The sequence below is a fragment of the Sapajus apella genome, unplaced genomic scaffold (assembly GCF_009761245.1).
Source record: "Sapajus apella isolate SASKATOON/1434 unplaced genomic scaffold, GSC_monkey_1.0 scaffold13, whole genome shotgun sequence".
Taxonomy (NCBI): Eukaryota; Metazoa; Chordata; class Mammalia; order Primates; family Cebidae; genus Sapajus; species Sapajus apella.
In genome coordinates, this window is record NW_022436953.1 from 1,790,082 (window position 1) to 1,934,260 (window position 144,179).

Sequence of the window (144,179 nt, forward strand, 5' to 3'; positions counted from 1 at the left end):
GTGAAAACATATTTGGTTTTCCATTCCTGAGTTACTTCACTTAGAATAATGGTCTCCAATTTCATCCAGGTTGCTGCAGATGCCATTACTTCATTCTGTTTTATGGCTGAGTAGTATTCCATGGTATAGATATGCCACAACTTATTTATTTATTTCTCTCTCTCTCTCTCTCTTTTTCTTGTTTTTTTTTGTGGTTTTTTTTTTTTTTTTTTTGGGCATCCCTGGGTGGACACAAACACAATTTCTTCATCTACTCGTGGATTGATGGGCATTTCGGCTGGTTCCATATTTTTGCAATTGTGAATTGAGCTGCTATAAACATGCACATACAAGTATCTTTTTTGAATGACTTCTTTTCCTCTGTGTAGATACCTACTAGTGGGATTGCTGGATCAAACAGCAGATCTACATACTGTTTTCCATAGTGGTTGTACTAGTTTACATTCCCACCAACAATGTAAAAGTGTTCCCTTTTCACTGCATGTATGCCAACATCTATTTTTTTTATTATAACCATTACTGCAGGAGTGAGGTGGTATCAAAATGTGGTTTCGATTTGTACTTCCCTGATAATTAGTGATGTTGAGCATTTTTCTGTATGCTTGCTGGCCATTTGTATATCTTCTTTTGAGAATTGTCTATTCATGTCCTTAGCCCACTTTTGCATTGGACTGTATTTTTTCTTGCTGATTTGAGTTATTTATAGATTCTGGATATTAGTCCTTGTTTGGATGTAGAGACTGTAAAGATTTTCTCTCACTTTGTGGGTTGTCTGTTAACTCTACTGATTATTTCATTTTCTGTGCAGAAGCTTTTCAGTTTAATTAAGGCCCAGGTATTTATCTTTGTTTTTGTTGCATTGGCTTTTGGGTTCTTGGACATGAAATTTTGCCTAAGCCAATGTATAGAGGGGTTTTCCAATGTTATCTTCCAGAATTTTTATGGTTTCAGATCTTAGATTTAACTATTTGATCCATCGTGAGTTGATTTTTGTATAAAGTGAAAGATAAGGATCTTTCATTCTTCTACATGTGGCTTGCTAATTATCCCAGCACCATTTGTTGTATAAGGTGTCCTTTCCCCACTTTGTTGCTTAAGGATTAGCCAACAAAGGATCAGTTGGCTGTAAGTATTTAGCTTTATTTCTGGGTTCTCTATTCCATTCTATTGGTCTATGTGCCTATTTTCATACCAGTACCATGCTGTTTTGGTGACTATGGCCTGACAGTATAGTTTGAAGTTTGGGAATGTGATGCATCCAGATTTGTTCTTTTTGCTTAGTCTTGCTTTGGCTGTATGGGCTCCTTTTTTGGTTCTGTATGAATTTTAGGATTGTTTTTTCTAGTTCCATGAAGAATGATGGTGATATTTGGATGCAAATTGCATTGAACTTGTAGATTGCTTTTAACAGTATGGTGATTTTTCACAATATTGATTCTACCCATCCATGAGCATGGGATGTGTTTCCATTTTTTTGTGTTATCTACGATTTCTTTCAGCAGTGTTTGTAGCTTTCCTTGCAGAGGCCTTTCACATCCTTGGTTAGGTGTATTCCTATTTTTTTTTTTTTCGGCAGCTATTGTGGAAGGAGTTGAGTTATTGATTTGATTCTCAGCTTGGTTGCTGTTGCTATATAGCAGAGCTACCAATCTGTGTACATTTATTTTGTATCCTGAAACTTTGCTGAATTCATTTACTAGTTCTGGTTTTCTGGATGAGTCTTTAGGGTTTTCTAAGTATATGATCATATCATTGGTGATATGGTTTGGCTGTGTCCCCACCCAAATCGCACCTTGAATTGTAATAATTCCCATGTGTCAAGGGCAGGGTCAAGTGGAGATAATTGAATCATGGGGGTGATTTCCCCCATAGTGTTCTGGTAGTAGTGAATAGGTCTCACAAGATCTGATGGTTTTATAAATGGGAGTTCCGCTAAACAAGCTCTCTCTTGCCTGCTGCCATGTATGACTTGACTTTGCTCCTCATTTGCCTTTCATCATGATCACAAGGCCTCCCCAGTCACGTGGAACGATGAGTCAGTTAAATCTTTTTCCTTTATAAATTACTCAGTCTCAGGTATATCTTTATTAGCAGCATGAGAACAGACTAATACAATCAGCAAACAGTGACAGTTTGACTTCCTGTTTACTGGTTTAGATGCCCTTTATTTCTTTCTCTTGTCTGATTTCTCTAGCTAAGACTTCCAGTACTATGTTGAACAAAAGTGGTGAAAGTGGCCATCCTTGTCTTGTTTTAGTTCTCAAGGAAAATGCTTTCAACATTTTCCTGTTTGGTATACTGTTGGCTGTGGGTTTGTCATAGATGGCTTTTATTACCTTAACATATGTAGCTTCTATGCCAATTTGCTGAGAGTTTTAATCATAAAATAATGTTGGATTTTGTCAAATGCTTTTTCCACATCTATTGAGATGATCATGTGATTTTTGTTTTTAATTTTATGTGGTATACCACATTTATTGATTTACATATGTTAAACCATCCTTGCATCCCTGGTATGAAATCCACTTGATCATGGTAGATTATCTTTTTGATATGCTATTGGATTTGGTTCTCTAGTATTTTACTGAAGATTTTCACATCTATGTTCATCAAGGATAGGCTCTGTAGTTTTCTTCTTTTGTTGTATCTTTCCCTGATTTTTTTTATCAGGATGATACTGGCTTCATAGAATTATTTAGAGAGCATTCCCTTTTTCTCTATCTTGTGAAATGGTGTCAATAGGATTGGTACCAATTCTTATTTGAATGCCTGGTAGAATTCAGCTGTGAATCCATCTGGTCCTGGACTTATTTTTTTGGCAATTTAAAAATTACCATTTCAATCTTGCTGCTTGTTATTGGTCTGTTCAGAGATTCTATAGCTTCCTGGTTTAATATAGTAGGATTGTATATTTGCAGGAATTTATCCATCTCCTCTGGGTTTTCTAGTTTATGCACATATTGTTTATAGTAGCCTTAAATAATCTTTTGTGTGTTTGTGGTATCAGTTGTAATGTCTGCATTTCATTTCTAATTGAGCTTATTTGGATCTTCTCTCTTCTTTTCTTGGTTAATCTTACTAATGGTCTATCAATTTTATTTCTTTTTAAAGAACTAGCTTTTTGTTTTATTTATCTTTTGAGTTTTTGTTTGTTTCTTTCAATTTTATTTGGTTCTGCTCTTGTCTTCATTATTTCTTTTCTTCTGCTGGGTTTGGGTTTGAATTGTTCTTGTTTCTCCAGTTCTGTGAGGTGTGACCTTAGATTGTTTATTTGCACTCTTTCAGACTTTTCGATGTAGGCAATTAATGCTATGAACTCTCCTCTTAGCACTGCTTTTGCTGTATCCCAGAGGTTTTGATAGGTTGTGTCACTACTATTATTCATTCAAAAAACTTGATTTCATTGTTGACCCAATAATCATTCAGGAGCATGTTGCTTAATTTCCATGTATTTTCATGGCTTTAAGGCTTCTTTTTGGAGTTGATTTCCAATTTTATTCTACTGTGGCCTGAAAAAGTACTTGATATAATTTTGATTTCCTTAAATTTACTGAGACTGGTTTTGTGGCCTATCATATGGTTTATCTTGGAGAATGTTCCATGCACTAATGAATAGAATGTATATTCTGCAGTTGTTGGGTAGAATGTTCTGTAAATATCTATTAAGTCCATTTGTTCTAGGGTATAGTTTACGTCCATTGCTTCTTTGTTGACTTTCTGTCTTATTGACCTATCTAGTGCTGTCAGTGGAGTATTAAAATCTCCCACTATTACTGCGTTGCCATATACCTCATTTCTTAGGTCTAGTAGTAATTGTTGTATAAATCTGGGAGCTCTAGTATTAAGTACATATATACTTAGAATTGTGACATTTTCCTATTGGACTAGTTCTTTTATCACTATGTATTGTTCCTCTTTGTCTTTTTTAATTGCTGTTGCTTTAAAGTTTGTTTTGTCTGATATAAGAATAGCTACTCCTGCTTGCTTTTGGTGTCCATTTGCATGGAATATCTTTTTCTACCTCTTTACCTTAAATTTATGTGAGTCCTTATGTGTTAGGTGAGTCTCCTGAAGACAGCAGAAATATGGTTGGTGAATTCTTATCCATTCTGCCATTCTGTATCTTTTAAGTGGATCAGTTAGGCCATTTACATTCAACGTTCTTATTGCCTGAATACTTTGTGGTTTTTTTATTGTGTTACTGTTATACAGATCCTGTGAGATTTATGCTTTAAGAAGGTTCTATTTTGGTGTATTTTGAACATTTGTTTCAAGAGTTAGAGCTCCTTTCAGCAGTTCTTGTAGTGCTGGCTTGGTAATGGCAAACTCTCACAGCCTTTATTTGTCTGAAAAAAGACTATCTTTCCTTCATTTATGAAGCTTAGTTTCACTGGATACAAAATTCTTGGCTCATATTTTTTTCCTTTAAGTAGGCTAAAAATAGGAACCCAATCCCTTCTAGCTTGTAGAGTTTTTGCTGGGAAATTTTTTGTAATCTGAAAGGTTTTACTTTATAGGCTACTTGATGCTTTTGCCTCACAGCTCTTAAAATTCTTTCCTTCATCTTGACTTTAGATAACCTGATGACCATGTGCCTTGGCAATGATCCTTTTGCAATGAATTCCCCAGGTGTTCTTTGAGCTTCTTGTATTTGGATGTTTAGATCTCTAGCAAGTCTGGGAAATTTTTCCTCAATTATTTCCTCAAATATGTTTTCCAAACATTTAGATTTATTTTCTTCCTTGGGAACACCAACTATTCTTAGGTTTGGATATTTAACATAGTCCCAAACTTCTTGGAGGCTTCATTCATTTTTTAAGATTCTTTTTTATTTGTCTTTGATGGATTGGATTAATTCAAAAGTCTTATCTTAGAGCTCTGAAGTTCTTTCTCCTGCTTGTTTGATTCTATCACTGAGACTTTCCAGTGCACTTTGCATTTCTCTAAGTGTGTCCTTGATTTCTAGAAGTTGTGATTGTTTTTTATTTATGCTATCTATTTCACTGAAGAATTTACTTTTATATCCCATATTATGTTTTTGATTTTTTTAAGTTGGACTTCACCTTTCTCTGGTGTCTCCTTGATTAGCTTAATAATCATCCTTCTGAATTCTTTTTCTGGCAATTCAGAGATTTCTTCTTGGTTTGAATCCATTACTGGTGAGCTGGTATGATCTTTGGGAGGCAAGGGGAGTAAGAACCTTGTTTTGTCATATTACCAGAATTGTTTCTCTGGTTTCTTCTCATTTGGGTAGATTTTGTCAGAGGGAAGATCTGGGGTTCAAGGGCTGCTGTACAGATTCTTTTGTCCCACAGGATGTTCCCTTGATGTGGTGCTCTCCCTCTTCCCCTAGGAATGGGGCTTCCTGAGAGCCAAACTGTAGTGATTATTTTTGCTTTTCTGGGTCTAGCTCTCCAGTAAAGCTAACCGGCTCTGAGCTGGTGCTGGGGAGTGTCTGCAAAGAGTCTTGTGATATATTTCATCTTCAGGTCTTACAGCCATGCTCTGCAAAGAGTCTTGTGATATAATTCATCTTCAGGTCTTGCAGCCAGAACCTGCTCCAGTGGAGTTAGCAAGGGAGTGAAGTGGACTCTGTGAGGATCCTTGATTGTGTTTTTGTTTAGTGTTCCGGGTTTGCGTTGGTTGGCCTCCAGCTATCTACTAGTCTGTTCTCATGCTGCTAATAAAGACCTACCCAAGACTGGGTGATTTTTAAAGGAAAGAAGATCCACATGGCTGGGGAGGCCTCACAATCATGGCAGAAGGGGAATGAGGAGCAAAGTCATGTCATACATGGTGGCAGGCAAGAGAGAACTGGTGCAGGGGAACTCTTATTTATAAAACCATCAACTCTATGAGATTTATTTACTTCTACTAGAACAGTATGGCAAAAATGCCCTCATGATTCAATTATCTCCACCTGGCTCCACCCTTGACATGTGGGGATGATTATTACAATTCAAGGTGAAATTTGAGTGGGGACACAGCCAAACCATATAATTCCACGCTTGGCACCTACCAAATCTAATGTCCCCACATTTCAAAACCAATCATGCCTTCTCAACAGTACCCCAAAGTCTTAACTTATTTCAGCATTAATTCAAAAGTCCACAGTCCAGAGTCTCATCTGAGACAAGGCAAGTCCCTTCCACCTATGAGCCTGTAAAATCAAAAGCAAGTTAGTTACTTCCTAGATACAATGGGGGTACAGGCATTAGGTAAATACACCCATTCCAAATGGGAGAAATTGGCCAAAATGAAGGGACTACAGCCCCCATGCAAGTCCAGAATCCAGCAGGGCAGTCAAATCTTAAAGCTTCAAAATTATCTCCTTTGACTCCATATCTCACATACAGGTTATGCTGTTGCAAGAGATAGGTTCCCATGGTCTTGGGCAGCTCCACTCCTGTGGCTTTTCAGGGTACAGCCCCACTTCTGGCTGCTTTCATGGGCTGGCATTGGGTGTCTGAGGCTTTTCTAGGTGCACAATGCAAGCTGTCAACGGATCTCCCATTCTGGGGTCTGGAGGATGGTAGCCACCTTCCTGCAGCTCCACTAGGCAGTGCCCCAGTGGGTACTCTGTGTGGGGGCTCCCACCCCACATTTCCCTTCTGCTTTCACTCTGTGTGGGGGCTCTCACCCCACATTTCCCTTCTGTACTGCCCTAGCAGAGAGGTTCTCCATGAAGGCTCCACCTCTGCAGCACACCTCTGCCTGGACATCCAGGTGTTTCCATACATCCTCTGATGTCTAGATGGAGGTTCATAAACCTCGATTCTTGACTTCTGTGCATCCACAGGCTGAACATCATGTGGAAGCTGCCAAGGCTTGGGGTTTGCACCCTCCAAAGCCATGGCCCAAGTTGTGCCATGGCCCATTTTACCCACAGCTGGAGCAGCTGGCACACAGGGCACCAAGTTTGTAGACTGAACATGCATGGGTGCCCTGGGCCTGGCCCATGAAACCATTTTTTTTTTTTTCTGAGGCCATCAGGCCTGTGATGGCAGGGGCTGCCATGCAAAGTTCTCTGACATGCCCTGGAAACATTTTCCCCATTGCCTTGGTGATTAACATTCAGCTCCTTGTTACTTATGCATATTTCTGCAGCAGGTTTGAATTTCTCCACAGAAAATGGGTTTTTCTTTTCTATTCCATTGTCAGGCTGCAAATTTTCCAAACTTTTATGTACTGTAACCTCTTGAATGCTTTTCTGGTTACAAATTTCTTCCACCAGGTGCCTCTCAAGTTCAAAGTCCCACAGATCTCTAGGGCAGGGGAAAATGCCACCAGTCTCTTTGCTAAAACATAGCAAGAGTAACCCTTATTCCAGTTTCCAACAAGTTTTTCATCTCTGTCTGAGACCACCATAACCTCAACTTTATTATCCATAGCAGTATCAGCATTTTGGTCAAATTAATTCAACAAGTCTCTAGGAAGTGGACTGGACTCACAGTTCCACATGACTGTGGAGGCCTCACAATCACGGCAGAAGGCAAAGGAGAAGGAAAGTCACATCTTACATGGTGGCAAGCAAGAGAGAGCTTATGCAGGGAGCTCCCATTTATAAAACCATTAGATCTTGTGAGACTTATTCACCACCACAAGAACAGCATGGGGGAAACTGCCCCCATGATTCAGTTATCTCCACTTGGCCTCACTCTTGACACGTGGAGATTATTACAATTCAAGGGGAGATTTGGGTGGGGACACAGCCAAACCATATCAAACCAGGAGGTGCTGCTTTAAAGAATGCATTAGCTGCAGTGCTATAGGGAGGATTCATATTTGACCTAGGTATACCTGGTTAAGTATTCATATTTCTCAGGCAGTGGGAAAGGCCATAGAGCTCCCAAGAGATTATGACCTTTGTCTTTGGCTACCAGAGTGGATAGAGAAAGACCACCAGGTGGGGGCAGGGATACGTGTGTCTGAGCTCAGCCTCTTCTTGGGTGGGGCTTGTTGTGGCTGCTGTGGGGATGGGGGTGTGGTTCACAGTCCAAAGGAGTTATCTTCCCAGGTTCCCCTGGGAACCTCTTATGGCTGCCTCTGGTGAGTCATGCAGCATGCCAGGAAAGTGGGGGAAAGCTGGCAATCACAGGCCTCACCCCACTCCCATGCAGCCCACAGTTTGAAAGGCTGGTCTCACTCCTACTGTGCCCCCCAATAGCACCAAGTCTATTTCCAGGCAGCTGGTGACAGGGCTGAGAACTGCCCCAAACCACAAGCCTCCCCACTGAGAAAGCAAGCAGACTCACAGTTTTTCCACGTCTCAGGGAGCCTGCAGCGGTGATCCAGTTCTTTCAAAGGGTGTGTGGATTCTCTCAGCTTTCCTGGTACGTTCCTATGGTAGTTATGGGAGCAAAAGTTTATAAAAGTTTATGACATGAGTCTCCACGTGCTGCCCTGTCCCTCCAAACAGGAGCTATAAGCTAATCCCCCCTGCTATCCACCATTGTAATCCCTTCCTGTATAATTTAAATCACCCCTAGGTTACTTACAATACCTAATACAATGTAAATGCCATGTAAACAATTGTTATACTGATTGTTAGAAAAAAAAAGCCTGTACAGGTTCAGTACAGGTGCAACCATCTTAAGTCTAACCACATCTTCTATCCAAGGTTGGTTGAATCTGTAGGTGCACAGCCCATGGACATGGAGGGCCAACCGTGTATGCAAGGCACTAGGTGCCAGTTGATTGTGGACCATGCCTTTTTGAGTGCTATGGGGCTAAGGGAGAGGGTCTGGGACTGTAAAGTTGTGTCCTGGGAAGGAAACCTTGAAGAAGAGTCACTCTGTCTCTAGCAGTCTCCTGAATGAGAAAATAATCAGCATCGCAATTTAAAAAATCTAGTTGTTCCTTACCCTGATCTGTCCCTTAGGGGCAAACTTTATATAAGATATATTTATCTTTTTCCTTGTTAGCCAGTTTATGAAACCATTTTCCATCCATTATATGACTAAATATTCATGATTAGCTGATGAGGTAGGTGGTCTTGGTGTGTCTCCATTTTACAGATGAGAAAGCTGAGTTTTAGTGAATCATCTAAGGTTACATGTTTTATAACAGTAGACATTTTCAGGGTCCTAGTCTCAGGTTTGCTCCTGTACCCATTAGCTTTGCCTTCTAGCTCCTGCCAGATGCTCAGCACAGCCAGCTTCTATTCAATGCTATGTGCCCCTGGAAGCACCTTGGGGTGAGAGATGTGGCTTGCTGCACATTCTGAGGCAGTAGTTGAGACGTCAAAATCAGGGCATAGATGATGCCATGTTAGAACCAAAAATATTTAGCTCTAAATATCTGATTGGCTTGGTTCTGTGAGGTTCTAAGTGGAAGAAATTACCAGACTGTTAATCAAATACCTGACTGGCTTGGAGCTGTTAGGTTCTAAGTGGAAGAAATTACCGGACTATTAATCAATTACAGCTCTAAGGAGTCTTTGTTCTCAGATAATACAGTCAAGATGAATGTGGGCGTAATATTACCAAGCCCTACCCCTGAAATGGGCATTGTGGCATTGGATAGATCTCAAGGCTTAGTTGCAAGCCTTAAGATCAAGAAGTGGATAGGCCAGCCTTGGTGAAAGAAAGCTAATTGTGAGGGAGTATATGGATATGGTGGGGGCGGGGTGAGGAGAAGTGTTGGTATAGCTCACAATTGAATATTAGCTTCTGATTCTATGGCCTCAAGCGCAGAGATTCCACCCAAGCAATAGTTGCTACCATGCCCTTTTTAAGGTGGCTTCAATTAGATCTAGAGTTCTCTGGGTTCCTAACTTAGGCTTTGGGGTCTGTCAGAGTTCTCTATCCTGCTTTTCCTCAGGAACTAAATGTAAGCTACATATCGATTCCCTGCCCTCCTATTGTCCCCCAAAATCTTACCTTTCTTCCAGTTGATGCCTGGACCCCCTATAAGTGCTGCTATTTAGTGCAGTTCTAAATAGCAGCACTTGCCCACGCTAGCCACGAGGGGAGAATCCAATACCCAAAAGCCCAGTAAAATTTGGATCCTTTGTGCTTATGAGCTGAAAGTCACAAAAACAAAGAATCCTCAAGTTAGGAGGGACCAATCACAGCCCACATTTCCAAGGGGAAGGATTATTTAGTCCTGCTCTCCTGATAACATTTTCTCCTCCATCTTCCATACCATATGGGTAATTACGATATTATATTGGGAGAATATTGAAACTCAGAGGAGATTGTAGAATGTCCCCCAGCAGGGTTTGGTCTTATATAACCTTATAAACACCTTTTTTTTTTGTCTTATATATCCCTTGTTTAAACTGTACATTTTGAAGCTAGGCTGGAGATAATCCTGCCCTAATCACCAAGCAGACAGGCAACACACAATTCCTAAGTGTCTGAGAACCAAATATCCTCTATTAGCTATCGCAGGACTTGAAAGGGTCACACTGCTAAAATAGAGCACCTGGCACCAGGAAAATCTGTGTTAGAGATGGCATACGACAGGTAGTTGATAGCTCAGACTCTGGAGCCACCCTGTCTTGATTCAAATCTCAGGTCTGTCACTTATTAGCTGCATAGCCTTGGGCAGGTTATATAATCTCTCTGTGCCTCAGCTTCCTCCAATGTAAAATGATGACATTTAAGATCCTACCTGGTACAGGTATGTGAGGATTGACTCCAATCAGGCATGTAAAGGGTTTAGCACAGCTCCTGACACACATTAAGCCCTTGTTAACTATTAAATGCTGTTAGTGATGAAGGGACAGTGCATTTCACCCTCCAGAGTGTTTCTTTCTCTTCCTTATGTCTTTGAGACCCACCCCTGACCTTCTCCCTAGTTTACATTTTTGAAGCCAGCTGCTCCAATATCCCCTCCTTCTTGTCTGGGATGCAAAAGAAAAACAGCTTGCACATGAGCAATTTAAAAAAAAATATTGCTTATAGCATCACTTTAAACCAATACACCACAGATCATTTTATCCAAGAGCTAAGGGCCTTTTAAACCAGCCATTTCTTATTTATTCTGTTCAAAAAAAAAAAAAACAAGGTCTTTGGTTTCATGTTCCTTTATTGTATTTTGTGAGGCACTGAGCATATATTGGATACTATGTAAATGTGAAATACTCTAACAATAGTAACTGAGACAGATGAGAAACTCGAGGAAGCAAAGTCACCATTTTGAATTTAGTGTTTTATTGATGGGCTGAGTGATTTGGGAGAGACAGTGTGGCTCCGAGGCTAAAGAGCCCATGGGGATTCAGAGGGCAGAGGTTTGAATCTCAGTCATAGCAGCAGCTCTCAGTAGCTCTGGCGACCCCAGGCAAGCAGCTTCCTTCCCCTGGACCTCAAATTCTTCCCTTGAATACTGGGCTTAATGCCACAAAACCATCTCCCGGGGATGTTAAGCCGGGGCTGCTGTATGTGGTTGTGCAGACTGTGTATTGCACAAGGGCACTAGCTAAGGGGGTAAGTGGTGGTTGAAATCTAGTCCACACTCTGCACCCTGGTGATGGGCCATGGCCATCTGGAGGAAGGGAGCACTTTTTCCGAATTTGCATGAATCTACTATATGGGCTAGTAGAGGTCCTGTATTAAGGAATGTGACAGTGATGGGTCACAGAGTTTAGCACGTAAAATGGATAAGTATTCAACACAGCTATAGTATACCTCCTATGTGCAAGGCCCAATTGTAGGGGCTGAAGATACAGAGATGGATATAACCTATTACTGCTCTTGGGTTCTCTCTTTTTTTCACCAGCCCATTCTCCTCTATATTCAATCCATCAGCAAGTCCTGTTGACTCAGTAGGTCAAATCCACCCACTTCTCTCCATCCCACTGCAAGCACTTTGTTTCATTATTTCTCATCTAGCCTCCTGCAACAGATGGGCTCCCACGTCAACAGTCTTCTAAACCAAAGCAGGAGCAATTGTATTAAAATGTGAATCAGATAGTCATCCCGCTTTTAAAACCCCTTTTTTTGGTGGCTATAATTAATCCAGGGGTTCTTATCATGGCCTTGAGGCTGTGCATACCTCACTCTAATTACCACCTCAGGTCATCTAGACCACTTGATCCACACTCTCTCCATTCCAGGAAAGCTGACCATTCTGTCCTTCAAGCAGCCTGGCTCTTTCTTTGTGTGGTCTGATCCCTTTGGCTGGAGCACTCTTTCCCTGGTTCTCCATCTCTTTCTCATCCTTCAGTGCTCAGTGGAAAGGTTGCCTACTCAGAGAGGTCTCCATAGACCATCTTGTTAAAGTAGTATAGTATTTTATGTCCACCACTATATTCATTGGTTCTTGTATTCCTTTAAAGAACTACATGAGACTGGGTAATTTGTAAAGAAAAGAGGTTTAATTGTCTCATGGTTCTGTAGGTGCTAAAGGATGCGTGGAGAGAGAAGCCTCAAGAAACTTACAGTCATGGCAGAAGGTTAAGGGGAAGCAGGCACATCCTACATGGCTGGCGCAGGAGAAAGAGAGTGGGGAGGCGCCACACACTTTAAACAATCAGATCCCATGAGAACTCACTATCCTTAGAACAGCAGAGGGGAAATACGCCCACAAGATCCAATCACCCGGCCCCACCTTCAACATTGGCGATTACAGTTCGACATAAGATTCGGATTGGGACACAAATCCAAGCCATATCAACTGTCATTCATGGCCAGGTTGTTCTACTGCACAGCGGCCTTGCTCTATTTGAAAATATAGAGTTCTGACTGGATGCAGTGGCTCACGCTTGTAATCCCAGCACTTTGGGAAGCTGAGGCAGGTGGATCACCTTTGGTCTGTTCAAAGCCAGCCTGGCCAACATGGTGAAACCCTGTATCTACTAAATACAAAAAATTAGCTGTGTGTGGTGGCACATGCCTGTAATACCAGCTACTTGGGAGTGGGGCAGGAGAATCACTTGAACCTGAGAGACAGAAGTTGCAGTGAGCCAAGATCACACCGTTGCACTCTAGCTTGTGCAACAAGGGTGAAATTCTGTCTCAAAAAAAAAAAAAAAAAAGAAAAGAAAGAAAAAGAAAAGAAAAAGGAAGTGTAGAGTTCTTTGTTTATTTCTTATCTGCTAGATTGTAAGCTCCATTACTGTAGGGACTATGCTTGTGAATTCTCCACTGTGTGGCCCCTCATCACCTTGCTAAGTCTCTGGTGCACAGTTATAAAAATCAATACATATTTGCTAAACGAAGGTGATACAAGGAATTCTTCTAATAGGGGAGTTGACATTACAATATAATGTAGATGTGAGGTATGACAAAGGCATTGGTATGCTAGTAAACTGGCTCTTCAACAGCAACAACAACAACAACGACAAAAAGAAGCCCTGATTTGCCATTTGCTGATTTCCATGGAGTATTTACCCACACACACGTTACAAACCACAGCAGATTTCAAACTACCAATGGCTTAAACAGGCTTGCAAAAATTCCTGAACATCTAACAGTTGTCTCTTCAAAGCTGGTATGAGGCTGGGGGTGGTGGCTTATGCTTGTAATCTCAGCACTTTGGGAGGCCAAGGTGGGAGTACTGCTTCAGCCCAGGACTTTGAGACCAGCCTGGGCAACATAGTGAGAATTCGTCTCTATTAAAAAATTAATTAAATAAATAATAAATAACAAAGTTGGTATGAGCTGGCTCTAGCATATCACTGGAAGAGACGCAAACATGGGTGCAATGAGTGCCCAGGAAAAGGGCCCTAGTTTATCTTGGCAGGGGTGGGGAGCAGAGTTCAGCAAAGGCTTCCTGGAGGAGACGATACTTGATTTGTGTTTTGAAGGGTGGGTAGGTTGGCTCTGGCCTGATACCTCTAAACTGGATAACACAGTCCTGTTCCCTGTAGGCCACATTTCACTGTTTCTGGGACCCCTACTCAGCCCACTGCTGTATGCCTGAGGCTTATCATCTGACTCAGCACAATCCTCAGAAAATCCTTTCATGTGGCTGATGTTCTACTGGGTTTGCTCTGAATCCCACAGCAGAGAATTAGACAGCAGTAGAAGTTAGTCAAATGAGAAGAGGGAGGGTTTTCCAAACAGAGGGATAGCTTATGCAAAGGTTAAAGAGCAAGTGCTACAGCAGTTTGGTAAATCTAAGATGTCTGTGGGAGGGAGTGGAGGAGATTAGCTCCTGACAGGCTTTGTTTGATATGTTAAGGAGCATAAACTCGTTCCCAATCTCGGCTGGGACAAGTGGCAGAAAAGGGGAAAGGGACCAGTTATAATACTTTTCCTCCATTACTTTATTACAGCTGGTAACTATGGGTTTTTTGTTGGTTTTGATTTTTGGTATGAACTCATTTGATTAATATCTGTCTCTTCCAGGAGAATGTAAACTCCACAAGGCCAGGTAATATTCTGTTCACTGCTGTTTTCTCAGTACCCAGCACTGGTACACAGCAAGAAACAAAACATATTTTGTTGAATGATTGAATCACCAGGGAAGTTTATTTTATTTTATTTTTAAGACAGGATTGCCCAGGCTGGAAGGCAGTGGCACAATCATGGCTCACCATAACCTTGAATTCTTAGGCTCAAGTGATCCACCTACCTCAGCCTTCCAAGAAGCTAGGACTACAGGCTTGTGCCACCATACCTGGCTAATTAAAAAAAAAATTGTAGAGACGAGTTCTCCTTATGTTGTCTAGGCTGGTCTCGACCTCCTGGATTCAAGCAATTCTCCCATGTCAGTCTCTCAAATTGCTGGGATTGCAGGCATGAGCCACAATGGGGTTTTCTGGGTAACTGTCAAAAAATGCCCATGTCCACCTATCCTACAATAACGTTTGCTGTAAATCTTCCTTCACTGAACCTCCTAGCCACAATACGGAATTTTAATTGCCTGATGAGTTCTTCCTGCCTGCTACACAAAAAACACCAATTTAATAAGACCATGGCAATGCAGTAAATAATTTAATTGATGACAGAGTTATCACTCAAATCAATCTCTCTGAAGGCTCAGAGGTTAGGGTTTTTTATGGACATTTTGGTAGGCAGGGGGCTAGGGAATGGGTGCTGCTGACTGGCTGGGGATGAAATCATAGGGGTGTGGAAAACAGTCCTCATGCTCTCATTCTACCTCTGTGTGGGGTCACAGGAGCAACTGAGTCATGAGTTAAGAGTCCTGGTGGGGTCAGTCTGAAAGATATCTCAAAATCAATTCAGGTTCTACATTAGTGATGTTATCTACAGGCACAACTGGGAAAGTCACAAATCCTGTGACCTCTGGCCACATGACTCCTGAGGAGAAAGGGATTATGGAAACTACACTCATATTTTGGCAGAGGTTAGGCCCCTTCCATAATCCTGCTCTTGTGGTCTTTCATTAGTTTTACAAAGGCAGTTTTTGGTCCCCAAGAAAGGATGCGGTTAGTTTTAGGGAGGGACTATTATTATCCTTGTTTTCAAGTTAAACTATAAACTAAATTCCTCCCAAAGTTAGTTTGGCCTATGCCCAGGAATGACCAAGGGCAGCTTGGAGGTCAGAAGCAAGATGGAGTTTACTGTGGCAGATTTCTTTTACTGTCATAATTTTGCAAAGGTGGTTGCAGGATGAGAGTGAGAGAAGTAGTGAAGCAGGAAAAGGCCAGGAAACAAACCTCTCAAACACTGAACTGGGAAGGAAGGGGTGATTTATTCGGCTGGGAGCAAGGTGGCATAGCTGCCTAACAGCCAAGCCTGTCTAACAAAGGAAGTCTCCACCTTTATAAAGGCTTACAACTCCAGATATTACATGTAAAAGGGTCTTGGGTTTACAGCTCTAGAATTTACATGTGAAAGGGTCTTAGGCTTACAACTCTAGAATTTACATGTGAAAGGGTCTTAGGCCACGGATTAGGGTGGGGTACAGTGACTTAGGTGGGGGTTTGATTGTGTTTAAGTAAAAACAATGCCTTCTGGAAAGATTCCTCCATACCATGCCTGTAATCTATAGGAGGGCAATTAAAGGTGGCTCCCAGTCTGCCAGCCTTTACTTCTTCTATTGAAATGCAATGTGGAAGTCAAGGGGGACGTGGTCTTAGATGCTTAAGGGTGATTAAGGGTCTCCTTCCTCACTAGGGCTGGCATTCACATTTAATAAAAGCTACCCATCTCTATTCCTCTTCCCAAACTCAATCAAGTAGAGCCTTTGAAGGATTTACCACATTGTGACGTGATTAAAGTTGCTGTTTGGGCCAGGCATGTGGCTCATGCCTGTAATCCCAGCACTTTGGGAGGCCAAGGCCAGTTGATCACTGGAGGTCAAGAGTTTGAGACCAGTCTGGCCAACATGGTGCAACCCCATTTCTACTAGAAATATAAAAATTAGCTTGGGGGGGGGGTAGGTGCCTACAGTTCCAGCTACCCAGGAGGCTAAGGCAGGAGAATTGCTGGAACCCAGGAGGTGGAAGTTGCAGTGAGCCAAGATTGTGCCACTGCACTCCAGCCTGGATGACAGGGAGACTCCATTTAAAATTAAAAAAAAAAAAGGTGCTGTTTGCATAAATGGGGCTGAGCAAGTAGGGAGGACCCAATAAAGGTACTGAGATCAGTAAGGAAGCCCTTACAGTAATCAACAAAGAAATGATGTGGGTGGGAATTAAATCACTGGCAGTAGGTATGAAGAAGGAACCGATTCAAGAAGTACTTGGGAGATAGAATCCACAAGGTTTGGTGACCATTTGAATACAGAAGGAAGAGGAATTGAGAAAGGAGGAATCAGGAATTGAGAAAGGAGGAATATAGAAGGTATCAGGAATTGAGAAAGGAGTGAATGTCAATGTTAAAATGTGTGCACTGAATGAACAGACCCCTAAACAGGCTTTGTGTGAGCAACATGGCTGTTTATTCACCTGGGTGCAGGTGGGCTGAGGCTGAAAAGTGTGTCAGGGCAGTGGGAGAATTATAGTTTAGGGTGGTTTTTTGCAAGCTGGGAGGGGGTCATAAGGTGTGGAGTTGACCAAGATCAGTTACAAAATCCAATAGCTTTATTAATTATGGAGGGAATAAGAAACAATAGAGAATGTCTCAAAGTTAAGTCAGGGTTGATTATTTCTTCCTCTTTTCATGGTCTTCCAGTTACTTTAGATTTTCCAGGAGCTCATCCAGAGTGTCTGTGCAGGTCACAGAGGTTAACATGGTGTCCATGGCACTGTCAGTCAGCCTAAAAGACCTTACAATTAATGAGTAGGGAGGTGGAAGAGTAGTTCACTTTTTTGTTTTGTTTTTTTTGAGACAGAGTCTCGCTTTGTTGCCAAGGCTGGAGTGCAATTTTGGCTCACTGCAACCTCCGAATCCTGGGTTCAAGCAGTTCTCATGCCTCAGCCTCCCGAGTAGCTGAGATTACAGGCGCCTGCCACCATGCCCAGCTAATTTTTGTATTTTTAGTAGAGGTAGGGTTTCACCATGTTGGTCAGGCTGGTCTCCAACCCCTGACTGCAGGTGATCCACCTGCCTTGGCCTCCCAAAGTGTTGGGATTACAGGCTTGAGCCACCATGTTTGGCCCCAGTAGTTCACTTTTTGAGGACATTAGAGATGCCTGTAGGCATGGATGAGGAGAGGTCTAGGAAGTTGGGAATACAAACAGTGAGCTCAGGTGAGAAGGGACTGAAGTGTCCCCTCGCCCACCCCAATCCTAAGAACTCTGGAAAACACTAATATTTAAGAGGTTAGGTAGAAGAAAAGCAATTCTTGAAGGAAATCGAGTAGAATGAATTGAGAGAAGGAAAACCTGGATAATGTCATAGAAAATAAGTGATAATGCCCGATAGCTCAAATGACTAAAGCTTGAGTTAGATAGGTCCAAAATACCTCCAAGGAGTTTGGTAACAAGGACACTGATGACGAGACATTCCATGGGGGCGGAAGCTGCAGTGCAGAGTGAACACAGCTGAGTAAGTAGAGACAGTGAAGATGATCTTTTTCAAGAAACTTGGCTGTGAACGAAAGAATTAAGACGGTATGATTGAGTGGGATGTGAGGAGATTTGCGCACTTGTATAGCGTAGAGGAATGAGGGAGGGTTGAAGGGACAGAAGCGCAAACGCCCTTCGGAACTCGCCGTTTTGCCAGCTTCTCCCCACGTGACCTGGACGCAATAGGCGCAGGCCGTTCCTCGCGGAGACTACAACCCCCAGAAGGCCCCGCGGCATTGGGGGTGGGCGGAGCCGAGTCCTGGCGCGAGCTCCATCGGCGCGAGCGGAAGAGCTAGAGCTTCGCGGAGACGGCGGAAGCGGCGAGCGACTGTACGCGGGTAACAGCTAGTCCCACATTCCCTCCTTCTGTACCCCAAGCTAGGACTTGTAATCTCCACTTCTTCCTTCACAGCCCGGGACAAGATTTCCGTTTCTTCGTTTGTTACTGATAGTTTTTTCCTCACCTGACGCGTGGGGCCGCCCCCCGCCTGGGGCGGAGGTTACTGGGAAGCTCACACCTTCCGACCCTTGCGGCCCCGTGGTTGCCGGGGATCATTTGCCCTCAGCGGGGCTCGTGCTCGCTTTAGGTGCTCGCCCCAAATGCTTCTGGCGGAGAGGACTTTTTCTGGGTTTCAACAGGTATTGAGCGGGGTCCCTGGTCACCCCCTCGGGGCTGCGGGGGCGTGGGCCGTAGAGGGTGCCCCCGAGACGATCCCGGGGCTGCTGCCGGTTTCCGGGCTTCGCTTCGAGACTTGCCTGTGAGCCTCTTTCGCTGCCCGGGAGCCTCGGGCTACGGGCTGGGAGTGAGCAATCTATAAAGGAGCATGTACTTCCTCCTCTTTCTTAGAAGGCCTTGGAAAAACCTCAAGTCCGACCTTTAAAGTTTGTCAGTGTAGCCGCCTCTCAGTTGTGTACGAGACGGGACACAGCATTTGCAGTTTGATGTCCTGGGAGAACTCGCAGTCTGCCACTTGGCTGGACCTGTGATCTTTTGTACCGTAGTTTGTTTACTGCAGCCTCGGTTTCCTTTTCTGAAAAGTGGGGATAATGGTCTTTGCCCTGCTGCCTTCCAGGGTTGTTGTGGGCTTCACCAGAAGTGATATTCGTGCAAAAGCTTTGAACTCTAAAGCGTGTTTCAGGTATAACCTTGTCCTCCAGTCTCCAGTCTGGGTCAGTTGAGTTTTAAAACCAAGTTCGTGTCTATACCAAGATCAAATTAGTTAATAAGTAGGGGGAAATGTCTTTGGAAACGAATCTGAACCATACAAATGTTTTTATGCCAGGTTCCTAGTGAAGAGGTGACCTTAGGGCGTTGCCACCTGTGGAGTCGATTTAAAACTTCATCTGGATTTTAAGGCCCACCAGAATTTAGACTCTTCTTCCTCAGCACGCACAACTGTCTACCCCTCTTGTTGTGTTATAACTTTCCTTCAGCATCACGCAGGTACCAGCATCTCAGAAAATAGCAAATGTTACTCAGATATGGTGGTGCTACAACAAATACCTGTCCCCAGCAGGTCTTGTGTCTTGTGTCACAGTTAAAATTTAGACTATAAATAGCCAAATATTCCATTCTGTTTCCTTTTTCGACGTTAAGCTTCGAGACTTTTAAGGAAGTTGCTTATTGTCTAATTTTTCCCCTTGTAGAAAGTGGTATTTCTGTAATCAGTTTTTTTTGGGGGGGGTGGTGGATAGAATCAGGATTTCACTATGTTACCCAGGCTGGTCCAACTCCTGGGCCCAAATGATCCTCCCACCTCGGCCTCCCAAAGTGTTGGTATTACAGGCGTGAGCCACTGGGCCCATTGTTACTCTGCAATTAATTTTTAAAGGGGTATGAAAGTGTAGTAATTTGGTATTTTTAGCCTGTGTTTATTCTGAATTTATTGATTGAAGAATACTTGAAAATGGTTCAAAAACAAGACAGGATGATAGTAAAGTTCATTTGCTCTTTGTATAAATTTAAGCAAATTTGAGTTCTAATCCTGGTTCTGTGGCTTACTACAGGTTGGAGTATCCTTATCTGAAATGCTTGGGACCAGAGTGTTTCAAATTTCAGATTTTGGAATATTTGCATATGTATAGTGAGATGTCTTTGGGATGGGTCCCAAATCTAAACATGAAATTTATTCAGGTTTCATATATACCTTATATACTATTATTAATAATTATTAAAAATATACTATTTTTAATAATTTGATAATTTGTGGCCAGGCGAGCTACCTTATGCCTGTAATCCCAGCACTTTGGGAGGCTGAGTCGGGTGGATCTCGAGGTCAGCAGATCAAGACTATCCTGGTCAGCATGGTGAAACCTTGTCTATACTAAAATACAAAAAGTTAGCCTGGCATGGTGGTGTGCGCGCCTGTAGTCCCAGCTACTCAGGAGGCTGAGGCAGGTAATCGCTTGAACCTGGGAGGCAGAGGTTGCAGTGAGGTGAGAAGATCGCGCCAGTGCACTCCAATCTGGAGACAGAGTGGAGTCTCAAAAAAAAAAAAAAAGTTTGTGGAGCATTTTGGATTTCGGATTTTCACATTAGGGATTCTGAACCTGTAGTTTTTTATTTGGAGTAAATTAGTTGACTTCTCTGAGCCTGTTTACTAATCTGTAAAGTGGAGATAAATAGCATATGTCACAAAGTGAGTACAAAGAATAAGTGAGATGTGACCATAAATGGCTTGGTAGTGCTGGGTACAAATAAAGCTCTCATTATTTTGTTGCTGTTGTTATTGATGATTATAATAATAGTGATGATGATAATTTTAGGTATTTTCCTGAAATTCCATTTATCTGTAAAATGGATAGTCATCCTTAATTCTAAAACTTTAAGAAGTTCTGTACAGTAAATAGAAGTTCTCAGGTTGCAGTTTGTTTTTTTAGCAATTACATTTTGTATTGAAATTATATTAGATTTTTTTTACAATTTTAGAGGTTCCTAAAATGCTGTTGTGCAACATTATTGGGCTTTGCTGTGTTTTTGTTTTTCCAGAGATTCTAAATGTGGCTTTGTACCTAGTTTGTTGAAATTGAACTGGTGCTTCATTTATAACCTGTAGTAAGAATGCACTTCTGTACATTGTAGCTTGTGACAGAACAATTATCTATCTTTATGCCTCTGATATTGACTAGGATAGACTTTTATGGAACAGTTTTGTCTTCCTGCCTTATTTTTATTTTTTTTAAGCCAGACGATTTGACTTTAAAATTTCAGCCTATTGGATAGGGTCTGGGAGACTTGGTGACCTTCATTTTTTCAAGATGGCATTTCTTAGTGACTGATGCTGATGATGGCATTGGTATGTGTGTATCTGCAGGCAGTGAGAGTTGAGAAAGACCAAGGAGGAAAGCCTTATAGAGAAAAATGATTTGTTGGTCAAGGCAAAGTCTTGGAGTTTAGAATTGAAATATGTATTTTTTACTTCCTTCAAGTGCCGTATTGACTACCACATATCTGCAAATACCATATATTTTCCAAGCAGATTTAGATGCTTAGAAAATGTTTCCTTTACTCTGTGTTTTTGTTGTGGTATCCCTGGGCTATGTTTTACCAGCTACTTTCTTACCTTTGGTTATAAATCAGCAAGATAACTATTTTTTCACACCAGACTTGTATACAAAGCTATGACAATAGAAAGTCACTTCCATTAAAATGTACTTTGTGTGCTATAATGTGTTAATTTTTTCTTTATGTTTTAATCTTAAACACTTTGACTGGGTGTGATAGCTCACTCCTGTAATTCCAGCACTTTGAGATCCTTTTAGGTAGGCTCATTGGAGGCCAGGCGTTCGAGAGCCTGGGCAACAAAGTGAGACCTTGTCTGATTAAAAATAAAAAATCAATTAAACACTTTTGTTCCTTGACTGTTTTTTACTTAAAAGTAATTTTTGGAAGGTATACTAATTCTCAGCTACAGTCTGTGAATATGCATAGTGGATGCTCAGTAATGAATGTGCCGAATAGTTTTGAATAGGAACATTTTGTTGGTTGTCCCAGGTCACTGAGGTGCAACGCTGGAGAGGCCATATATCATTGTGGCAATAACCTGTGCTTTGGAGTCAAGACAGACCAAGATCTGAATCCAGGCTCATTAGATGTAACTTTGGTACATATGATCATTCTGAATTCAGTTTCTCATCATCTGAAAGACAGATTAGACTAATCCTGCATGGTCGAAAAGATGAAAAATTATTTGAATGAGGCACATACTAGCCAGGTTTAGTATACTATTAAAGATCGGGGTGTTATTACTATTTTTAAAGTATGTGCTCTTTTTTTTTTTTTTTTGAGATGGAGTCTCGCTCTGTTGCCCAGGATGGACTGCAGTGGCGTTATCTTGGCTCACTGCAACCTCTGCCTCCCAGGTTCAAGGGATTCTCCTGCCTCAGCCTCTTGAGTAGCTGGGACTACAGGCACGTGCCACCACGCCCAGCTAATTTTTTGTATTTTTAGTAAACATGGGGTTTCACCGTGTTAGCCAGGATGGTGTTGATCTCCTGACCTCAGGTGATCAGCCCACCTTGGCCACCCAAAGTGCTGGAATTACAGATGTGAGCCAGCGCCAGGCCAGTTTTTAATTTTTATTATTTTATTTTTCAGAAACATATGGATTTTGTTGATACATCTATATTTATTCCCCTAATGCTTCAATGATCGGTGTGCTTCTTAGCCAAGGTTAAGGTTGTTGACTGTGACCATGGAACCCTGAAACACACAGCAAAGCTAATTGGCCAACATGGAGTTTGAGTCTGTGACCTTGTCCTCATTAGCTCCACAAGCTAACTATTCACAAATGTCTCACCAGAATGAATGAAAAGACTGGTATATTTTTTATTTGGCCCTCAGGCAACTCATTAGACATAAGTAAATGAGCTAGTACCAGAAGTAAAAGTATAGATTTTTCATTAGCTTATATAAATAAATAATGATTAGCCCTCACACTTTGTATAAAACCGGCGACCTGTAGGATGATCTTTGACAACCCCACTAACCTAAGCTATAAGTCAGACATTTCTTTTAGTTGTTGAATTACATTTGTTGTAGACTTCTCACCTACAGGAGAAGTGAGAAGAAACGGAGCTAGGCTATTCATGTCTTGAAAGAGTACTTTCCTTGTGTTGTGCTACCCACTAGGAAATGTGCTCTTCGCTAGTGCAGAAAACATTTAGAGTTATCCAGTAATGAGGCCAGCAGGATGGATGAAGCTTGGGAAACTCCTAAGAGCTTATTGAATTACAGAGAAATTCCAGCTGTCAAAGCATTAGATAGAAGAAAAGTTACAGGGTGTTACTCAGCAGCAGTAAGCCTGCATTTCAAGAGAATTTTCTCCTCTCTTAATAAAACATGGACCAATTGCTTCGAGTTTGTGGTGTCCATTTTTCACCGTCTCATGCTAGCCTTCTCTATAGTTTTTCATTCTTCAAATTCACCCTTCAGTTTTATTAATATTTGTTGTTCCTCTTGTATCTTTTTTTTTTTTTTTTTTTAATGCCAAATATGGCTGAATTGGGACTAGGGATAAAAACAGAAGCAGAGAAGCACTGTTGGAAAATAGATTCTAGTATCTAGTATTGTGAGGTTTCCAAATAACAGGTCAAACTGAACGTGATAAAACGAATTTTTGGGATAGGCAAATGGCTGACTGTTCATGACTATTTAACCTGTGCAGGTAATATGGGCAAAAGGTGTATAGCACTCCTTAATGTCACATTTGCCTCTTAGAAAAGAATCTGAATGTGTATAGGGTTAATACTGGCTTGCAGTTGTGCTCTTTCAAGTTCTTTGCCATGGAATGCCAGAAGAGTCTTAAAGAAGGGAAGCACTTGGATTTATATCCTCACTTCTCAAATTTTATGCCAGTAGTCCTGTTTCTGTTTTCTTATCTTTAAAATAGGGTTAATAACCAACTCTGCTTGTTTATAAATATTAAAAGGAAAAGTAAACAAGGATGTCTTGAAAATGAGGTGGATAAGTGTGGGAGAGACCGAAAGGCAGAATCCAAGAGAAGAGCTCAAAGACATCTGCATACATCATCATAGAGACACATGAAATAGGCAGAGAGAGAGGGTCAGTCAGAGACAGAGAAGTAAAAAACACTGAGAGGGATAGTCACCTGGGCAGAGTTAGAAAGCAGGGGAATCAGAGATGTAGAGAGAAGGGCAGAGTTAGGAATGAGGGACAGACATACAGGGAGGGAGATAGAAAGAGTGAATGGGGCAGGGCGGGTGGGGGAGGGAACAACTAGGAGGCCATGACCAAGCTGGAGAGCTTATTCAGTTAGTTTTTGCCTGTTATTTGAGAAGGACTGTATATATTTATAGTTAGCTAGGAAAGGGAAAAGAAGCAGATATTAATAGTAAATCAAATAACATATTTATGAAATTTTTATTACACTATTTTCCTTAAATACTAAATTTATTTTGCATATTCAACATGCAAATATCAAGCCAATTTACTTATTACAGACCTGTTAACTACTTACTTCACCTCTTAGTGTCATTTAAAAACATTTAAAAAATTTAAGAGAAATAATATTTTTTTCTCAAAAAATTCTAATACATAATTTACTGTAGAAAACATGGCAAATACAGGAAATTTGAAAGTATAACAGAAAATACTCATAAACTCACAATCTAAACATAACATATAGTGAGGCCCACATTTTTCATGTTTTTTCCCCCCAGTCTTCTTTTTCTGTGTATTTCCTCTTCTTTCCTAAAGGAATCAAAAGCTGTTTATATGTCCAAAATGAAACTATAACTATTTGTGGCAGAGCTAACTTTATAATCCTATTTTGGCACTTAGATACTTTCATAAACTATTTGTGTTCCCATTTTATTTCTTCTCTCCCTAGATTGTAAACTTTTAACTATAGACTATATGTTACTCATCTTTGTGTCTTACAAATCTAGCAAGGTGTCTTATATATCATAGGTATTCAGCGTATATTTAAGATGAATTGTTAAGTCTCCTAAGTAGACACTGCCTTATTTAAACAGGTCTGCCAAATTGCACTTTGGATTGAACCTTCCTTAAAGTTGAAAAAAACTTGATTTTAAAGGTGGTGTGTGTGTGTGTGTGTGAGTGATGTGAAGCTACTGAACTGGGAAAGGACACCTTTTCTCTGGTTACCTTTTGTATGTTGTAGCAAGCCACTTCAAAACGTAGTGGTGTAAAACAGCCATTTTATTGTGCTATGGATGTGTTGGAATTCAGACTGTACAGTTTCTGCGCAGATGGCCTACTTAAGCCTTAGCTGGGAAGATTCGAAAGCTGGTGGTACTTGATGGCTGGTACTTAGAATCTGGAGGCTTCCTCACTCACATGGCTGGTGATTGATACTAATTGTCCCTCAGAACACCTACCTACCCACAAAGGCTAATTTGAGCTTCTTTGCAGCATGATGGTGGCTGTTTTCTAGGAGTGAGCATCTAGAGAGAACCAGGTAGAAACTGCCTTGCTTTTTGTGACCAATTATTAATGCGTTTAATTACAAAATATTTTGCCTAGACCCTGGTTGGAATATTTTGTGACATATGGAACATGTGCCATATTAACCTTTTCTAAATCTGAAAATTTCTGATTTCTGAATCTTGTCTGGTCCCACAAGTTTTGGGTTAGGGATTTTGGACTGGAATTAAAAACCTGGTGTTAGGAAACGATGAGTTTGTTAGCCTATTTTGGTAGTTCTAAACTTTTTATCATCTGAATCTTTCCAGAACTTTTGTGCTTCCGTTTCACATTTTCATTTCAAAAGATCCAGAAGGAAAAGAAATAGTCTTGATTTGTTTGTATGACCAGTACTTCTCTCTTACCATCCCACATAACTGTTTCAAACTTGTGACCATCTCTCAATATGTTCAGGATTTTTAGTGGCTTTTTACACCTCTTGGTCCTTCATGTGAGAACCAGTGATTTAAATTAAGTACTGGAGTTGACAAGCCCCAGGAGCCATGTTCTTTGTTTTTGCCTCCAGTGTTGTCACTCTGACATTGCTGTTCTTTCCCTTTTTACCATAGTATTTCTTTTTTGTAATGTGTTTCTTGTTTTCTTCCTTGGGTATCCTGAAACTTATCTTTGCTTCTAACATGTTATTGAGGGACAGTGCTTCAAAAACTAGGCTAAGATCTGGGCTGCCAGTTTACTAACTTGCAGTGTGCCCTCTCAGTGGAGAGAAAACATTAAGTTCAGGGTTGAGGAATTTTTCTTTGACTTCATAATGTCATGTAGTTTTAATTTTGTAAATTATTACTCTACCATAAATTCAGTATATGACTGTACATTACAAAATATTCCAAACAGGGTCTAGGGCAGTACTTTGTTTTTTTGAGTGTTTTTTCTTTTCCTTTTTTTTTTTTTTTTTTGAGACAGAGTGTCGTTCAGTCACTCAGGCTGGAGTGCAGTGGCGTGATCTCGGCTCTCACCACCTCCACCTCCTGGGTTCAAGTGATTCTCCTGCCTTAGCCTCCCAAGTAGCTGGGACTATAGGTGTGTGCCACCACGCCCAGCTAATTTTTTGTATTTTTAGTAGAGACAGGGTTTTACTGTATTAGTTAGGATGGTCTCCATCTCCTGACCTCATGATCTGCCAACCTCGGCCTCCCTCTGGGCTGGGATTACAGGTGTGAGCCACCGCGACTGGCCTAGGGCAGTACTTTGTAATGTAATTAAACACGTGAATAGTTCATATGTATTCATTATAGAGGATTTGGAAAATACAACCATATATTCACTACCTGGAAGTAACTGTTAACATTGGGATGTATAACCTGCCATTCTGTTTTCTGATTGTCTATTACAATAGCGCACACACATTTAAATTGGAATCTCTTGCTGTTATATATAAACTTTGTATCTTGCTTTAAAAATATATAATGGGTTGGGGCAGTGGCTCAATTATCCCAGCACTTTGGGGGTGCCAAAGTGAGAAGATTGCTTGAACTCAGGAGTTTGAGACTAGCCAGGATGACATAGTGAGACCCATGTCTACAAAAAAATGTGGAATGTGAATGTCGCATGAATTATATTACTGGGCAGTAATCTTTTTTATTTTATTTGTTTATTTGTTTTCCGAGATGGAGTCTTGCTCTGTTGCCCAGAGCTGGAGTGCAGTAGCACGATCTCAGCTCATTGTAACCTCTGCCTCCCAGGTTCAAGCAATTCTCCTGCCTCAGCCTGCCAAGTAGCTGGGATTACAGGCATGTGCCACCACACCCAGCTAATTTTTATATTTTTAGAAGAGATGGGTTTCACTGTGTCGGCCAGGCTGGTCTTGAACTCCTGACCTCGTGATCTGCCCGACTCAGACTCTTAAAGTGCTGGGATTACAAGCCTGAGACACAATGCCCAGCCTGGGCAGTAATCTTTGGATTTGTCTTTGTTTTGGATGGTAACCTAGGAGATTGGGGTTCAAATTCTGGCTTTGTCCTTGCCAAACTGAAAACAAGCGGAAGTTATAGGATACCTCTGGGCTTCCAAGTTTCAGCTGTCATATTTCCTAAGTATTTCACACAACAGCCTTATGAAGGTTAACCCACTGCTTAGAACATTATTCATACGCAAAAGAAGTCCTAGTCTGGTCTATCTTTGAGATTCTTCTAGTTCTGCTACTGAATGAGCTCTAAGTTGAGAAATGCAAAATATAGCAGTATTTATGTGAGGTTATTTAGGCTTATGGAAGAGAAGGATCTTGAAGGAAATGAAAGAGTAACAAATTGACTGGAGTGAACAGAAGAAAACTCCAGAGGAATGGTGTGAAGTTGGGAACAAGGATGATTATAGTATGTGGACTGAGTGAGACAAACAAGTGATCTTACCAGTATTCCACAAATAGAAGTATGAAATTTACTGATAGGTAGTAAGGAGATAGGATTTGTTAAGTTTATATGTGTGTGGGGGTAATGAAGAAGAATTTAGGGGCAATATTGAAGGCTAGGCCGAAAAACTTAGATTTGATCCAATAGGTGGCAGGACATCTGTTAAGAATCATATAATGAAAACAGTGTTTTGACTAAGGCTGCATTGGCAACTTTGTATGTTTGGTAACCTCAAGTAGAGGGAGTTGCTGAAGAGTACAGTATTTCAATTGTACTGTGGAATAATGTGGAAATAGATGTAGGAATAATGTAAAAATAGAAAACATGATACCTCTTGTGGAAGAAGAACAATAAGATGGGGTTAGAACTGGGAGTCAGAGTATCTCAAAATTTTGAGCCTGATGTATCAAGTGTATTGTGTCATTGATAGTGGCATTGGGAAAAGATCTCAGATAGATCTTGGAGAAAGATAATGATTTCAATTTCTAATATATTCAGTTTTAGATATTAGGTTATTTAAGTGGTAGTTTAAAAAGTCTGGTGCTTTAAAAATTTATGACTCTAATTGAATGCTGCCCCTTTTAAAGTAATGTTTTTGAGGACATGCATTTATTCTAGCAAATAAGTATTCTTTGGAATTTGTCTTTTCAAACTGCTTTTAGAACCTGTAGAGCCACATAGGAAAACCATTCTCATGACTTTATGGTCACATCCCTTGTCCCCAGAAGAATATGATCTCACTTGGTCACCCATCTATTTACCATACATATTACTGTGTAATAATTGGCAGTTCCTAAAAATTAATCTGCAGAAACAAAATTTATTACCAAGGAGGATATTTTAATGACTATTGTGATTGTTGGGGACACTAAAAAGCCTTAAGCTGTGATAGCATCTTTTTTTGGTTTCAGCTTTGTTGACAAATTGTTCACATACTATATACAATTCACCCATTTTTTGGTGGAGGGGTACATGTGATAATAAATGTATATAATTTGTAAAAATCAAATAAGAGTAAATAGGGATATCCATCACCTTACACAGTTGTCTTTTCTTTTGTTAAAAGCATCTGAAATATGTAACAGATTATTGTAAACTTTAGTCATCCTACTGATCTATCAAACACTAGGTCATATTTCTTCTATCAAATTGTATGTTTCTACCCATTAATCAACCTCTTTTTATCTTCCCCATTCCTACCCCTTCTTGGCTTCTGGTACCCACCAATCTATATTCTGTTTTCAAGATCCACTTTTCAGATCCCACATACAAGTGAGAACATGTGATATTTGTCTTTCAGAGCTTGGCTTATTTTACTTAACATCATGACCTGTAGTTCCATTTATGCTGCTCCAAATGATGAGATATCATTCTTTAAAAAATTTTTTTGTTCTTCATACATTTATCCATTGATGGACACTTAGGTTATTCCATATTTTGGATATGTGAATAGTTCTGCAAAAAAAAAAAATAAATAACATAGAAGTGCAGATGTCTCTTTAATATATTGATTTCCTTTCTTTTGGATATATATCCAGTAGTAGAATTGCTGGATCATATGATAATACTATTTTTCATTTTTTGAGGGACCTCCATATTATTCCCCATAGTTGCTGTATTAATTTACATTCCCTCCAAGAGTGTAGAAGAGTTCCCCTTTCTCCATATTCTCACCAGCATCTGTTATGCTCTGCCTTTTTTATAAAAGGCATTTAAGTGGCATCAGATTATATCTCATTGTGGTTTTGATTTGTATTTCTCTGATGAATAGTGATGTTGAACATTTTTTTCATATACCTGTTGGTATATGTTGATATATGTTGTTTTGAGAAACGTCTATTCAGATCTTCTGCCCATTTTAAAATCATATTTGTTCTTTTGCTCTTGAGTTGTTTGAACTTGTTATATATTCTTGTTATTAATCCTTTGCTAGATGGATAGTTTGCAAATATTTTCTCCATCCTATGGGTTATCTCTTTACTTTGATTGTTTCCTTTGCTGTGCAGAAACTTTTTAGCTTGATGTAATCCCATTTGTCTTTTCTGCTGTGGTTGCTTGTGCTTTTAAGTTCTTACACAAACAATCTTTGCCTAGATCAATGTCCTGGAGCAATTCCCTAATGTTTTCTTCTAATAGTTTGATAGTTTCAGGCCTTACATATTTAAGTATTTAATCCATTTTGATTTGTTTTTTGTATATAGTGAAACATAGGTTTTAGTTTCATTATTCTCCATATTATTATCCAGTTTTTCCAGCACCATTGGTTGAAGAGACTGTTCTTTCCCCATTTTATGTTCTTGGTGCCTTTGTCAAAAATAAATTGGCTGTGAATATGTGGACTTATATTTGGAGTCTCTATTTTGTCCCATTGGTCTGTGTGTCTGTTTTAATGCCAATACCAGGCAGAGTTTTATAGTATAATTTGAAGTCAGAGAGTGCAGTACCTCCAGCTTTCTTCTTTTTGCTCAGGATTGCTTTGTCCATTCAGGTTGTTTTGTAGTATAATTTGAAGTCAGATAGTGCAATACTTCCAGCTTTCTTCTTTTTGCTCAGGATTGCTTTGGCTATTCAGGTTCTTTCGTGCTTCTATATAGTTTTTGTGATTGTTTTTCTGTGTCTGTGAAGAATGTCATTGGTATTTTGATAGAGATTGCATTGAATCTGTAAATTGCTTTGGGTGGTATTGTCTTTTTAACTGTGTTACTTCCTCTCATTCATGAGCATGGAGTATATCTTTCTGTTTTTTGATATTGACTTCAGTTTCTTTCATCAGTGTTTTATAGTGTTCCTTGTATAGCTCTTTTACTTTGGTTAAATTGATTCTTTGTAGCTATTATAAATGGGACTGCTTTCTTGCATTCTCTTTCAGATTGTTAGCTATTGGCATATATAAATCTACTGATTTTTGTTGTTGATTTTTGTGTCCTACAACTTTACTGAATTATCAGTTCTAAGAATTTTTTGGTGGAATCCTTAGGTTTCTCTCTGTATAAATCATTTTGTCTGCAAAGAGGGACAATTGGCTTCTTCCTTTCCAATATGGTGCCCTTTATTTCTTTTTCTTGTCTTATTGCTCTGGCCAGAACTTCCATTATTATGTTGAGAAAGTGGTACATGTGGGCATCCTTGTCTTGTTCCAGATTTTAGAGGAAAGGCTTTCAAATTTTCCCTGTTCAGTGTGATGTTAGCTGTGGGTTTGTCATATACAGCCTTTATTATTTTGTGTATTCCTTCTATACCCAGTGTACTGAGGATTTTTACCAGAAAGGGATATTAGATTTTATTGAATACTTTTTCAGCATCTATTAAAGTGATTGTATGATTTTTTGTTCTTGGTTCTGTTAATGTGATGTATCATGTTTATTAATTTACACATGTTGAACCATCTTTGCATCCCTGGGATGACTCCTACTTGATCATGGGAAATGATCTTTTTAATGTGTTGTTGAATTTGGTCTGCTAGTATTTTTGCATCTATGTTCGTTAGTGTTACTGGCCCATAGTTTTCTTTTTTTGTTGTGTCCTTGACTGGTTTTGTTATCAAGGTAATGCTGGCCTTGTAGAATGAGTTGGAAAGTATTCCCTCTCCTTCACTTTTTTGGAAGAGTATGAACAGAATTGGTGTTATTTGAATGTCTGGTAGAATTCACCAGTGAAGCCATCAGGTCCTGGGCTTTTCTTTAATAGGAGACTTTTTACTACGGCTTCAATTAGGCTATTCTTTATTGGTTTGTTGAGGTTTTCTATTTCTTCATGGTTCAATCTTGATAGGTTGTATATGTCTAGGAATTTTATCAGTTTCCTCCCGGTTTTCCAATTTGTTGGCATATAGATGCTAATAATCGTCTCTGATTCTTTGTGTTTATGGTCTCACTTGTTTTGTCACCTTTTTCATTTCTGATTTTATTTATTTGGGTCTTCTCTTTTTTCTTAGTTTAGCTGAAGTTTTGTCGATTTTGTTTCTCTTTTAAAAAAACCGACTTTTCATTTCATTGGTTTTCTATAGTCTAAATTCTATTTATTTTTTCCTTCTACTAATTTTGGGTTAGATTTGTTCTTTTCTAGTTCCTTGAGGCACATTGTTAGATTGTTTGAAGTCTTTCTGCTTTTTTGATGTGGGCATTTATTGCTATAATGTCCCTCTCACTGCTGCTTTTGCTGTATTCTATAGATTGTAGCGTTATATTTCCATTTTTAGTTGTTCCAAGGTATTTTTAAATTTCCTTAATTTCTTCATTGATCATTCAGGTGTTACTTAATTTCCATATGTTTGTGTGTTTTCCGTAAAGAGGAGCAGAGAAGACTAAGGATGAAAAATTAGGGAATACGCATAGTAATGGAGTAGGAGGCAGCAAAGGAGCCAGCAAAAGAGTAGAGAGAGATTGTTTAGAGAAAGAAGGAAAACAAGGCACATACATTAGTGTAGAGGTTATATGAATTTGGATGAGATTTAGTTGCAACCAAGTTCCAGAGACTTAAATGTGTTAGAAGTTCATGTCTGTAGAGTTAGGAATTCCAGAAGTAGGCAGTTTAGGACTTATGTGGTTTGCCATTGTGTCATGTTTCCCCACTGTGCTTGGATTCTATTATTTTCCAAAGGCACTTTAGAGTCTAAGACAGCTACTAGCTTCACCTGTTTCATGTACAGCCAATCATCAGAAGGAGAAAGAGAAGAACACATGTTACTTCCTTTAAGGATACTTCCTGGAATTTATATGTTACAGGTTGACTATCCCTTATCTAGTATCCTTAAATCCACAGAAGGGTTTCAGATTTTTTTCACATTTTGGAATATTTGCATTACTCTGTGGATATCACTCAGGCTTGGCCATCTTGATACTTTCAACCGTATCATCATACCATAGAGCAGAGAATAAGAGAACAAGCAAAAAAAAAAAAAAAAAAAAGTAATGCAGTACATCTTGACCCTATGTGAGGCATTGTGGGGAGTCTACTGTTGGCATATCCGGCATATACACGTGTCATTTTATTACTCTTTGTGGGTATGCTTGTGTGGAGGAATCTGGTGTGTGCAGATACATATTGCAGCTGATGGGGGCTAGGAGGGTCTTTCTTTCCTTGGGGACACTGAGTAAACTGTGTTGAGTGCCTGCATTGTGACTGCAGCCTGTCACATGAGATCAGGTGTGGAATTTTTCACTTGTGGCATCCTGTTGACACTCAGAACGTTTTAGATTTTGTAGCATTATAGATTTTGGATTAGGGAGTTCCATGTATACCACTTTTGCTCATATTCCATAGGTCAAGCTTAGTCACATAGCCACACCTTGCGGCTGGAGAGGTTGGGAAATGCAGACTTTGTTTTGAATGGTCAGTGCCTGGCCATTCAAATAAAGAGCAGGAACAGTGAGAATAATCCCAGTGTAACTAGATGAAGAATACAGGGTAGATAACAGTTCATTGTCTTTAGGACAGTTTAATTCATTATTGATTATTCTTGATAGAATTTTTATAATTACTAAACTATGAGTACAAATTCACTCTTGTCAAATTGCATGAACAGTATATTGTTTTTAGGGTGTAATCTCTTCATGAATCCTTGCTTAATTAGGATTATCAGTTTCTCACGAAGAAAAAATTATATATATGTGTGTATGTGTGTATGCATCCCCCATTTAACATTACTGTTGGTCAGAATTATTTCATATGATAACAGTGTGAGGTAAAATTGATGGTAAATAAGCTGCTGATAACCCTCTTCTGTTTTAAGCCTGTAATTTTACCCAATCTTCTATTTACTCTCCAGTTTGGTTGTTTTTTTGGCCAATGTTTTTAATCTGTCTCTGTCCTTTTATATTACCACTCTCTCTCACTGCTGTTAATTATACTTCCCAAAATAGATAAATGAGCAAATTTAATTAAATGTGTTATTTGCACTGTCTCCTGATCATTAATGAATTTGTAAGTAAGGTCAGACCTATAATCTTCCTAGTATTATAATTCCTGAATCTTCACTGTCTACTCAATTCGTAATTATTTGCTTAATATTTTTTTAAAACTTTTACATTTTGTGTGTTTATGCTCTTTCACTATTAGAAAGATAAAGATCTTCTAACAAAAAGGAAACTTTTTCTGTAGGATAGTCTGTCCCTTTCAGTTGAAAATTTTTCTTTAGACGTGTTTTTGAATGATGAACAATTAAAAGTTTATATGTTGCTAATTGGATTTTTTTAAAAAATAAAAAAATTATTTAACATATTTTGTCAATAGATGTGAGTTTAAAATAGACATATTTTACAAAGTCCAATAGTAAAAGAAAAAAAGGACTTAGAACAAAATACAGTGAGTAGTTTTTGTCCCACCACTCCCCACTCTCTAGTTCTCTCCCTAAAAAGTAACTACTTTCAATTCCTTCAGCTGTTTCTTCCGGCATTAACATATCTCTGTATTTTAAAATAATATATGTACAATGCTATCTTTTGATTTACTAGTATTTTTTTCCATTATATATGGAGTTTGTTTTATGGTAGAGAAAGTTTTACTGTTATTAAATACCATCTCCACTGCTGCTTTTCCCTAGCTTCCTAATTTAGTTATATTAAAATATTTGGTTAAGTCAAATAGTTAATGTTATGTTTACATTACTATGCCTGTGCAAATCTTATTTGCTGATAGTGTTTTAAATAGTCCCTCAGTGCAGTTTTCTACAAGGTCAATCACAGTAACCTGTCAGTTCCAATTTTCTTTTCTTTTTTAATTATTGGAAATTTCTTTTCTAGAGACTTCCAGTGTCCTACTATTGAAGCCTGCTCTCTCAACCTGCTGCATTGCTCTTTTCGTGGTATGATTTCCGCTTGTCATCATCCTTAGATTTTCTCTCCTGGGTTTGATTCTTTGAATATTGTTAGAATTCGTATCATCTTCAGGCTTCATTTACCTCTTGCTTAGGTGGAACACATCCTCTAGTAGTTGTGTTGGATTCAGAAGATGATACTGTGGCAGAAAGCATGAGGATGACAGCCTTCAGCTTGCCTGCTCTCTCACATAGCTTCAATCTGGATTGGTTGCCTTCTGCTGCCGGTGCACAGTTATCATCCTAGAGTCCTAGAGTCCCATTCAGTAGTATTCCTTCACTTCTCTCTTGTGTTGGATGCCTTGTTTTCCATATCTTATTTCTTCTTTCCTTTGGTTTGTTTCCTTGTTTGTTAAACGATGATAAGACCATCAGTCTCTAGAATATCTGATCAGGCACAATCTCCTTGAACAAAGCAGATTGCTACTTTTATATAATGTTATGGGGGAGCGTGGTGCTCAGGGATTAGAAAATTTTAAGAGGCAGCAGAAGTGGATTAACATAATCTATAGAGGAGTGGTTACTTGGGTGAAACCGTTGTTGATTGGTTGGCACTTGGGTATTTTATTGTAGTGACTTTCTCCCTAACTTTAAATTGGCTGACTTTTAAAAGTAAAGGGCTAAGCTAACACTGATTGGCTTGTAAAAGAAAAGTGAGTTGTTTTTACAATCGAATGGCTGTAAGTAGTCCTTGGCAACTTTTTACTATAGTCATGAACAATCAGTCTTTCCTGAATTTGTAAGAACTTTATAATTCCCAATCTTCTAGTAACTTTTTAGGAAAGCGTACATGGTAGGTAATTTTTTGAGCCTTTCCATGTCTGAAAATATTTTTGGTTTCTATTTTCATATTTGATTAATATAGTTTTGGTAAGTGTAAAACTCTAGATTGGAAATATTTTTCTTCAGAATTTTGAAGGCATAGTTTCTTTTTTCTCTTCATCCTTTGTTGCTTTTGAGAAGTCTTCAGCCAATGTGAACCCTCTTCCTTCGTTTGGATCTTTTCACTCAAAACTTGTTAGATCTCTGCCTTGTCCTCAGTGTTCTGAAATTTCACAATGATGTGCTTTGGTGTGGGTCTGTGTTTGTTTTTATCCACTGTGCTGAGTGTTTGTGGGGACCTTTCAATCTAGAACAGTTTGGGTTTATCTGATGTCTTCTCATGATTGGATTAAGATTATTCATTTTTGGCAGGTGTACCACAAAGTATTGTTATGCTTTTGCATCATATCAGGAGGCACAAGATGTTCAAATACTGGTAATGTGATTTTAGATCACTTGATTGCTACTGTTTTCCCTTTTGTAATTTTTTTGTGGTAAAATATATATAATTTATTTTTATGTTTGGACCCTCCTCCCCGCCTTTTATTTTTGAGACAGAGTCTTGCTCCATCACCCAGGCTGGAGGGCAGTGGCTCAATCTCCGCTCACTGCAACCTCTGCCTCTCAGGTTCAAGCGATTCTCCTTCCTCAGCCTCCCTAGTAGCTGGGACTACAGGCACGCACCACCATGCCCAGCTAATTTTTGTATTTTTAGTAGAGAGGGGGTTTCACCATGTTGGCCAGGATGGTCTTGATCTCTTGACCTCGTGATCCGCCTGCCTCCCAAAGTGCTGGGATTACAGGCCTGAGGGATTACAGGCTTAAGCCACCTGGCCCAGTTATTTGAACCATTTTTAAGTGTATAGCTTAGTGGCATTGTATTTCTTTGTAATTCACATTGACAGTCCCATTGTAATTTTAAAGTATCTTGTGAAAAAATACAGAGACTTGGTAAATATCCTGTCACTACTTGAACTTTCACTCACTAATTTTAGTATCCATTTGTTATAAACATCTTGTTACACCTTGAACTTTTGCTCACTAATTTCAATATCCATTGGTGATTTCTGCCTAATTTTCATAATGTTTCCTAAGTGGTCATATTCTAACTCCGTTATTCCCTCTACGCTTATTTATAATAGCACTTTGTTTATTTTGACACTGTGCCTGACTTGGCCAGTGGGAGCCCCTTCGATTCTTTTGACATGCTCCTGTCGTTCTTTGAGCACATACTCTAGGCTCATCTTGCACTTTCCCAGCCCCAGCCTTGGAATAAGGAATTTCCTCTTGGAGCCCTGGTTCCTTTTCATAGAGAATGAAGCCACAGTCTGGACTGTAGATGTCTTTCTTGGTTGCAACTGTTATTGCTTCTAGGGCTTCTCAGCAGATATCTAGGAAATAGATATATGTGAGAGGAGGAAGTGTGTGTGTTTGTGCATATGTGTGCACATACTAGTACATCTTTATTAAAAGCAGTGAGTTTATACAGATACCTTAGACTCTGACTCAACACTACAGGGTTTATTCTGTCCTTTCCTTCATTCCATATTTGTAGCTCTGTTTTCTAACAGTGAGAAACGTGGCCCTATTACTCATATTTTTGCTTCTCAGATCAATTCTAGAATATAAGAAAATAGTTTAAGAATTGTTAACTCATACCACCATTTAAAAGACACCTAGTAAGTAGAATTCAATGTTTGTTTATAGTTTTTTTTCACTTTAGCCAAGGGCATTTAATCTAAATCTGTACTGTGTAATAATAGCGTAGCTATCAGCCACATGAATAGAGATGTGTTGCAGATGTAAAATGTACATTGGATTTGAAAAGTGACTACAAAATAAATAGGAACTATCTCATTGATATTTTAATCATAATTTTTGTTATGTGTCAAAATATTTTTAGATGTATTAGATAAAATATGTTAATAAAATTAATTTCACTTTAATGTGGCTACTAGAAAATGTTAAATTAGATATGTGGCTTCATTATATTTCTGTTAGACTGTGCTAATCTAAAACCATGTTCAAAAGTTACTTGGATTAATTTTCCTTCTCTAACATTCTTTCCTTTCTCCCTGGGGTTATGTTACTCATTTGAAATACAGTTTGCTTCATTTATTCCTATTTGTATTCTTTTTTACTCAATCCTAATTGATCTTATTTATTCTTCGGTATGTGAAACATCAACATATTTACAAAAGTCAGAACTCTACAAAAAAAGTATATACTCAGGGCACTGTCACCCATTCCTTCTGTCCTCGCTCTAACCTGTCCTCTGTAGGTTACCAATTTCATGATTCTTCCAGTTATCCTTCATGTGTTTTTTTCCCTCAGGATTGAGGAGATAGATGTATATTTTCTTATTTTTCTTTCATTCTTACACAAAAGGTAGCATACTATAGATAACTCTTTCGTACTCTTGTGCTGTTTCTAATATTTGGAATTTACAAAAAGTACTGCAACCTTGTCCATTTGTATTTTGGTATGTTGAAGGTGTATTTGGGGATAAATTTTTAAAATGGAATTATTGGACCAAAAGTTAAAAGTGTATGTAGTTTTCTTAAATATTGCTAAATCCTTTTCTGCAGGGGTTGTACGAATTTGAATTCCCATCAGCAGTGTATGAGAGGGTCAGTTTCCCCACAACCTCTTCATCAGAGTGTGTTGGCATACTTTTTAATTTTTGCCAACTTGATAGATAAGAAACAGTATCTCAGTATAGTTTTAATATTTGTTTCTCTTATGCCCCAGTGAGTTCTTTGATACTCTATCTTTATCATATATGAAATTTTCATTTGGTTTATTTCTAGACTTTCTGTACCATTATCACACAGTTTCAATTACAGAGGCTTGATAGTATGTCAAGGGCTATCTTTTATTATTTTTAATGTTTTCTTGACAATTCTTGCATATTTATTTTTCTGTTGAACTTTAGTATCAGCTTGTCTGTCTTAATAAAAAAGCTTCTGTGTATTTTTATTGGGTTTATGTTAAGTTTATAAATTAACATATGGAAAACTGACATTTTAATGCTGTTGGTTTGTGCTGAGATTTCTGTCCAAGAACAAAGAATATCTTTCCATTTGTCAGATCTACTTTTGTGTCTTTCAGGAATGTTTTAAAGTTTTCTTCATATTTAACTCCTTGATAAAGTCTCCATTTTTTTTTTTCCAGCTCAATAATATGTTTTGTAGATCTTTCTTTGTATGTCTACAGTGTGGATGTACCATAATTTATATAACCTGGCTGATGCGGATGGACATTAAAATTGTTTAAAATTTATTACTACGGGTAAGGTGCCAAGATGGCCAAGAGAAGCCAGCACTGGAATGCAGCTCCCAGTGAATGAGATGCAGAGGGCTAGAGGACTTCACGATTCCAAACGAGGTGCCGGGTTCATTTCTCTGGGACTGATAGGGCTCTGAAAATAGGCCCAGGAAAGGAGCCGAAGGGCGAGAGCTGCCCAGGGGGCCAAATCAAGATGGGATGGGGGAGGGGGGCCCATTCCCACCTGAAATGTGCAGCCTGCTCAGAGGGTCAGGGGACTTAACCCACTTGGTGCTCTAATTCGGATTCTGTGCTTACCTTATCCCTCTTGCAACCCATGGCCCACAAGAGCCCTGCCAGACGGTGGGGTGCTATGGGTAGTTGATGCAAATCTGAGCAGTGGTTACTGCCAGTGGCAAGTAGTTGCAGGGACCTGGGTGGGAGTTTGGACTAATGCCAGTGAGACAGACTGTCCCACAGAGGGAGGCAGAGTTGAAAGCAGGGAAACAGACCATAAGGACTGGCAGACCACACCTCCACAGAAGTCAAACTGAAGCCCTCACTAGAGAGCTTGGCAGCAAATATACCAGCTTGACCCCAACCAGGAAGCTCCAGCTCTGGGAGAGACACTATTGGGAAGGTGGGGCCAATCTCACCTGCAAACAAACTCCAGGGAAGGACCACCCACCCAGCAACCTGCCTGAATCCTAGAGAGCCCAGCAGTGCCCTTCTACAAGCTAAAAGAGATACAGCTCCCACTTCAATAGAAAAAAAGTCCACTCAGAGACTCCTCCTGAAATTACCAACTTCAAAGATTAAAGGGCAATAAATCCATGAAGATGAGAAAAAACCAGCACAAAAAAGGATGAAACCATCAAAGAACAGAACACCTCTTCTCCCAGGGGATCACAACTCCTCAGCATCAACGGAACAAGAAAAGACAGAATGAATCTGATGAATTGACAGAAGCAGGCTTCAGAAGGTGGTTAATAATAAACTTCTCTGGGGTAAAAGACCATGTTCTAAGCCAATGCAAAGAAACTAAGAACATTGAAAAAATGTTAGACGAAATGCTAACTAGAATAACCAGCTTAGAGAAGAACATAAACAACTTGATGGAGCTGAGAAACACAGCATGAGAACTTTGCAAGGCATACACAAGTTTCAACAGCCGAATTGATCAAGCAGAAGAAAGGATATCAGAGATAGAAGATCAGATCAATGAAATAAAACGAGAAAATAAGAAAAGAGAAAAAAGAGTGAAAAGAAATGAACAAAGTCTCCAAGAACTATGGGATTATGTGAAAAAACCTAATCTATGTTTGATTGCCATACCTGAATGTGAAGGGGAGAATGAATCCAGGTTGGAAAACACTCTTCAAGATATTATCCAAGACAACTTTCCCAACCTAAAAAGGCAGGCCAACGTTCAAATCCAGGAAATACAGAGAACACCACAAAGATACTCCTCAAGAAGAGCAACCCCAAGGCACATAGTTGTCAGATTCACCAGGGTTGAAATGAAGGAAAAAATCCTAAGAGCAGCCAGAGAGAAAGGTTGAGTTATCCACAAAGGAAAGATCATCAGACTCACAGCGGACCTCTCAGCAGAAACTCTGCAAGCTAGAAGGGAGTGGGGGCCCATATTCAACATTCTTAAAGAAAAGAAATTTCAACCCAGAATTTCATATCTGGCCAAACTAAGCTTTATAAGTGAAGGAGAAATAAAATCCTTTATGGACAAGCAATTTGTAAGGTTTCTTGCTGATGTAAAATGAGGAAACTGAGGCAAGTATAAGAAAATGAGAAGCCAATTTATTCAGCTTCCAGGTGAGGTTCTGTGGTCTAGGAAGGGGCTAAAGAAGTCACGCATGGCTGTTTAGGTCATGGAGTTTTATGGGAAGGGAAGGCAATTGATTGGCTATTGGGGAAACAAAGCAAAGGCAATTTTATTGGCTGTTAGGAAGCAGGAAGTGCTTGAAACTAGTTGCTATTGGTAGGCAGGTGGGACTTTGGGTAAGTGGGTTTTGATTGGCTGTTGGGGAAACAAAGTGAAGGCAATCCTATTGGCTATTAAGAAGCAGAAAATGCTTGGAGCTGGTGGTTATGGGTAGACAGGCGGGACCTTGGGTAAGCGGGCCTTCCGGGGGCATGCAGAGCAGACTGCTACCGGGCAGGGTCTGATGGGGCTTTTTTAAAAAAAATTTTCTTGTAGTGTTTATTAACAGCAGGTTGGGGGTTGAATGCATAATTTAGTGCTGAATGTGGGCTTGGGTCTGGTATGCGGAGGCGGGTGCGGGGAAGCTGTGCGGCAAGGCTAGATAATGAGCTTGGGTGATGATGCAGTTATTAGGTGCGGAGAGAGATGGATGTATCTGTTTAACCCTCTGTGAGGCAGCTGGCCTTACACAATTGCTGAGAGATTTTGTCGCTATAAGACCTGCCTTACAAGAGCTACTGAAGGAAGTACTAAGCAGGGAACAGAACAACCAGTACCAGCCCCTACAAAAATGCACCAAATGGTAAAGAACAATGACGCAATGAAGGAGCCACATCAACTAACGGGCAAAACAACAAGCCAGTAAGAAAATGGAAGGATCGGGTCGGGGGCGCGCTCGGGTACCTGTACCCCACGTAGTCGCTGGTTACCGATCGGACTAAATTCCAGTGGTAATTTACAAGTCAAGTTAAAATGTCCCCAGAAGTGGCCTTGAACCGAATTTCTCCAATGCTCTCCCCTTTCATATCTAGCGTGGTCCGGAATGGAAAAGTGGGACTGGATGCTACAAACTGTTTGAGGATAACTGACTTGAAATCTGGCTGCACATCATTGACTCCTGGGCCCAACTGTGACCGATTTAAATTGCACATACCATATGCTGGAGAGACATTAAAATGGGATATCATTTTCAATGCCCAATACCCAGAGTTGCCTCCTGATTTTATCTTTGGAGAGGATGCTGAATTCCTGCCAGACCCCTCAGCTTTGCAGAATCTTGCCTCCTGGAATCCTTCAAATCCTGAATGTCTCTTACTTGTGGTGAAGGAACTTGTGCAACAGTATCACCAGTTCCAATGTAGCCGCCTCCGGGAGAGCTCCCGCCTCATGTTTGAATACCAGACATTACTGGAAGAGCCACAATATGGAGAGAACATGGAAATTTATGCTGGGAAAAAAAACAACTGGACTGGTGAATTTTCAGCTCGTTTTCTTTTGAAGTTGCCAGTGGATTTCAGCAATATCCCCACATATCTCCTCAAGGATGTAAATGAAGACCCTGGCGAAGATGTGGCCCTCCTCTCTGTTAGTTTCGAGGACACTGAAGCCACCCAGGTATACCCCAAGCTGTACTTGTCACCTTGAATTGAGCATGCACTTGGAGGCTCCTCAGCTCTTCATATCCCAGCCTTTCCAGGAGGAGGATGTCTCATTGATTACGTTCCTCAAGTATGCCACCTGCTCACCAACAAGGTGCAGTACGTGATTCAAGGATATCACAAAAGAAGAGAGTATATTGCTGCTTTCCTCAGTCACTTTGGCACAGGTGTCGTGGAATATGATGCAGAAGGCTTTACAAAACTCACTCTGCTGCTGATGTGGAAAGATTTTTGTTTTCTTGTACACATTGACCTGCCTCTGTTTTTTCCTCGAGACCAGCCAACGCTCACATTTCAGTCTGTCTATCACTTTACCAACAGTGGACAGCTTTACTCCCAGGCCCAAAAAAATTATCCGTACAGCCCCAGATGGGATGGAAATGAAATGGCCAAAAGAGCAAAGGCTTATTTCAAAACCTTTGTCCCTCAGTTCCAGGAGGCAGTGTTTGCCAATGGAAAGCTCTAGGAAACACCAGTCTTGAGAGGTGGCCAGCCAGACTGCCTGTCCACATGCGTGTCAGCACATACAGCCGCTTCCTGGAAGCCGCCTGGAATGTCTTCACGGCAGCGTTTTGCTCACACAGCAGCTTCGCACGCCCCAGGCAGCCCCAACTGCTGAAATCCAACTTGAGCTGGCTGGTGGTCCCTGAATCCTAGAGCCCTTCACTTGGGGGTACTCCCTCTTTCTTGCCTCTGTTTCTTAGTTGGAAGAAATAAACTCACAAATTATGGTGCAAAAAAAAAAAAGAAAATGGAAGGATCAAATTCAAACGTAACAATATTAACGTTGAATGTAAATTGCCTAAATGCCCCATTCAAAAGACACAGACTGGCGAACTGGATAAAAAGTCAAGAACCATCGGTGTGCTGTATTCAGGAGACCCATCTCACATGCAAAGACTCACATAGACTCAAAGGGATGGAAGAAGATTTACTAAGCTAGTGGAGAGCAAAACAAAACAAAACAAACAAAAAAAACCCGGGGTAGCAATCCTAGTCTCTGATAAAACGGACTTTAAACCAGCAAAGATCAAAAGAGACAAAGGAGGGCATTACCTGGTAAAAGAATCAATGCAACAAGAAGAGCTAACTATCCTAAATATATATGCACCCAATGCAGGAGCACCCAGATACATAAAGCAAGTTCTTCATGACCTACAAAGAGACAGACTCCTGCACAGTAATAGTGGGAGACTTTAACACTCCACTGACAATATTGGACAGATCAACCAGACAAAAAGTCAACAAGGATATCCAGGACTTGAACACAAGTTTGTACCAAGTGGACCTAATAGACATTTACAGGACACTCCACCCCAAATCCACAGAGTACACATTCTTTTCAGCACCACATTGCACTTACTCTAGAATTGACCACATAATTGGAAGTAAATCACTCCTCAGCAAATGCAAAAGAACGGAAATCATAACAAACAGTCTCTCAGACAACAGCGCAATCAAATTAGAACTCAGGATTAAGAAAAGCACTCAAAACCGCACAATCACATGGAAACTGAACAACTTGCTCCTGAATGACGAAAGGATAAACAATGAAATGAAGGCAGAAATAAAAATGTTCTTTGAAACCAAAGAGAATGAAGACACAACATACCAGATCCTATGGGACACATTTAAAGCAGTGTCTAGAGGGAAATTTATAGCAATAAATGCCCACATGAGAAACAAGATCCAAAATCAGCACCCTGTTGTCAAAATTGAAAGAGCTAGAGGAGCAAGATCAAAAAAACTCAAAACCTAGCAGAAGACAAGAAATAACTAAGATCAGAGCAGACATGAAAGAGATAGAGACACAAAAAACCTTCAAAAAAATCAATATATCCAGGAGCTGGTTTTTGGAAAGATCAACACAATAGATTGCTAGCTAGACTAATAAAAAAGAAAAGAGAGAAGAATCGAAAAGATGCAATAAAAAATGATAAAGGGGAGATCACCACCGATTCCTCGGAAATACAAACCACCATCAGAGATGACTACAAACAACTCTATGCAAATAAAGCAGTAAGTCTGGAAGAAATGGATAAATTCCTGGACACTTGTACACTCCCAAGACTAAGCCAAGAAGAAGTTGAAGCCCTGAATAGACCAGTTAACAAGGTCTGAAGTCTAGGAAGCAATTAATAGCCTACTGATGAAAAAAAGTCCAGGTCCAGTTGGGTTCACAGCTGAATTATATGAGACATACAAAGAGGAGCTGGTACCATTCCTGTTGAAACTATTCCAAACAATACACAAAGAGGGAATCCTCCTTATCTGTTTCTATGAGACCAACATCATCCTGGTAACAAAATCTGGCAGAGACACAACTGAAAAAGAAAACTACAGGCCAATATCCATGATCAACATTAATGCAAAAAAAAAAAACAAAATACTGGCAAACCAAATCCAACAGCACTTCAAAAAGCTTATCCACCACGATCAAGTAGGCTTCAAATGGGGAACGCAAGGCTGGTTCAACATAGGCAAATCTATAAACGTAATTCATCACATAAGCAGAACCAAAGACAAAAACCACATAATTATCTCAATAGATGCAGAGAAGGCCTTCAACAAAATTCAACAGCCTTTATGCTAAAAACTGTCAATAAACTAGGTGTCGACGGAACATATCTGAAAACAATAAAAGCTATTTACAGCAAACCCACAGCCAGTATCATACTGAATGGGCAAAAATTAGAAGCATTTTCTTTAAAAACTGGCACTAGACAAGGATGCCCTCTCTCACCACTCCTATTCAATATAGTATTGGATGTTCTAGCCAGAGCAATTAGGCAAGAAAAAGAAACAAAGGGCATTCAATTAGGAAAAGACGAAGTCAAATTGTTCCTATTTGCAGATTATATGATTGTATATTTAGAAGACCCCATCATCTCAGCCCAAAACTTCCTTAAGCTGATAAGCAACTTTGGCAAAGTCTCAGGATACAAAATCAATGTGCAGAAACCACAAGCATTCCTATACACCAATAAGAGACAGAGAGCCAAATCATGAGCGAACTCCCATTTACAATTACTACAAAGAGAATAAAATACCTAGGAATACAACTAAGAAAGGAAGTAAAAGAGCTCTTTAAGGAGAACTACAAACCACTGATCAAGGAAATAAGAGAGGACACAAACAGATGGAAAAACATTCCATGCTCATGGTTAGGAAGAACCAATATTGTGAAAATGGCCATACTGCCCAAAGTAATTTATAGATTCAGTGCTATCCCCATGAAGCTACCAGTGACCTCCTTCACAGAACCGGAAAAAACCACTTTAAACTTCATATGGAACCAAAAAGAGAGCCCACATAGCCAAGACAATTGTACGCAAAAAGAACAAAGCTGGAGGCATCACACTTCTGGACTTCAAACTATACCATAAGGCTACAGTAATCAGAACAGCGTGTGTGGTACTGGTACCAAAACCGAGATATCGACCAATGGAACAGAACAGAGGCCTCGGAGGCAACGCCACAGATCCACAACCATCTGATCTTGACAAACCTGCAATGGGGAAAGGATTCCCTGATTAATAAATGATGTTGGGAAAACTGGCTAGCCATGTGCAGGAAACTGAAACTGGACCCCTTCCTTATACCTTATACAAAAATTAACTCCAGATGGATTAAAGATTTAAACATAAGAACTAACAGTATAAAAACCCTAGAAGAAAACCTAGGCACACCATTGAGGACATAGGCACAGGCAAGGACTTCATGACTAAAACATCAAAAGCAATGGCAACAAAAGCCAAAATAGACAAATGGGACCTAATTAAACTTAAGAGCTTCTGCACAGCAAAAGAAACAATCATTAGACTAAACAGGCAACCAACAGAATGGGAAAGAATTTTCATATTCTACCCATCAGACAAAGTATCCAGAATCTGCAAAGAGCTAAAGCAGGTTTACAGGAAAAAAAAACCCATCCAAAAGAGGGTGAAGGATATGAAGAGACATTTTTCAAAAGAAGACAAATCTGTGGTGAAAAACATATGAAAAAAATCTCATCATCACTGGTCATTAGAGAAATACAAATCAAAACCACATTGAGATACCATCTCACTTAGAATGGTGATCGTTAAAAAATCTGGAGACAACAGATGCTGGAGAGGATGTGGAGAAAAAGGAACACTTTTACACTGTTGGTGGGAGTGTAAATTAGTTCAACCATTGTGGAAGACAGTGTAGCAATCCATTACTGGGTGTATACCCAAAAGATTATAAATTGTTCTGTCATAAAGACACATGTACATGTATGTTTATTGCGGCAGTGTTTACGATAGCAAAGACCTGGAACCAACCAAATGCCCATTCATGATAGACTGGACCAAAAAAATGTGGCACATACACGCCGTGGAATACCATGCAGCCTTAAAAAACGATGAGTTTGTGTCCTTTGTAGAGACATGGATGAATCTAGAAACCATCATTCTCAGCAAACTGACAACAGAAAACCAAACACCACGTTTTCGCTCATAGGCGAGTGATGAACAATGAGAATACTTGGGCACAGGGAAGGGAACAACACTCACGGGGCTAGGTGGGGGGATGTGGAAGGGAAGGGAGGGTCAGCGGGGGGGTGTGTGGGCAGGGAGGATAGGAGGGGATAACACAGGGAGAAATGCTTGACGCAGGCAATGGGGGTGGGGCAATGGAGACAGCAAACCACCATGGCATGTATGTGCCTATGCAACAATCCTGCAGGATGCAAGACATGCACATGTACCCAGAGCCCAAATATGATTAAAAAAAAAATTTTTTTTTTACTGCTATAAACAGTTCTGGAATAAGTAAGTATCCTTGTAGAAGTCCAGTTATTCCTTATGATAAATTAATCAAAGGAGAATTGCCTTGTCAAAGGCTTTTGACACACCCAAGTTTCTGAAACATAGTGTTCACAGCTTTCCGTATTAGTAAAATGTGTACCTCCACTGCCAGTGTGTTTGAGCCCTATCTGTTGATTTTCAGCAAAATAGAGCTTTTTTTTTTTTTTAATATTTGCCATTTTTATAGCAAAACAAAGTATGTTTAGATTGCATTTCTTTGCTAACTGATGAGGTTTTATTTTTTAATCCATCCACCATTCGGCTAGCCTGTCAGCCAGCCAGCATATACTTACTGAGTATCCATCATGTTCTGTAACCTATCCCATGCGGTAAAACTGTAGTAATGATTATAAGTTGAACATCTGTATATGTTTGTCTCTATATCTGTGTGTGTGTGCATGTTTGAGATAGGATCTCATTGTGTCACCCAGTTTGGAGTGCAGTGGTGCGATCACAGCTCACTGCAGCCTTGACCTTCTGGGCTCAAGTGATGCTTCCAACTCAGCCTCTTGAATAGCTGGGAGTACAATTGCATGCTACCATGCTTAGCTGATTTTTGTATTTTTTTGTAGAGATGGGGTTTTGCCATGTTGTCCAGGTTGGTGTCGAAAACCTGAGCTCCAGTGGTCTGTCTGTCTTGGCTTCCCAAAGTGCTGGATTATAGGCGTGAGCCACCATGCCTGGTCTCTTTTTGTGATTTTTGTTATTTTGTGCCTTTTTTGTTGTTGTTGACAGTTATACTTTCCTATCCACAGGTCTAAGAATGACAGAAGATTCCTTTTCCTTATTCTGTTTGGTTGATGAGCTTCTAAAAGTGTTTTTATATGTGTGTCTTCATTGCACATTCTGTGGCAAATCACTGTGTTAAACTCTTAGTATTTACCAAGTGAAATAATGAAAGTTAAGTGCCTAGACAGGTGTCAAAGAAATAACTGTATAAAAATAACTTTTATTATTACTGTTTTTTAGGTGAGGCTGCTGTCGGTTAGAAAGGAACTTTTGTACAATTTGCCTTCAGACACAGTGTATCTGCATGTTGTAGAGTTTTGTTATTAAGAAAATAAAATGTCACTTATATGGTAAGTTGCCTTTATTATGCATATTTTATAGAAATATTGTCTGTTTAAAGATTTGTTTGCTTGTATTTTGTTTTTACAGTGTCATTTTATTTTGTAACTGTCATGTAAAACGAGTTTGAAAATGGCAGTTTCCTGAAAGATGTAGGGTCTTTTGAAGATTTTCTTACTTCTGTTTACTGTCTGTTTTAATTTTATTGTTTGTAGTAGAGAGAACAGGTGCTGTTTAAATATTGGGATTAGTTTTCAAAGTTGGAGTACTAGCTTTGCCCTGTCTCTTTCCACTGTAACAGTGAGAGTTAACATCCTTCTTAAGCTCTGGCTTCCCTAGTTATATAGTAAGCAGCAGAGATGAAGTGTTATCTCAAGGGTTTGATTAACTGATTCAGGAAGAATAGGTGGTCATTTAAATAGTGAAGTATTATAAAACAGAATGAAAAGTGTTGTTAAATAACTTAGAAATGAAAAAAGGTAACTGGTTTTAATGTTTAAATATTACCCTATAAGTATTTATTGTCAGTTAAAATTTTTTTTTCAAGGAAGATTTAGTAGGTTGATAAAACCTACTGTTTTGTGAGGTTTTCTTACTCACATCCTCTGATGATCTTTTGAGTACATTTCAGCTTCTGACTCTCCTGTGTAGCCAGTGACAATGGGCCAGCCAATGCGTAGGGTGATAGCTTTAATGGTAACCAGAGGGTTGGTCACAGCAATTGTCAGAAGATAAATATACTCATGTGCTGCTGACGCACATTGCAAAACTTGGATGGAAATTATGACACAATACTGGTGATTTGCCGAATTTTCTCTTAAATGGTTTTGCACAGCTAAACACAGTGAGAAATAAATGTTGATGTTGAGAGCTGAGTTTAAACTACGTAGTCTCAAATAGAATCCAGGGATGAGGAACTCTAGGCACAGAAAAAAGAGACGAACAAGATTATCCTTAGATTGGGTTTTTTCTTAGTCTTTTTGCTTTTGTTAGCATCAGAAAACAGTCTTAGGTATTTCTAGATGTTTTGCATAGCTCATGTGAGTAGAAGCGTAGGATTTCATTGTGCATGACTGAAAAGGCCTTGGTCTCAGAGCAAATCAAAATGAGTTTTAATCTTGGTTATTTGAAATCTCCTTGTACCTGTCTTATTAGGAGTATTATTTTTTTTTTTAAGAAGAAACTAATTTGCAGCTGGCTATAAAGAGTGACATTGTATCTGGGAAAATGCTGTACTAACACACCGTGCTGTCCCACAAGAGTACTTCTCAAGTCCCCAAACGCAGTGCTGACAATCTGTGACAGCCTGTGAATTGTTGGGCAGCAGTAGGGGAAAGTGGACAGCAGAGTGAGGTGGTTGTGTGTAAGTTACAGAGAAGATGGGGAGGGGAAGAAGTGAGACGAGCAGAGCAGCTTCTAAGTTTTGTGGGCAGTTTGAATGGAAGGTGTTTTAGTTGTTGGGTTCTGCTAATACAGCTCTGAAACAAATAGCTAGAGGGTGGGGTGGAAATACTGTATTTCACCTTTCCTTTTAAGGTGTTATTCATTCTGTCTAAACTGTAAGTTTGGCTGGGTGTGGCAGCTCACCCCTGTAATCCCAGCACTTTGGGAGGCCCAGGTGGGCAGATGACTTGAGACCCGGAGTTCAAGACCAGCCTGGCCAACACAGGGAAACCCCATCTCTACTATAAATACAAAAAATTAGCTGGCCATGGTGGGGTATGCCTGTAATCCCAGCTATTTGGGAGGCTGAGGCATGAGAATAGCTTGAGCCAGGGAGGCAGAGGTTGCAGTGAGCTGTGATTGCACCAGTGCGCTCCAGCCTGGGTGCCAGAGTGAGACTTTTTCAAAAATACAAATAACAAGAAACCCTGTAAGTTTATATATTCTATTGATGAAAGCATGGGTTGGATGGAATTAAAACTTCTGAGGAGACTAGAAATATCACGTCATACCAGGAAATGAAACTGGAAAGGTATGGGTAATGGGGATACGGCCTATCTTTTCCAAGAATTATTGTAGTAGTAAGGCCAGTTACCATATCTAGATCCACAATGGCTATGCCATTCATCTCAGATGAATGTGTATCTTGTTGTTTATTTGATTGATTTGATACATATACTATCAGCTGTTACTGTTTCTACAGCAAACATTGTCAGACATGAAGGCAGGAATTTACGGATATTATTTGGGTTGTGGAGTAGAATTTAATGTGGGCAAGTTATGGTTCAATTCTTTCTTTCAGTATGAAAATAGTTATACAAAGTAAATAGCTTTGCTACAATGAACCTTTGGCTATAGCCCAGACTAGTACTGGGGACTGAATGTTTGTGTTCTCCCTAAACTCATATGTTGAAATCTAGTCCCCAGTGTGATGGTATTTGGAGGTGGGGCCTTCCAGATGTAATTTAGTCATCAGGGTGGAGCCCTCATGAATGAGATGACTACCCTTGTAAGAAGAAGCCAGGGGCCAGGTATGGTGACTCACCCCTGTAATTCCAGCACTTTGGGAGGCCGAGGCGGGTGGCTCACCTGAGGTCAGGAGTTGGAAACCAGCCTGACCAATGTGGTGAAACCCTGTCCCTACTAAATACAAAAAGTTATCCAGCATGGTGGCGCATGTCTGTAATCCCAGCTGCTTGGGAGGCTGAGGCAGGAGAATCACTTGAACCCAGGAGGCAGAGGTTGCGGTGAGCTAAGAGTACACCATTGCACTCCAGTCTGGGCAATAAGAGCAAAAACTCCATCTCAAAAAAACAAAACAAACAAACAAAAAACAAGCAGCAGCCAGGGAGCTAGCTTGCTCTCTTTCTGCTATATGAGATAACATATGCATATGCATATGCATATACATATACATGTACATATATATATGCATATACATATACATATACACATCTATTCTCAACCTACTGCAACCTAGAAGAGGGCCTGCTCCAGAACCAGGCCATGCTGGCACCCTGACCTTGGACTTCTAGCTATCAGAATTATGAGAAATTTTTGTTGTGCTTAAGCCACCCAGTCTGTGGTACTTTGTTATAGCAGCCTGAACTAAGACAACTAGTTTCTGTAACTCTCCAAAATAACACTTTCTGACTTTTTGCCTCTTCACATGTTGAGTCTGTTCTTTCCACTTGTAATGTCTCCCGTCAATTCTATGTTTGAGTATCTGGTTCTAAAGGCCTACCCTCAGTTCCACCCACTTTATGACATTTTCCTCACCCATTCCAAGCCGTTAGTGATATTTTTCTCCTCTGCTTTCTATTATTTACTGCTTTTCTCTTTATTTGGCAGTTAGAGACATATATTCCCTTAAAACAACATTAAAAAAAATCTTTCCAATTAAGTAGAGACATCTTAAGGGGAAGCTTCATTTTTAACTCATGTGTTTTAAACCATATTGTTACTTGTAGTTCTACCTTATAATTTCTACTACCCCAGCAGTGATGTCAATACAATATGTGCACTTAATAAGTATTTTTTGATGGTTAAAAAAAAAATTGCCATTGCCTATTGTTGGTTTTTACCCATCTTTTTTTTTTATTTTTTATTTTATTTTTTTTGAGACGGAGTTTCGCTCTTGTTACCCAGGCTGGAGTGCATTGGCGCAATCTCGGCTCACCGCAACCTCCGCCTCCTGGGTTCAGGCAATTCTCCTGCCTCAGCCTCCTGAGCAGCTGGGATTACAGGCACGCGCCACCATGCCCAGCTAATTTTTTGTAGCTTTAGCAGAGACGGGGTTTCACCGTGTTGACCAGGATGGTCTCGATCTCTTGACCTCGTGATCCACCCGCCTCGGCCTCCCAAAGTGCTGGGATTACAGGCTTGAGCCACCGCGCCCGGCTGGTTTTTACCCATCTTTAACAATTATCTTTCTCTTTGTATCATAAGAATACTAGATAAAAATTGTTTAAATACCTGAGCCATGTCCCTTTAGCAGATGATTCTTTTTTGAAAGCCTTCTGTAGCCCTGTATACAGGCATTCTGTTCCTTAAAGTAACATTGTTTTGAAGAAGTTACTGTATTGTAATTATTTGTTATTCTTGAAACTCCAATTAGTAAACTTTGAAACTGCATAGAAGAGAAACTCTTAAATTTATTAAGTTGCTAATGCCTTCTTTGCCTGAAACTTGCTTTTGGTTTTTCAGTTTTTCACCAGACACATTTCACACTTGCTGGTATAGCTCCAAGGAGGAAGGCAATAGATAAAGAGCTGTAACTATGTCTCTAACAGACAGACCCTACCTCATTTACAATTAATTCATTTTTGTTGTTATTATGATTTGGTATTTTAAAAATTAAACTATTCTGTGCTATGCATTTTTACCCCAACACAATTTTTAGAAGGCACGTGTTCTAGTCTAGTGTAGTAGTTATGTACAGAGACTTTGAAGTCCTATTCAACACTTGGAAACTGTGTGATCTTTAGTAACTTAAGTTTCAGATTTCTCATCTGTAAAGTTGCGATAATAATAGCTACCTCTTAGTATTGTAGTTGGGATCAAATGAGATAATATATGTGACACTTAGCTGAGATTAAGTCCGGTGGCCTCTACTTTCAAAATTTACTCAGTGGTTTATTAGCTTTTCTCTGTGAATTTTAAAGAGGAAAAAAAAATCAGGTTTAATGCATGTCAAGGTTGAGGTAAAGCCCCCAAAGCCTTGTCTATTTGAGATCCTTTATTGTCAACTATAGGATGTCAGTTAAACCCAGAATAGACCCAGGAGAGGAACTAATTTCCAATAACTGTAGAAACAGACCAACCTCCAGATGTGCAATGAGGGAAGTTTTAGGAGGGAGTCTTTTTCTTTTCTCCCTGCCCCCTGCCACCAGTTACATATGCAGAGTAGGAAGCAAACTTTTTCTCTCTACCTTTCTGTTACATATTATATTGCTGTTGTTCAGTTACATTAAAGCTTTTATCTGACTGCTTTTAATAGGTGCTAACATTAAACTTGGAGCAGTTAAGCTGGTGAGCTGTGGGGTTACCATGTCAGTGGAGTGTGAAAGAGACTACGCTGCAGACTGTTTCCCAGCCTATAAAGCGTGAAATCAGTTGGTGCTGATGCATGGCGACTGTAGCCAGTGGAGTGTAAAATAAGTTGGGGGCTTGAATTGTGTTATGTTATTAGAAAGACCTTTTCATACTAGTTTGTTTATGTATTTTGGGACCTCCAAGATCCTACTGGAATCATGTATTTTGTATCTTTTGTTGTCTTGATACTCAGTTTTTTCATGAAATGTTTGTTCTTTGTCCAGCTGCAGGCAGAGAAGCAGAGGCAATAAATATAAATGACTAAGGCAGACTAATATTAAAACACTGTATATATTCTGTTTAAGATTGCATCTGAAAATACCATTTGCAGTTGGTATTTGATGTACAGGTTTCTTCTGTTTTAGACTCAGGATATGAAAGTTTACTGTGCATTCTACTTTGAGCTTCTGTCAGTGTAAGAAGTGTGTTATCAGTTTCACTGGATGATGGTCCCATGTTGAAATGTGCCTCTGGAGAAGGGAAGTAGAGAAGGACAGTATTTTCAAATGCTTGGAGGAGTTGGTAGGAAGAAGAATAGAGATTATTCTTATGGGGAATAGAAGAGAGGGAGCTCTCTCCTGACACCAGGTGAGGTTCTTTACCATATGGCTTTGAGGGTGAGGCAAGGTGAATGAGGAAATTTCAGAGACAATAGTGAATTATTGTTAGCACTTCTAAGTCTGGAAGGTTATTGGAAATAGGCATGCCATGAAAGCATTAGAGGTCTTTCATTCTTACCTTACTTGGTTTTCTCTTTTTATGGCAGCAGTATTTGAACTCTTTTTGGTTGCTTTGCAGTTACATGGATTCTAAGCAAATTCTAAATGCAGGGACTTTGAAATACTAACCAACACTTAGAAGTTGTGTGACCTTCAGGTATTTAAGCTTCAGATTTCATATATAAAATTGGGATAATCATAGCTTTCTCTTAGTACTGTATTTGGAACCAAATGTTATAATGTATATACAACATTTACCACAATCCCTGTCACACAGTAAGCACTCAGTAAATGGTAGCTGATTATTATTCTTTCTCTTCTTCTACTACTACTGATGGCACTACTCCACCACTACTTCACTTTTGCTAGTAGGGCCTAAATTGTAATGAAACAGAAAACATAATTAGACATGGTTCATTGCAGCAGATTTTGAAAAATATCTCATTGTTCTCTTGGGCATTGTTTAATAGTTCTTTCTTAACTAAGTAGAAACTCTAAAAAGACTTTTTAAAATGAAAGGTAAGTAAGAATCTTTGTCTTGGCTTAAGATAGCTTTGCAAATGAGTATACAGAATTGGTTATTCTAAAATATATTTGCTTAATGTAAATAAATCAGCCTTTATTTGAGCTTACGGAATATATAGAGCTAACAGTTTAAAGAATTGTTATTCCTTATTACTCACCTAACACAACCTTTTTTTGGGTGAGGGGGAATTGTTAGAAGTTTTTTTTTTTTCCTCTGGTGCCAAGAATAGTCATAGTAGAAGTCTTGTCCAGTGTATGAGACACATTTTTGTTGGGGAATGGGATGGAAAAGTCATCCTGATCATTTATCCTTAATGGTAATGAGCATTAGTGTAGATAATATATTTGGATTTGATGTGCATTATGTGATTATTTCTTCGGCATAATTAACTTCCTGATTAAACTTTGCTCAGCATATATCCTGAGCGTATACTTGGTGGAAAACTGATAATAAAGCTATAATCGTGGTAAAACTGCTAGTTTGGGTTCTGGTCTTAGTTACCACTCAAATAGTCTTAGATAAACCCCTCAACCAAATGGTTTTTGAAGGCTCTTTTCAGCTATAAGCTTTCTGTTTGCTTGTTTTGAGACTGGGTCTTGCTCTGTTACCCAGGCTGGTGTACAGTGGCATAATCATAGTTTATTGCAGCCTCAAACTCATGGGCTCAAGCAGTCTTCCTGCCTCAGCCTTCCAAGTAGCTAGGGTTACAGGTATGCACCATCATGCCCAGCTAAGTTTTTATCTTATTTTAATTTTTTAGTGACAGGGTCTTGCTATGTTGCCCAGGTTGGTCTTGAACTCCTAGCTTCAGGCAGTACTCACACCTTGGCCTCCCAAAGTGCTGGGATTGCCTACGTCAGCCACTGTGCCTGGCTTCAGCTATAAGATTTGAAGATCCCTATGGAGGTAAGCTTAGAAATTGGGAAATATAGCAGTGACACATTTTGACCACTAGAGGGTGAAGTCCAGTCAGTGAAGTTGTGCTCTGTATTTGATCAGAATGTGGCATTCTTTGAAATGAAGAGGACGCATTGCTCCTCTGCTCATTTAGGTTAAGTCATAAAGCCTCTTGCTCTCTGCCTCTACTTGCACTCAACATCTTTCTGGTTTTTTCTTTTCAAAACTTTCTATATGGGACTGGGGCAGATATTAAAGAAAGGAGAAGAAAGGAGTAGAGGTATCTAATTGTCAGATATTCATCAAATTTTGTTCTATAAGATAGTGAATGACTCTCAGATGACCTTTGGGCAACCTTGATGGAAAGCACAATAGTATAGGTGGCCAAACTTCATTATTTGTGGCCACCTTCCTTCCCCAGAACACATAGGCACTCACACAACACTTAATCCTCCTTGCCGTCATTCTCTCTGAAATTCCAAGGATAAAAACAGAATATTTGAGAAATATAGTAGAATGAGCACAGCCCTTATAACTGTAACCAAGGTTCCAGTCTTGCATTGCCACTTAATATCTGTGTAACCATGGACATAAATTACAACCTTGGATTCTCGGTGTCTTTTTCTGAAAAACTAGAATGTGAATTCTGACCTATACAATCCCTTTCAGTAAGTTTAATTCTAAAACTCTGTAAAAATTCTTTAATGTTTATTTGAAGGGCAGTGGGATTCTTAGTGGAACACTTTAATAAAGTAGTATCTTTAAGCAGTAGCATATTCGTTTTTGATAGAAACAGAGCTGTAGATGTTGTTAAGATATAAATATTAAAGTATTAAGTAAACTGCCATAATAGCAAGTAGAAAGACAGTTACTACTCCACCGAGACGTTTGTTAGCCTCATAAACAAATACGGACTTGATTCTCTGTGAATGTAGGCTCAGGATGGCAGCGGTTCATTCAAGAGAAGCCAAGGCTAGGAGGAGCCAGGCCAAGCTTATTTTGGGTATAGTTAATAGTGAAACATTTTGAGAAGAAGGCATTTGGGGATAAGTAAGCAAAAGAGGGCAGGTAGGTTCTGGGAATCTGTGGTCATGAAGCTGGAGTCAGAGTCCATTTCTTCCAACCACACCAGTGGAAATAACTTTGACACAGCATTCAATTATACCAGTCCAAGTTGCTGTCTGAGAGCTCAGGATGATAACATGGAAGGAGCAAGGAAAGGCGTGGAGTCCAAATACCCAGACAAGCTGAGATGAGTGTCTAGAATGTGATAGAGCAAATGGACACAGAATTGTGCTTGTGAAAGCAGGCAAAGATTAGCACTTACTATTATATTTGATATGTACACAAGAGGGTAGAAGTCAGTTAAGCTGACTGGGTAGGAATAGCATTTTAGGATTATGTACAAAAGATAATTTTAATCTGTCCTGGTTTTAATCACTATCCTTGGTGTTGGTAGAGAAGGTCTGTTCAGTATGTCTAAGGCCCTACACATGTTTGAGGCTTGTGATTATATCACTGACAAACTCTAGGATGTTTGATGGTTCTAATAGCTTCACACTCCACGGGATATACACATATTCAAAGATCTGCTCACTACTGCTGCAGAGTTCATTTCACAGAAATGAACTGGCTAGTAAAAAATTTGGCAGGCAAACTAGCTTTTCAAGTAGCTGCTAGGAATGGAGCCCAGCTGTTCCCTTTGGGCTTGAGCTGTTGGAATTCATTGGGTTAGCAGCTAGAAAGAATGAAACTGTAACATTTTTAGCAGTGGTTCATGACAGCAAAGCAGAGGTGTTAGGATTTCTGTTCTAGAGGTTTACACTGCAAGTAACTTAACTTGATTGTGTGTCTTAATATTACTGGGCTTCTGACCGCTGAAATATGGCTTGGATCGATGGTGGTTTAGAGAAAGTAGAAAGAGGGCTATCCATCATTCAGAGGCTCCATAGAAGCTGGCTGATAATGCTGCTTTCACCACGCAGCCATCTGTCCATCCATCCATCAGTAGGATGAAATGAGATTTAGCGGAACAGGCAGCCGTAACTCTGAGATACTTTCTAACCAACAATTGCAGCCCTGGACTGAGTCTGACCACAAAGCACAGCACTGGGGTTTGGCGGGATGTGGCAGCAAGTGCAGCCTCCTTCCCGTCACTGCCAGCCTAGAATGTATTCAATATGAGACTAGCCCAGGCTTACTTTCTATACAAAATTTGACTAAACTTGGGATCACAAGCAGACAGAAATAGTCTTCCAGCTCCAGACTATTTTACAAGTGGAGCAGACCCTTTCGGTGGGGACTTTTTTTGTTTGTTTGTTTAAGACTCTGGCTACTTTTAGTAATTGCATCATTGTGGTACTTAGGGAGGAGGCAAAGATAATTCACTGATTTTATTTTATATAAATCCTTGTTTTGCCTCTTAAATCAACATTTTTACCTAGAGTGTTAGGTTGCAAGAACGGAATTTTTTTCCTCTTATTTCTCTCTATTCTTTGGTGGTGTTAATATGAAAGGAAAGAAAATGTAGATGGGGAAATGGGTAAAAAATTTGAAGCAAGAAACTTGATGATCTCTAAAATGGACAGTCAGGCTCTGAATAATTAGATGTGTACCATGTCTTTCTAGTTCTTTTGCAGGAACATTGAGCCTTCTGAGAGAGCCTCTTCGTCAGTATAGCTCTGTGCTCATGTTACCTGTCCTGGTACCATGCCTAGCCATGGCCAGCTTCCTTGACTACTTTCTCTCAGTGGTCACTTTAGACCTCAGCTCCTGCTCTTTGTTCTGAAACCTTGCTTTTCACTTCAGATTGGGGGAGGGGTAGAGGGAGCCTAATGTACCGGAGATGCTTCGGAAATGAGAGCCTTGGATGAATTCCTGGGCCTATTGATCCACCGGCAGTTTATGCATCCTGACATTCATAATCTCAGTAGGCTGCTGATGTTCCTGATTAATGGGCCCAGGGGCTGTCCATCCGTCACTTCACATTAATTACTGAAGAGGTGTTTTTCCAGTGATTTACCTGACAGCGGGCTGTGATAAATACCCCTAAGCAGAGTGGGCAGTGATTAATCACAGGACCACACCCCTCCCCCTACTCTTTTCTCCCCCCCAACCACAGGTTAGCATTGGGACCTGACCAAAGAGTGCCCCCTCCCCATAAGCTATCTATCTCCATAATTGCTTGTGGATGCATATTTATTGGGGCATGGGACCTGGCATATAGCATTCTAGAATTTGTGCCAAAGATGATGAAAAATAAATCTTCCCAATAGGAAGAGTAACTAACATGTTTTTACATGGGGCAGGGAAGAAGTGTCTGTGAGCTGCCTGTATGCTGCTTTTTAAGAACTCTGATAGGAATATTGCCCACCTACTATGCATGCACTCAATACTGTGATGGTTGCTTTTTGAGCTTTAAAAAGAGGAGCTAGAACAGCTTTTGTGTTTGCTATATTTGTGGTATATTCAGGGAGAATATGTGAACAAATATGAGAAACTAGAGAACATTTCAAAGTACTAACCTTGGGAGAATTGGACTAGAACTTCAGGATTCCATCTCTTTATGGCCTTAGAAAGTGAAATTTAGTTAAATATTTAAATATTTTAATGTTTTTCATGTGTCAGGCACCGTATTCAACTCTGGAGATATGAAGATGAGTGTGATAAAGCTGCGATCTCAGGCAGCAAAGCCTAGTGCCCCTTACCTCAGTTTCTCAAAGTACAAAATAAACTTCTGGGAAGTTATTGAATTAATTGTAAATTACTATAAGATTTAAAGTAATTTAGAATCAATTCGTACATCAATTTTTCTCTGAATATGATTGTATTCTCAGGATAAGTGTGTGAAAGAGATTATCTGCCCTTAAGAAACTTACGGAGTGTGAGATGACATTCATAAATGAAACATTTGAATAAGAGTATAAAGTAATATATAACGACAGTGATATAATGGCACTGAGATATCTCAGTTTTAACATAACTCTTTTAAGGAGGGCATTAGACATTATCAAGGAGGGCATTTCAGAAGTTGGAAGGAGCAGACAAGGAGGCCATCCTTCCCAGAATGGAGAATTTGTGTCTTAGAATGATAGAAATATTATTGAAATAGTAGATTGACATCAAATCATGGAAAATCTTGAATGCAAGGTAAGCTTAGTTTATATATTGTATGGTCTGGGGAATCTAAGCTTTTGAGTGAGAAAGTTTGGGAAGAAATGCATTTTAGAAAAAATTCTTACATATTGATTTACCTAATGTTATTTGTAATTGCCAGAGCACCTCGGAATTCTCAGAGCCCTCTTTTCTTCTATAGTTCAGAATAAAACCATTCAAATTAAAAATATAGTTTTGTATATCTGCCTGAGTGCATTGCAAAGGATTGTGTAGTTTGGTCATATATGGAGGAGATGGTAGAGCTGACAGTCAAAAGAGACCGAGTTTCTCATCGTTAACTTGTGCAAAGTTGAGTAAGTCAATGAAGTCTTAAGTAATAACTGCAGAATTAAATTGGGAAAGACTGTAGCCTCAAGATTTAAGAAACAAATCATCAGTCTTACAGATAACTTCAAGACTATACTGATTATTCACTGGCTACTAGATAGGTATATTTTAAAGCCAAGAATCAGAAATTTAAAAAATTAAAGAATCAGTGCTGTCAGCTATATTTTGGCAGGAATTTTAAAGAGATGTCATTTTTTTCGTTTTTCTCTCTTTTTTTTTTTTTTTGAGACGGAGTTTCACTCATGTTACCCAGGCTGGAGTGCAATGGCGCGATCTCGGCTCACCGCAACCTCCGCCTCCTGGGTTCAGGCAATTCTCCTGCCTCAGCCTCCTGAGTAGCTGGGATTATAGGCACGCACCACCATGCCCAGCTAATGTTTAGTATTTTTAGTAGAGACGGGGTTTCACCATGTTGACCAGGATGGTCTCGATCTCTTGACCTCGGGATCCACCCGCCTCGGCCTCCCAAAGTGCTGGGATTACAGGCTTGAGCCACCGCGCCCGGCCAGATATGTCATTTTTTTCATTAAAAAACTTAAGATTATATGTAGCAGAATTCACCTTTATAGAGTACATTTTGTGAATTTTGACAAACATACACTTGTGTAACTCCCACACAATTAAAATGCAGAGAGAGCAGTTCCATCAATACAAAAAATTCCCTTGTCACTTTATAGTCAGCCCCTTACTTGATCCCAAGCTTTTGGCAACCAGTGGCATGTTTTCTGTCTCCATAGTTTTGTATTTTCCAGAATGTTGTGTAAATGGAATTGTATATCTTTAATGATAAAAGATTTTGAGCATCTTTTTTGCCATCCTTATATCTTTGGTGAAATATTCTTCAAATTATTTTGTTGTTTTTTTGGCACTGAGTTTGGAGATTCTGGATGAAAGTTCTTTATCATAGATGTGATTTGCAAATATTTTCTCATAGTTTATGGCTTGTTTTTTATTCTCTTACATGTCTTTGAAGAGCAGAAGTTTGAATGTTGATGAAGTTGAGCTTATTGATTTTTACATTATTTTATTTTATGGATCATGCTTTTGATGTTATGTCTAAGAAATTCTTTGCAAAACCAAAAATCACAAAGATTTTTTTCCATATTTACTTATAGAAGTGTTAAAATTGTAGGTTTACATTTAGATCTGTGATTCATTTTGTTAGGTTTTGTATATGGTATGAGTTATGGATACAGTTTTTGTTGTTGCGAATGAATTTCCACTTATTTCGGCACCATTTTTTGGAAAAGCTCTCTTTCATAGAATTTCCTTTATACCTTTCTTGAAAATCAATTGTTCATATAAGTGCGAGTCTGTTTCTGGACTCGTACTGCATTTCATTCATCTATGTATTTACCCTTTCTCCAATATGACACTTGCCTGATTATTGTAGCTTTATAGTAAACTTGAAGTCAGGTAGTGTGAGTTCTCCACCTTTGTCCCTTTTCAGAGTTATTTTGGCGATTCCAGTTCCTATGCCTCTTCCTATCCATTTTAGAATTACCTTCTCATTTTCTGTAGGAAGTCCTTCTGGATTGATTCTGATTTAATTCTGAAGATCATTTTGGGGAGAATTGACATCTTAAATATTGAGGCATCTCATTTATGACCTGTCTTTAGATTTTTGATGTCATTTATCAATGTATTTTAGTTTTCAGCATAGATTCTACACATACTGTGTTAGATTTATGACTAAGCATTTCATGTTTTTGGGTGCTAATGTAAATGATACTCCTCCATTTTCAGTTTTTTTTTTTCACTGATAGCATATAGAACTGCTTGTATCCTTATGACCTTGCTAAACTTACTTAGTTCCAGTAGCTTTGTTATAGATTCTATGAGATTTCTATGCAGAAGATTATGTTGTCTACAGATAAAGACAGTATTACTTCTTTCATCTAATCTGGATGTCTTTTACATTTTTTTTCTCCCTTGCTGTACCGGCTAAAACCTCTATTTTAATGTCAAATAGAAGTGGCAAGTGTGATCGTCTTTTCTTTGTTTTTTGCATCTTATGGGGAAAAGCATTGGTTTTTCATCAAGCATAATACAAGCTGTGGGTTTTATTGCTTTGCTTTTTTTTGTAGATGCCATTTATCAGGATGAGGAAGTTCTATTCCTAGTTTACTGGATGGATGTTGAATTTTGTCAAATATTTTAAGTACATCTCTTGAGATAATCATGTATTTTATTTTTGTTAGTCTTTTGTTATGTGAATTACATTTTGCCTGAACATTTTTTATTTCTTCTTCAATTTGAAAGATATTTTCGTGGATATAGATTTCTGCATTGACAGTTTTTTCTTTCAGCACTTTAATGGTGTCTGGTTTGCATAGTTTCTGAAAGGTCTTATCCTGTTCCACTGTGTTGTACCATTTTTTTTTTAACTGTGGCAGGCTTCAAGGTTTTCTCTTTATCATTTTTTTTTTCCCTCATCATTTTGAATATGATGTGTCTAATTGTGGATTTTTGTTGTTTGTTTATTTGATGCATGTTAGTGTTCTGTGAGCTTCTGGGAGTTGTTGGATATACTTTATTAATTTTGAAAAATTTTGGTTATTATCTCTTTATATTTTGTTTCTGTCTTACCTTTCTTTCTGGAATTCCAGTTACACATATGCTAGAGTATTTTATATTGCCCCATAGCTCTTGGATGCTCTCTGTTTTTCATTCTCTTGTTGTGTTTTGTTGGAATAGTTTCTGTTGATGTCTTTGCTGATTCTATGATTGTTTTGGTCTACTGATAAGGTTGTTGAAGACTTTAATCTCTGTTACTACATTTTTATTTCTAGCATTTCCATTTGATTTCTTACTGTTTCCATCCCTCTGCTTAAATTACATATATGTATATGCATGTTATTTACATATTTCATTACAGCATTTAACATATAAATTCCATGTTTGATAGTTCTAACATGATGGTTGTATCCGAATCTCATTCTATTGATTGCTTTGTCTCTTGACAGTGCAGTTTTGTGTTTTGTTTTGTTTTTTTCTTTGCTCCTTGTTGTTGTTGTTGAAATCTAGACGTTTTGTATAGAGAACCAGCTAAATAGTACTTATGCCTGGAAATGGACATGCTTTGTCTTTTCCTGAGATGTGTGTGTGTGTGTGTGTGTGTGTGTGTGTGTGTGTGTGTGTGTGTGGTGGCGAGTAGTGTTGAGGGTTTTTGTTGTTGCTAGTTTACCTTTAATTTACCACAGCCTTCAAGATTCTCTAGCATTACTTTGTGTTTAGGGTTGGATTAAGTATGCCAGACTTTTTCTTAATGTCTACTCCACCCTTATGTTTAGGTCTTCCCTTTGAACTTGCATCTCAGAGAATGTATTTCTCCATTCTTTAGCTCTTTGCTCACGAACAGTCATGCATCACATAACAATGTTTTGGTCAGCAGCAGACTGCATATACGGTGATGGTCCCCTAAGATTATAATACCATTATCTTAACTGGACCTTTCTATGTTTAGATAAAATACTTACGATTGTGTTGCAGTTGCCTACAGTATTCAGTACAGTAACATGCTGTACAGGTTTATAGCCAGGCTATCCTGTCTTTGTGTAAGTATACTCTGTGATGTTCTCGCAGTAAAATCATCTAATGATGCATTTCTCAGACTGTATCCCTGTCATTATGTGACCCATGACTGTAGTACATTGCTGTTACATGTTGTTTGAGGCTTGCTAGTCTCCTTTTGGTTGGAGGCAGGGAGGACATTTTATGTTGGATTTTTCCAGTCTCAGTTTTAGCTAGGTGTTTTCGTTTTTTTTTCTGGGTCTCAGGTATGGGGCTTTTTCAGAGATCTTGCCCCTTCTTTAAGGGGGGTAGAGGGCTTTTTTTGTTTGTTTGTTTTGTTTACTTCTCCTAGCTGTGGGTTCACATTTGCCTTGTAGTAATTTTTTTAAAAAGTTTTAACCAAATTTTTATTGGCTTGTATGTTGCCTGATATTGACTACAGGTAAAGTACTCATGTCCCATCTCTCCCTTTAAAATCTTGTCTTTCCTTAGATTTTAGATTAGTTACTTAGATTTAAGGTTGCTCTACTTTTGTGCTGGGTTCAAGAAAATTTGTGATTTTGCACAATATTCATCTTTTACTTTGTTTGAAGGGTGAAATGACATTCTTTCTAGCTTTCTACATCCTAAGCAGAATCTAGAAGTCCCATTTATTTATTGAGGATGTGTATTGATATGGAATTTTTGACGGTTAAAATATCTTTTAAATCTGTTCCTTTCAGTTTTTTCCTCCAGATTTTCATTTTTGTTTGTGCACTTATTCAATTAAAAAAAAGTCAAGCCTGTGCTATGTGTCTAGGCACTGTGCTCAGTGTTGGGGTATGTAGGGGTGGGCAAGTACCCCTAATAATCCCTTCTCTAGTGAAAATATAGTTTAATGAGGAAGTCTGGATAATTAAAGAAGTAATTATACTAAAGTAGTGATAAGAGCTGTAGTAGGAGAGGTATATGGAAGGAGGCACCCAGTCTTATCTGGAATGATTAGGTAAGGCTTCTCAGAGAAAGAGCTGTGATACAGACCTAAATAGGTTACATAGGAATTAGGTTAAATTAGGAGGCTGTGGGGAAGTAGAGTAGGTGGAGGGAAGAGATTGTGCAGTAGCTGCGATGCAGAACAAATAAAAACCCCACAAAACCAATGTGAAGAGTTTGAAAATCTGAAAGAAGAGCCATGTGACTATAAAGCATATGAAGACAGAAGTGACTAAAGGTAAGACTGGAGAAATTGATTGGAGCCAGGTTAGAGTCTTCTAAGCCATGTTAAGCTATGATTTTATCATGAAAATGATAAAAAGTCATTGAAAGACTTTAGTGAGGGTGACATCTGAGTAGTTCATGGTTTTGAAAGAGTCATTTTGGATGGAAGGTGAAGAATGAATGGAAAGAAACAAAGCAGTCACCGAGACTAGTTAGATAGGTTACCTTAGTAATCCAGGCATTTGAATGTGTTGGTTTAACCTGGAGTAGTGACATTAGAGATAGGGACAACCAGGCAAATTAAAGAGATACTCAGGTATAAAGATCAGTGAACTTCTTCGTTGATTGAATACAGAGTGAGAAAGAGGGAAGACTTGGAATGTATCCAGTAGAAATCTTGGTATGTTTCTATAGAACCTCCGAGTTTCCTTCCTTTCTTCAGAGGGAGAGTAGAAGAAAGGACCCTTGGTTTACTTTAATAATTACCATTTATGTATGTATGGCCCGAAATTCATTGAGGCCATGGAGGTAAGTCAGAAAAAGGGAAAAGGAAAAAAATATCTTAATATGTAAGTTATGGTGAATGAACTTCTCTTGCCTGATTGTCTTCGAATGTTGAGAAAAACAGGACAATTTGGTTTCTTCATTTTTGATGTTTAGCCTATTGGTATATAAATAAATAAAATCTGCAAACCTTGCTCTTTTGGAATAAAAATAGCATACAATTGATCTCCTCAAATAGCTGTTCCATGTAGAGAGACATTTAATTATATTTAATCATATAATTTTCTTTTTTTTTTTTTTTCTAGATGGTTTTACTCAGCATTTGGTGTGGTGGATCTTACCTAAACCTTTAGAACTTGTATTAGAGTGTTCAAGTCTTCTGAGACTCCAGAGTCACCTAAGGTAGTGATCATTGCCACTAATAGCCTTGGCAAATTTTATACAGAACATTGCTGTGGGTGCCAATGGTGTTTTTCATGGCAGTGGAGGGGCAAAGTATGATTTTCAGAAAAAGGATGTTAGTGATAAATAGCCCTCATATGAATCAAGATTTCAGTGGCTAAGGTGGGAAAGTAAGTGTGGAGCTTATGAAGGCAATAAGTTTTCCTTCTAAGAATGATATAGTTAAAAGCAAGTATGTTGTGTTATTACAATGTTAGAGTTATGCAGTTATGATTTAGAAAATTTTTGCTTTGTTGAGGGTATACTGTGGGATAGAGTTGTGAGTAGCTAATAACTCAGGTATTAGTCAAAGCTGAGTGTATATTCTGGTTTCTATACTTACTAGCTAGATGTACAACCTTGAGTATTCATATATTCATCTGTAAAATGGTGGTAACAGTTATATACACCTTGAAGAGTTGTTGCAAAGGTTAAGAGAGATGCTGTATACAAGCACTTATCCCAGTGCTTAATTCATTTTGTAGGGTACAAATTTAAATTATATTGCCATGTACAGTTTGTTAAACCCAACATGCTGCAGGTTGAGTAGCCCTTATCTGTAATATTTGGGACCAGAAGTGATTTTTATTTGGAATTTTAAAATTTTTTTGAATATTTGCATTATATTTAACATTTGAGCATCCCTAACCTGAAAATATGAAATCTGAAATGCTCCAACGTGCATTTCCTTTGAGTGTCATGTCAACGATCAGAAAGTTTTGGATTTGGGAGCATTTTGGGTTGCAGATTTTCATATTAGGGCATATCAGCCTGTATAAGGTTTTTATAATCTAAGAAACAGTCATAGTCTTATGTCTCTTAATCATTTCTTATAATTGGATTATGTCTACATGGTTCCCATCTGTAAAAATGGCTAGTACTTTAAAAATACAGAGGATCATTTCTTTGATGGTGGCAGGAAATTATGGTTTACAAGAATGAAGTAGCTATTGGATGGGGCGCTTACATCTGGCTCTAGTTTAATTTGCTGTTATCATTAGTTTGCACATAAGGTCTCTTTTTATAAATATATATGTATCATATATATAAATTGAGAAAGGTTTGCTTTAGTAGGAAAATAGCTAGTGAGTTGAGTCCAAAGATAAAATATAACAATTGTTTCTTTTTTTTTTTTCTTTTAAGAAATAAAGTCTTATTCTGTTGCCCAGGACAGAGTGCATTGACTTGGTCTTAGTTCACTGTAACCTCAAACTCCTGGGTTCAAGTGATCCCCCTACCTCAGCCTCCTGAGTAGCTAGGACTATAGACGTGTGCCACCATACCCAGCTAATTTAAAAAAGTTTTTTTGTAGAGATAGAGTCTTGCTGTGTTCCCAGGCTGGTCTCGAACTCCTGGACTTATGTGATCCTTCCACAAGTCCTTGGGTTACAGGCAGGATCCACTCTACCTGGCCAAAGAAATTCTTAACTTCGTTCAAGAATACACATACCTTTTATACACACACACACACACACACACACACACACACACATAATCACAACCTCTAATTAAGAAACATCTGAATTGATACTGCTTTGTGCCAGGCAGATTTGCTTTTGGGCTCACTTATTTACCAAACGTTTATTGAATGCCATATGTGCCAGGAATGGTGCTGGGTATTGAGACTCTAAAAATAATAAGTTATTTCTTGCTTTCAGGGAGCTGTAGGTATGATGGGGAGTCAGAAAAGCTTACAGTTTGGTATGGCAGCAGAGAGCATGGAATACCCACCCCACATTTACTCAAGTAATATTTATTGAAAGCTAAAATGTACAATTATTCTGTAGGCATTCAGAGATCATTTAGAACTACATCTCAAAAGGAACAGCCCTGAGTCATCCTTGGCAAGTAAGTCTTCAAATGGCAATGGGGAGAGTCTTGTTTGGATCCACTATAGGATAGGCTCAGTGTAATGCTAGATAAGGCTAGAAAACTTCCCATCAGCTTTGTTGACCCATTGGTGTTCGTTAGCCTTTTCATTTCTTTGCCTCAGTTAGGTCTTTCAGAGTAGCTTTTGGAGAACTGAAAGAAGGCAATTAGGGCATCTTATCTCCTAGACATCAAGTAATTGAGATAGTTATTTCTGTATTTTTTCCCCATAAGATTGTTAAAGTTATTTAAGTGGGGAATACTAACCACACTGATATAGGCATTTATGAGCACAGACATTGATCTCAGAGTATCTAGATTAAGATCTAGATAGTCTTCAGCCATATTCTAGTCCTTTGGCCTTGGTGGACACATAATTTAACACCTTCGTTGCTTCAGTTTTCTCATTTGTAGAATTGGACTAGTAATCCTTCCACTTCATAGGGTTGTTGGGAGAATCAAATGAGATGTTACTATTTTGAACATAAAATAGTCAAGTGAGTTAAGTCAACTTATTTGACAGATGAGCAAATAAGATATGGTAAGTGGCCAAAATATAAAGTTCATGTGTTAAAGTTCATATACTTTGCTCAATTAGGAAACACCTCAGATCCTTACTTAGAAGCCTTTTATTGTTACTTTGTATGTAATTTGGACACCATGGAATTTGCAGTGCCCTTTAGGTTAAGAGAAATAGATAGGCCTAAAGTAGCAATAAATGACAGATGGTGAAGAGAAAGAAGCAATAAAATCAGATACTCTACTAAAGAAAAACAGCGATCTGGAGGTTGTAGTACAGCTGTGCATTGCATATGGGATGAGGATAGACTTTCACAATGAAGAAGACATCACCATGTACATGGCACAGGTTGGCAGTTTGAATAGAGCTGTTTGACTTCTCATTCTGCTCTCTGCTAGTGATTCTGTTTCTTACATGCCTTTTAGTAAGGTCTATCTATGTGAGGTCTCTCAGTGAGTGTCTCCCTGGGTTAAAAGCTTATTTTTCTTTAGTCCAGATATGTTAGAAAGAAGATCTGTAGAGTACTTTCTTTCACTGTAGACTTTAATTTTAGAAATTATTATCTTATTTTGTTAAATTGTAATGTATGTTTTGTGTAACCTGGTTTGAATAGAAGTAAGAATGACTCTCCAAGCAGATATAGGGATTATTTTGTGTTTTCAAGTGTGAAATATATCATTGTATTATAATAACTAGTGCAAGTGCATTTACGGAAGGATACATTAAGAAAACTACAGCAGGATCAGTTGTGGTTCATTAGCAGATTTTATAGTTTTTAAAATATGAAGCCATTTCTCAGCTCTCCAAGTATAATTTTTTATGTTATTATATTACACACAGTGCCTCTGGGCTGTTGTATGTGTTGAATCTGTTTTAAAGTGAAGCTTCTATGCAGGAGAAGGACATTTCTTGGTTTCTTATTTGCAAATGCAGTTGACCCTCAGTGTCCCTGCGGAATTGGTTCCAAGACCTTCCTTGGATACCACAATTTGAGAATGTTTAAGTCTCTGATATAAAATGGCAGTATTTGCATATAACCTATGTACATCCTCCTTTATACTTTATATCATCTCTAGATTACTTACAATACCTAATACAATATAAATGCTAGGTAAATATTTGTTAGACTGTATTGTTTAGGGAATAATAACAAGGAAAAATCTGTATATGTTCAGTACAGACACAATTTTTTTAACTGAATATTTTCCGTCTGTGGGTTGGTTGAATCCATAGATATGGAACTCACGGATATGGAAGGCCAATTGTACTGTGCTTGTGATTGACACTGGAAGTGGGAAGACCTTGAAAGTGTGAAAAGGACTGGGTATATTTTGAATTTTATTATTTTCTTATTCTAATTTTATTCTGCCAAAGAATAATCTTCCAATTTTTACTCATGTTTTCTCTTTTACCTTGCTCCACAACAAGAATTACAAATTATTTGAAACAGATAATGTTTTCTATGCCTGTTGTATACATTTCTGATATTGAATATACTGTTTAGAATAGTATTTTTAAACTTTTATTCAAGTGAAATCAACTTAGTGAATAAATTGATTTTAAATTATAAGAATTTTAAAAGCCTTAAATTTTAAAAATGAAGAATTATAGGTTAAAAGTAAGAGCAGTGCATATATTAAGGGTGAGTATTTTATGGACTTCTTTTTTTTGAGACAGAGTCTCACTCTATTTCACAGGCTGGAGTGCAGTGGCATGATCTCGGCTCATTGCAGCCTCCACCTCCTGGGTTCAAGCGATTCTCCTGTCTCAGCCTTCCAAGTAACTGGGATTACAGGTGCCTACCACCATGCCCAGCTAATTTTTATATTTTTAGTAGAGACAGAGGTTTCACCATGTTAGCCAAGCTGGTCTCGAATTCCTGACCTCAGGTGATCCACCTGCCTTGGCCTCCCGAAGTGTGATTACAGGTGTGAGCCACTCCATCCGGCCTAGACTTCTTTTTAAGTCACATACGTGTATGAGTCTGTTTACTGTGAAATGCTTTTTTTTTTTTTTTTTTTTTTTTTTAAACTGTGGAATGCAGGAAAATAAATTGGAAAAAACTGGCTTAGGAACCTGTGCTTTTAGGTAAATCTTGTAAAGCTTTCCCCCCAAAAAATAGGGTCTTAGAAATAATATAGAGCAGAAATAAACAACATAGGAAAATAATAGAAAAAATTTAAGAAACTAATAGTTGATATTTTGAAAAGATTGTAAGATAAATTAAGTTGACAAACCCTTAGCTAGGCTGAGGAAAAAGAGAGTAGACTGACTTAACTAAAGTCAGAAATGAAAAAGGAGACATTGCAACTGATGCCACAGAAATACAAAGGATCAAAGTGGCTATTACGAACAATTATATGCCATCATATTAGCTAACCTGTAACTGATAGATTTCTGGAAACATACCAAGACCAAATAATGAAGAAATAGAAAATGTGAGCAGACCCAGAAGCAGTAAGGAAATTCAATCAGTAATTGAAAATCTAGCAAAGAAAAGCTCAGAACTGCATGGTGTCATTGGAGAGTTCTACCAAACATTTAAAGGAGAATTGACACCAATTCTTCTTAAACTCTTCCAGGAAGTGGAAGTGGAAGTAATACTTCCAAACTCATTTAATGAGGTCAGCATTACTTTGATACCAAAGCCAGAGATACTGTAAGAAAACTACAGGCCAGTATCTCTGATGAATATTGTAAAAATCTTCAATAAAATATTAGCAAAATGAATTCAGTAATATATTAAAAGATCTTATACCATGACCAAGTGGAATTTATCTCTGGAATGCAAGAATGGCTCAACATATGAAAATCAATAAATATAGAATATATACCATATTAACAATTGAGGACAAAAATCACATCATTTCAATTGATTCAGTAAAAGCATTGACAAAAAAGAATACCTTTTTATGATAAAAACACTCAACATACAAGGAATAGAAGGAAATTATCTCAATATTATGAAGGTAATATTTGGAAAGCTCACAGCTAACATAATCATTAGTGAAAAATGAAGTTTTCCCCTAAGATCAGGAGCAAGACAAGGATGCTCACTCATCACTTTTTTCGACATTGTAATAGAAATCCTAGCCAGAGCAGTTAGACAAGGAAAAGAAATAAAAAGCATCCAAATTGGAATGGAGGAAGTAGAATTATCCCTAATCACAGATGACTTGGTTTTACATGTGTAAAACCTTAAAGATTAAAAAACAAAAACAAAAAACTGTTAGAACTAATAAACAATTTCAGCCAAGTTGCAGAATACAAAATCAGCACATTGTGTTTCTGTGTACTAACAATTAAGGAAAGGAAGAAAATCTCATTTACAATAGCTTCACAAAGAATAAAATGCATAAGAGTAAACTTAGGGCAAAAAAGACTTATACATTGAAAACTACAAAACATTGCTGAAAGAAATTAAAGATACAAATAAATGGAAAGACATACATTTGGTATTATTATCCTGGAACTAAAGCCAGACAAATAGTACTGGTCAAGCATCTCTACTCCAAAAATCCAAAATTCAGAATGCTTCAATGAGCATTTCCTTTGAGTATGACCTTTGAGTACTGTCAGCCCTCAGAAAGTTTTGGATTTTGGAACATTTTGGATTTAGGATTCTCGGATTAGGGCTGCTTAGTCTGTACAAGAAGACCAATATTCCTGATGAATACTGATGCAGTACTGTTGTGGATAGAAGACTTAATATTGTGAAAATGTCCACACTGTCCAAAGCAATCTGCAGAGTCAGTGCAGCCTCTGTCAAAATCTGTATGGTGTTTTTTGCAGAAACAGATAAAACCACTGTAAAATTCATATGGAATCTCAAAGGAGCTCAAATAGCCAAAGCAGTCTTGAGAAAGAAAAACAAAGCTGGAGGCCTCACACTTCCTGATTCCAAAGCATATTACAAAGCTATAATAATCAAAACAGTGTGGTGCTGGCATAAAAACAGACATATAGACCTATGGCACAGACTAGAGAGCCCAGAAATAAACCCACATGTGTATAGTCAAATGATCTTTGATGAGTGTACCAAGATCTTTGATGAGTGTACCACTACAAAATGGAAACAGGGTAGTTTCTTCAACAAATCCTGTTGGGAAAACTGGATATCCACACTCAAAAGAATGAAAGTGTACCATATACAAAATTTAATTAAAAATGTATTAAAAATAAGAACTGAGAATGTGAAAGTCATAGAAGAAAATGGGAAAAGCTTCATGATATTGGAATTAGCAGTGGTTTCTTGAATATGACATCAAAAGCACAAGTAACAAAAGCAAAAACATGTACATCCAACTTAAAAAACTAAAAAAGTAAAAAACATACATCCAACTTAAAATCTTCTGTACAGCAAATAAGTGATCATCAGAGCGAAAACATAGCCTAAGGAATAGGAGACAATATTTGTAAACCATATATCAGATAAAGGGTTACTATTCTGAATATACAACTCAGTAACAAATAATCTGAATAAAAAATGGGCAAAACCTGAATAGGCATTTCTCCAGAGAAGATACATACATGGCCAGAAGGCATGTAAAAAGATGCTCTACATAATAATCATTATGCAAATCAAAACCACAATGAGCTATCATCTCAGACCTGTTAAGATGGCCACTATCAAAGAAAAAACAGGAGATAACAAGTGTTGACAAGGCTATAGAGGAATTGGAACCCTTGCACACTGTTGGTAGGATTGTACAATGCCACACCCTCCTATGGAAAACTTAGGAGGAAGTATGGAAGTTCTTCCTAAAACTGAAAATAGAACTATCATATGATCCAGCAGTCCCACTACTGGGTATATATTCAAAGAGAATGAGATTAGGATGTTAAAGAGACATCTGTACTCCCCTGTTCAGTGCAGCATTATTCACAACAACCAATATATGGAAGCAACCTAAGTGTCCATCAGTGGATGAATGGATAAAGAAAATATTGTATATACATACAACGGAATATCATCCAACCTTAGAACGAAGGAATTCCTGTCATGCTGCCTCATGGTTGAACCTTTAGGACATTTTGCTAAGTGAAACAAGCCAATCACAAAAAGATGAATACTTGTATAATTTCTGTAATATGAGGTATCTAAAGGAATTAAACTCATAGAAACAGAAACTAGAATGGTATTTGCCAAGGCAACGAGGACTTGTTGTTCTGTCAGTGTAGAATTTCTGTCACATGTGGTGAAAATGTTCTGGTGATCTGTTGTACAAGAGTGTGCATATAGTTAAAATATTGTGTTATACACTTGAAAATTGTTGAGGTAAGTTTGTTAGTTTTTTACTACAAAAAATCTACAAAAGGTCTATAAGCATACAAAACAAAATGTCATCAGTGGTTTTCTCTGGAAGGAGAATACAGGTTTTAAGTTTTTGCTTTTAGGTTTATTGTAAAATTGTTTAGTATTAAAATACAAACAGACCCTCCTTTTTTGGTTATATTTATATTACTAAACCTTTTTCTAAAACTAGATTATACCTTCCATTGTAGATCTTTGAGCCAGCTATTATCTTTAAAATCGTACCCTGTTAAACCCCATCTTTTTTTTTTTACTTGAAGATGTCATTCTTCAGATCTCATTCTTCTGTAGTGACCAAGAAAAAGAACATTGTATTTCACTTTGTATCTAGTTTTGTCGTCAGAACACTGAGCACTGTATACAAATTCATCAATGAGTATTAACTGTTACATCCACAAAGTCAGCCAGTACTCCAGAGTTTATTTAAGTATGTGTTCCGCAGACTGAATTCAAATGACTAGAGAACTGATTTTGTGTGGGCTTTAATACTGAACTTTTTGCTAAGTCAAGAATAGCTTTTAAGGAAGATTTTGCAAATGTGAGCTTTATTTATGTATAAATACTAAGTCTCAAGGTGCTTTAATTGTTATGTGGTGAATAATAGAGCAGTGCAAAATATTATATTTACTTAGTACTACCCTTGCATTTCTAATGAAGACTATTTCAGTGGGATATTTATCACCCCAATTCCATGAAGCCATTCCAGTTTACCAACAACCCTATCCTGCTAAATCCAGTAGCAATTCTCAGTTCGTTCTACTTGACCTTTCAACAGTATTTGTCTGTCTGTCTGTCTGTCTATCTCTCTATCTATTTGAGGTAGGATCTTGCTCTGTTGCCCAGGCTGGAATGCAATGGCACGATCACTGCTCACTGAAGCCTCAGCCTACTGGGTTCAAGTGTTCCACCGCAACCTCCTGAGTAGCTGGGACTATAGGCTCACACAACCACGTCCACTAATTTTTGTATTTTTTGTAGAGAAGGGGTTTCTCCTCTCTTCCTTTCACATCCCATACAGTCAGTCCATCAAGTTTTGTTAGCTTTGCTTTCAGATTCTATGATTAATCTGATCACTTCTTATGACCTCCTCTACTACCACCCTAGATGTGCTGCAGTAACTTCCTAACAGGTTTCCTTCTGCTTTTGCTCCCCTGTACTCACATATTTGCTAGAATAATCTTTAGCAAAAGTAAGTCAGAGCATGTTACTCTCTTGTTGAAACCTTCCAATAACTTCCCAACACTCTGAAAATAAAATCCAAAGCTCTTGCTATAACCTACAAACCACTACTCATTTTGGCTCTTAGCTGTCTTACTGACTTCTCTACCCCTTCTTCGCCTTTTTCTTTCTTTCTTTCTTGAGACAGGGTCTCACTCTGTCGCCCAGGCTGGAGTGCAGTGGCGCAATCTCATCTTGGCTCACTGCAACCTCTGCTTCCAGGTTCAAGCGATTCTCCTGCCTCAGTCTCCCAAGTAGCTGGGATTACAGGCATGTGCCACCGCACCTGGCTAATTTTTGGTATTTTTAGTAGAGAAGAGGTTTCACCATGTTAGCCAGGCTGATCTTGAACTCCTGACCTCAGGTGATCTGCCTGCCTCAGCCTCCCAAAGTGCTGGGATTACAGACGTGAGCCACTACGCCTGGCCTCTTCACCCCTTCTTTTTATTTATTTATTTATTTATTTATTTAAAGACAGGGTTTCACCATGTTGGCCAGGCTGGTGGTCTTGAACTCCTGACGTCAGGTGATCCGCCTGACTCGGCCTCCCAAAGTGCCGAGATTACAGGCGTGAGCCACCATGCCCGGCCTCTTCACCCCTTCTTACTCTGCTGATACCACACTTGTTTTCCTGTTACTTCTTGTCCATGCCAAGCTTGTCCTGCCCCAGAGCTTTTACATATGTTCTTCCTTTTTCCTGGATTTCTCTTTTTCCTGATAATTTATGGGTCTCTCTGACTTAGTTTAAGCATCAGCTCAGGTCACTCCTCAGAGTGGTCTTCTCGCTTTACAACATGATCTTCCCTTCTAAAATAGCCACACACCCCATCACACTCTGTATTTTCATCTCTGCTCCATTTTACTGTGTAACCTTATACATTATAGGATATGTTTAAATGTTTGTTGATTGATAGTCTTCACCAGTAAGCTTCATGAGGCCAGGAGCTTTGTTCATTACTGTGTTCCCAGTGCCTAAGATGGGACTTGGCACATACTCATTAAATATTTGTGGAATGACTGAATATTTATTTAGTGATGTAAATAAGTAAATGACATTTATTTAGTGCCAAATGAAGTGCTACGGTATTGTAGATAAAAAGATACGAACTCTACACTGAAGAAGAGAGGCAGATGTGCAAACAAGTAACTATAAAGCAGTATGATAATTGCTTTCATGAAAGTGTATGTATGTAAAGATGGGTGTCTAGTGGAAACTTATAGGAAATACCTTAGAATATCAAGGAGAGTCAGTAATGAAGTTATAGAAAAGGTAACCTTTCACGTGAGACTTGAAGGATAAATAGGAGAGTATCAGGCAAACATCCAACTTAGAAAATAGTATGCTTCAAACCACAGAGGTATGAGAGGTCAGCTGGGCATGTGTCTAGTACTACTAGACACTACTACTTCTGGTTCTAGTACTAGAAGTTGGAGTTGATGGACTATGAAGCCTGAAATTAGGAGGAGCTAGAGATGAGACTGGACAGATAGGAAGTTTTGGGGGTGGTAATGGAGCTAAATTATGTAGGACTGTATTTGTTATGCAAGATACTTTAAAGCTTGTGTGTGAAAAGCCACTGAAGAATTTTGAACAGGGAAATGAACAGGAGAATCTGATTGGTATTTTAGAAAGTCACTGGAAACAGTGTAGAGTTAGATGAGTAGGACTTGGTAATTGATTGAAATGCCAGGGATAGTGACTTCCTGGGTTTTGGCTTGAACAACTGGGTTAACAGTGATACTGTTCACCAAACTATGAAATTGGGGAGAGGAGAGCAGTGAATTTTTTTTGAGAGGATGGCTAGAATTTAAAAATATATAATTATCTTAGTGCCCAGAAATAGTTTACTTGTATCACTTAATATAATTTTTAATATTACACTTAATTACAGACATACTAAATGTTCCTTTAAGGTCCTTATATTCCTTTACAAATGGACATATATACTGCCGAATGGAAGGACCATGGCATCTCTTAGTATTGTGAGTTTGTAAGTAGACCAGTGAGAATAAAGAATATTCTTCATAGTATAGTGAAACCAAGGAAATATAAAGAAATGATTTGAAATCTAGAGCCTTCCACAGTTTCAAACATACGTAAAAAACCTGTATTTTCGAGAAAAAAGAAAAAGGTAAGTTGGGAAAAATGCTCCTAAATTTGTTGGGGCTGACTTTTACTTCTGAGATTGTTGTTGAATTGGTTTTGTTTTCTGATTTATGTAACGTGAGTAGACTTTACTTCTTTGGATCTTTTAAAAAAATCATTATGAACTAAAGTGTTTGTATGCAGATAAGCTTATCTGTACATTCATGCTTTAGTTGATTTCCTGATTTAATGTGTTCCCATGATGCTGAAGCCAACAAAACAGAAGGAGAAAAGCAGATTATATTTGTCCTTGTGGCATTTGGGATATGGCAAGATCTTAGACCAGTGCTAACCCATTAGAATTATTTAATGTGGACCGTGAATGTAAACCACATAGGTAATTCTAAATTCTTTAGAAATCACTTTAAAAAATACAAAAATAAACAAATGAAGTTAATTTTTGTTTTATTTATTGCAGTATATCCAAAATAGTATCATTTCAACATATAATCAGTGTAAAAATAATAGACCTTTTGCATTTTTTTGTACCAAGTGTTTGAAATCCAAGTGTATTTTATATGCACAGCACATCTCAGTTTAGACTAACTACGCTTCAAGTGCTTGATAGCTACTTGTGACTAATTGGACAGTACAGTCCTAGATCATTCTTAAACTAAAGAGTAGAGGTTGCTCAGCATTCTGCAACACTTGAGAGTATCTTTCCAACATGGAGTAATTTATATGCTGCTTGTTTCATTTTCCTGTCAAGTATATTAAAGAATTTCTTCTTTTGTCCTCTAATTTCCCTGCTTACAGAAATTTTATCCAATAAATATCTGCCTATCAATATTAATTGCCTTTGCTTTCTCTTACACATTTATAGTATTGTCCTATTATGCCAAACAAAAGCATATCTTTAAATTTTAGTGATTTTGTTTCAATTACAAGAATACTACATGTTCTTTTTGTAACAGATTTAAACAATACTGTAGCATATGTTGTATAAAAAGATAATAATTCTTTATAACTTTTTCCTCTTTCAGTTCCCGCTCTCCCAGTTATAATCAGTGTTAGCGATTTAGGTAATAGTTTTTTCCTTGTTAGGAATATACACTTAAGATAAATTCCTAATTGAGAAAATTTGTATTTGGAAAATATCTCTTAAAAGTAAAGCTATTAAAAATAGAGATAAAATTTATTCATTATTAATGAAAAAGATTCGTTAGGGACAGTATTCAGAAAGGAAAACATTTTACTATGTATGTATTATTTTACTGAATGTTTATCAAAATTTAAATTGTAGTTGCAGCTATGCTAATTCTCAGAATTAACAAAGAATGATGTGATATTTTCTTGGCATAATTTTTCCAGTAAAATTGTATAATTGTATGATAGCTTCCTTCATTTTGTGTTTGATTTTTCTAGCATTTCTTATATAAACTAGCCTTCTACATCAGCTTTATCAAAACTCTTGAGGGTTTCACCGGTTTCTCAAGATATTTTCTTAGCCCTTTAACATTGTCTTTCTCAATTCTTATTCTTTCCTCATCCTTCTTTAGTTGTTGAGTGAATTGTCCTATCTTTAGTTGTTGAGTGGTTTGATTCTGCCAGAATCAAAGGGTTTTAAAGCTGTGAGATGAGCACTTTCTTTAATATTATTTTCATAGACTTCATGAAATGCTCCATTCATTTGAAGGTTTGTATTTTCACATTACTGTTGAGTTGCATTGTATTTACCTTGTATGATTGGGTATTTACAGCATTAGGCTATGAGTGAGAAATAAATAAACAAAACCAGGATACATGGTTACAGTAGGTGTTGCTGTCTAGGAGAAACAGATATCAGGGGACATTATGAATACTAGTGTATCATAAGGGCCTTAATTCCCTCTGCAAACTTGTAACTTAAGGGATTCAATGTCTATTTAAGTAACAATAGCTAACTTTTATGGAGACTTTTACCATGCCTAGCAAATTTCTGTACATGCATCTTTTTAGGTTATCTGCTCAATGTGACTATAAGTCTGTTATTATCCCCATTTTATGCTTTAAGTAAACTGAGGCTTAGAGCAGTAACCTTTGTGTTATAGAATTCCCACAGATAAAGCCCCACCAGAGTTGAGCTCACTACCCAAAATTTAAGGATGAGATAAATTGATGTCTGGGACTTATTTTAAAATAATTCAGATGTTCATGGGTAAAATGAATAAACGTTGGCCATTGTTTGAAGCTGGATGATGAGTTTTGTAATACAAATAAAAACAGCAACAACAAAAACTTTGGAATATAGCCAATTGAGTCACTATCCCAAGAAGCTAATAAAAGACAAATAGAATAATCCTGAAGAAATTTGAAAGAAGGAGAAAATAAAGATGAGAGCAGAAATTAATGAAATAGAAAAATTGTGAACAGAGACAATCTATAAAACCAAAATCTGACCCATTGAAGAGTTATAAAATAGATCTCTGTTGGGACTGCTCAACACAAAAGTAAGAAAGGACAAATAAATAATATTAAGCACAAAAAGGGGGACAATATAGCAGAGACAAAGCAACAACAAGAAAGTACTGTGAATAATTTTTATATCAATACATTTGAAAACCTAGGTCAAAGGTAGATTTTCTAGAAGAAAGAGAAACTGGAATAGACATTTAACATTAAAGAAAATGAGTCATTTTTAAACATCTTCACCAAAAAGTATGAGTCCTAGACAGTGCTACCGAGGAACTCTACCAATAGTAAGCCCACCCAGCCTTATTTTATAAATCTTTAATTTACATAATGTATCTTGCAGTAATCTTGGTAACCCAATCATGCAACTCCTACTACTGGGAGGGAAACTCATAAACCAGTTTCACTTGAATATACATGCAAAACCCTCAATATTGACAAGCCAAATGAACAATCAGGCATTAGTCCTGACATGAAATCTTCCATATTTTTCCATTGATTTGAAGTAACACATTTATTGTAAAATGAATTCCATATAGATGTGGGTCCATTTGCGGGGGTATACTTGAATGCTTAATCTGTCATCTTGAATTAAAAGCCTGCCTGTTGAATCTTAACATTCAAGATATTTGCATTGGCATTTAAATGTATGAGAATTATAATGGTCTGGTAGCGTATGCTTTATATAAATATCTTTCTGTTGCATAGTTTTTTGCATATCATTTGAAGAGGATGCCAGGATTAGAACTCAATATACTGAATACCTCATTTGAGACATTTTTTAATTCCAAAGAATATATCATCATTCAAACAAATTTAAGTTGATACAACTTAAAGATATTATTCAGAAAATAGATCTGAAATAAATATATTGTCTAAATGTTTTCCACAAAAATATTTTCCTTCCATACCTTCCCATGTGCCTTGCCGCCTTCCCTAAGGAATTGGAGATAACTTTATAAAGGGACAGAGAAACAAATATTACCAGACACCTGAGATGGATTAGTCACTGCATTTGAACACCAAACTTAATTCTGTGTTTTCTAGAAAAGAAAGCAGAATGGGACATATTATGTTGTGTCTGGTAAAGAAACTATATGACTTTGAGAGACATGCTTTTTTTTCTTTGTTTTATAAGTGAGATACTGGAAAGACGATAGTTGCCTTCACCTTTGTTTTTGCAAAAGTTAGGAAATGTTTTTCGAATGGATATTTTCTGTATTGACCAATGACTATGCAAGATGAGATTTTTTTTTTTTTTTTAAGAGCTGGGGTCTCACTACATTGCCCAAGCTGAAGTGTTGTGGTTGTTCATCCACAGGCACAGTCATAGCACACTGCAGCCTTGAACTCCTGGCCTCAAGCTGTCCTGTCACCTCAGCCTTCCAAGTAGCTCAGATTACAGGCCCATGCGTGTGGCTGAGATTTTAACATTGTATCTTAATTTAGGGAATCTTAGCATCTGTAGTGAGCTAATATAAATGGTTCACTTTTGCTTTCAGAAAAATCCCTGATTGGTAAATATGGAGGGGCTGCTCAAGGTGGAAAATCATCGGTTTGTAGCCATGACAGTAAAAATTGAATCCGATAAGAATAAAAAAGAATAATCAGATTCAGCATTTAGGATGCTGCCAATAGCAGGAGGTTTTGATGAGGAAGCAGAATATTTACATGCTTTTAAAATGCTACACTGCTTATTAATTGCAAGGGAGAAAATACATAGTAATTATACAGTAGAGAAATTAGACAATACTTGGACTGGATGATCAAAGTTAAGGGCATTACTGAAGGACAGGAGAAGATCATGTGCCTCAAGATGTGATACACTGAGGACACATCACCACCATGAAGTGTTCTGGCTGAAAATGTGTAACCTCAGTCTAATCTTGGGAACACATCAGACAGATCTTCTATGAGGAGCATTCTCTTAAAAAATGGGGTGGGGAGGGGAACTGTTCTCCCAAAATGTCAACATCATAAATGACAGTTTTTACTGTGAGCATGTTCTAGAATGTCAGAGGCTAAAGATACCTGGCAATTAAAGGCACTACCTGACCCTAACTGGATCCTGTGTGGAAAGGGAGATACTCTATAAAGAACATTGCAAGATCACTTGACAAAATTGGAATACTTATGTTAAATGAAAGTATTATATCAGTGTTAAATATGCTGACATAACTATTTATAGGAATATATTATACTTTGAAGGATTTAGGGCAAAGGGCCATAATGTCTGTAATTTGTCCTCAAAAATGTTCAGGAAAGAAACCGCGTGTGTGTGTATGTTTGTGTAAAGAGAGGAAGAGGAGGAGGAATATGCGTGATTGCAAATGATAAAACAATTGATAAAATATTAACCATATATGAATATGACTAAACAGTGTAAGGTCACTATTTGTATTATTTTTACTTTTATAACTTATCTATAGATATGAAATTATTCCCAAATCAAATTTTAAGACAATATATATACTTTAGCTATGGTGCATCCTGATGAACTAACAGAGAATTTGTTCTAGAAGAATGAATAGTTAGTATGCCCATTAGGCAGTTTCTCTCAAATATCAGATGTCTCATGTGAGCCTTTGGTAAATACTGGATTAAATCAATTCATGGTTGAATTACCACAGTGAGTGCCTTAAGCGCCAATACTCAGTTGTTGATTGAAGAGGGATCCATATGTTTTAGATACCAAATATGGGACAAACAGCGTTGATGTTCTGTTGTGAAAATATAAAAGCTCGATTTATGTTGTGCTTGTTCAGTTTCTCATGAAGATGGATCAGAGAGGTACTTAAAGGAAGTTACCTGTATTTTCTCTCAGGGAGCCTTGGAAACTGTAGAAGCAATTGGACAGGTGCTCAGGTATGATCCCAATGTTCAAAAGTATAATATAGAAAAAAATGATTTGGCCTAAAATATTTAAAAGACATGTGTTAGTAATTTGGACTAACCTCCACTATGGACTGACCTCCACTATGAAGGAATCTGAATTTTTATTCCCTTTAGAAAGTGATTTTTGAACAGAAGTGCATGCTGATGGCCCTTCTAGGACAAATTAGCTGCAAAATGCACCCCCAAATAATGGATTCTATCCAGTTAAGAAGGAAATTAGATGGATAAAAAGCACTTAGAAAATCGTGGAAAAGTTAAAACTGTTAATAAAGAGAAAATATCAACTGGGCACGGTGGCTCACACCTGTAATCCTAGCACTTTGGGAGGCCAAGTGGGTGGATCACCTGACATCGGGAGTTCGAGACCAGTCTGACCAACATGGAGAAACCCCATCACTACTAAAAATACAAAATTAGTTGGACGTGGTAGTGCATGCCTGTTATCCCAGCTACTCAGGAGGCTGAGGCAGGAGAATTCGCTTGAACCCAGGAGGTGGAGGTTGTGGTTAGCTGAGATCCCACCATTGCACTCCAGACTGGGCAACAAGAGCAAAACTCTGTCTCAAAAAGAAAAAAAGAGAGAGAAAATATCAAGTACTATTAGTAAATAGCAGGGTAGGAAAATCTTAATCCAAGGCACATTTAAAAAAATTGTGTATGGCAGGCAGCCCCACTCCCAATGTGAAAAGCCTTCCATGCCGATAGTTGCAAAAGAAATTCATAAAAATGCAACAAGGCTTTAAATTAGATTGGCAATGTAGTGTTCTCCTTTTTTCCACGGTTTTGCTTTCCGTGGTTTCAGTTCCTGTGATCATCCATGGTATGAAAATATTACATACTATAAAATACTTTGAGAGACCACACTCACATAATATTTTTATATAAAATATATATGTAAATTTATATATTTTATGTAACAATATTATATACTGTTATACTTGTTTTATTTAATTAATTATTGTTCATCTCTTTCTCTGCTTAATTTATAAATTAAAATTTATCATAGGTATGTATGTGTAGTAAAAGACAGTATATATGGAGTTTGGTACTATCCATGGTCCAGGCATCCATTGGGGATCTTGGTACATATCCCCTGCAGATAAGAGCGGGGACTACGGTATCTTGACAGTCCATAAGATGGAGACATGCCTGTGAGTTATGAAAGAATGGGCATAGTGGTGGATTGGAGTGTCTGCTATGGGCCTGAGAGCTGACTGTCAAAATTTTTGGAATTCTGCAAACTGATTATTAAACACAGCTATTATTAAAAATTAAGGTACATAGGCTTACTGTTAAAATTACAGTTTTACAAAGCTAATAAATACTTCACACTCATCAGTTGCTAATTATTTTACTACATTTTATTATGATCTGTGCTTTTGAAGTTATTTATGTGTATCGTACCTCTGGTTGAAATACTATAATGGTGTGTGCTTTTTGTACACTTTTTACCAACTTTGGTGATGTCACAGTGATAACTAGAAATTAGCTATGGCAAAAAAATTTACAGAGATTGCCAAATGCCATAAATAGGGTTTGATTTATTATTTCTTGATTGTCTAGACTTAAAGTGATGGAGAAAATGCTGCTAATGAAATGTATCATGTCTTTAGCTATTGTAACAAAAAAGTACATGTTCTTCCATTATTAAAAAATTATTCAACTAAGAAGTCACTCACATCATTGACATCAATGACATAAAGAAAAACATCAAGTAATACTCTGAAGTACACTTGGAAAGCTGATTGCTGAATATTAGCCAGCACACTGCTGCTGGTCATGGCACAGTCAAAATCACTGCTTTGGTAGGAAATAGATAATATAAATGTATTATGCTGATTTTCCCCTTTAGGAAGTAGTATTATGACTATTATGTGAGCATTAAGAAAAAAGGTTGAATTTTAAAAGTCATTAACTTTGGCACATGATAATTTTAAAAGTAGATAATTTGAAGCCTTTGATAGGTGTGTTGCAGATTAGAAATAGAATCATAGAATTTAGAGTTTCTCTAGTATATGTCAGTCATCCAGCCTTTATCTAAATTTTTCTAGAGACAGAGCACATTTCCTGATAATAACATTGGAGAACTCTAGAAGTAGAGTTCTTTCTTATATTTAGCTAAATTTTGTTTTCCTTTAATTTCTGACAACTGATTCTAGTACTGACTTCTGGAGAAACATAGAAACATAAGCAAGAAATTTTATCACTTTTATAGAGCAACCAATCTTTCATGTATAAAGGTAGCCATGATTTTTCATTTAGAACTCTTTGGGCAAGAGTTATACCTTTAGTTCTTTTAGCTCTACATTGTGTGATGTATTTTCTAGACTCTGTAATCTAAGAGTGTGTTGCCTTTTTAAACATCACGTCACGATTTTGGGGCTTTTATTGACCTTGTGAACGAAATAAAAGCCTTTAGATTTTTCTTTGTGCAAATTGTACAGAAGTCATGTCTTCTGCCTTTTGTTTGATTCTTTAAAAAAAAAACTCCAAAACATCCTTATATTTACTGTTTTATACTTTCATATTGCTTTCAGCACAGCATTTCAGATTATAGAAATGATTTTGAATTTTAATTTTATAATTTTTGGTATTCCATCAGTTTTGTGTCAGTTGCAGTTTTGATAAGCACTCAATATTTATTGTTTACATCTAAATTATTGTATAAAATGTTGAATTTCAAAAGCCTATATAATCCTCCTTTAAATAATCTCTAAATTTATCTCCACCCAATATTATTATTTTTTGTTGTTTAATCTTTTGTGAGTCCATTTATCAGTTCTGCTAAGTAATCCGCATTTCATCATTTTATATCCAGAAGTTCATTATGATATATTTTGTCAGATGTTTTACTTACTGTAATCAAGATGTACTGTGTCTCTGGTATCCCTTCCTATGAAACACAATTTAGTACCTCTGTCTTTGAAAATTAGGTATTTTTTGAAAAATCCTGGCATGACTAAATGTTAAGGTCATATTATTCCACAAATGGAAGACATAAAATACATGAAGAACATTGGACTAGATATTAACTAAGATATAAAAAGAGAAAAGGAAGAAAATCATCCCTGGAGATATTTGACGATCAAGGCCACGGTGTTACTTGGACTGAAAGGAAAATAACCTGTGCCATGAAAATAGAGCTTTTTCACTGAGGAAGTATTCTGGACCAGGTGAAATTTTAGGGATCTGGAATGGAGTGGACAGGATTCGTTAGCCTTTTCCTCTCTGCTTTCTCATTATCTTCTTCTTTTGAAATGTATGTTGTGAAATATTAACAGTGGGTGCATCTGCATGTATGTGGGTGTTTCTGTGTTGTGTATAGAACCTCCTTATTCTCTTTGCCCTGGACAAAGGTATCCCTATTTCATTGAATTATTTTGAAAATTAAAAGAATAACTTGGGCTGGGCATGGTGGCCCACTCCTGTAATCCCAGCACTTTGGGAGGCTGAGACGGCCGGCTCACCTGATGTTGGGAGTTCGAGACCAGCCTCACCAACATGGAGAAACCTTGTCTGTACTAAAAATACAAAATTAGCCAGGCGTGGTAGCACATGCCTGTAATCCCAGCTACTTGGGAGGCTGAAGCAGTAGAATCACTTGAACCCAGGAGGTGGAGGTTGCAGTGAGCCAAGATCGTGCCATTGCACTCCAGCCTGGGCAACAAGAGTGAAACTCTGTCTCCAAAAAAAAATAATAATAATAATAAATAACTCAATATGAAATTCCCTAGCACATTTTCTTGTATTTAGTAGATAGTAGATAAAGGTTCGTTTAACTTTTGTTAAATTTCTTGTTAAATTCCATTGAGCAACCATGATGGAGGTTGTCAGGAAGTAACTAGAGTGAATTGTCTCGTCACAATTTCCTTGGTCTTCTACCCTTCTTCATCCTACCCAGTTCTGTTTTATTACTGCTGGAAGCAAGGAAAATTCATGGCAAGTCACTTGACTAAATGGTATTGATAGAATAATACTTTTCTCTTTTTCACTACTTTCTCTTTTCTAAAAAATATTAGATCAAAAGCAACATCTTCTAGAAAGCATTCTCTGAAAAGTCATTTCGTTTTTTAGACAACAGTCTAGTCACTCTTAAAATCATTTTATGTGTGTATATATTTATGTTGGACAATAAAAAATAAAATAAAACGGCACAGTGGCTAATGCCTTTAATCCCAGCACTTTGGGAGGCTGAGGAGGGTAGATTGCCTTCAGCTCAGTCTGGGCTTGAGACCAGCCTGGGCAACAGGGTGAAACTCTGTCTCTACCAGAAATTTTAAAAAACCCGAAACAAAAAAACAGAGCCAGGCATAATGGCGTGTGTCTGTGATCCCAGCTACCCAGGAGGCAAAGGTGGAGGGATCACTTGAGCCTCAGAGGGCAGAGGTCATAGTGAGCTGAGATGGGGCCACAGCACTCCAGCCTGGGTGACAGAGTGAGACTCTGTCTCAAAAACGAAAAAGGAAATATTTTGTCCCAATACATTGTAATTAGTGTCTGATAAATAAATCATTCTCTTGCAGATTGTGGTGGTGCCATGCAGCAAGAAGCAGAGAGGTGCAGAGTTCGAGCCAGAAGGCCTGACATGGCACTTTATATACCAAAAGCTCGAAGGGGTGCAGTACTCCTTAAGACAGGTGATCAAGAAGAAAGCTGTGGTTCACCTAACTCTGTGGTGAAAGGAAAGCAAAAAGAAAGTTCTCTCTCCCAAAAAGAAGTCTTTAGAGACAAACCAGAGGCTCCAAGAGTAAGTGTCAATCCTGACAGAAAGGAACATACCTGTAGAGAAGGAAAGAAATCTTCAACAAAATTAAGAAAGGATACCTGCCTTCGAAAAACAAATAGCATTTGTTCTAAGAGAGGAACCACTGAATCCAAAGAAGTATTATCCCAGGGACATCAGCAGGGAGCCCCAAATGCTGGGGCTATACCTAATGCATCTTTACAGAGACATTTTAAACCAAAGAAGGGGGAGTGTTTGGAAGTTGAAACTACAGATGTGACAGGGCATGGGAGTATACTTCTATCACAGGCCTGTTCAGAAATCAGTGAGGCTCAGTTTCCAAGCAAACCATTCCAAAATGTGGAATTCCATGACTTCGATAGGCATGAACCTGATGGGGAAACATTTGAAGACAAAGATTTGGAAAGCAGAATTGAAACCGATGCCAAGGTGTTAGAGATACTGTCTGAGTTTCCTAGAGTTTTTAGTTCTGTAATGAAACCTGAGAATATGATTGCACCAACTAAACTAAGTGCTGATTCTGGAATTGTACAACAAGGCATGCAAACATCAGATGGAATATTGAAGCCCAGCAGTGGAGGCATCACCACTACTTCTGTTCCTGGAAGTCCAGATGGTGTCTTTGATCAAACTTGCATAGATTTTGAAGCTGAGAATGTAGGTGGTATAGCCAGTAGTACAGGTTTCATCTTAGATCAGAAAGATACAGATTCCATTTCTGAAACTGTGGGTCACGTCTCTCATAAAATGACTACAGTCAGCAAATTAGAGAGCACAAATGACACTGTTAGTCCAGTAATGATTAGAGAATGTGAGAAGAATGACAGCACTGCTGATGAGTTACATGTGAAGCATGAACCTCCTGATGCAGTTGTCCTTGCTCATGAAACACGTAGGGACAATGGGTTTAAGAATGTAGCTGACATTACCAATAAAGCATGTATGATGGACACTACAGGTATGTCCTGTAGTGATCATGTAACTGTTGACATCCCTTATGTAGTTGCAGTTAGAATAGCTGATGAGACCTCCAATAATAAACATAATTTCTCAAAGTTTATAGGAATGAGTGCAGAGGCAACCCCTCTTCATGTAGCTAGAAGTGGGAATGATACTGAAAATTTCAGCAACCTGACTGCTTGCTCAGATATTTATGCTGAGAGTATTTCATCTCGTTTTACAGAGTCAACAGGAAAGTTGATAGAGAGCTTGTCAGATTGTGCTTCCTCCTTACCTATAAAAAAGATTGCTGGTAGTGATTATAAAACTTTTTTGGACTCTGAACTCAGTATGTTAAATGGGACAAAAGTACTTTCCGACAGTACCATGGGCAGTGATCTGGGTAGTACTGGTGATACAACAGAAGCATTGCATGAAGTAAGAACTGCTGAAGAGTTCAAAACAAAAGAGCAAGATGACTCAGAGGATATAGAATTTGGTATATCTACTACTAATAGGGAATCATTATCTATGGAAACATCCATTGAACCAAAAGCAACCGAAACTTCTCACACAGAGGGAAGTACTGCGACTGAGGAGAGCTGGGAGTCTATGTTTAATGATGATGGTGACTGCCTGGATCCACGTCTTCTGCAAGAGGTATGTTTAATTGAAATTACTTGATGCTTAAGACAATTTACAGATCAGTGGTAATTTTGATAGACATTGATGCACATTCACTGATACTTAAGAGTATCCAGCAATAAACTAATAGGCTTGTACATTGAGAAAATAATATATGACAGATCTTTAAAAAATAAAACATACACAATTGAGCTATATCTATAATAGCCAAGTCCTGAGAGATCACATTGACTAAGATGAATTTAATGGATTTTGGCTATCAGTTGAGGAAATACAAAGGAAAACTTCAAAAAGATTTTTCTGTGTTGACAAGGTATCTTTTACATGGGCCTATTTAGGGGAAAGAGAATAATTTATTACGATTGTTATTTATATTTCATTTTCTAGTGGATATTGGAATGTTAGACACTATAGAGGGAAGGGAAGTAAAGAAAGGAAGGGTAAATACAAGAAAGTATCATTGTTTTTTAAGGTGTTTATACTGGGTTAAATTGAAGAATAAATTACTATTTAGCATAAATAGAAAATAAAAGTGAATGATATGCTGGCCAGTTAGAATTCATAAATAAATGTTAGATTTGAGGCATATTAGAAATTACGCAGTTCAGTCGTCTTGTTTTCTTAATTGAAACGTTTACTCTGTATCCAACGTTTAAACTCCTTACCATAAATAAGAATCATTGGTTTTAAGTAGTAGAACCACTCCCTCTTTCATTCCCTATAGTGGGTTCACATAAACTTTGCCTAGAAGGGAACAAAATTGTTTTCCTAGAAGAGCACCAGTTTTATAAATGAAGAAGTTGAAGCTTAGTGGTCACACCTTTAGGAAAGGCAAGATTTCAATCTAGTTCTGTCTTAAGCCAATGTTCATGTTCTTTGTACGAGACCGTTTCCTCACCTAAAGGGTTTCTTTTGAGGCATTCCAAAGATCCTTTTGAACACTAAGTGATGAATCTTTTGTTTCTGAGAATTAAGCCAGAAGTATAGAAAAATTATCACATGTCTGTGAAAAAGCCACATGAGACTGAAAAGGACAGTCCATTGGACAGAACTGACTTTCCAGTACACCAGGAAATCCCACCTCGTTCTCGGGAAGTGTTTGCGCAGACCGAATTTCCCTGTACCACAAACGAGCACATCCTGTCAGGTCAGGAAACACTATATCTTAAACGTTCCTTAGAACAGAATATAGAGAAGAGTATATCTTTGAATGAGCATCCATCATGCACCCTTGAAATCACATGCAAAGTTATGAACATATTGTGCATTTTTTCATACCTTTCATCGGACCCTCAAAGGCAGCGATTTCCAAAGTATGGTCCCTAGACCAGCAGCACGAGTATCACCTGGGAACTTTTTAGAAATGCAAATCCTTTAGCCCAGCAAACCGTCTGTTTACAACTTTTTCAGGTGATTCTGATGCGTATAAAGCTTGAGAATCACTGCTCAAAGGTAATACACACACTTAAATCTATGTCAGAATGTGAGTGGGGAGCTACAGACCACTGTCAGTGACTGTCAGCCCATAATTAGAAAAATACTGTTCAGTGGATATTTGAGATCCAAATCAGGTTAAGAAATGATATTGAGGCGGGAAGTTAGGTGAATATAGAGATGTTATTAAGAATTAAAGCATTGAGAGGAGGCTTTAGTCTGAGAAAAGAAACAGTGTTCACATGAGTTGGTGAAAGGACTGCATGGGGAATAGAAAGCATATGAACATGTAGGAGAGATGAACAGCTTCCGCCGAAGGAAGAGCATGGCTCTCGTGGCCTTTTACACGTGGTGTAGTACTCCAGTAAATATTTATCCAATGGATGGAGTTGATAGGGCAGAGTTGGGAGCTCTGTGTTTGTAGGGTGGCTCCAGGGGCTTTCAAACATCAGGAGCTTGAACTTGGATTTGGTGAGGTGGCTTGTGGTTATGACTTGTGTATTGGAAGAGGGGGAGTTCAGGTGTACAACTCAGTTTTTCAGGTCTTTCCAGTGTTTACAGTAGACGTAAAAGAATTTAGGCAACAACTCAGTATTTTGAGGAGCATAGTAGTAACATAAAGAGGACGTTGGGGTGACCTAAAGCTGGGATTGAGAGGAAAACAGAGAATGTAGTATTTTAAGCTGAAGATAGACAGTGCCTGGATTATCCAAAATTGTGTTTGGATTATCTTTGGAGGTACTTGGAAGAAACTAGGGTCTGTTTTGAGGAATGAGCATATATGAGAGCAGGAAGGAGGGAAGTGGATGGAGAATGCAAGTAGCAGATCCACCTCCAAAACTGGGTTCTTCTGCCTTGGGTTTTAGAAAACGAAATAATGATGTTATTAAAAGATGATGTCACAAATCCAGTAACATTCATAGCCCTTTAATGACTTTTGGTGTATTATTTTTATTGCTCCAAACATACTTTATTAAGTGCTAAACCAGAGTGAGTACCTGCCTACCTTGAAAACTTTCCAGCGGAAGGTTTTTGGCTATTTTCCCAGCTGGCCTGTTTGTTAATTGATAACCGCTAGACATATGGAGGTATGTCTAATACTTCTAATAGTCAGGTATACCATAGAGCAAGGTGTGACAGCCATTGGCTTGTGAAGCAATTTCCTGTGACATTTGAACCTCCAAAACTGCTTCAGGGGGTTAGAGTATAAGTAGGCCATTATTGAGCTCCCAGAACTGCATCTCTTGATGAGTCTCTGAAAAGCACACTTAGTGTCCTAAAGCCATGGTATGGAATGCCTAGAAACTTAAGTTGGTAATTGATAAAGGAGACGATATTGGCATGACCTTTTTTAGTCCTCTGAATTATTGGTAGAGGAACACAAGAGTTATTGTTCACTAGAAAAAACTTTCATAGCCACTACTGCCATCTGTACTGATCAGCAAATCTATTGGTAGGAGGATTAGTGGGATGCCAGCAACATAACACTCATGTTGATAGATACCAGCATGTGTCACCTTCATTGTCATTTCTGGCCCTGATTTGAATTTTTAGTTAGGGGTAAATATTTAGGAATTTCCTAAACTTTTAAGAATTTGAGTCCTTCCTTTGGTTACAAAAGGCCACTAATATTATACAAGCATATTCCATAATACTACGTAGACCACAATGGGAAAGAGTAAAAGGAATACCATCTTTTCCCACTCATCTTCCTTCTCTGTGTGTGCTAACTTATGTTTTTATACGCTTGTCTCCCTATAGTCTTTTGTAAAATTGCTGTCCACGTTAAGTGGAAAACCCAAAATTGAAAGGAAAAATTTATAATCCAGTCACTAAAAGGAAATTATATGACATACAAAGAGAGGAAAGCCCTTCATATCCAAACCCTAGAGGCCTCATAAATAGTTGGCAGCCCATCACCTTTCAGTTAGCTGGCAAATATTGAACACTTAGAGTTTGATAAACTATAAATCCCCAATACCTAGATACATGTTGTTATCACTGCTGTGTTAAAGGCACTATGCTGCATGCCTTCCTTTGCTCAGAAGTTGTTTGTGTTTTATTTGGAGAGAGTATGTAACTTTGTGACTAGTCACATGGCAATCTGCAGCGTAATTAGTATAAAACAACCTTATAACAGATGTTTTAAAACTGTATTTCATTACCTGATAAGTGACACAGAAAATAACTTCAGGTAGGATGGGGAAAAAAGAACAAAGGGGATTAGATCCCCCCATGCTAGACTGGTTGATGCAGCTTCATGTGGGCAAGTAGAGTTAAACAAGATATTATAGTTCCCAATTTTACTATGTTGTTCTGTGTTCCTAATTTCTGTTTTCCATTCTGTTTTTTAAAAATGTATAGACTTTGTTTTTGAATAGTTTTAGATTGATTTAAAAAAATTGAACAAAGAGTTTGGAGTCCGTATGTACCCCCTTACCTGTCTAGTTCTAATTTTTTTTCCGTAGTATCTTTCATTAGTTCTAGCTCATTTTAACAGATTTATAATTCATATTTTTATAAAAATGTCTGAATTGACATGTTATTGACTGCCTAAGTGGGGATTTATAGACTCACTTTCCAGATGCTGTATATTCTAATGCTGTCAGTTGGGACATCCAGTGAAGAATCTGAATGAATTATGTACTCTGTTTTTATTGTTCAGTCCATTAGTGAATGATGACTAGATCTCAGGTCCAAACAATAAAAGAGAAAATTGAGTAGATTCCATTGCTCATAGTTTGTTTTGTTTTTGTAACCAGGTGACTCCTAAAATAAAAAATCTCCCCTCTGAGCTATGTTATACTTGTTGCATAACATGTTTTCCTCAGAATCAGCATACAAGCCAGTAGCATTTTAATTTCTGATCCCCTTTCAAAACTAAAGAAAGGTGAACAGTTCCAGGCCTGTATTGTCAGTACAAGGAAGCTTTTATTTAAGGATTCTTGTCTGAAGATTCAGAGATTCCTGGTGTACCTTGCGGTGTCCTTGACAGTGCTTGTTTCAGTGAACTCCCTGAGATACGGCATGTGGAATATGGTTGGGGCATTTTTAAATTTATCGGGGTTTATAGTAAATCATAAAATCTTAAATTGATTTTCTTCAATAGAAAATGAGTTAACAAGCAGTTAAGTGGAAGAGAAAAACAGAAATAAAGGGCTTGAATAGCCAGACCTACATAATTGAGAATTGACTATATGGGTTAATTCTGTGTAAATAGATTTTTGAAGCAACTGTAGTAATTTAACAGCACCAACTTGTGCTCAAATCTTGTTGTCCTTGTCCCTGTAACCCCCAGTGCCTCTCATTTAAATTTGTTATACCCATAACTGTAAAGTGGTTTATTATGTTTAATTGTGTTTAATTAAAAATACCCACAAAAATGTTCTTATTCCTATCTTCCAAGATGAGCCAGAATTTATATTATAGTCCTTGACATATAGGGACTCAGAACTAGAGCTTTATCCTGTCTTAGAGATAGAGCTGCACAGGTCATTTTTAAAAAGTGGAATGTTAGCATTTAAAATCATTTCTGAAAGTAAGTCTCATTAGTTTCCCAAGACTTATCAACTCCTTAAACATTGATTCGGCAGTCTAGCCGAGCTCTAGTCTAGTCTAGCCTATAATCTAGTCTGGCCCCTTCTTGTTTTATAGATAAGGTAACTAAGGCCCAGAAGGGTTGTAGCTAAAGTAAGTTAGTGCCAGAGTTGGCATTAGTATCTGTGCCTCCTGGTTTCTAGTCCTGCGCTCTTTCCATGACATTAAGCCTTTGTCTCTACCTGACAGGTCTCAGCCAGTCAACAGATATTGAACAAATATTCTGTGCCCAGGACTGATCTTGGTGATGTTGGGGGTAAAAGAGAAGGATAACAGTATTTAAACAGTTTACAGTCTTGTGGAACTAATGAGACTTACTGATTCTCAGGAATAACTAGGAAAAAAAAAAGTGTTCTATTTCAATGAATTGAAAATCCCTTTGATTGTAAAATATATCATTATTTTATGTATTACTAAGATTAGAAAAAACATTGACACAGTGTTTTTCCCTTAGAATTTTAATTTTATTGAAACAACTTTTAATTAGAAATAAATTTTTATCATATTTCAACTTCACACATAAAAAATGTAAAATAAATTGGTTAAGATTTTCCTAATATTTCATATTCACAATCCAACTCTAATAGTTTCTTGATTCAGCCACTGATACGGATGCTTTCCTATTCAGTGACATCCACTTTGCCATTAAGAACTTTGATGATGCAGCATTTCTTAAAAGAATACATAAAAGAACCAAAAGTCTTTGTTGCTGGATTCTCTAGCATGATGTTGGGGGTAAAAGAGAAGGATAACAGTATTTAAACAGTTTACAGTCTTGTGGAACTAATGAGACTTTGCACCTTTGCACTTATGTAGCGCTACTCTGATATCTAGAATTTTCTTCCACATTATTGACCACCCTTTCTGCCAGTTTGCAATAACAATATGCATGATTGTGATGCGTCCTGATGTCAGTGATGTTAAAATGTGAAAAAAAGGTTATATCTTAGAATTGATGAAATGTGATGTATATCCAACTGCTAAATTTTAATTTTTTCTAATTTTTTTAATAATTTATTCTGAATTTTCTTCATGAGTTATTAACCAGGGCAATTAAAAGTTTACTGGTAAAGGGAAAGAAAAATGTATCAGTTTTTTCCCTCAAATTTTAGAGTGTCATCCAGAATCATTTGAAAAATATATGTTGTTACCTGAGCATGGTGGCTTACACCTGTAATCCCAGCACTTTGTGAGGCAGAGGCAGGTGGATCGCTTGAGTACAGGAGTTTGAGACCAGCCTAGGCAACATGGTGAAGCCTCATCTCTACAAAAAATACAAAATGTAGCCAGGCATAGTGGCATGTGCTTGTGATCGCAGCTACTGGGGAGGGTGAGGCCGAGGATTGCTTGAGCCCACAAGGCAGACACTGCAGTGAGCCAAGTCACACCACTGCACTTTAGCCTGGGCAACAGAATGAGACCCTGTCTCAACATACATGTATTTGTTGTTGTATAAATCAAATAAGTTTTGGGTTTTTTGGTTTGTCTGTTTTTTAGGTGGTGGGGTTTGAGAAAGAGTCTTACTTTGTTGTCCAGGCTAGAGTGCAGTGGCATGATCTGAGCTCACTGTAGCCTCAAACTCCTGGGTTCAAACAATTCTCTTGCTTCAGCCTCCCGAGTAGCTGGGGCCACAGGTGTATGCCACCACGCCTGGCTAAGTTTTTTAAAATTATTTTTTGTAGAGGAGGGTTCTTGCTATATTGCCTAGGCTGGTCTTGATCTTTTGGCCTCAAGTGATCATCTCGCCTCAGCCTTCCAAAGTGTTCAGAGGCATGAGGTGTGAACCACCACACCCAGCCTAGAATCAGTCTTGTTAAGCATGCATTTAGGCAAAATAATTAACTTGAAGCCTGTGTGTTTTATTCATTCTATAAATATATATCGACTGCCTAGTTTGTGTAAGATAATGTGTTCAGTGGCGGAGTGTAGGAATAAATACGTGTCAGTTATAGTTGAATTTAAAATCAAAATGTTGGTAAGGAAATTGAAATTCCATCTTTCCTTTCCAGCCTTATTTACTGAAATAAGGTATTAGTTTGCTAGGGCTATCATAACAGTTTTATAGTTTCAGGTCTTATGTTTAAGTCATTAATTCATTTTGAGTTGATTTTCATATATGATAAGAGATAGGAATCTAGCTTCATTCTTCTGCATATAGACATCCAGTTTTTCCAGAACCATTTATTGGAGAGGGCATCCTTTCCCCAATGTTCTTGGTGCCTTTGTCGAAAATCAGTTGGCTATAAATGCATGAACAGAATAGGGCTCTCCGTTCTGTTCTATTGGTCTTTATGTCTGTTTTTACACCAATACCATGCTGTTCTGTTTACTACAGCTTTACAGTATTTTTTGAAACGAGGTAATGGGATACCTTCAGGTTTATTCTTTTTGCTCAGTATTGCTTTCACTATTCTTTGTCTTTTATGGTTCCATTCAATTTTTTTTTTTTTTTTTGGAGACAGAGTCTTGCTCTGTCGCCAAGTTGGAGTGCAGTGGCACGATCTTGGCTCACTGCAACCTCCACCTCCTGGGTTCAAGTAATTCTCTTGCCTCAGCCTCCCTAGTAGCTGGGACTACAGGTGTGTGCCACCATGCCCAGCTAATTTTTGTATTTTTTAGTAGAGATGGGTTTTCACCATGTTGGCCAGGATGGTTTCCATCTCTTGACCTCGTAATCCACCTGCCTCAGCCTCCCAAAGTGCTAGCGTTACAGCTGTGAGCCACCGTGCCTGGCCTGCATTCCAATTTTAGTATTGTTTTTTCTATTTCTATAAAGAATTGTCATTGGTATTTTGATAGGGATTGCATTGAATCTTTAGATTGCTTTAGGCAGTATGGTCATTTTAACAATATGATTCTAATTCCTATGCATGTGATGTCTTCATGTTTGTTTGCATTCTCTCCAGTTTTCTTTCATCAGTGTTTTATAGTTTTCCTTGTAGAGAGCTTTTGCTTCCTTGGTCAGATTTACTCCCAGGTATTTTATTTTGTTTTTTATAGTTATTATAAATGAGATTGCTTTCTTGATATTTCTTTTTTTTCCGTGAGTGTGCTATTGGTGTACAGAAATGCTGAATTTTATTGGTTGACTTTGGTAATTTATTGAATTTCTTGATCACTTCTAAGAGATTTTTGGTGGAGTCATTAGGTTTTTCTATATATAAGATCATTTCTTCTTCAAAAAGATGCAGTTTGACTTTCTCTTTTCCAGTTTAGCAGCCCTTTATTTCTCTTACCTGTTGGTCTGTCCAGGACTTCAAGTACTACATTGAATTGGAGTGGTGAAAGTGGACATTGTTGTTTTGTTCCTATTCTTAGAGGAAAAGTGGAAAGCTTTTCCCATTCAGCATAATGTTAGCTGTGAGTTTGTCATATATAGCCTTTATTATGTTGAGGTATGCTTCTTCTATTCCTAATTTGTTGAGAGTTTTTATCATGAAGAGATACTGAACTTTATCAAGTGCTTTTTCTGTATCTATTGAGATGTTTTTATGGGTTTTAACCTTCATTCTGTTGATAAATGTATCACATTTTTGCAAAAATCTTCAAAATACTAGCAAACCAAATTCAACATTAAAAAAATGATCAAATGGGGTTTATTCTAGGAATGCAAAGATGATTCAACGTATGAAAACTGTATGATTTGACCATGGTTAGTCTAGCTGGTTTATTGATTTTGTTTTTTATATTAAAAAAAAACTTTTTGTTTCATTGATTCTTTGTATTTTCTTAGTCTCTCATTTAGTTCCACTGTTATCTTTATTATATCTTTCTTTTTACTAATTTGGGGTTTGGTTCTTGCTTTTCTAATCCTTTGAGGTGCTTCATTAAGTTGTGCTGAGGAGAATGTATTCTACAGTTGCTGGAAAAAGTATTCCGGTAATGTCTGTTAGATCTATTTGGTTTACAGTGCAGTGTATCTCCAATGTTTCTTTGTTGATTTTCTGTCTATATGATCTGTCCAGTGCTGAGAGTGGGATGTTGAAGTCCCCAACTATTATTGTATTGGAATCTGTGTCTCCCTTTAGATCTAATAGTATTTGCTTTATGTATCTGGTGCTCTCTTGTTAGGTCTGTATATATATTTACAATGTTACATCATCTTGCAGAGTTGATCTCTTTAGCATTATGTAATGACTTTGTTTCTTTCTTTTATTTTTTATTTTTATTTTTTCTTTGAGACGGAGTTTCGCTCTTGTTACCCAGGCTGGAGTGCAATGGCGCAATCTCGGCTCACCGCAACCTCCGCCTCCTGGGTTCGGGCAATTCTCCTGCCTCAGCCTCCCGAGTAGCTGGGATTACAGGCACTCGCCACCATGCCCAGCTAATTTTTTGTATTTTTAGTAGAGACGGGGTTTCACCATGTCGACCAGGATGGTCTCAATCTCTTGACCTCGTGATCCACCCGCCTCGGCCTCCCAAAGTGCTGGGATTACAGGCGTGAGCCACTGCACCCGGCCCTATTTTTTAATTTTTTTAAATTTTTGTGGACAGAGTCTGGCTCTGTCTTCTAGGCTGGAGTGCAGTGGCATGGTCTCAGCTCACTATACCTTCCATCCTACCTTCTCCACCTACTGGGTTCAGGTGATTCTCCTGCCTCACCCTCCTGAGTAACTGGGATTACAGGCACACACCATTACTCCCAGCTAATTTTTGTATTTTTAGTAGAGATGGGGTTTTCACCATGTTGGCCAGGGTGGTCTCGAACTTCTGGCCTCAAGTGATCTGCCTGCCTCAGTCTCCCAAAGTGTTGGGATTACAGGTGTGAGCTACCATGCCCAGGCCTTTTAAAAGTTTTTTACTTAAAGTCTATTTTATCTCATATAATTACTCCTGCTTTGCTTTTGGTTTCTACTTGTGTGCAATATCTTTTTCCATCCTTTTACTTCTAGGCAATATGTGTCTTTACAGGTGACGTGTTTCTTATAGGCAACATATAGTTGGGTCATGTCTATTAATCTCTTCAGACAAATTATAACTTTTAAGTGGAGAAATTAACCCATTTACATTCGTGGTTATTATTGATAGGAAAGGACTTATTCCTGTCATTTTGTTGTTTTCTGGTTGTTTTGTATATCTTTTATTTCTTTCTTTCTATCTTATTTATCTTTGCGGTTTGATGGTTTTCTGTGGTGGTAACATTTGACTCCTTTCTCTAATTTGTGTCTGTTCTGCTGGTGAACTTTATACTTCCATGTGTTTTTATGATGGTAGCTAGCATCCTTCACTTCCAGGTGTAAGATTTCCTTAAGCATTTCTTGTAGGTCCAGTCTCATAGTAATGAATTTCCTGTTTTTGCTTGTCTGGGAACAGCTATATTGTTGTTCCCATCTGATGGGAATTCCCTTCTATATAACTTGAAGGTTTGCACTTGTTTTTTAGAATTCTTAGTCTTTGACTTTTGACAATTTGACTACAGTGTGCCTTGGATAAGACAGTTTTGAGTTGAATCTGGGAATCTTTGAGCTTCCTATATTTGGATGTCTATGTCTCTTGCAAGACTTGGGACATTTTCAGCTGTTATTTCATTAAATAGGTTTTTTGTGCCTTTAGCCATCTCTTCTTTGGAGCTCCCAAAATTTAAATATTTGTCACTTTGTGATGTCCCTTATTTCACATAGGCCTTCTTTGTTCTATTTATTTATTTTCTGATGAGGTTATTTCAGAAGTTCTGTCTTTAAGTTCAAAATTCTTTCTTCTGCTTGATCTAGTCTACTGTTGCCCTCAGTTACATTGTTGGTTTCATTCATTGAATTCTTCAGTTCCAGGATTGATTTGGTTCTTCTTTGTGATCTCTAACTCTTTGTTGGATTTCTCATTGAGATCATGAATTGTTTGTCTAATTTCCTTGTATTATTTATCTATGTTCTATTGTATCTCACTGACCTTCTTTAATATTTTTAAATTCTTTGTCAGGCATTTCATAGATTTCTTTTTCATTGGAATGTTGGTGAGAATTATTGTGTTCTTTTGGAGGGTGTTATGTTTCCTTGCTTTTTTATGTCTCTTGTGTTCTTTCATTGATATCTGTGCATCTTCTATAATAGTCACTGCCTCAAATTTTGTGGATTGGCTTTCATAGGGGAAATACTTTTTCCTATAGATATATCTGTTCTTTTGGGTCAGGCGCTTTGGTTATGATTCTGGATGGGTATAGTAGCATAGTTTCTGTATGATTTCTTGGGCTGTAATCAGTCATTTGTGTCTGAGAGTTTCCCAATGGCTTAGGCTGTGGTGGTTAGTGAAGGCTGTAGTAGAGTTTTGCTGGGGATGAGGACACCAGGTAGAGACCAGTCCTTGGATCACAGCAGGCTGAGTGCTGATCCTTAGGGCTCCAGGCAGCGTTCTGTGCACCAAACGTAGTGAGTCTGGACAGGTTGATTCTTAGGCCTCCAGGCAGTTTACTTGGGTGCCAGCAGTGGCAACAGCATGCTGGGTGAGCAGATGGGCCCTTGGGCTCCTGGGCAATGTGTGTTGGTGATGATAGGAGTGGCAGTGGGCTATCCCTCTGTCTCCCAAGCAGTATGCAGAATGTGTATGCAGTTGGTGGGTTGGGGCGGGGTATGCAGCCTGTGGCAAGTGGGGCAGACTAATCCCTAGCCCTCAGACAGCATGCTTGGGCGCCACTGGTTGTCGTAGCAGCAGAAAGCTGTGTAGGCTCATCCTTAGGCCCCCAGAAGGTGTGCATGAATGACAGGTGGGCGAGTCTGCTTTCAAGTTCCCCTTGTGTGTGTGCGTGCCAGCAGCAGCAGCTAAGGAGGGCATAATATGGCATATTTTTATTTTTTGTCTATAGGGAATAATTGTCATGTGACTTCAGAACTTCTTGTTTTTCCTTTTATATATTGAATAACTAGGTATTAAACAAACAGAAAAACAACAAAAAATAGAAACTGGATGATGCATGCCTTGTTGACTTTGTGCTCTCTCCCTTATCCTTTTATCCCTTTGGATATAGGCATCAGGGCAATAATATCGTTACAAGTTGGGTAATAGTTTATAAACTTGTTTTCAAGACTAGCAGCCCTAAGTGTCTTCAAACCCTCTATTTTGGGAAGTTAATTTAGTTGAATGGTTTTGTGGAAGCTAGTTGCGCATATGAAGAAATACTTTCATATCATGTATGCTTTATAAATAGCAACACAGACCACTATTTAAAATCCTAAAAATACATGTGATTCATAACTCAAAGTTGTTTTCTCTGAATCATTTGTAAACTTTTCCTTAGTCTGTGATAGATAGATCAGAATGATCTACCCTCTATTTTTGCTGTCAGACATTTCTTAGCCCTAATAAAAAATATTTGTGAGTCCTACACTATGAAGTTTTCACATTGACTTTATGGGAGGGATTGCCCACATACATGTGATTCGTAAGGTAAATGTTTCTTTTGTCTCCAGTAGAAATATAATGCAAGTCACAAATGTGAATCACATGTATAATTTTAAATTTTCTATTAGCCATATTAGAAAAGTAAAAAGAGGTAAAATTAATAATATATTTTTAACCTAATATGTTCAAAATATTATTTCAACATATAATCAGTATGAAAAATTATTAATGAGATTTTTTGGTATTAAATCTTGAAATCTAAAGGATATTTTATACTTATAGCATATGTCAATTTGAACTAGCCACATTTCATGTATTATATAGCCGCATGTGACAGGCAACTACTGTATTGGACAGTCCAGCCCTACTGCAAAAGTATCTTCATAATCTGGATCAGATTGTAGAGCTTTTTCTTAAAGCTTTCCATACTGCCATGTGTAATCCCTCTGTCAGTGGTCCTACCTCCCCAGCCCTCTTCATAGTCTTTCTCTGCCTCACTTCTGTCTTTATACCATCTTGTACTCTCTCTTTGATACTTCCTTCCTTTTATGCCACATATCCTCTCCTTCTTTCTGTCAAGTTCTCTTGCATATTTTGCTGAGATTCTGAGGAGAGAAAGTTCCATTAACAGTATGGTCTCCTACCTCCACACACAAAAAAATGTGTTACCGGGGAAATGTAAACTGATCCCAACAGTATCAGTAACCTGGGGAAATGAAGTTCTTCCTCCTCTTGGAAAAGATAGGAATCTCTGATGACAGTGGTTTTGAATGATATAGGAAAAACTGATCAGAAGTGTGTAACACGTAGCATTTTTTTCATGAAATGTAGAATAAGAATTAGCTATTTTGCTATTATTAACACTATTATAAATCAGTGTCAGAAGCCAACTGTTTAACAGCTACCTCGGAAATGGATATAAGTATACAAGTTTAGTTTTGCGGACTAGGTTAAAGCAAAGGAGCATAACCAAATTTTCTTGCCAGACTCTCCTGTCATTTCCTTCCTTTTTATAGCCTTTTATTTTCCTTTTTTTTTTTTTAAAGACAAGGTCTTGCTCTGTAACCCAGGCTAGACTGTAGTGGCATAATCTTGGCTCACTGCAGCCTTGACCTCCCAGAATCAAGCTATCCTCCCACCTCAGCACCTGCCCCCCCAACCCAAGTAGCTGGGATTACAGGTGTGTGCCCCCATGGCTAATGTTTTATATTTCTATAGAGACAGGGTTTTGCCATGTTGCCCAGGCTCCTGGACTTGAGCAATCCCAAAGTGCTGGGATTACGGGTCTGTGCCACTGCACCTGGCCTATAGCATTTCTTAGGATTTATATTTCTAAGATGTTTCATGATTTGTATCTTTCACAATGTATTTTTTAGCCCCAATTTATAAACATACAAGTATGCAGTTCCTTGTTTTGTTTGGGTTTTGCAAAATAACTCACAGTCAATGCTGAAAATGAAAAAAACAATTTTACAATAACCTCAAAAAGAATAAAATCTAATAGGTTTAATTTTATATATGAATACATTTAGCAAAAGAGGTATGAAACTTACACTCTGAAAACTATAAAACATTGTTGGAAGAAATTAAGAACTTAGAGAAATGGACAGACATCCCATGTTCACCTGCTGGAGAACTTAATATTGTTAAGATATTTCCCAATTTGATTTACATACTCAATGCAATCCCAGCTGCCTAGTTGGCAGAAAGTTTTTGCAGAAATTAACAAGCTGATCCTTAAATTCTGTGGAAATGCAAAGTGCCCTAAATAATCAAAAGTGATTTTGAAAAGAACAAAGTTGGAAGACTCAGGCTTCATAGTAAACTTCTTGATTTCAAAGAGTACTATAAAGCTACAGTAATCAAAACAGTGTGGCACTGGCATAAAGATTGACTTGCAAGTTATTGCAGACTCCTTTTGTCTCTGGCCTCTGAGTTATTCCAAACTGTTGAGACTAATCTACTCTAGACATTTAAGAATTTGTTAAAAGTTTAGCTGATATCTTCTTGCCCACTTGTGTGGCGGTCACTTCTTCCAGGAATCTGCCAAAGGCAAAACAGTTTATGTATTCTGTTACTCTTTGGGAGAGACTTGTCATTGTATGGATTTTAGGATAACCAGAAAAACTGGTTATCTTAACCAGTTTCTTACTCAGCTCTCTGGTAAACTCAAGAAAAGTTATGATTTTATAGATCATCTGGTCTTTTCTCTTGTTATGGTGGGAAGAACATTCTCTTCTGCTTTCTGTATCCTAAGCAGAGTGGAACTAATATGGCGTTTGGCATGTAACAGATTTAGCATTCAGTTAAAATTTGTTTAAAGTGGGTTAAATTTACTGAATAATTGTGTGTCAAGCAGCATGCTAAGCACTTACCATCTCATTTAGTCCATGTACCTATCAATGAGATATAGATGCTGTTATTATTCCCATTGTTTAGTGTAAAACTGAGGCTTAGTAGAGAAAAAGAATTGAAGGCACAGGAATAAATAATAATTTTTACTGATACTACCCAAGTCACCTTCCTCCGTCTCCCAATAAAACTCTTCAATCCAGTTTTCAACTTCTCCAAGGAGGGGAGATATATTCCTGGCATTCCAAGTTCTTATTTTCCTCATTTGATGGAAAAAGAGACACATTATTAAAACCAGAGAAAGCTTGGAGGGACCTGGTTAGACTTCTGATTAACAGAGAGAGATAAACAAATTAAGGATCTTGGTGGCCTTGGGTCATCAACAGTGCCTAGGTTTTATAACAGGTAAATGACAAAATGACTCTCATGGCTTTACTGCCACTTTCCACTTTCCCATTTTCCTTCTTTTGCTTCCAGTGTGAAGTTCAGTTTTTTTTATGGGATGGTAGAATTATAATTCATTACCTCCTTTATTAGTTCCTTCACTAGTTTGCTATGTGTGCATTCCTTAAGATAGGTCTCAAGCTAAGGACATTAAGTATAACTACGTATACCACTTATTTTGTCTTAACAAATGCCTTTATAAGCTATATCTTCACCCTTTAATACATCCAACAAAAAGTGAAGTAAAAAAGTTTTCTTGATTTTTTTTTAAATTGTCTTCATTTTTGTTGGCTTCCAGAAAAGAAACTATGATATGATCCTGGTCAGTAAGCTCAATTAAAACAAATATTACTAATTAATCTCTTCAGCTATTAACTGAGCGTCAGTTTCCAAGATGTGCCATTTATAACTCACCACAGTATTCAGTCTGTGTTTTCTCATATCCTGGTTAGAGATGCAAGTTGAGTTTCATGCATTGCCTGTCTGCTGGAATTTTAACACTTTTTCAAGTATTCCCCATGTATAGTATAAACTGGGTGATAAACACCTGATCGTTATTGTATCTATGAATAGAGTTAATACAGAGACCATGCCAAAATTTGAGGAATGGGAACATGTAGAGAAAAGAGGTGATTGTTTATATACAGGAATATATTTTGTAGTAGCCAGGTTTGATGTAACCAGCATTTACGTGCTTCTTCCTTTCTAGTTATCAGGGAATACGAAGAGCAGAGAAAGCATCCAGGAACCTAGATTTGATTACTACAACCATAAAGTTCCCGATATTGACCTCAGTGATTGTGAATTCCCACATGTCATTGAAATTTACGACTTTCCCCAAGAATTTCGTACTGAAGACCTTCTACGGATTTTCTGTAGTTATCAGTGAGTATGCAAATGATTGTGGATGTTAGGGAGGGTGAGATGAAGTCTTCAAAAAATATTTTCTGAGAAATCATTTCTTGTTTTTCATATCTCCTGTTTTTCATATTTTAGCATCAGGTTGGTTTATTCTTTTCCAGGTCCAGTAGAAATTAATTAAACTGCTGTTCTAAGTTCCTTAAAAATGTCAGGTAGCCTTGCTAGCCCCCATTTTAGCATTTAAGAAGACTGCCATCAGTCATGACTTCATGGTGCATTTAGTCCATTAATATTTATTGTAGTTATTGATATATTTGCATGAATTGTCAGATTGCCTGTTATCTTTATGTGTTTACTTGCCCTGTCTTTTTCTTTCTTGCCTTCTTTTGGGCTCATTGCAGCCTCGACCTCCTGGGCTCAAGCAGTCCTCCCAGCTTGGCCTCCCAAGTAGCTGGGACCACAGGTGTGTGCCACCATGCCCGGCTAATTTTTGTGGGTTTTTTTTGTAAAGACAGGTTTTCACCATGTTGTCCAGGTTGGTCTCAAACTCCTGCACTTAAGCCATCAGCCTACTTCAGCCTCCCAAAGTGATGGGATTACAAGTATGAGTTACCACACCTGAACTGAACTAAGTTTTTACAAACACAATAACTCTTCTTTTTTATGCTCCTATTGGTTTAATTTTATTTAATTCCATGGTGAAAATATCAACTCAAACTGATATAAGTGGGTTTGAGAACACTTGCACTAACCCTTGGTTTGTATGTAGCTGATACTTACATAGGAGAAGTTAAAAGAGAAGTATACCTCTATATATTTAGCTTATGAGAAAAAATGAGCTTTAGGAATAAAGAGATGATGATCTGGAAAGAAAGTTAAGAAGATTTTCAGGGTCTGGAAGAAAGTATCAAGAAGGATTATACTTAAATGTTTCAGTCCTGATGTTTTAAATGAGCCAGGCCTATAGTGTCATATAACAAATTTAAATTTAAAATTCATCTTGAATGTGTAACATTGTATATAAGTTCTAGATTATCAAAAGTTAAGAGCTACAGTATAGCCCTTAACTTTTTCTTAAAGGATAAGTAAATATTTTAGACAACTCTGCCATTACCATACATAAATGAGCATGGCTGTAAACTAAAACTTAATTTATAAAAACAAGCTTTCTGTTTTTGTATGAAGTTCTTGAACAGGCAAAACTAGCAGCTATGTACTTGTTGTTTAATCAGTTAAGCAGGGAGAGCATCAGTTCTATAACTGACAAAAAGAAAGGGTGAGTGAATCCTGGAGGATAATTAATCCCTGCCATGAACTTTAAATGTATAATGTCTAGGTCAGTCTTATTAGAATTAGGTTAAGATCCAGTATCAGAACCTGTTCAACATACATTTCATAATAGATTTTTTAAAAGCAGTCAGTGGGATCAAATCCCATTAGAACTACCTTAGACTGTCATTATTAATAATGATGATTCTTAAAACCAGAGATGATTTATTGATGTCTAGAATTTCCTGAAGATTAGTTAACTCTTACAAACTATTTACTTCCCTTTGCTTTGTTTCTTGATAATGTCACCTGTAAGATCATTTTCTCTCAAATTCAAAAACATTCCCCAAAGCGAAGAATTTTAAAGGATTATGAATTTTTGAAGTCTAAAAGGCCCTCTAGAACCCACCTGTGATTTATAAAAATGGAAAAGGAAAAAAAAAGGTCATGGTACAAAAGCCTATAATAACGCCTGTGAGTCAAATTCCAGAGTCAACTTCATGTTTTGATCACCATCTTCATCAATATTAATATTGATAGACATCGCTATTAATAATAAAAATAATTAATACCATTAATTTATTAGATGCCTATGAAGTGCCCAATACCATCTTCTTTGGCTTGTCATGGATGATCTCATTTCCATTTTCACAACAACTCTGTGGGGAACATACTTTGCTCATTTCTACAGATAAGCCGACCTAGCTTCAAGAGAGATTAAACTTGCCCAAGGTCTCAAGGTGGCAGAACCTTGAGTCCATGAGCATTTTTAAGCTCTTAGCTGAAAAAGATAACTGTTATGTCATCATCCTGACATTCCTTGTGCTCACTCTGTAGCTCTTCTCACACACACACAGAAAGTGTTTTTCTAGTACTTAAATGTTCATCCTTTTGATCCTTTCTAATCTGGTCTGGTATTTCTCTTTTCATGATTTCCTTTATCCTGAATTTTTCTGACTTTGCCACACACTTCTTTCCTATTTTGTCTTATTTTTTTAACCTCCCTTCTGCAACAAGTGAAGAATAGATCAGCCTCTCTGCTTATAGTTACCCCTTTTTCCCCATTACTTGACTTAAAAAAAAAAAATTGAATGACATCTTGCAGTATAATCTCTCTCTCCCCACCCCATTCTCTCATTCTCTTTCTGTCTCTGTCCTCAAGGACAGAGTTTACATTTGCGTTAAATCCAGGTGACCTTCCCTGCCTACCTACTCCTCTTATCTTCTACCCCTCCTCTGCTTCCCCTTTCCATTTCTTCTTATTCCCTGCCCATAAGAACATCTCTTGTAAATAGTGCATTAAATACTTTACATCCCCAAGGGACTTGTGAGGATTAATTAGTTGATGTCTATAAAATGGCTGAGAACGTAAAATACTCCTGGGTAGTTCTTTATGATGGTATTACTGCTTTTAAAATTCAATGGCTTCTTCTGTCCTCCAAGCTGTTTTTTGTGTCATTATCCCCATTCCACCTGTGCACTCGTTGAGTGTTTCTATCTTGTGAAATGCTTTATGAGATTCTATTTGTGAGATGTTTCATAAAAGTAAATTTCATTTTAGGAAATAAAATTGTTTTTTTGTGTTGCAGAAAGAAAGGATTTGATATTAAATGGGTGGATGATACACATGCCCTAGGAGTATTCTCCAGTCCAATTACAGGTATTCACCCAGTGGGTTTCAATCTTCCTTTCTTACTGTTCATTTTCTCATGCTACTTTTTCTGTTTCCCTTCTATTTGAGCAAGTTGGCATTATACTCAGCCAGTGTAGGTAATAGGGCAGATACTGATTTTTTTGAGGTATGGTACTTTGGTACCCATTCTCCCTTTTCACCTTAGTCCAGTGGTATTTGGAGAGAGAGAGTCAACTCCTTCCAAGGTCATTTGTACACATAACTGTCAGTCACGATAGTACGTAAACAGATTAAGGTAGAGATTTAAGAATCCAGCGAGGCTAAATCTTACAATATTGGTAGTTTTTTTTTTCCCCCCATCCCAGACAAGTGAATTTAAGTAGCCCTTTAGCTTATCTTGTGAGAAATTGTAATACATACTCTCTGAATAGATGATTGGGCCTTTTTGTATACCATTGGCCTCATGATAGATCTGATGTAGTGGCATTCAAAGAAAGTAGAGATGTTGAAATGTTGGTTTCTGTCTGAATCACCTAGAATATGGGTCTGCAAAATTATTCTATAAAGGCCCAAATAGTAAATATGGTATTTTAGGCTTTGTGGAGCATCAGGTCTTTGTCGCTACTGAACTCTACTGTTGGAGCAAGAAAGCAGCCATAGACAACATACAAACCAAATGGGCGTGGCTCTGCTTCAGTAAAATAGTAAAATTATTTTCTAAATAAATATAAAAATGTGTGGTTGGCTGGATTTGGTCACAGAACCAGTTTGCTGATACCTGATCTAAAATAGTTAACTGCCACATTGATCCTGTAGATCTCACTCTTTTGCTTGCTTTGAAAAAACAGCATAACATCTAGGAAATGCTAAGAACTATCCCTAGTTTCTCCTTTGCATCACTCTTCTTCATGTCTTCTGCTTCCTTATATTTATTCCTCTTTGCAGCTCGTGATGCATTGGGTATTAAACACACCATGGTAAAGATTCGTCCCTTGTCACAGGCCACAAGAGCAGCCAAGGCCAAAGCTAGAGCTTATGCTGGTGAGTCTATCTCTGGGTTTTTTCTTGTTGATGATGGTATTATTGTTCGTTCCAGCACTTTATAGCATCCAGACATTTAAAGACGTATCACTTTTATTTTTAGTGTTAAAAGAAGTATGTTTTTAGGAAAAAAAAATAAAAGAGAAATGACCATGTTGGAAATATGGCATCTGAGCAGCCACTTGGAGAGTATGAGAACTAACTACAGGCAATTCAGCAACCAGTTTCTGATGACACCCCTACCTAGTTTACCTCTGGGTTCAGCTGCCTGATAGAGTCACTATAAGAAATTGTGTTAATGCAGATAATGAAGCCAGTGTTGTTTGTGCTTGGCCATGTTAATTTCCTCTGATCGTCATCTATCAGGCTTATATTAATTACTGCTGATGCAGCCCTTGTTAGTCTATTTTGTCTGTTAATTACTGAGTTAAATCACTTGAAGCTGGAGTGCTCTCTCTTCCTTACTCCCTCCTACTCCCTCCCTTTTTTCCATTCAGAGTTCCTCCAGCCAGCAAAGGAGCGTCCTGAGACTTCAGCAGCCCTAGCCAGAAGGTTAGTCATCAGTGCCCTTGGGGTTCGAAGTAAGCAGAGCAAAACCGAACGAGAAGCAGAGCTCAAGAAACTGCAAGAAGCCAGAGGTGAGCTGAAAGGATGGTGTTCTTCTCTAGTTCCTTAGAGCTCACTGTAAGGCACGTATTTTAAAAAAAAAAAAAAAATGAACGAAGCCCATTCCATTTTGTCATTTCTGTTTCCTAGAAGCCTCCCAAATGTATAGAAATTTTCATGCCTTATGTTCAGAAGAACATATTTCAGGATTTGTCTGTCTGTTTCACACACCAGGACATCCTAATCCATGTTCCTCCTGTTGTTTTCCAAGTGATAGATTTGGTCTTCTCAGCTCATCCATGGCTTTTCCTACAGTTTTCCTCTGAGAAAAATTTTTCTGTGAAAACATAGTAATGTCCTAGGCAGAAAACATTTGCTTTGGTTTTACTGGGCCACGATTGCCATGATAATTGCCCTAACGTTATCAAATAGTTTAGATCTGAGGTAGAAGACAAATTTAGGAAAAGCCAGCAACTGACATCGATGATAGCAACTGTGGGAGATATTTCTGTCTTTTAAAGACAGTTTTGAGTGGCTCCATTAAAGTACATTTAGATTTACCTGTCTTCTGATTATTTTCTAGTATCCAAGAGTTCTCAGAAAAATACTTCCCCTGATCCACAAGCAGAGTTTTTCTTTCCATATAGTTTGGAGTTGAGGTTAAAATCTGTCTCTGTCCTCTATAGGCTGTTGAATTGTACGTAAAGGCCGGGACTCCTGCGTGGCACTTAAGTACTTTTTATCAACCTTCAGGCATTAGACAGTCTCATTGCCTTAGCCCACAATCTCTGCAATCTGCAAAGGCAATTTATTCTGAAAATTCCACTTACTGAAAAGTAACTTCATTTTTCCATTAAACGAATTGAAGTTTCAAACTCCTTGTTTATTGCTGGTCTAACAAGGCCATTAATACTTCCTGTCCTCTCTGCTTTGGTGATAGCAGGCAGCTTGCGGACTCTCAGCTGCACTGGCCAGATAACCAGTGACAGAGTGTGTCATGGCAGGTGCTAGAGTTTCAGAGTTGAACCCAACTAATTTTTGAAAACTTAATTATTATAATGAGGCAGTTTTGATGGCTTCCAATCACTGTTTACTCAAGGCCTCCTACAGACTATAGAAACATAACCAGATTCCTTGGGTTTTTATAGATGGCACTAACAGAACTAAAGATGAATGTGCAGTGTTCTTAACCATATGTTAATTGGTTATCTCTGAAGAAGTGATTTCAGTGAGATAACAGTGGTATCTGTAAAAGGGAATATGACTCCCTTTGCCATGTTATTGTGCCCCTCTGTGGGTGTTTATCAAATGTATCTCTACAGATCCTGCAGCAGTTGTTTTGCATGGATATCAGCTTGAGTATTCCCTTCTCTTTCTCTGGGTGCATCAGCATGCAGCTCCACTTGAACTATTTGTTTTAAATGTCTGGCTATTCAGTGATGCAATTAGAAATGAGACTGTTGGCTAAGTGGGACCCTATTGCTTTTCTAAAGAGGGCCTTTATTTGTGAATAGAGACCCACTGTGATAAGTTCCTCCTACCTGTTGATGCTGAGGCTGTATGGATTATAGAGGACTCTTTCTTTATTGTGCTCCAGAGTGCTACCATTCTTTGTATCTGGGGAAATGTATCTGGAAATTTTCCTGATGTATCTCTTTCTGGCATCTTTCTGTTTTGGGCAGATACTCATATACTTGCCTGCATGGAGCCCAGGCTTTAAATATTTTTTTTCTGTGGAAACTTAAAAGTACTGTTTTAGGTATTAGACTCTGGAATTGAACTTCCTGGGTCCACATCTTAGCTCTGCCATTTACTGGCTGTGTGACCTCTAGAGGGTAGGTAAGTAACTTACTTACTCTCAGGAGGCTTCTGTATTCTCATCCTTAAATGGAACTTAAGCGAGATAATCCATGAAAGATACTTAGTCATCTTCAAAAAGCCTTAGGTACTCTCTTGCTCCTGTTTCCATAGGCCTATAATGAGTTATATGGTAGGTGTTAGCTGCTGTTGTTTTTATTAGTAACAATAGCAATGTCATTATATGATGAATCCAGCACAGATTTCAGTGCATATTTTTGTCATTACTCTTATTTTAAAATTCCTTATTAGCTCCATTTGACATTCACTGAGCACCTGCCCTGTGCGGAGCTTTGTGTTCCCTGTTCAGGAAAATTAGAAAGATGGCAAGATTTTGTACCTCTTCTTAAGCTGTACAACCTAGTCAAGATGTCTGCATTGAGTAGGGAAGAAAATACGTACCTTTTTTAGGTATTTTAAGCAGTTGTTTTTCCTCTCACTTCAGTTCTGAAGCTTTTAAGATTAAAAACCATAAAATAGTTTTTGTTCATTAAAAGCACAGGAAGGAAACTCTATCATAACTTACAGGTTTTGATGATATTGCGTTATGATAGCTCTGGGATACCATCTTGAGTTTAGAGCTGACCCAGAGAAGTTACGTAGCTGGACTAAGGTCACCCAGCTGGTAAACTGAAAGAGAAGTCATCTGAATCTAGGTATCTCTGATTAAAGCCCATGCTGCTTCTGTAATACTGTAATTCCTCTTGAAGGACTTTTGGGATTATTGACATTTTTCCTGGAAAAAAATACTTACATAATACAATTGCTAAAGTCTTCAGGAATAAAGTATGACAAACTTCTTTTGTTATCTGTACCAATGATTAACAGCTTTTCACTCTCAGAAAAATCTTCCTTAGGTCTAACTTAAATCTGCATGATAGTTTAAACCAGTGTCCTCTTGTTTTTTCCTTAGTAGAAACAGAGAATATCTGTGTACCATTCTGTTCTAACAACTTTAACTATAAAGATTGTTTGGAAATGAGGAAATCTGGGTTCTAATAGGGCTTTTGCCGTTAATTAGCTGTGTGGCCATGGCCAAGTCAGTTATACCTCTCTGTGCCCCCCAGCTTCCAGCAAAGTGGAATTACTCCTCAGCTTACCTAATCATGGGAAATTTTTTGAGCACAGCATTAGTTAATATATGTAAAAATGTTTGGAAAGTGCTTTTACAAATTTAGGATACAATTATTGACATGACTGTTAAGAATTTAATGTTCATTATAATATGAACTTGTAATTGCAAATATGTATTATATACTGCCAGGCTCCATCCATTACACATGGCAGACATTGCTAAATTAGTCATGACATTCTTTCTTGGTGAGTTTTGACATGACCATTGCCAAATGATCAGAATTAGCACGGGGATTGGAATCTACATATTATCCTGTTATAATATAGTATGATAATCTCCCACCCTTTCTTTCACCTGCTTGAAGAGTTCTACTGTCTGGCAACAGTGCCTGGTACATGAAAAGATACTCAGTACATGTTCATTGACCAAATACGTGGATGACATTGGTTACTCTTAATTTTTCTTTGTAAATCTTGACTCTACTCTGAATGCTTTTAAGTCCTTCATATTTTTTTATAAAACCCAGAATGTGAAACCTTCCTAATTAATGAATGTTGAATTCATGATTTTGAGTTTTAAGTACTTTTCTGCTATATTTTTCCCTCTGCTTTGATCTTTTATTTATTTATTTATTTTTGAGACAGGGTCTCACTTTGTCACCCAGGCTGGAGTGCAGTGGCATGAGCACACCTCACTGCAGTCTCAACCTCCCAGGCTCAGGCAATCTTTCCACCTCAGCCTCCTGAGTAGCTGGGATTGCAGGCATGTGCCACTGTGCCGGCTAATTTATTCTTTTTTGTAGAGATGGGATCTCTCTATGTTGCCTGGGCTAGTCTCAAACTCTTGGACTCAAGTGATTTTCCTGCCTCAGCCTCCCAAAGTGCTGGAATTACAGAAATGAGCCACTGTGCCCAGCCTAAAATCACATTTTAAAGACCAAACTCAGGGCGGGGCATGGTGGCTCATTCCTGTAATCCCAGCATTTTGGGATGCCGACACGGGTGGATCATCTGAGGTCAGGAGTTTGAGTCCAGCCTGGCCAACATGGTGGAACCCCATCTCTACTGAAAATACAAAGATTAGCTGGGTATGGTGGCATGCGCTTGTAGTCCCAGCTACTCAGGAGGCTGAGGCAGGAGAATTGCTTGAACCTGAGAGGTGGAGGTTGCAATGAGCCAAGATTGCGCCACTGCACTCCAGCCTGGGTGACAGAGCAAGACTCTGTCTTAAAAAAATAAAAAACGAAATAAAGACCAAACTCAGGAATGTATAAAAATTTTCCCATGTTCCACTCATCCAAGTACTTGGTTCCCACCTAAAACTGGACATGTAGATATCATTACCTGTCAGAATAAGCTACCTTCTTAAGTTTCAAAGCCTGCTACAATTTTATTTTAATTTATTTTCATTTTATTCTTGAAGGTAGGTGATTAGTTGACTGGTTCTGAAAGGCCATTTTGGGTCACAGGGCTGAAAGGCAGAGTAAGTAAACAATAATCTGCTCACCCCCCGTTCGATTAATTAAATCACCAAGAACTTCAGATCATCTCTGTAAGACAGTAATAAATTTAATCACAGTTGCTACCTTCTGAAAGCCCTTTTTAGGCTTTCCATTATTCTGTCTTAAAGGGCAGTGCAGCATTGCAGATTCATAATCTAGGTCTTAGGGTATTTGGTGTCTTTTCTCCCCTGATATCTCAAGTTCATTTCTAACCACATTTTCTTTCATTTTAATGTGATTTTTTTTCTGTGATACAGCATTTACTCACTTTTGTGGTGTTGGTTGCTATTTAATAAACCTATTACCTTTACCTAGTTGAGAGATGAAAACATTAACCTAGGACTTGCTAACTGACGAGGTTACCAGCTGTTGCTAAAATAAATAATACAGTGTTCCTTGTGTTGACACTTAATACATTGATAATTATTCTGCTCTCCAGAGTTAAATGCCCCCTTCTGGGATCCAGACTGCATTTTCCATATATTATGATTATATAAATATTCGGTAAACTTAAAATCTAAAACATAGCTAAAATTAAGAGGTTACTTAGATTACTTCTCCTTGATCTATTACATCTGTCACTCTATAAAAGAAGGCAATTAGATTAGTTTGACCAGACATGTTCTTCACAAAGCATGTTGTTTATTATTCTGTAGGTGACTGCAGTAGATTTTGTGATGATTTTTCGTAGGCCTAGAAGTAAATTTTGGAAGTCTTTAATTTACATCCTCTTTCTTCACTTTTTTTAAAAACGTGACACCAAACTGGCCCTTTTACAGTCTTCAGTGCTTTACATTCTCTTGAAAAGTAAAGTCTTGACTGCAAAGTCTTGTGATTGCAGTCAACTCATTTAATATAGTTGTTTCTGTTGATTTATTTATTATATTAGATAATGAAAGTTTTCTGGGCTAGCCTATGTGATTGTTTTAGGTTAATCATTTTGGGCTGAATTTTCTATTTTTTCTTAGTTCCTTGCCCTCATGTCTGCTGTCGGGCTTTCTCTTTACTTATTCTTTTAATTGTTGGAGGTAAGTTAGTAGGAACTTTCTTTCATGCAGCTTATCAGCTATTATCTGCTTCCCTTTCTCTTTAAGAAAGGGACATGTTTCTTTGTTTATCTGTTAATTTTTTTTCATATTTTTTTCCCTTGTAGATATTTTCAGATGTCAGGATAGTAGACAGTGTGCTGGTAAAGAGTTAAGGATCTGGGTTCCAGATTCAGTTCTTTCACTGGCTATGTAACCTTAGGCAAGTCACTTAAGCTTTCCAAGCTTCTGTTTCCTCATCTTTAAAATGAAGAAATTATTTCCAACCCTGACCTACGTTTCTCTATTCTATTCATGTTCTTGTATTTCTAAATTTACACCTCACGTTTTCACTATTTCTTTGTGCTTCTCAATTTGTCTTCCTACTCTTACTAGTTTTTTTTCATATGACTTAACATTAGAATCTATTTACTTCTTTAGAAAGTGCTTGGAAATATTTCAGGGCAGGCACAGTGGCTCACGCCTGTCATCCCAGCACTTTGGGAGGCCGAGGTGCGAAGGTCACCTGAGGTCAGGAGTTTAAGACCAGCCTGGCTAGCATGGCAAAACTCTATCTCTACTACAAGTACAAAAAAATTACCCAGGCATGGTGGCCACGTGCCTGTTACTCAAGAGCTACTTGGGAGGCTGAGGCATGGGAATCGCTTGAACTCGGGAGGTGGAGGTTGCGGTAAGCCAAGATCATACCACTGCACTCTAGCCTGAGTTTACAGAGAGAGACTCCCATCTCCAAAACAAAAAAGGTTCAGAATTGAACTTTCCAGATTTTAGAAAGGTAATATGGTATCTGTGTTTCATAACACCAAAATCAGACACATTAATATTTCTGCAGCAGAGTGTTTGACTGTTCACATTAAAGGGGATGTGTAAAGACTGTAAGTGGCTTCATATCCTTTCAGGCTAGATTTGCCTCTATCAATGAGTTTTGGCCCCAAGCTTTAAAGAAAGCAATAACTTTGTTTTCAGAATTGTTTTGATTTTAGAATTGTGTGTTGTAGGCCAGTCATATTTTTCTACTGCTCTTGAATGTCTTTTCATATTACTTTTATGATTTAAGTTTCACACCTTATTGAAAAATTGGAGTTCTAATAATTTACTGGTTTCTTCATTTTTCCTTGGAACGTAGAACTAGATTTTGATTGCTTTCATCCATTGCCTTTGGATCCCCTCTTAACTTCTCCATGTTTGTAAGGATCAAGACCATGCTGTCTTCCTAAGAAATGCTGGCATCTGTTCGACAAGCCACTTATCCTTTGTGCTGTCTCTTAGAGAACCCCAGCGCAGTTCAAGCCTGCCTCCGTTCAGGGCACTCTACCAGCCTTCAGTTTGCAATTTACAGACCACTGTTTTTTGCCTCTTGGAACTTTGCTGCTATATTCAGATAATGCCACAAGATGGTGCCCAAATAGCAGTGAATTTCTTTTTCTCACATTTCCAAGTGCCAGTCAGCTTCATAACCAACTTCTTTGCCCTTAAAGTACACTCAAATATAGTATAGGAATGTTATAAGGGATTTTACAGATTAGGGAAGATAGAATAGCAAGTGTTTATTCTAAAATTCATCTCGATTTCTGTAATCTTGGTTCATTGCTTGCTCAATCTTATACAGATGTTATAAATTTGGAACAATAACCCTTGGAAGGAAGCATTTAAGCTTACCATCTATGATGTAGGCTTATCACCATTTTATGGTGTCAAGATAAATGACTAGCCATGAAATTGGAACTGTTATTGTGTCACCTGAAGGAGTGCTTGTGTCACCACACTGCTGTATGGTCTGCATTTTCTCAGACTGTGGTGAACGTGTTAAATGGAGAACTAAGCTTCTATATTAAAAATTGAAGATGGATGCTCCAGATTTGTATATTTTTTGTTTTTAGAAATAGTTTTAGTTTTCCCTGTTGGAATTGTATATTCCAGAAGATTTCTGGCTCCTGGAAGTGCTTGAAAATATTGAAATTTGGTTTGCCTCTGAAATATTTTTTCAATAAAGTTGTAGAATTTTTTTCAATAAAGTTGATAGGAGTAAAGCCCAGGGGCTACCACTTCCATTTAAGCAACAAAATAGAAGAATGTCAATGACATATTCTTGATACCTATTGAAATATTTATAGTGATCAGTAAGCTGGGAATAATGGGCAATTGTGTTGAAGCACTAAACATAGTTGAAAAGTAGAATTTAAATATGTATTAGCAAGACTAGAGTCTGAATCCTACTGGATTCTGACTTATTCCATATAATTTTAATTTCTGTTAGCCACAGATGTTTTTTATTATATAGTTATAAATGTAATGACTTATAGTAGTTATCATTTTCACTTACAAAGCACTTGGGAAATGAAAGGAATTAACTCTTGGAATCAGCTAAGGGAGATCAGGATATCCATTTGTCTCATGACTAACGTTTGCCTTGTAATTTGGATTAAGGGAAAGTCACTGGTTATATGAAGTAGACAACCACGTTTAACACTGCTCTTATTTACAGAGAGAAAGCGGTTGGAAGCCAAGCAGCGGGAAGACATCTGGGAAGGCAGAGATCAATCTGCAGTTTGAACATCACTCATTGAAAGGGATAATTTCATGAATCAGAAAATGTTTCCATAGTCGTCAGATAAGAGGATCTTTCCAGAGCTCTGACTACATGCAGATGTGCATGTTAAAGAGATAAAGTGATCAAGACAAGGACTGAATGGGGATAGGAGGAAGACAGACTCCTGTCTTCACTCCTAAATACAGTACTTCGGAATCACCCTACTATGGTGGGCATAGCAGGGAGCCATCAGCTAGGAAGAAACATGGAAGATGTGACTTCTAAGAGTCCCCTGGACACGGCAAGTCATGTTAGCGTGGGTCACACATCCAAGATGTTGAAAGCAAATACAAAACAGAACAGAGGATTTAAACCTGCAAGGATGGGCGATTTAGGCCCTGCAAAGGCAGAGCATTCCTTAGTACCTCACAAGACAGAATAATACTGGAGGCAGAGTAGGGGGCGGGTAGAGAGCAGTTAGTACAAAGAGGCAGAACAGTGTCTGGTTTACTTGGCATACACAGAATCTACACTGCCAGTTCCAGAACTCCAAAGTTGGTGAACTATAGCAGATGTGCGTATTTAGACTCCAGAATTTATACTGAGCTCAGTGCCTGGGGCTACTGTAGCTGCATTGCAGCCAGGGGGCATGCCAGCTTCATTCCTCCGAGTAAGCCAGCCTTGGGAGCTGTGTGCCAGTCCCGGTGTAAGCAGCAGTACTGTGCTGTAAGAGGGAACATTAAAGCCCATTTTATGACGTGTACCACTCTGGCGTTTGTCGGTTTTTGTCCTTCCAACAAAGAAATAGGAGAGCAGTTTTCTTCTTATCTTCATGCCTATAATGCTGTGCATGGGTTAAATGGATCTGTTGTTTTTATTGAATTCCAGTGAGTAGAGAATTGATCATTTCTCTGCCTCAGTATACTACAAAAGTGATTATCCTGGGACTGGTATATGTTAGCTCCTCTCCCCTTCGTGTCCTCCTTGTGCACCCTCATTCCAACCTTTTTCTTGCCTTCTGCCATCTCTGCAAATCTGATATCCTGCAGAAGACATCTGGCACACCAGCATGTTCTTGTTATGATCTTCTCAACCTATGCCAGAGGTACCTGGCAAGCAGCACCAGACCATCCGTTACAATGACGGGCAGCCAGGATAAAATAAACACCCCTGGGCAGTGAGAGATTTCCTAAAGGATGTGGGCAAGTCAAAGCCATCAACTCAGGCTTTATCCATGTCATATCTGCATTCTCAGTGTTTTTGGAAAGTAGGTCTACACTGAAGAAATGGTAGCACGAGACCTGAGGATGCTGATGTGGCAAGAAATAGTGTCTCATTGTGCTTTCAACTAGGGCAGCAGACTCATTGTTTAATGATTTAGAGCCCATGACAATGATGGATTACTAGCATTACTTAGAACATGGTGGAGTAGGGCTCTATTCACATGTTTCTCAAATGACACTGGCCTTGGATCTTGGTCCTTACCCAACTATCCCTGCTGCTATTCAGATATTTTAGCCCTCTCCCAGCTCCTCAGCATTGTTTTCCTCATTCTTGGTCAGTTCTGCTACTGTCCTTTGTTCACGTTCAGTGACTCCATGGCAAATTTAGGGATTAAATAAATTGTTCTCTTGACCCTCTATCCACTAGTACTTTGTCCAGATGCCCCTCTCTTTGGCCTATAGCAACAAGACTTGTGCTCTCTGTCTTCATGGAACAGACTTATCTAAGATAGGTCTGTTTGAACAGTATGGCTCCATTTGGAAGGAAATGCAAGGGATGGCAGCCTGACTTCATACCGAATGGTAAACCTCTAAAGTTATACCTTTACTCTGTTTTGATTCTTCAAGGCCAAGAGTGACCTTGGGCAGTACAAAAGAGATGACTACTCCTGTCACTTGCCTATGAGGATGCTTCTTTCTGGCTACACTTTAGCTTTTAAAGGCATTGTTAATAGTAACATATAGCCCCATGTGTATTACCCAGTTTTCTTGTAGTCTTCATAATTTCAATCACTTACTCGGTTCTCATTCTAATGCCGTATGCTAGTAGCCTATCCTTTTTTTCAGCCAATAGTCAGCCACCTCTGACTTTCAGGTTTATCCTTATAACCAGACCCAGAGAAAGGTTTTTTTTTTTTTTTTTTTTTTTTTAATTTTAGCCTACACTTAAACTATGGAGTGTTGTTGCTTCTACCATTAGTAGAGAATGTGCCTTTTAATTATATTACTCAAGCATTGGGATTGATGTACACTAGCTGGAGGTAAGGGCTCCTGCTATGGCCCAGCACAGACTATATTGAGGTTTTTAAGAAGGGAATTAAATCCTTGGGCACATCCAAGCCATGTTTTCTCAAGCTGAGTTAGCTGGAGAGCACCCTGTAGCTGCCACTGGCACCTTTGTTAGATATTCAGGAAGACAGCTAATGCACTCTGCTGTGCATATGTGTTGAACATCTAAATCTCAGGATTACCTGGAATTTAGTAGAAAAGTACATTTCTCGTGAGTTCTGATATGCTCTTCATAGAATGAAAGTCTTTGTAGAATAAAGGTAAATTAGGCTTCTGAAGAGTAAGCTGACATTTTCAGCACCTTAGTTTCTCTGAGGCTAAAGTATGCTGAGGTGAAAGTCTTCTGACATTTTTTATTCTGCCTGGAATTTGGTGGTTGGTATTCTGTTAACATTCCTCATCTAGTTACAAGTCATGCCAACCACCAGTCTTCCCATGTCCTTCCCTTTCAGCTCAGAGTCGTAACAGCACAACCCTTGTATGGCCTTTTCCAAGAATTAGAACTGGCTGCACCTATCAAACGTGTGATGTGGGCAGCAAGACTGAGACCAGAGCCAGTGGCTGGCTGCCTGGTCTGCTTTTTTAGGCCCTCTTAGAAACTGGATCCAGCAAGCAGCTGTGGGGAACCTCCCTGCCTGAATCTAGTCATCAGTCACCACATGCTCCCCTGCTAGCTGCACATTCTTTCACAGACCATTAGCTGCATGTGTGAGCATAATGTTGTTACTGTTTGGGGGATGCTTGCTGGATCCAACAGGAAATCAGTTCTTCCCTTGTTTACTTAAACTGCCATGCCAAAATATAATGCTCCCTCTGCCTAATGAAGGAGATGAGAGAGTTGAGGAGAGGGAAGGTCGGGGAGAAGGAAGAAAGCATTTCTTTGTATTCACAGAGGGTTCCCCAGAACATGTCCCTTTTTATTCCCTAAGGAGGGGGTCGCTCTTGTGATGTGGTGGGGGTAGTGCTATTGTAAATCTGCTCCATCTGCTACCATTTATTTTGGCTTTGCAGCCTTGATGATAAAAGTTTACCATCCTCAGACTTTACCTCCTTGCCCCTGTCCTTCATCTCTTAACCTTTCTAACCTGTGTTTCAGCTCTGAGCCTGGGGAGGCTGACTGGGAAGCAGACTCATGTCTGATTGGAGAAATGCAGATGGGTAGTCATGAGAAGCATGTGTGCCCTGTGCATCCCAGGCCCTGGCTCCATGCGAGGGAAAAGGGGCTGTGGTTCTGGGGTGTATACATAATCATAGCTGGTCTGGTCTTTGTAGCAGTCCATAATGAGCAACATTTATTGGCATTAGGGTGTTAGTCCTGTAAGGATCATCACCTAAGTGTGTCTCAGTGGAGAAAAGATCAAGAATCACGTCAAGAAGAACATGGGGTTTTATTCTCCTTGAACGAGAACAAGTCGCAGCCCCATCAGACAGGAATGGTGGCCTTTCCCAGGTTCCGTCCTTCACTAAATTGACTATTCCCCCTTCTGATTTCTCCATGGTCTTCTGTCTCCGCGCTCTGCCAAATTTGTCTTCATACCTCTATAGGGATGAGTGGCTTGTTTGACTGATGTTCTTTCCATGGCAAAAATTTATTGAATGCAAAGTTCACTTTAGACACTTGGTTGAGACTGGAAGCTTAGACCAATCCTGAGATACATGTGATCCTGAGAGAGATCAGACTGCCTGCCAGGTAAATGTTGCATATTTTTTCCTTAGCAGAGGCCCTGGCAAGGGCTGGGGTGCATGTTACCTCAGCAGTCTTTCTGCTTGGCTTACTCTTGCTGCTCTGTAGGAATGCCCTATCTGGCCATTTCTGTGAAACTTGCCCCTTGTCAAGCACTCAGTAACTGGTGGTGTTGGCCCATCAGGCAATAAGGGGATGCCCAAGGTCTACGCTTCTAAGGATAGCAGAAGCACCCATGTGTGTGGTTGGATAAAGGTAAGGACACTAAAGAACAGACTCTTAGCAGAGTGTGAGAGGTGACTTCTAAATAACAACAGATGAAGAAAGGATTGAATCCACCAGCTTCTCTGCCAGTTGTGATTTTGATACAAGTTGTGTTGCTTTGAGCTCCTAGTAGACAGCTAACACCACCAGCTGTGTATTTTGGTCCTCTGTCCTATACTCCTCCAAGACATCTGCAAAGCACCACTTAGATGGGGCCATAGTCTGTCCCTAAGGAACTGAGAGCTCCAGGATCTCTGTGGTAAGATTCAGGGTTGCCTGGGTGTCCTCATAGAAGAGCTCAGCTGAGCAAAGCCTGGAGGTCATATTCCATAGGCCACAGGCCCTTAGAGGACAGGTCCAGAGCTATCCTGAGGGAGCAGTACTATCTGGATTGGTGATCTTGCTATCAAAGGCTTCCTGAGCAGGTTCTTTGTGCCCCTTGGCCCTGGCCCTTTTCCTCTGAGTTGGGACTCTGTGAAGGGCATGGCTCCAGTAAACTGAGGTATCTGGTGTATCGGCAGCAGGTAGGAGTGCGCAGTGATGGCTTCAGATGAGGTTGTTCCTGAGACGCTGTTCCTGCTCCAGGGAAAGTTCTGCATTGGCTGGGTATGAACTCCCTGTAGGCCAAAGGAAAGCAGGTAAATAGCCAACCTTACCACAGTCTCATCCCTTCCCTGACAACTTACATAGATCCACTCTGCCCAGCTCATCCTTTATCTCAAGTCAGTCATTTCATGGGCACAGTCATTCTATAGAAATAGGCCTGGGACAGATGCGTGGTTTCAGGGACGTCAAGAAGAACAGGCTATTGAATGGAAAGGGTTGTGCTGGTTATTCACCTGTGCCCTCTCCCCAGGTTCATTCTCTGCCCTTTTTTTTTTTTCTCTGTGCCGTGGGAAGCTGATCCCTGGTGAGCACATCACTCTGGCTCCTTTGTCCTCTGTTTTTGGTTGAGTTGGGTCAATGGAAAGCAACAGCAGAAGGTCAGAGGGTGGAAGGAGAGAGGCCAGATATTCCTTCCCCTAACTCTGGCCCTGTGGATTTGACAGTGGTGGTCTATGATTCTGCTCCAGCTAGGTTCACCCTCCTTCATGTCTCTGGCTTGCACCTGGCTGCAGAACAGCCCTTGCCGTGCTTCAAACCCAAAGCAGATAACGGCTTTCTACTTTCTTTATCCTTGATGTCTCAACACCCCTTGTTTCGTTTTAAATAGTCCTTTCATTAAATAACCTCAGACTCTCACCAAGTGTGCCTTCTGTTTTCTGCAGGGACCCTGTTGGGTCTCTGACTGGCAAGAGGACCAGCAGGACTGCATTGTTTCTTGCCCCTGTCACTGTCTGGGAACCCTTGCAGCCTGGTTCCAGCATTATGGAGGATCTGCTGTCTCCATGTTGCATTGCCTTGGATTCCAGACTCAATATCCCTGTTTCATTTAAATGGCAGCACAATCTACTCAGTCACACGAATTCAAAACCTTAGAATATTCTTCCTCTTCTCACTGTTGTTCATCTGTTGCCACAGTTATTTTTTGAAAACCTAAATGATCTTTTGCTTCTTTGACTGAAATTTGTCAATAGTTCCCAGAAGCCCACAGGATAAAGTGCATTCTCTTAGAACTATCATAACCCTCCCTGCAACGAGGTCTAGTACTTAGTAGGTTTGACGTATACAGCCCCATTTTACAAAACAGAAAACTCAGGTCCTGATACCCTCACTGTCCTCCAGCTAGAGGGTGGTACTGGATTCGGGACCCAGTGACGCCTTCTGAAGCCCAGTCCTCTGCTCTTTCTCCTCCCATCTTTGACTTTGGCCTCTCCTTCAAAACTCAGCTCAAATGCCACTTCTGTGAAGCTTGTGCTAGCCCCCAACTGGTTGCTTTCTGTCTGTGCTTGCTCTGCATTCAGTCCACATGTTAGTAGTTCTGGGGCTATTTGCATGTGTGCATACCCTATCTCACACTTAGGTTCCCAGTGTCTGGGGCACAGCGTTCAACACAACAGTAAGCCTTAGTAAATGTTGGTTGACTGAACAACTCTGTCCCATCCCACTGCACATATGCAGTTATGGGTGTGAATGTACATCTCAGCAAATACAGGCATTTTTTAGCCTTGAAGATTGAGGGAGTCTTTACTGACAAGTAGAACAGCCCCTCTTCTCGGCCCCCACTAGTTCATGATCCTTCCTTTGACTGACACTACCAATCCTGTAAGTGGCCCGGTTTTCCATGGTCCCCTTCTTGCAAGCAGTGATCACACCTGGAGACAGCAACACAGAGCGAGGGGACTTCTACTTTTGCCTGTGGGTACCCTAACCCTAATCCTAACTTCTATATGAAAGAGAAAGGAAAAACAATGAACCGGAAGAGAAAAATCCTGACATGGCTTGAGGTGACAGGAAAGACTTAGGACAGATTGGAAACTGAGTTTACAAGCATACAGCCTTAGGTGCAAATAGGGACGTAGAGGATGTAGTTACTGGGTGAAGCCAATGGTCTGACCAGTTCTAGAAGTCTGCCTTATAAGATGTCAAAGGAAATGCATCTGTGTTCCACCCCTAGCCTTTTACACACCACACACATACAAGTCACACACTGGGGTGTGGGAGCAGAGGTACACTTACAGTCTCCCAGCTCCCTGAGCCTACACATGGCTGATGCCACAGTGGCTCGGAGTTACCTGTGTGGCAGTTGTGCAGCCAGACCCGGTGCCCATCATACTTGCAGTGGCACTGCATCATATTGTTGGAGAAATCTGACTCTGCCACCTCATAGTGGGGGTTCACAATCACCTGGAGTGAAAGAGGGAACAACTGAAAATGGGTGGTTTGGTTTCTGAGTGACTATGGCTGTGATAATCCCTTACATGTGTCTCTATTTGCCTCATTAATTCTTACAATTACCCAGGAGGTAGGCACTGGTGTCCCCATTTTACAGATAGGGACTGAGAAGTCCCAACTGAGAAACTGATTTATCCAATGTTCACTGACTGAGGACTCAAATCCAGGTTCTTTGGATCCTGCTTGAGTGTTACTCTGTAATAGCACAGCTCCTTCAAGTGACAGGCCTGTCGGAAACCCTATATGGGAAACAGTCTCCCTTCGTTTGCCCTCAGGGAAACTTTTGGAACATCTGGAAGAAATTGGGCTCTGTGGGGGAATCCTCCAGCCTCCTTACCTGGAAGATATAGTTCCCGGGGCCCACGTCTGTGATATCCACCCATTGGCAATCAATGTCGTGCCGGTAGGTGTCCCAGCAGCCTACAGTCACTCCCTGTTCCCCAAAGTTGGCACATGCGTAGCGCCGCTGCAGTCCTGTAAGGAAGGGGCCAGTTTTTGAGGCACCACCAAGCACTCTTCTAAGTCTTTTTATTTGCTTTACCAGTTCACTGTCATCATGCCCAGTTCACAGATTAAGGACCTGAGGTTCAGTTAAATAACTTGGCTGAGTGTCAGAGCTAGAATCCTGCCATGAATCCAGCACCAGAACAAACCACATTTGTGACAAAGATTAGTTTGACTTCTCCAGTGCAAATCCTTGTTGAACTAGGAACTGCAGTTGGAAGATTCCAACCCTCCTGTGCTAGTTTATTTGTGTATCCACATATCCATCCCTCCAACCCTCTGAAGACCCAGTGTTTACCATGCAGTTCGTAACAGTTAGGGACTGCGGGTGTGCAGACAGGAATTAGACAATGCTTGCCCTTGGAGAGCTCAGCAGAGATAGGACAGGTCTGCAACTCTTTTCCAAGACAGGAAGTGCTGAGTGTTTTAAAAGAGGAACACTGTATGTAGGGAATTTGGAGGCAGTAAAAACCTCCTGCATAAGAAATTGCCTTGAATGCTCTTTTTAAGCCAGGGTCTCCAGGTGCCTTGGGCCACTGAACAGGGCAGAGAGGAGCCTGATCCCAAAGTGGCTGAAGAACATAGCAAGAGGAGATGCTGATAGGTGCTGACAGGAAACCACATACCTGTGGGGCAGTTTGTGTCTTCCAGACAGAAGCTGGCCTTGTGCCCCTCAGCCACCCTGGAGCCATTGAGAGTGAGGAGGTCATAGTGGGTGAAGACCTCAATGCTGTGGTAATGCCTGCAGAAGGGGTACAGCTGTCATTGCAGCAGCAACAGAGAGGGTCCTCTCTGGAGGGGCTGGTAGGGAAGACAGGCACTAGGCCCCATCATTACCCTGAGAGGAAAGTTGTAATAGTAGGGCAGTACCCTTCTCCCTCCCAAACCCGAGATTAGTATGACCCACAGCCTACTTTGCTGGCACTCCTGCCAGGCAGCAAGCACAGCTGCCCCGGTCACCTAGTGTCTCAACCCAGGCGAGAAGCAGAAGCCCTGCGGTGGTCGCCTCCAGGAGGCTGGTGCCTGACAGCAAAGCCTGAACTGGAGGGGGAAGCAGGGGGCGGGGGCAGGTCTATGAGCAGCCTGGCAGCTGAGCTAGGAAGATGGGCTTCCTGGGCTCCCTGTCAGCCTGGGACCAAGTTGCTACCATCGTTTCCAGTCCAGTTATAATGACAGCTCTGTTCATGCTACAGGGAAAGGTGCTTATTATCTCAGGCGAGACCAAGTCCCAAAGTCATTGCCCATTCCTCTCAGCTTTCCCCACCCATGGCTGTGTTCTGAAGAAGAAAAAAATTCTGCCTTTGTCACAGGCATTGTCTTTCCCTCTCTCTGGTCTGGAAGCTCCTGATAGGAAAGAATGTTCACTGTCCCTTTTTTAGTACCAGTCTGTTGATGCTGTTCTTTGAGGACCTTGCTTTGCTGCTGAAGGAACCAGCGAGCTTTTCCTGCAGAGCCAGCACCCTGGATGGGATGTCTATTTTGGGCCTCCAGGTTTCTGGAAGTCCCTACTTTACCTGGCTTCTGAAGACAAGGCTTATGTATGATCCAACATCGGAAAAGTGTCAGATACCATTCTAACAGAACAACTCTGCTGGCGGTGACGCCTCTATGGGACGTTGCTGTGGGAAACACCCCACGAGCACCATCGACAGTGAAGGCAAGAGCCATGGAGGGGCAGGTGGACGCTGCGTTCCTCACTGCCTCCTGCAGGCAAAGCCAGCAAGGAGAGTGCACACCCTTCCCAGGAAAGCTTGCCTGTGGCCAGGGAAGGGCCACACTGCTCCCTGGACCCTGCTTTTTGTTCTTAACTCTTGTGCCAAGGCATGAGCAGGCTCTAACCTGTGGCACTGGTGCCAAACCCAACTCTCGCGTCCGGCCTTTGGACGGAAGTCAGTCCGGCCCAGGTTGTAGATCTGCGTGGAGAAGCGCAATAGGCGCCGGTATCCATAGGGCCAGTCCATGTGATCCGCAGACTTAGAGAGGCAGTTCTCTTCGTGGGCACAATACAGCTGGCTGAGCGGGCGGTCCTCCAAGTAGGCTGTCTCCTGCACTAGCTGGGCGTTCATCACCAGGTCTGGAGCACCTGGGGCAGCAGAGGGCATGGCAGTGACTCAAAGTGTAGCAAGGCAGCCAGGCTGTCTCCAGCATGGAGGGCAGGCTTGCCCCCAGATTAAACCCTCCGGGAAGACCCCACAAAAGAAGGGCAGCTTAAGAGTCAGGAGATCTGAGTTCTAATAACAATTAAAGGAAATCTATCACCTAAACCTCGGAGGCAGCTTCAGTGTCATGGTTTTGGAGCCAGACCACCTGGGTTCATTCTTGGCTTACTTTCTGACTGCATAATTCACTGGCTCTGTAACTGCTTACCCTTTTTGTCTCTCATTTTCATCATCTGTAAGCTGAAGATAATGGTGATGTTAATGTGATGACACCTGTAACATGCTTAGACCATCATCTGGCCCACAGTAAACAGGTGGTGGAAGTAAGCTAGGATTTCTTATGTAAAATGGTTTTAAGCCTGTAAAGTACGTTTACAGGCTTTAAGTATGTAGCTTAGCTCATATAATCCTTTCAGAAAGGTCTGCTGATACCTAAATTGGATACTTTGCCTGTACTGTGACTAAAAATCACTATCACTAAAGTGGTCCCGGGCGGAAGCAAGGCCCTGCCACACCGCTGACCACAGCATGCATGCCACCTGGGCCGGCCAGCCTCAGCTTGCCTCGGGCTGGAGCCACCTGCACCTGGAGTTGACCATGTGGGGTCCTGTGGTGTATATTGGAGAGAGCCAGGAAGTGCCCACTGACAAACCTAGAGTTTCTTAAGAAGGCAAGCTTTCAGAGAATGAGAAGAGAGAGTAAAGGAAAGAAAGAAATGTGAAAAGAAGAGAGGAAAAACAGGTGGTGACAGAGGCTGCAGGTTGGCTGGCTGTGCCCAGCGGCCGTGAAGCATCAACTGTGTTCAAGAAGCAGCTGCCACTGTAGGCAGTGGGGCAGGGAAGGGTACAAGGTTCCCAGGAAGAGGAGTTGTGTGGGGAGCCGGGAGGTGTTGGTGCTGGGGAGGTCCACTCTGATGCCCCACCCCTGCAGGGGAGGGGTCTGATGGATGGGCCCAATGTGGAGGGTGCCCTGGACAGAGAGGAGGCCAAGAGCTCACTGACAAAGGTTAAGGATGTCTTGCTGTTGAAATTTGGCCAAGAAGAAGGTTAAGTGGCCACTTGGGTTGATGCTCTCTGTAGCCTTTGGACTGGATATAGTCCATCTTGGCACTGACCTGGTTGGGAGATGTCAAACAGAGATGCTGCTGCCCTAAGAATCTGGGTTTGTGGGGCAGAGCACTGCCACAAGTGGCCTTGCCCCAAAGCCTTTTGGGTAAACCCCTCAGCTCAGGAGGAGAACACACAGCTGGGCCTTGGCCCCGGGTGTGTTCACATTTGTGTGTGCTCTACAACAGCTTGCAAACTGCTTTTCTGAATACACACCACATAAGAAATACATTTTATGCTGTAACCCAGTACACACATAGTTCCAGGAGAAATGGCCCTTACTGTTTTCTGTCCTGCTTCATTTTGAAACCGTTGGTCATAACCCCAAAGTTGAAAAACACTGTTCTATGTCCTGTGCTTTCACATGTTCTCAGTGTTCTTTCTCACAGTAACTCCATGAGGTGGGCAGGGTCTGGATCCTGATGTGACGGGTGATTTGGCCACCCAGCTGGGAAAATGGCAGAGCTGGTACTTCCATTCTCTCATGCTGGCTGCTGGCCGTGGACCTGGGACCCGCATGTAGGGCCCTCCCTGAGGGGGGAGCACAGGCCTACCCGTCCCCAGCCCTGTGAGCCCTCCATCACTCACTGTCCATGCAGGAGACTCCAGCCAAGAAGCGCCCACCGCCGTGGGAGCAGTGCACTGGCCCGTGCCTCTGGCACTGCTGCAGGGCCAGCTCTGTGCCTGAGCAACGCACCCCGCTCATCACCACCTCTTGGGCTCTCTGCATCCCCGACCAGTACCAGGTTTCCTAAGAAAACAGCCAGCGTCACCCAGTCAGCATGCCTTTCAAGTCACCTCCTGATTCCCATCTGAGGTGTGGCCCCAGTCATTCCACCCCCACCAGCTTGTGTCCAGTGTGAGCTGGAAAACGTTAAGTGATGAGAACCCATATTCCCTGGGGCAGTCCATGGCACATCTGGACCCTTCTGATAATTAGAAATACCTTCCACATATGGAGGTAAAAATCCACTAGCCATGGCTTCCACTTCTGGCCCTACACCCCTCCCTCTTCCAGATGGCAGCCCTCTGCTCTGAGAAGGAGGGTCCTGTTCCCCGCCCCTCTGCCCGGGTGCTGTGCTCCCATTTCCCCAGCGGCTCCTCAAGCAGCCCAGACTGTCGGTTGTGTTCAGCGGCGAGCCCATCCGTGTTGCGCAGCAGCCAGTCTGGGTGCAGTCACAGAGGTTTCTGTCATCACACCCACGTTCTCTTGATTTTGTTTTCTTGATATAATTTAGATCTGTCCACTTACTGCCCCTGAGCTGCCTGGTGCAGTCCACACTTCTCACCTGCGCTGCTACAACAGTCTCCTGAGTATGTTTCCCTGCATTCGTGTTAGTCTCCGCCCAACTGTTTTCCAAACAGCAAAGGAAGAAATCTTTCAAAAATGTGGACTGCAGGCTTTGAGTGATTTTGCCCCTGTCTGCTCTGCCCTCACGCTTGACAGCACTCTCTTTTGATAGCCACACTACAACCCCTGGCTCTGATTTCCTCAGCGAAGTCAAGCTTTCTGGCCACGGGGCATTTGCATAAGCTGTTCATTCCTCCTCCACCTTGTCTGACTGGCTTCTGTTCATCTTTCCTGCAGACACAGCTGTGTCCCTCATTGACCATTTCATTAATAACTGCCTCCTTCACTTGACTGGATGCTCTGAGGCAAGGGCTGTGTCTTCTTGTTAACACACTGTTCCCAACACCCAGGATCATGTCAGCTCATAGTTTCACTCAGTAATGAATTGCCAAATGGGTAAAGAGGCAGCAGCCTAGCACAGTTTTGGGCCCCAGTCCAGGAGGGTAAGAGGTCATATGGAAGAACAAGACAGGGACCTACCTTGTGGGCATGGATGGCAAAACCCAGGCCAAGCTGTCGGCAGGCCACCATGGCTTCGGTGAGCCCCCAGTTTTCACTGCACACAGTCCCCCAGCGAGGGACCCCGTTCACCTCCACCTGCACCTCCAACAGCCCCTCCTCGGGGATGCGCCCACCAGCCAAGCGCACCTGCAATGGCGAGGGGTGTGTGAGGAGTGGGGCAGCCTTGCAGGGAAGAGCTCAGGGCTGCGAGCTGGGAGAGCGACCAGGACAGCTCACTGTGTCGCCCTGGACAGACCTCCCCCTCTCTGAAGGTGGTCTTTCTGCACTGGTCTTTCTCTGGAAGGTGAGGACAGTGTCACAGGTAGTCTCTCATGTCCCTGCCTGCTGGAGAAATCTGACTCAAAGTGCCTGGACTGGGGGCTTCTCCTGCTCTGGCGCTTGCCCTCCACCATTAACAACTGGCAATTGCAAAGGCTTTTCATGTCCCTCGCCTCATTCACAGTGACCCCCTGAGAGCATGAACCCCATTTTACAGTGACTGGCCCGAGCGATTTGCTTACAGTCCACGTTAGCGCTGACACTTGCACCTGAGCATCCCACACAGCCTCCCTTGTGCCAACAGCCCTGCAGCCCTCTCTCCCAGGCACCTTTCCCAGTGTCACAGGGGACTCGAGGGGTATGGGAGAACACCACCTGCAGAGTCCCTGTGACCTCTGACTTTTCGGAGGGGCCGCAGCCAGGCTGGCTCTAAGGGAAGGTAGACTGGTGCCCAAAGCAGAGGTGCCGATTGCTTCTCCGGGACCTCTCCCGCCAGCTCCATGTGGTGTCCTGGGGGCTCCCCAGGGCTTCCTAGCCCCCAGCCCGAGGCCATGCTCAGACGCACACTCACCTGGTTCTGGAAGCCCATGTTAGGGACATTGCACCTGACAGCAGCATCATTCTCATGTTGACAGCCATTCTGGGACCCTTCCAGGGCCATGCAGTCACTCAGGGTCCGCTCATATCCCCTGCAGCGCACCTCGCTCAGGTGGATGGGCCCTAGCCCTAGACAGGGAGAGAGGTGCTGTGTGCAAGGCTCCCTCTCCACAACCCTGCACTGGTGGCTTCCCTCCACCTTCAAGACATGGACCAGTGGCATATCCAGGCCTTCTCACCCCTCCGTAGGCCGCCTCACTCACCTTGGCCCAGCCGGGCCCCGAAGAGGGCCTCACGAGCAGAGCCAAAGCCAAGCTGACGGCACACGACGCTGGCAGAGATGAGGTTCCACCTGTGGTCGCAGACCGTGCCCCACTGGCGGTTCATGAGCACTTCCACCCGGCCCTCGCCCAGCCGGGCCCCGGAGCGCAGGCGCACCTTCGGCTCCTGCCAGGGAAATCTGCATCAGGGAGGGCTGCCAGGCAGGGCTCCTTCAAGCTCCACGGCATTGACCAGGGCCAAGAATGGGAGTTCTGCCTCTGACTTCCCATAGCTGCCACTTGGAATAAGCTGTTTTTCTTCACCTTCGTTTCTTCAAAGACTACTCACCACCACAGCCTCATCAAGGAGGCCATCTCAGTGTGGCACTGAGGCGCCTGTACCACCTCACGAGGCCATCTCACTGCGGGGCTGAGCTGACTGTGCTACCTCACGAGGCCATCTCAGTGCGGCTCTGAGGCGCCTGTGCCACCTCACTAGGCCATCTCAGTGTGGCGCTGAGGCACCTGCACCACCTCACGAGGCCATCTCAGTGCGGGGCTGAGCTGTCTGCGCCACCTCACGAGGCCCTCTCAGTGTGGCACTGAGCTGACTGTACCGCCTCATGAGCACTTGCTCATCAAAGGACCAGGCTCAGGTTCAATACTCGCCCTCAGTGGAATGTAGCTGGGATTTAATTACTGTTTTTATGGTTGCCTTCTATTCAAGGCAGTGATGTCAGTTTCCATTTATGGTAGGGCTATAAATGATCCCTTTTAATACATTCCAAGGTTCTACAGTTCTGTGATTCACTCTCCTCCTCCCAGTCTGATTCCTCTCTCCTGTGTGTCCTGGACCTCCCCCCAGCCCCCACCAGGCAGGGTCCCACCTGTGCCTCCAGGCTGGGGTTCAGGGCCCCTGGGGCTCACCTCTGCCCGGGACCCTTTGCGTTGTGGCTTCGTCTTCTGTGGGCGGAAGTGAGGCCCTGCCACACAGCTGACCACAGCGTGCATGCCACCTGGGCAGGCTGGCTGCAGCTTGCCCCGAGCTGGAGCCACCTGCACCTGGCAGTTGGCTATGTGGGGCTCTGTCCCCAGGCAGGTGACCTGGTGGATCCAGAAGGAGTTCTTATTCATCAGGCTCTTCAGCCTAGAGGACAGGGAGACTGAGGGTGGAGGAGGGGCTGAGGGAAGGGCTTCAGGACTAAGGGAGGCCAAGGTGAAGAGGAGGGAAGGGGAGGAGATGGGAGAGGATGGGAGGGGAGGGAGAGGGAGGGCAGGGGAGGGGAAGGAGGCCCTTCATGCCACACCCCTTTGCCTCCTCCCCCTAGGGTGCCGCTCCTCACCTAGACTTAGGGTCCCTCATCTTCAGATCCCAGAGTTTCCTGTTATGGGAGAAAACAGGAGGTGGAAGGGGCATGGAAGTCCCACCCCCTGTCACCTGGTTCCTCATAGTTGTCCTTAAGTTTGCACAGGACTTTACAGTTTGTAAACTTGTTCACAAATCTTATTTCAATGCTGAGCTTCACCGCAGCCCTGATGGGGTGGCCATCTCACAAATAATAATTTTACAAGGAAGGCAACCAAGGTCCCTCACTCAGTCCTATAGTGGGGACAGGCGGCTCAGGCTTGCCCTCTCCCAAGTCCAGAGGAAGGGGAGCATTTAGGGAATGCCCAAGAGAAGAGTCCCTTGGGGACAGGTGGGAGGTGAAGGCTTTGCTGGTGGGGGTGGCCCACCCAGAGACACCCAGGCTATCATCAGCCGTGCCCTCTTCGTGGGTGGCAGGTGAGTCAACGAGACCCAGGTGTGCAATTACCAGGCAGGGGGAGTTGGGCCGCATCCCAAGATCCCCAAGGATGCAGCTGTGGTCTGACCACCACCCCTGTTTCCTCAGGATGGGGATCCTCTAAGTCAGACACAAGGACACTGCAACGAGGGCCTTCTAACCCCTAAGGGAAGCAGGATCAAAACTGATGGGGTGGACGAGGCAGATGACTCAGGCGTCCTGCAGGAGATTTCTCCCTTGATGAGAAACACACAAGTCTTCCCCGACACGGGTCTGGCAGAACTGTGACTGGGGCTGTCGTTTACTTGCTGATGCAATCAGCTGTGACAGTTCAGCCCTGGTTCCGACAGAATATTTTTACGTCTCCTCTCTCCAGGCCCCCCACCCCACACCTCGCTTACACGCAACCCAGTCACAGCCTGGCTTGGATCAGACCTGAGGATATTCAGGAGGGAAGAGTTGGGATGTTCACAGTGCAATGGAGGATGGAGGCCTAGAGGCCCTCCCCAGAGCCCCACCTCCAGTCACTGGCTGAGCTGAGGCCAGAACAGTTTGCCTAAATTGTGTGGGTGTCGCTGAAAGTATTTGCAGGAAAGTCTAGTTTTTTAACCAGGAACGCCTGGTTTTATGTTCAGTTGTTTTCACCGAGGGTGGCCTTCTGTACCTAGTCAGTTTTGTTTACATAATTCGAAAGTGCAGTGTTTATTTTCTGACTGTTTCTAGGTATTTCCCAGGATCCTGAAGGTCCTCCTCATTCACTCTCCTGTTTATTATTCTGAGGCACCCATGAAGCAGGAAATCCGGGCACATTCCTCAGTAGGGCCTGTCTTCCCTCCCCCAATCCCAACACCTGCTGGATGTCCTGCCATAGACACCACCACCGCCAGGCAGTCCCCGCCGAACTCGGCAAGGTTCCACGTGCCACACACATCACACACTCACCTGTGTGCACGCTCACTTGCCCTTCACACGAGTCCACGCTCAGGCTCATGCACACACTCTACATCGAGTGCACGCACGAGTACACACGCTTAGCCCCTGCCCACAACCCTGCCTCCGGTGGGCCCTATGCCAGCCGCCGTCCTACCTGTAGTAGTGGCTGTCGACAGGCACCTCGCTGGGGAAGCCCAGCATCCCGCACACCACTCTGCTGTTGTTCATGGTCCAGCCCTGGTCACACACTTGCCGCCAGTGGCCCTCATAGTTCACCTCCACGGCTCCCTCGGTCACAGGGCTGTGCTTCTTGGTGCTGGCAAGGATGGGCTTGAGCCGCACCTCCTCCAGCCGCCGACCCTGCAGGGTGCATAGTCACCTGGGGACCTTGGGACTCCCGCTCCTCCAGTTAGTTCACTGCGGATCTTTGTGCAGGACCAAGGCTTGGAACTCTTGGAGACCATCCCACCCAGCCCCGTCATTGAGCAGGCCAGGAAACTGAGGCCCAGAGAGGGGGAGGCATAGTAAGTGCAAGGCAGAACCTCGGCTTGTCTAAGCCCTTTTCCTCAGTTCCTCAACTTTGTCAAACTGGAGAGAACTAGGCAGATCTGGCCCTCTCTGGGATCAGGATAGGAGCCCTTGGAATTTGGGAGGCTTTTGTTGGGCATGGAGGGGCCTTCTCCGTGCCACCCTGGGAGAGCTGAGATGGGCACAGACCAGCTGCTTGTGGCCGCGGCAGGATCCTTTGGCCCACAAGACCCCCAACCCTAGCCCTGGGATGACTCGGACCAGTATGGAGCCCCCATCACAACACGCTGCATTCAGTGGCCACAGCCGGCTGTGCTGAGGCTGGAGGCTGCCTGGCAGCAGAGCCCTGCCCTGCCCGCTCCTGTTGTTTGGCTTGGGCTGTTTTTAGCTCAGAGTTGTTTGTGCTGGGAAGAGGCAGCAATTGTTGCCAGGCCTCGTGGATGAGGGAGCCCCTTACCCTACTGCTGTCTCCCTTATGGGAACAGCTTCTGTGTTTCCCAGTGGGTTCAGCTCTGGTCTTCTGGTCCTCTGGCCTGCCTCAGGCTGGGGCCCTCTCTCTACGCACCTGCTGCAGGCACACTCAGGGGTCGGGGCCCCGAGGACGCTGCTCAGTGCAAGTCGCCCCCTTTCCCCTCGCTTCTCCTTCAGGCTCATCCTCTGGGAGCTTCTCTGTCCTCTGACCCTGCCCTTGGCTCAGACTAGGGTCTGAACAGCCTCACCTGGGGCCCAAGGGCATTGGAGACAGTTTCAGAAACATAGCCACGATGGCGCCGGGGGTGGCATATCACCCCTACATCTTCTGAGTGACTGCAGTCATTGACACCCCAGCCATTAGACCCGCACTGGTCCAAGGAGCTCTCCGTGCCCACACAGCGCACATTGTCCAGCCAGATGGGTCCTGTGGAGTGAGGGTAATGCTCAAAGATGGCACAGAGAGGCAGGTCACAGGCTCTGCCTCCTGCATGCGATGCCACACTTACCAAGTCACCTCTTCCAAACCCTGGGAGAGAGTGGCAGGGAGGAAGAAGGTTGGGTCTCCTGGGGAATTAGTATCTATAACCCTGCCTGCGACCTCCTTTGAGCACTGGGTCTTACAGAATCTATTTTTGGAAAATGCCAGGTAGCTGTAGGCATCAGACCCACCTGTTTGCCCATTTTTTCATTCAACATTCTATAAGCACTAACTGTGTGCCAATTGCTATGTTCAAGGAACTTAAGAGTTTCGTGGTGGTGACAGTGGTGGCCTCATTACAAGAGAGAATGGGAGAGTGGGAGCAGGGGCCATATGCAGCTGGGACACTCAGGAAATGCCTTGTGGAGGAGGTCACGTGAGCAGGGTATTAAAGGATGGTGGGCGTCAGTGAGCCCAGCCTTAGAGAAGACTGTTACCATCTCCTTGCCATCCCGCTGGGTGGCACCAGTCACTCACCTTTGCCTTGGCCATACTTGGCACTGTGGGCCCAGGTCACGGCAGCATCAAAGCCCAGCTGGCGGCAAGCCACTGTGGCCTCCTGCATAGCAAAGTTGTCGTCACACACGGTGCCCCACTGGCCCTGGTGCAGCACCTCCAGGCGGCCCTCCTCTGGCCTGCTCTCTGGGCCCACCAGTCGGAGCTTGGTGGTGCCCAGTGACTGTGGCCTGCTGGGAGGGGGTTGGCTTAGCAGCAGCGGCAGCAGAAACAGGGAGACGGTGGCTGCTGGGGACCTCGTCATGGTGACTTCAAGGGCAGCTGAGGCCAAGATACCTGAGGAATGAGTGAACATGACAGTGATCACCACCTCTACCCAGACCTCAGGCCTCTTAAGCAATTTTGGCAGCTGCTGGCAAGAGAAAGGATAGAAGGCTCCCCCGTCAAGTGTGTGTGTATGTGTGTGTGTGTGCGCGCGCACGCGTGCATGAACACATAGTGGCATTAATTGAGTCTGGGCCAGGTTAGCTGATTTGGTTCAAATCCCATCACTTACTCACCCTGTGACCTTGAGGAAGTTTAAGCTTAACCTCACTGAGTCTCAGTCTCCTCATCTGTAAAATGAGGATAGTAATCTCCATCTCACAGCGTTGTTGAGGGTTAAATAAAACACTGTATGGAAAGTGCTTAGTAAAGTCCCAGTGCTTGGCGAGTACACAATCAACAGCAGCTTTTATATACCTAAGGTCTTACATGCAGGTGGACGAGGTGGTCCACCCTTTGAGTAATGTGGAATACTCCAAGGTGCTTTCAGGTCAAGAATATCTACCCCGGAGCACTGCCACCACCTTTTGATGTTCCTAGTGCCCTAATCAAATGTATGAAATGCCGTCTTCACCCCAGAAGGCACCTGGAAGGCTGGAGCAGGAAGAGTTATTAGGGGCATTGAGGACTCTACTACTCATTGGCTGCGTGGCTTGGCAAGTCTCTTCAGCTCTCTAGGTTCTGACTCTATTTCTAAAGTGAGGAGATGGAACCACTTATCATCTGATCCCTCCTGCAGCTTGGATAGCCTATGAGAGCCTCCAGTCCATCTAGGTGTATGATTCTTTCAGATTCAATACACATTTTTGGAATACTTGCTTCAGGCCAGTCATTAGGCCAGGTGCTGGGCCACAGAAATGAAGACACCAGACACCCTCCCTACCCTCATAAAGCTCAGGGAAGAATTAGGAAAGGCTTTCAAAGAAGGGACACTTAACCTGAGCCTTATTGGACAAATAAGAGTTCTCCTGGGTGAGAAAAGGGGCATTCAAGGTAGAGAGACAAGGATGAGCAAAGAGGGAAAGAGGTGAGTTTGTGCAAGAGCAGGAAGCGCCCTTCTCTTACCCCAGGACTACAGTGTGGGGCCTTGGAAGGGAAAGAGATGGAGGAACGGGCTGGGCCCACTGATGAAGGGCCTTGTGTACCACGCAGAGGGTTTGCCTTCATCCTGCAGAAAGCAAGGGGCCAGGGGAAGGTTTCAGGCAGTGAATAGAGAGAAGGCCCTGGCAGTAATCAGATGATTTTTGGGTCCTTAGAGAGGGGATGAGGCTGGGGGCAGGTCCTCTCCCCTTCACTCATCAGCCCTGGTCCTGGGACCAACAGGTGGAGAAGGGCATAGAAGAGAGAGTCAGCTGGTTAGGGCTGTCAGAGACATCTGGAGCCACCAATGCTGAAAATCCTCCACCCTGAGGCTCTGCTGCCGATGGGAGCCGAGGCCGACCTGGAACAGTGGTTGGAGAGCGCAGTCTAAGAAATCTGGTTCTGTTGAGACCTGCCTCTTCCACAGCCATGGCTCCTCTTGGGGAATCATGCAGCTCATCTGCCTGAGCTGGGAGGGTCTCACAGGCCCCTGCCACTCCCACTTCCATGGATGGCCTCTGGCCCACTCCCTCTTAACGGCCTTGGCCAGCAGCGCTGGGTGGAGTGGGCTCCTAAAAGTGCACTAGATGAGTTCTGGGAATGAAGCTCCATGGGAGTGGGGATGTGTTGTGTCCCCAGTGCCCAAAATAGTGTCAAATGTATAGGTGGCACTCATTCATATCTGTGGATGCATGGATGGGAGGTGGCAGCACAGGGCTTGAAAGCACAGGCTGGGTGTGAGACTGCCTGGGTTCAAATCCTGCCTCCACCAGTTTGTTTCTAGGTGATCTTGGGCAAGTGATTTAGTTTCTTGCTGCCTCAGTGTCTCCCTCTGTAGTGTGGGGATAATAATAGCAACTACCTCATAGGATCTTTATAAGGATTAAATGAAGAAACATTAAACCCTTAGAAGAGCAAGCCTTCAGTAACAATGAACTATTATTATTATTATTATTATTGTTATTTTGAGATGGATTTTTGCTCGTCACCCAGGCTGAAATGCAATGGCACAATCTCAGCTTGCTGCAACCTCTGCCTCTTGGATTCAAGTGATTATCTTGCCTCAGCTTCTCAAGTAGCTGGATTACAGGCATGCACCAACATGTCCAGCTAATTTCTTTGTATTTTTAGTAGAGACGGGATTTCACCATGTCGGTCAGGATGGTCTTGAACTCCTGACCTCAGGTGATTTGCCCGCCTTGGCCTCCCAAAGCACTGGGATTACAGGCATGAACCACCGTACCCAGCCAACAGTGAACTGTTATTAGCAGCTACTGAAACAGCTACGATAGAACCATTGGTCTCGACTGGTCCCACCGTCTTTCTGTACAAAGAAGGAAATGGAGGTCATGTCCGATCTCAGCTGCCAGTCCTTGGTACTCTTCTTTGCAGCCTTCTCTAGATTTGCCCCTTCTCCCTCCACCCACACTAAAGCCCAGATGCTCCCCTCTGCATTCCCTGAGGCTGTGCAGGGGCCTTCCCATTCTCACCTCTGCAGTCTCCCTGAACCCTCCCATGCTTCCTTTCCAGACTGAAACAGCTGTGCATCCTCCCTCAAAGAAGGAAGCAGCCTCAAAAGTGATGGTTCCTTTTCCACGTGAAGGAGAAGGGGACAGGGGAGGGAAGGAAGGTGGAGGAGGAGGAGGAAGGGAGGGAAGTGAGGATAATAATCATACATTTAAAAATACCCATTAAATACTTATCTCCATTTTACAGATGAGAAGGTCCAGGGAAGTCAAGTAACTTGCCCATCCAGGATTCAAACCCAGGCAGCCTGCTAGATGCCAGGCTCTCAAAACCACCAAGAATGGATGTTGGAAGAAGCGGGGGAGGAGGAAAGGAAGGCAGGGAGCCGACTGAAATTCCATCCTGTTGCTGGTGGATTTATGACACAGGCCGTGGCGTGAGGGCATCAGGCAAGTTGCTCTTCACTGAATGCCACACAGATCCAAGACCCTGCCAGCTTGAGGCACAGAGTCACCTGCTCCAGGTGTGCCAGGAGATGCTGGGACCTGGCCAGACCTAGCACAGGTAGGGAGGGCTGGAAGACGGCAAATGCCCGAGTATTCAAGAGAGGGCATGGGGGGTGCCGTCCTGAGGGTGCAGCAACTTTGGGATCGCGCCCCTCTTCTCTGCAGCTGGGCAGCTCTTCTCAGCAGCCTCAGCCCTGTGGCCTCCACAGAGTAGCTGACTCTGTGACCTGAAGCAGTGCTAACAAAACAAATGGTCTCTGAGCTCTACCTGTCCAGGCAAGAAAGGTGGGGCGTGAAGTCTTCTGGCCCCCTTCCCTTCCGTGTTTCTGTCACACGCCGACCCCCAATATAATCAGATCTGGTCTGGATAGTTGGACAGCCCAGATCAGCCCTGGCTCTTTGTCCCCCAAGTCTTAAGTGTGACATCTGAACCCGCCTTACCCCTTCCCTGTCTCCTCCCTGGGAGAAGGCAGAGCAATGGTTACACACGGCTTGTACACAAACAAGACACGCAGGCACCCCCGAAGCCTGAGCGCACCACCCAGGGCGGGCCTTGGGCCAAGCTCCCCAACGTGGCCACTTGTCCAATTGGAAGCAGGTTGGGGAGCTACTGGAGGGCTGGGCTAAGGGTCCATGGGACCCCCAACTCCCCCCCAGGCCAGCCTCCAGGAACCCTCAGAGGCCTGCAGACCCACAGAGAGACAGAAGGACGGACGGGACAGCAAGAGGCAGATGCAGGGCCAGGGGCCAGGGCCAGGGCCAGGCCAGGCGGGGGCTCACCAACTGGAGCGCGGACGGTCCGGGGCTGAGCGGTCGCCTTGGCGGAGCAGAGCTAACGGGCTCCCTCCCCGGGCGCCCTGGGGCCTTTTTATTCGCCTGCCGCCCGCTGCCCCCAGCCCCCAGCTGACCGCGGAGGAGGCCCCGCAGGCCCCGCCCCGGGCGGGCCTGGAGTCCACGGGCGCCCCGCCCGGCCTTCCGCGCGGCGCCCCCCGTCGGGACACGGGCCAGGGGGCGGGGGCGCCCTCCCGCAGCCGGCGGCCCGGGAAGTCCCGGGGGGGAGCCGCGGGGGCGGGGGGAGCCGCGGGGGCGGGGGGAGCCGAGCTCCCGGGAAAGGGCGGCGCGGGGACCGCGGCGGCTTTTGCAGGGAGGGCCGCGGCGGCCACGGGAGTCCCTCTCCCAGGCGCAGTTTTTTCCCTTTTGCCAAACGAGATCATGACGCCCACCTAGAATCCCAGTCCGCGAGTCCCGGTGGGTGCCAGGGCCCCGGCACAGAGCCCTTCGCGCGGGCGCGCCAGGCTGTCACAGGGGCCGAACCGCACGAGCTCAGAGCTCTGTTACTTAGGACAAAGTGGACGCCCTTTCGGGGAGGCCGGGGCTCAGTGCAGAGAGGTCGAGGTGGTGCCGTACAGTGGTGCTCTCCTGCAGGAACAGGCGGGTCCCCCGAGGTTTACGGAATACCGCCTCCGCGCCGGTGTGAAGCTCTGCTGCCCATTGTGCAGTTGGGAACACTGAGGCCCAGGTGACATAACTTGATCTTGCAGGCAATCAACAGGGAATGGGAGAATCCAACTCCTCCACTACGCCCCTTACAGAACTGAATGATGCAGTCCAGGCCCTTGTCGGGCTCAGAGGGCAGGATGTTAGTGCAGGGGACAGGGACTGTGGAGTTAAAGAATGTGGACATGACTGACCGCGAGGACTCCCATCAGCTGAACTGAGCGCCCCAGTCCCAGCCCCAGTTTCTTTCCCCTAGACCTGGTCCTGCCCTGAGTCTCAGTGGCCCCATCGGTAAAATGGGCAGAAGCTTCCAGCCTCCCCGTCTCCTCCCTAGGCCCAGAGCTGCCCAGCCTGGTTCCCCTCTTGCCCCTACCTTGCCTGAATGTCTTTCCAAAGCTTCATTCATCCCACAGGCCTTTACTGATTTTCTCCTACATGCTAGACAGGGTGCTAGAGTGCTAGACGCTGGGAGGGGGCTTCCCGGTCTGTGTGGGAAGCAGATGTGCAAATAAGCCCTGTTGGGTGAAGTTCGATAGAGCTAGGATGTCAAGATGGACCTTTTCGATCTTGGGTGACAGCCAGGTCAAACTGACCCTGCTGCCAGGGACCTGCCATCCACTCCTGGCCGCTCATGTCCAAGATGTCCCCCCAGTGCCCCTGCCCCACCCCAGCTGGGCCCAAAACATTCCCTGTGATGAATCAACAGGAAAGAATGCTCCCAGCCTCGGGTCAGTGGCAGCAGCTCAGCTCCTCCCCTAGGGACAATGAGGCAGCTGTGGGCTTGGGTGCCAGGTATGCCTAAGCCCCCTCCTAGGACCCAGCCACCTCTCATGCTGAGCCAGGAGCAACACAGAGGGTTCGGAAACGTGGGCTCTGCCTGCTGCCAGTCACTCACCAGGCCTGGCTGCCCAGAACTAAAAATACCCTGGAGCACAAGGGCTGGCAGAGGATAGAGACCAGGGAATGAATGGATGTTGCCCGGAAGTCCTTTAATTTGCATGACTCTGGGCAGAGGCCAAGGCTGGGGAGCACTGGAGGTGGGGATCTCTACGGTATGTGCTGTGACCCCCAACCTTGAGAAATGAGGGGCTCTGGTCCCAGCCTCAGCCCATGGCGTACTAGCAGTAAGATTTCCTTGGCTGAGTCGTCCTCTCCTCATCCTTAAATGTGATTACTGTAGGGGTCAGATGGGACCACTGGATTCATCTCCATCAGCTTTGATTTGATTGAGAACACCCTATTCTTCCCACCTGCCTGGTTGTGCTCACCCGGCCTCAGCCTGGCGCCTGTGTCCCTCTCTGTACTCTTTTTACAATAGTCTGTGCCTGCCTTAACTCTGTACTCCCCTCCCCCCAGCTTCTTATTTATCTCTAAACCCAGATCCCGTCACGGGGCTTGGCACATAGCAGGTACTCCAGAAGTGCTCACAGATTGAATAAATGGACCTAGTCATGTGTGCCGGTCCCTGGTCCCCAAGGAGACACAGACGAGCTAGATGTGATTCCTGTCTTGTCCTCCAGGAATTTGCCGAATGGTGGGGGAGACAGAGCCACAATCAACCATCAGGACAAGGCATTGTCGCCATTATCATCATCATGGCTGGCTGGGGTCAAAAGCCCATGGACAATGCTTTCCTTGTCTCCTGTTTACCAACAATGACACTGGGACACAGAGGGGTTAAGTGACTTGGCCAACGTCACACACTTGTAATCTGCAGAGGGGAGCAAGTGGTCAATGACAGCGAAAGCACAGGGCTGTGTGGGTGCTGAGCAGGGAAGTCTGAGGGTTGAAGGCTTCCCGGAAGAAGTGCCTTGAAAGGGTGGATCTGATATACTGGGCAGAGAGGTGGGAAAGTGAGGTGGTCAGGAATAACGCCCCACCATTCCATGGAAGTCGTGAAGCACCGTGCAGGTGTCTGGAGTTACTGCAGCTCCCCACATCCCTCAGCCAGTACCCAGGGACTTGGTTGTGTAAGAATTTCCTCTCCCTGCCTCCACCTAGCATGAATCTCTTCCCCGTGGGGTGCTTCTCAACCCTCCCTTCCTGCCTAAGTCAGAGTCTGTACTTCCCTCCCAAGTGGGAAGGCCAGAATCTCCTGCAGAAAGTGTTGGCCTCCAGGGTGCACCTGGGTGAACCTGGTAGTGAACCTGGGGTGAACCTGATGGAGTGTCCAGTGCCCAGGCCTGCTGGCAGACTTCCTCCTCAGCAGCCTTCAGGACTCAGTTCTAGCCTCTCCTCCTCTGTGACTCAGTATGGAGGAAACTGTACAGTTTTAAAACTGGGCAACCTGAGTTCCAGTTCTGCTTCTGAATTGTGTGGCCTGGAGTGGGTCATTTCACTGAATCTAAAGTACTGCCTCCTGCATCTGTTTGCCCTGCCGTAGCATTCCTGCCCCCTTTGACATTCAGTACTGTGGCAACAGCCCCCCAACTGCTCTCACTTTTCCCTGCATCTCACTGTTCCTGAGGTCAGTCTTTCTGAAGAGTTGTCTTGCTCTAGCTCAAGAATCTTGAAGAATCACTACTGCCCACAGGAGAGGACGAATCTCCTGTTGCCTCTACTCACTTCATTTTCCGTATTCTACCTACCCTTCAGGCCTAACTCAGATCCCAACTTCTCCACAATTTCTCCCAAGAAAACTTGCATGAATGCTCTCAAAGTAGAAGATGCTGGAAGTGTCCCAGAGCCGAGCCTGGGTGCACACTTAAGAGGAAGGGCTAGAAGCGGGCTCCGCCTCCTGGGCAAAGAATTCCAAGAGCATGGGTTTGGAAATCGAGTGGAAGCTCATTGCTTTGTGATGAGGGTATAATCGACAAGGGCCACAGTGATGCCTCTAGAGCAGGAGGACCAGACCAGGGACCCTTGCTGGGGCCTAAGGGCACGCGGGATTGTGTGTATGTGTGTATGGGGCAACGGGGAGGATGTGACATGAAGGTGGGACTGTGGCTCAGAGGTGGGCCCCGGGGGAGAGTGAGGGGGACACCCAGTCACTCAGCCTCCTTAGGGTCACACGCAATGCTCCGCGGCTGGAGGAGAGGAGAGGATGTCCCCAGTGCGATGTGAGGGGCAAAGGAAGAGGAAGGCAGAGGCGCTTGGTCTGGGCTCAGGTCGAAGATGCTGGCAGGAAGAGGGCTGAAGAGGGAGCAGCCCAGCCAGGTTACCCTGAGAGAGCTATGGGCCACCTGAGCAAGGGCCTTAGCTTGGCAGGTCAGAGGGGCCGCTGCAGTCTGAAAGGGTTGGAGTAGGGGCGGGCTACAGGAACCTGAATCTTTCTGGGTACTGTCCTGAGCTGGTATTTAACGCTTCACAGTCATACCTTTCTGCAGGAGGCGTTGGGGAGACAGGCACGGATACGGGGGTTGGGGTGAGGGGACAGGGGGGAGTTTAATAAGCTGTAAGCTGCTGAAAGGCAGAGAATAGGACTCAGACTCTCCACTTCCGCCTGCAGGAATCCCGCACAAATGTCCTGAATTCCCAGAGATGTTTGGACGCTGTAAGATGAATTGATCAATGCGCATTTCTTCCCCAGAGTCTCTTTCTGCCCCTCAGGAAGACACATGCTGTCATCCCATTTCTCATTTGTAACTCCTTCTCGCCTGGGGAAGCTCGGTGTCCTGGCTCTCCTCCCCTCCCTCCTCCTCCTTTTCTTCCTCCTCCTCCTTCCTCCCCTCAGGACCTCCTCCTGGCCTGCTGCCTTCCCTGCCCTCTCTCCTTCCCTCCTCTACCCCCTCACCACACACCCTCTCTAACTCACCTCCAAGCACTCTCCAGTTCCCTTAAGAATATCTCCCCCTGCCAGTTTCCCGCTTCCCCCTCCACCTGATGGCACCGGCAGACCCCCGCTTTCTCTGTCTCAGCAGCTGGACACAGGCACAGTACCTGGATATGCTCCTGTTCTGGTAAATTAAAGTCATAAGTTCTGGGGGGAAATGAGGCAGAATGAAGACTCAGTGCCACAGCCACGCAGCCCCCGAGGTCCTTCAGGAGGTCATGCAAGTCTGCACTGACCTTCTCATCTGCTGGTAATTGAACCCTTTTTCCTCAAGCAACACCAGACAAGTTAAATTAAAAGACATTTCTTATTCTATGCTGTTTTCCTGGGTCCTTTAAAGCGACTGGTGTAGTAACAGCGTTGCATCTCCCGTGGTGGATGAGATCAACAGGCCTTTGTGGGCTAGCCTGGGAACTTTGCAGGCTGTAGTGTTCTCTTTGCAGGAGAACAGTGTTCTTCCTGGCCCAGGGTTTTGCCTCTTCTCAGCCCCTTTGGGAAGATCACTGACTATTTGGGGGCACAGCCAAAATGAATGCTAAGTGTTAGGCGCCACTCCCAACCCCAGATCCACTATTTGTGAATTATGTCTGGAA

General features: G+C 40.9%; 2 protein-coding genes, 1 long non-coding RNA gene and 1 pseudogene across 17 annotated transcripts; 3 read left to right on the forward strand and 1 right to left on the reverse strand.

The window, feature by feature from the left end:
* Positions 1 to 18,109: 18,109 nt before the first annotated feature.
* On the forward strand, positions 18,110 to 117,219 carry R3HCC1L (R3H domain and coiled-coil containing 1 like). 12 transcript variants are annotated; one of them, XM_032281231.1, is made up of 11 exons: positions 18,538 to 19,310; positions 47,762 to 47,871; positions 58,876 to 59,188; positions 65,062 to 65,158; positions 76,033 to 76,250; positions 86,074 to 87,893; positions 103,747 to 103,922; positions 106,757 to 106,827; positions 107,746 to 107,841; positions 108,339 to 108,479; positions 116,412 to 117,219. In XM_032281231.1, exons 6-11 carry the CDS (start codon positions 86,088 to 86,090, stop codon positions 116,477 to 116,479), a joined length of 2,358 nt encoding a protein of 785 aa, XP_032137122.1. In that variant the 5' UTR covers positions 18,538 to 19,310; positions 47,762 to 47,871; positions 58,876 to 59,188; positions 65,062 to 65,158; positions 76,033 to 76,250; positions 86,074 to 86,087; the 3' UTR covers positions 116,480 to 117,219. The 12 variants fall into 12 exon arrangements, with proteins under 12 accessions (XP_032137116.1, XP_032137117.1, XP_032137124.1 ...); XM_032281225.1 differs by lacking the exons at positions 65,062 to 65,158; positions 76,033 to 76,250 and adding an exon at positions 18,110 to 18,204 and having other exon boundaries at positions 19,150 to 19,310; XM_032281227.1 differs by lacking the exons at positions 65,062 to 65,158; positions 76,033 to 76,250 and adding an exon at positions 18,212 to 18,505 and having other exon boundaries at positions 19,150 to 19,310.
* On the forward strand, positions 41,190 to 42,707 carry LOC116553757 (annotated as a pseudogene). Its single transcript, XR_004269894.1, has one exon. The product of XR_004269894.1 is annotated as a BRISC and BRCA1-A complex member 2-like (transcript).
* LOC116553758 lies at positions 59,195 to 61,428 on the forward strand. Its single transcript, XR_004269895.1, has 2 exons — positions 59,195 to 59,729; positions 60,052 to 61,428. It is a non-coding gene; the product is annotated as an uncharacterized LOC116553758 (long non-coding RNA).
* Positions 117,220 to 119,080: 1,861 nt separating the features above from the next.
* Positions 119,081 to 139,236, reverse strand: LOXL4 (lysyl oxidase like 4). Of its 3 annotated transcripts, XM_032281239.1 has the most exons (15): positions 139,098 to 139,236; positions 134,962 to 135,276; positions 134,252 to 134,430; positions 133,159 to 133,364; positions 131,631 to 131,669; positions 131,215 to 131,434; positions 130,291 to 130,474; positions 130,002 to 130,156; positions 129,131 to 129,298; positions 127,888 to 128,050; positions 125,874 to 126,117; positions 124,661 to 124,776; positions 123,868 to 124,004; positions 123,371 to 123,482; positions 119,081 to 121,312 (listed from the first exon to the last, which is right to left on the reverse strand). In XM_032281239.1, the coding sequence occupies exons 2-15, from the start codon at positions 135,242 to 135,244 to the stop codon at positions 121,242 to 121,244; spliced, it is 2,277 nt and encodes a 758-aa protein (XP_032137130.1). In that variant the 5' UTR covers positions 135,245 to 135,276; positions 139,098 to 139,236; the 3' UTR covers positions 119,081 to 121,241. The 3 variants fall into 3 exon arrangements, with proteins under 3 accessions (XP_032137130.1, XP_032137128.1, XP_032137129.1); XM_032281237.1 differs by lacking the exon at positions 123,371 to 123,482; XM_032281238.1 differs by lacking the exon at positions 119,081 to 121,312 and having other exon boundaries at positions 123,256 to 123,482.
* Between the last annotated feature and the right edge of the window lie 4,943 nt (positions 139,237 to 144,179).

What these genes read in the sequence shown, in the direction of transcription:
- R3HCC1L (XM_032281225.1), top strand. An exon ending in CGGATTTTCTGTAGTTATCA is followed by an intron (nt 103,923 to 106,756) that starts GTGAGTATGCAA and finishes TTTGTGTTGCAG; the next exon opens with AAAGAAAGGATTTGATATTA. An exon ending in ATTCTCCAGTCCAATTACAG is followed by an intron (nt 106,828 to 107,745) that starts GTATTCACCCAG and finishes TCCTCTTTGCAG; the next exon opens with CTCGTGATGCATTGGGTATT.
- LOXL4 (XM_032281237.1), bottom strand. Translation starts at nt 135,244, where the DNA reads ATGACGAGGTCCCCAGCAGCCACCGTCTCCCTGTTTCTGCTGCCGCTG. An exon ending in CAAGTATGGCCAAGGCAAAG is followed by an intron (nt 134,431 to 134,961) that starts GTGAGTGACTGG and finishes CTCACTCCACAG; the next exon opens with GACCCATCTGGCTGGACAAT. An exon ending in GTCGACAGCCACTACTACAG is followed by an intron (nt 131,670 to 133,158) that starts GTAGGACGGCGG and finishes CTCCCATAACAG; the next exon opens with GAAACTCTGGGATCTGAAGA.